Raw genomic sequence first — 144,179 nt, 5'->3', positions numbered from 1 at the left:
TAGCTATAACATTTTTACTGACATATACCCAAATAATACTGATAAATGACACACAACATATATCACTTGCAAATCATACCAGGGATTCAAAGGTTGGCTTGTCCTTGAGGCATTCCTCCTCCCTCTCAAACTCCTCCATTGTCTCCAGCTGCTTTATATTGGCAGATGAAAGAGTAGGCTCACTTCTTCCCACCCTTCTGACATCTAAGTGGATATCCACCAATTTGGCCAAGACTTTTTTCTGAAACTCTGAAAACAAAGAGACACGTTTGTGCTTGCATTCATGTTTTCGTCCCTCCACCTCTAAGCCTTCACCCCAATCCACTATCCCTCCTCCATTTCCATCCAGAAAGTCAATAGTGAGGCTCATTCACTATGGTGTTATCAGGTGTGTTTTGCCTGTGGCTGGGTTAAACAAAGGTAGAATTTGGGCACAAATATGAGGTAAAAAAATAACAGATCATCTCACATGACAGAACAGCACATAGCAATCCTTTCCATAACATTATTTGAAGAGTAAGAGCAACCTTCATTAATATACAAGTCTACCTAGTCAGCTAAGACAATGATAAGCAACTACACACATGATCCTTTTATTGCCCTAAAACTTTTTTAATTAATAACAAATTAATTAAACTGGGCTCTTTAGTAAGCACTTATTGAGCTCAGTGACCCAAAATAGCATATGTATATAATTTTAATTAACTTATAGCTCTTTACCTTTCTACTGGTTGTTTACTGAGTCGGAGTGACTAGTATGGCTCTCTAACGCGCGAAATGGCGCCGAACGAGCACATGGCGACCGAAAGTGGGTAGCTAATGCTAGCGGAGGCTAGCTCGAGTGTCATGGTACTAGTGCCAGCCAGGCACTGAGTTAGAGCAGCTATCGTACGCGCGCGAAATGCGAGCTAATGCTAGCAGAGGTTAGTAAATGCGAGCTAATGCTAAGTGGAGGTTAATAAATGCGAGCTAATGCTAAGTGGAGGTTATTAAATGCGAGCTAATGCTAGCGGAGGTTAGTAAATGCGAGCTAATGCTAAGTGGAGGTTATTAAATGCGAGCTAATGCTAGCGGAGGTTAGTAAATGCGAGCTAATGCTAAGCGGAGGCTAGTAAATGCGAGCTAATGCTAAGCGGAGGCTAGTAAATGCGAGCTAATGCTAAGCGGAGGCTAGTAAATGCGAGCTAATGCTAAGCGGAGGCTAGTAAATGCGAGCTAATGCTAAGCGGAGGCTAGTAAATGCGAGCTAATGCTAAGCGGAGGCTAGTAAATGCGAGCTAATGCTAAGCGGAGGCTAGTAAATGCGAGCTAATGCTAAGCGGAGGCTAGTAAATGCGAGCTAATGCTAAGCGGAGGCTAGTAAATGCGAGCTAATGCTAAGCGGAGACTAGTAAATGTGAGCGGAGGCTAGCTCGAGTGTCATGGTACTAGTGCCAGCCAGGCACTGAGTAAGCGCAGCTTTCATACGCGCGCAAAATGGCGGCGAACGAGCACATGGTGACCGAAAGTGGGTAGCTAATGCTAGCGGAGATTAGTAAATGCGAGCTAATGCTAAGCGGAGGCTAGTAAATGCGAGCTAATGCTAGCGGGACCCCCGTAGAGAGTAGCGCTGACCACGCGCGCGGTTAGCAGGCCACAGTAGTTAAGGCTAACAGAGACTGGGTATTCATCACACACGAGGCCATAGCGGCTTATTTTCTACACTTTAAATCCGTCTAAAATACACACATATACACAATCAGTCATCAGCACGTACAGTTTCATATATTATCCCACCTGAACACAGGATAGAAAGAGACTCGGAGAGACGATGAGCTCCGGTTGAGTTCTCAGATTAAACTGAGAACTGCATCCCGTTGTCTGCCTAAGCCATGCTCTAAGTCCCGCCCCTTTGATCCTGCTCCCTCTACTTACTGCAGCGCCCTCTAGCGGGCCCGCCGGCGGGCCCGTACTGACTATGTAAATTAGAATGCTTAATATCGTCAAAAGTTCTAAACACACCGACCAACTAACCGACTCATATTCATTAGTACTACTTTAATTACCTGCATGCAAATTTACAGCCATCTACATGAAACCAGTCGCCAGAAATCTCCAACTGAATACAGCCTGTTTTTTCACAGTGTTTACATGAGGAACACGCCTCCCCGACAAAATAGCCTTATAAAATATTATTAGTGTATAAAATAACATCAGATTATATTATAGAAAATTCACTTACTATCTAGCATCCACAATACAGCACTGAACCGCAGAAAAAATATCCATAAAGTCCTTTATTCGCCTGCTCACTCCTCCTCACAAACACGCGTTTAGTTGTCCTCTTCTAGATTCTGTGTTTTTTTATTGGTCCACAAACCACTATTTTTCTTGAGTGATCGTCTTTTGAACCAATAGCGTGAGCGCTGGGTCACGCTGGTGTTCAGGGCTGTCCAATCAAATCAGGTCATAGCCTTTCTCCAGCGTCACAAAAGTGATTGACACCTATTTCAACCAATAGTCCACCCTCAGACGAAAACACTGATACGTAATTTGCCCTGATTGGTCTCCTAATGGCTGGGGGAGGGGCATGCCAGTCCGTCAGGATGTGTTGCGCTGTCACCAAAATAAAAGCTCCAAACTCCATAGCGCACACAGCGCGCAAACATGATTTTATGTGTCATTTCATCAAAAAAAAAAGAAAATTACTCTGAGATGGACTTAAATTAATTTATTTTAACACAAACAAACCAAAAAATATAAAACTGTTGTTTAGAGAGACAGATTTATCTCTGTTTTAGATCAGACCCTGAACCACCACACGTTCAAGATCAGTTCATCACAGTTTTCTTCACAGTTTCATGTTTTATTATTGTTACAATAAACGTCATCACATTTTGTGTTTAATTTTTAAGCTACAATAATAGCATAGGACCACGAAATAACATCCGGACTCTGAGGAGACGTATATAGGACCTCCAGATAACATCCAGGACGTTTGTAGGACCTCCAGATAACATCCAGTGGACTTGATTAGTTGATTTTAATCAAATATTCCAGCAGTCAGATAGTGGACCCATCCTGCACGTCTTCTGACGTCCAACAGCTGTCCTACTCAGATGTTCAGATAGTGCACGCGTCTTGCACGTCCAATGACGTCCAGTTGAGGTCCTACTTAGACGTTCAGATAGTGCATGCGTCTTGCACGTCCAATGACGTCCAGTTGAGGTCCTACTTAGACGTCCAGATAGTGCACGCGTCTTGCACGTCCAATGACGTCCAGTTGAGGTCCTACTCAGACGTTCAGATAGTGCACGCGTCTTGCACGTCCAATGACGTCCAGTTGAGGTCCTACTCAGACGTTCAGATAGTGCACGCGTCTTGCACGTCCAATGACGTCCAGTTGAGGTCCTACTTAGACGTTCAGATAGTGCACGCGTCTTGCACGTCCAATGACGTCCAGTTGAGGTCCTACTTAGACGTTCAGATAGTGCACGCGTCTTGCACGTCCAATGACGTCCAGTTGAGGTCCTACTTAGACGTTCAGATAGTGCACGCGTCTTGCACGTCCAATGACGTCCAGTTGAGGTCCTACTTAGACGTTCAGATAGTGCACGCGTCTTGCACGTCCAATGACGTCCAGTTGAGGTCCTAGTCAGAGGTGCAGATATTGAACCTATTTTGTACGTCCACCAGACGTGCAAAAGTGGGTCTGGACTGACCGACGTGATACAGACATAATTTGAACGTCTCTCTGACGTCGCATGTTTGCTGGGAGCCTGTCGCCACTCGGTCCAGCGGTATTTCCCTCGATTACTTGTCTTTTCTGATTGGATAAAATAATTCAGTCCAGAGTCTGAGGGAACTGAGCAAGAGAGAAAAAAAGGACCGCACACACATACACACATTTAGTGACAACAGCTCAATAAATATTTGTGAAAATAAATAAAGCACACATTACACTTCAAACCACATTAATATTTAAACATAATCTTTTCTCTCCCAACAGGTAAATCAGTATTCGAGTCATTTTTTGAAGAAGTGAACTTTGTGTGCTCTGAACCAAATATAAAAAGGAACTGTTATTAGCAATAAGTCTAAAAGCCAGGACCCACACTCTAAAAAAATATTCCAGTGGCTTTGTAAATATAACAATAATAAACAGCTATACTGCATTAAAAATATATCTGAAAATCATTTAATGAATTGTTTGAGTTGGAGATATAAAAAAAAAAAAACCTAAATCACCAACAGATACATTTGTCCTGAATTTACATCTTCTATTTAAGTTTTCTTTAAGAAAATGAATTAGTAGTTGACTAACTAACTTAATTTTTAGAATAAGCTTAATATTTTTGGTAAATTCCAAATATAATATTTAAGATGGGAGAAGTTTAACTGGTCAGTTTCAGTTACAACATTTATTATTTACTTCGAATCAATATTTCATTTTCTTCTAAAACAACTGAAGAAATTGAGTTAGTTAAGTTAAATGTCATCACTTGGACGCTCTTATCTGCTTATTGTTTCGTGGCTGTTTAGCTGAAAAACATACACTCCCAACATAAGTATCCAGCAAATCAAGTGACTGAGGAAATGGCCAAGGAAAGTCTACACCTCTCAGCAGTAAAGTTGCACCAACTGGTATAGCGTTTATCACAGTACAGTATTCTTTAACTGGGATATCAATTTTGTATTTATTAATTAGGTCAGTATAACTGTATGGCCTACCATTTGAGTCAAGAATTTGACCAACTAAATTTAGATTATTTGATGATAAGTATTTTATGATCAATCTGTTCTTACTGCTTGGTTTATTTCATATCCATAAATGCAAATTCAGTGGTAACAGACCATTATTCCTTGTCTTTAAGAGTGAGTTGGATGAGTATATGAACATTTTGCAATGCTCAAACAATCTCAAAGCTAAAAGAACTGTGCTACTGTACTCCACATATGTGACTCCAAAGGACTAAAAGACTTGAAAGGACCTAAAGGACCCCTTATTTGTTTTGTATTGATATCTGTTATCTCTTGACATACTTTTTGCATGTTTATATGTTTGTATGTGATTAATAAAAAAAAAAAAAAAAAAAAAAAAAAAAAAAATCACTTGGACGCCATTAACAAAAAGTGTGCGAAGAGACCGCAGCCTTCTGGGAAATCTGCTGAGGAGTCCCGCAGTACTGGAGAGAGCCACCTTAAACTCTACTTGCAGGTATTGGTAAGTAGACACCTAGCAACTATTATTTTTGGTTTTACAGTTAATTGTGACCCTGTATTTGTGGATTCACAAGTTTTAAGATCTCTTGAGGTAGGTTACTGAGCGCGGGCGAGCGTGGGGTTCAGGTTTAAGAGAGCCAAAGGAGGAGATGGAGGTAGAAGAGAAGGAGAGGGGCTAGGATAACCAACCTAGCTAACGTTAGCGGTTAGCTAGCTAGCATATTAATGTTACTGGGGAGAGAACTACCATTAGCGATTAGCAAGCTAGCATACTAGTGTAGCGGAGTAAAGTTAGTTTGATATTCGATATTCAGCGGAGATTCGCCTTTCGGCCGTTGTCTTACAGTACTGTACAGTACAGTAGCAATTTTTATTATTAAAAAATTAATATAAAATCAACCGAGTCATATTTTTCAAAACTAAAAGTTGTAGTATGTTTATCATGTGTGTCTCTAAAGACTACAAGTGATTTTATTTCTATATTTCATATTAGTACAGTACAGTAGCAATTTTTATTATTAAACAATTTATAAAAAATCAACCAAATCATATTTTTTAAAATTAAAAGTTGTAGTATGTTTATCAGGTGTGTCTCTGAGGACTACAAGTGATTTTATTTCTATATTTCATATTAGTACAGTACAGTAGCAATTTTTATTATTAAAAAATTAATATAAAATCAACCGAGTCATATTTTTCAAAAATAAAAGTTGTAGTATGTTTATCAGGTGTGTCTTTGAGGACTACAAGTGATTTTATTTCTATATTTCATATTAGTACAGTACAGTAGCAATTTTTAGTATAAAAAAGTTAATATAAAATCAACCGAGTCATATTTTTCAAAATGAAAAGTTGTAGTATATTTATCGGGTGTGTCTCTAAAGACTACAAGTGATTTTATTTTTATATTTCATATTAGTACAGTACAGTAGCAATTTTTATTATTAGAAAATTAATATAAAATCAACCGAGACATATTTTTCAAAACTAAAAGTTGTAGTATGTTTATCAGGTGTGTCTCTAAAGACTACAAGTGATTTTATTTCTATATTTCATATTAGTGCAGTACAGTAGCAATTTTTATTATTAAAAAAATAATATAAAATCAACCAAATCATATTTTTCAAAAATAAAAGTTGTAGTTATTTTTCAGGTGTGTCTCTAAAGACTACGTATGATTTTTTTATCTATATTTCATATGGGCGTGTTACAGTAGAAATGCATTAAATGGCGCTGTGAATGTTTACGTTTTTAATCAGGGTCCGTACTTTGCAGACGGTCCCTTAACAGCTTCAGCGCCCGCTGCAGCGATTCCTGCCATTTTCAGTAAATATTCTCGGAGAAACAGAAAGGTTGGGTGTTTTCAGAAAATCTGACGTTTGTAGTTTGTTCTCTGTTCTTCTGTGGTTTGGAAAATGTAATTTGGGAGAGTTTAGGACATTGCCTGTGAGCAAGAGAACGGCCGAAAGGCGAATCTCCGCTGAATATCGAATTTCAAACTAACTTTACTCCGCTTACTAGTGTTACTGTTGAGAGAACTAACGTTAGCTGTCAGCAGGCTAGCATACTAATGTTACTGGGGAGAGAACTCACTTTAAAGGTTATCAAGCTAGCATACTAAAGTTGCCTGGGAGAGAACTTAGCGTTAGCGGTTAGCAAGCTAGCATACTAATGTTACTGGGGAGAGAACTTGGCGTTAGCGGTTATAGAACTAATATTTGCTGTGAGTTAGCGAACTGGAAGGTAAAAATTAACCTCTTAAGATGCCCTGGCCCGCCCGTGGGCCAAAACAATGTCATAATTAATATCTGATTGTGTTTATGAATAAGTATAAGCTCAGTATAGACATCCAATATGCAATGTTAAAGCTTAGAATCTCTATTTAGCTGAATTTCCTATAAGAAAATGCACATTTAGGGCAAAATATGCCTTTTTTATTAGAAATATGATTAATAATTTTCATATTTGCGTTTGTCCAACGTCCGTATTTGATCCAATACGGTCGTTATAGATCATTCAAACCGTCTGACTGGATTACGGAACTAAGTTACTAAAGTTTTACCGCAGCATTTTTTATAGATCTCTAAGCGCCCGGGGTTACTGAATCTGAACACCATAGCAAAATATAGAGCTGCAAAAACACTTCATCCATATAAATATTTCATTTTATGGATCTGAAAATAAAATCTGAAAAGCACCTAAAATTGTTCCTGGATTTTAATATATTTTGACCATTTTATGTTCAATTGAATAATTTAAAAGTATTTTCAATTCCTTTTGTAAAGGCTTCTAAGTATTATTAATTCATAAAATTGATTCTGAATTATTTAATATTAGTCTGAAAAGCCTTAAAATTTGAATATGTAATGTCAGGCAGAAATTGGTAAAATTAGGCTTGGAGTTTAAGAGGATTTTTTGGTACCATTTAGTCACTATTAATTATATTTTCAACGATGTATTATGATTTTCTATGTTCTATGATGTATCTAATGTAGTTAACTAAAGAACTAGCTAACATTAGCAGCAAGCTGTTGGCTAACTAAGAGTTTAAAAAAATAATGGTTAATGGACACTGATATTATTTATAAAGAAGATACTAATGTGCCCATTGTAGTATTTTAAATTAAATCATAAGCAATTAAAAAAAATGTGTGTGTATGTATGTATGTATGTATGTATGTATGTGTATATATATATATATATATATATATATATGTGTATATATATATATATATATATATATATATATATATTTATATATATATATTTATTTTACTATTATTTTTTCTTCTCTTAATGTTGGTCTGTTATCGGCCTCTACTTTTCTCTGTCTTCACTCGGACTTGACATGTCCCGGTCTTGGTATAGCGGTCTGGACAACAACACTAGTTCACGGTATTGTTTTAAACTTTATTATTAAAACAATGACCTCTAATGTTTTTTTTATAAAGTATTAAGTTAACTCTCAACTATCTCTGCTGTGTGTAATTTACTGAGAAACTTAAATTGAGCTTGGTGATGATCTTACTTTGCAATGAATTGACAATGTTTATCAATATTGTTTTGAAAAAAATTAAAAATGCTAATATCACATGTAATGCAGAATTGTTTTGTCAAAGTTTAATAGGGAATTTTAAATATTTTAAGAAGAGAGAGCCATACTTGCCCAACCTGTCATATTTTCAATAAAACACTTGGTGCCTAAAAAATTTCATTTCATCCCCCACTTGTCAATCATGTTTAATATGTCCTACATTTGTTTTACAGCACCAGTACCATTAAGGAGAGAAGCTGAACAAGGGTAAAACAGAGGAGGTAAATGTTGTCAATTTATTATTGTGTTCCTGAATGATTAAATGTGTAATTGTTAAAAAAAATATAGTGTTGGTTGATGTAGTTTTGACTTATGTAACGTAGTTTACTATATAGCGTATAATGAGCTATTCAAGTTTCAGCTAGCATTCAGTGTAGTGTGCATGTTTGTGAACACAGTCTGACCTCGTAATGAGAAGATTAATTGTGCAGCACTAGTGTCACATTTTAAACTTTTGTATGAAAGGCAGTCAGTCCATCAATGAAAATTGCATTAGACCAGTCTGTTAGATTCCTCTGGTAATGTTATTGTCTCTTTTTAGGTGTCTGCTTATGGGATGGCCCTGTAAACTCTGCACATTGGTTGCTTCATCAAAAGGTGCACTTCTAAAACATTATCGAGTGGAGCATGGTACTTTTGGTCGTGGATATTCAGTACCCTGTCTTCATTTAAGCTGTCCTTGCTCTTTTAGGACATGGGGTGGCCTACGCACACACTTACATAGATCTCACAATTCACAAGAAACTGAAGGGTGTGAGGTTGTGCAGTCTTTCAGATGTCCGATTTGTGACTCCTTTTATCCTAATACGAAAGACTTTTCAACATATTAATGCCCACTTGAAAAGACATGAGACCATAGAATGTGCCTTTGATGGATGTGATTTTAAGACCAACATATATGGGACTTATGCAACACACCGAAGTAGAAAACACAAATCATATTCCTGGAAGGATTTTAAGACTAATTTGATTTCAGAACATCCAATTTTTGCTGAAAATGAAAGCTCCACTCCAGTGTTTGATTCACATGATCATGTGGATATAGCTACTGCCTTAGGGTCGGATTGTAAAGGGGATACTTTAAGTGAAATAGTAAAAGATATTGGTTCTCTCTTGTTAAAGTTGGAAAGTATCTATAATGTCTCTGGCAAATGTATTGATGACTTGGTGGAACAGCTTCAGTTTATCTGCTCAACATCAACTCAGTATATTCCAAAGTTAGTTAGTGAGGTTTTTACAAAGAATAATTGTGCTCTAAATGACACTGTTGTCAATGAATTGGTAGACAAACTGTGCCGTTCTAATCCTTTTAGTGCCGCTTTTGGTCCTGATGGTCCCTTTTCTTCAAAATTTAAGAGGGGAAAATATTTTAAGGAAAATTTTAGCGTAATAGAACCAGTGGAATATATTTTGGATCCAGAGGAGAATTGTAGCTTTCAGTATGTGCCTGTTCTTCCATCTTTACAGGAAGTGTTAAGTAAAGAAGACATTGTAAACTGTGTATTGGCTAAACATTCAAACACTTCACAGTTGGCATCCTTCCATGATGGCAAATATTTCCACCAAAATGAATTTTACGCTAATGAAGAGTTCAGTATATCACTTATACTCTACATAGATGATTTTGAAATCTGCAATCCTCTTGGAACTTCGCGAAAAAAACACAAAGTAACAGCAGTGTACTGGGTACTTGGCGATATACCATCTGAATTAAGATCACAGCTAACATCAATTAATTTGGCTCTCCTTTGTAAAGCAAATGATGTAAAAAAAATACGGCTATGAAACCGTTTTGGAACCTCTTTTGAAAGATCTCACAGCATTAGAGAAGGAAGGGATTTTTGTGCCTCAGATTGGGAGAAATGTCAGGGGTACAGTTTTTTGTGTCTCAGCAGACAATCTAGGTGCGCATTCTTTGAGTGGACTATCTGTAGGTTTTGTACTGGAGAACGTTCTGACTATCAGCAAAAGGAAGTGCGTACCGGGGCTTTTCCACCAAGAACAAAAGATACCTATGATTTACATGTTCAGTCTATAAAGGAAAATCCTGCTGAGGTGCACTGTTGTGGTGTGAAAAAAGGCTGTCTCTTAACTGAGAAATTAAGTTACTTCCATTTTGTAACAGGGTACCCACCAGATGTTCTACATGACCTTTTTGAAGGCATAATTCCATTAGAATTGGCACTTTGTCTTAGTATCTTCATCCACAAGCAGTATTTCACCATACAGATTTACTGATAAAACCGATCAGCCCCAACCTATCCCAACAAATTTTGTAACTCGCAAAAGTATTGGTGGGAACGCACATGAGAACTGGACATTATTAAGATTAATGTCAGTCATTATAGGTGCAAAGATCCCATTGAATGATCCAGCATGGCAAGTTCTTATGATTTTAAAAGATACTACTGAACTTGTTGTATCCCCTGTTCACACTGAAGAAAGTATTTGCTATTTAGACACGCTGATCTCAGAACATCGCCACAGGCTGTTGGAAGTTTTCCCAGAACAAAAAATAACACCAAAACTCCATTTTTTGGAGCATTATCCTGATTTGATAAGGGGATTTGGGCCTTTGGTTAGCCTCTGGACTATGCGCTTTGAGGCAAAACATAGTTTTTTTAAGCGAGTTATAAGATACACAAACAGTTTCAGAAATGTATTGATGTCACTTGCCACAAAGCACCAAATGATGATGGCATACTATTCACAAGCAAATGCTTCAAACAACTGGGGGGGACAACTGGTGGTCTACCTGATTTTGTTGAGATTTCACAAATTGTCGTTGTTGGCAGCAATCTCTGTTTCATTGTGAAATTACTTAATAGCTGGTATGATGAACATTTTAGGACATTCATGTTGGACAACACTGGGAAAGTGACCCTGTTACAGCATAGTGAGCTTGTTGACACCTATCCCTTGACAGCATATTTTGTGGGATGCAAGCGCATGGTGACATTGAAACGTCACATTGTTTGTCAGTGCTAGGTAAAATTACTCCACTTGCGTAATTCAAAGTTTTTGGTTTATCTCCTTTTTTTTCTCCTTATTCTCTCTCATGCAGATGAATTCAGTTGTTTTGAAAGTTATTATAGAACACAGAAGTGAGAAGCTTCTACTGTCATCTGGAATACCAAGTACTGTTGAGCAATTACATGAAACTGTGAAAGGGACATTTGGACTCATTGAGGATTTTGTCCTGCATTACTTGGATGAGGACTTTGGTGATTACTTTACTCTCCATTCTACTAGCCAGATTAAACACAAGGGGACAATTAAAGTTGTGGTAATTCCATCAGTAGTGCTTACACTCACTGGTTTGACTGAAAACCAGAGTGATGTTAGTGATCTAAATAACATTACAAACTCTGTTACTGATGCAAGGGGAGAATGCCAGATGGATAATACATCAGTGTCTACACAAGACACTATTCTGCTATACCCTTGTGAAAGCACCCATAGAACATTATGGCCAGATGAAATCTTCATTCCTCTTTTCTCTGGGGCAACCGAGGCAATTCTGAGGAACGCCAATGAAGAATTTCTCCGAAATGGTGCTTTGCTGAACCATACTTGGGTAAAGTCTGAAATAATGGAAAAATTAGCAGACTATATGTACAGCTACACAGCCTACCCCACAGGCCTTCAGATTGGTCAGGTAGCAGAGGCTTTAGTAAAAAAGCACCCATGTCTGACAGAACCAGGCAGTCGTAATGGATGGATAGGATGGATGTATAGTCTCAAGTACAAGATGGGAAATTACAGATCAAAGCTCAGAAGTTTTGGATTCCCTGAGGTTACCTGCAACTCACTTAAGAACAAGCACCCTGATGATCAGTCTCCTGCAAAAAATATAAAGAAAGCAAGGAAAGGAGAGGTGCTGTTTCTTCCACACTATCCAGTAGGAGACAGCAAGGAACAGCAAGAGCTGGACCGATGTCAATTAATTGCCGAATCAAAGAAGAAAGACAGCACAGCCATCAATGACTTGATGTGTAGAACATTCGCACATAGAAGACATGATGTCGTTACCCTACAGATGAGCATCAAAGACCTCAAGAACAGATGGCCTGCCTTGTTTAATGTCTCGCAAGTGAGTAAATAGAAAAAATGTATTCATTACAAACATAGAGCTAAAACTTGCATGTGTAATAGTTTGACTTCCTACCCAAAGTTATATGGACTAAAGGTTTTACTTCATTGAATTAAATAGATTTTGTTACAAGTTTTTTGTTTTTGTTTTTTCTTTTTATGTCTTTCTCAGGTCAGTGCAGAGTTTCAGAGAATCACCACACTGACTCTCGAGCCAAAGTTCTTTTCAATGTTGGATCGCTATTCTCCTAAATTGCTGTCCCTGTTCCAAGCGAAGAAGGGTGCTGCAGGAGAAAGACATCGAGCTCAAATGAGTACTCTTCTTCAGGTATTATAATTTGACGCCCACCTAATCTGTTGATTCATTAACTGCTTTAAACATAATTTCATCATTGCCATTTCTTCCCTTTGTGTAAGTTAATCATCAGTAGTTATTACAGATATTCATATGTAATGCATATAAAAAAATAAGGACAGCCCAAGAGAAGCTTTGTCCTTTTAACATACAGTATTTATACATACAGGAATTTGACTGTTTTAACAATAAAGTTTTGGGTAGTGTAACTAAAATGTATTTTTAAAATAATTAAAACTGTCGTGTAGTATTTTTGTCTGCTTATGCATTTGATTTTATCATGAGAATGTCTAATAATTACTTTTACATTTAAACAAATGATTAAGACATTTTTGTTTGTTGCATCCTGCTTTCACAAGTTAAAGGAGAACTCCGGTGTAAAATGGACTTTGGGTGTAGTGAAACATGATTACGTGTACTAAACTTTGAAAGTGCACAAGAAGTGTTACATCGCGTAGCACTGAGCTAATTCTTCAGACGCCGCCATCTTAAAGTTAATTCACAGCAAGTCGAGTCACGAGCATGAATGAATAGGTAGGATAGTGGAACCATTTTCAAAATTAATTCAGTGGAAATGCATGAATTCCAGCTGTTGCTGAAAATATCTGGTTACTGGCGATATGAGATGGAAAAGTTCCAATAACAAATAAACGTAGTTCAGAATGTTTTACCATTCGTGCTCGACTGGTGACTTGCCGTGACTTAACTTTAAGATGGCGGTACCTGGAGAACTAGCTTAGTGCTACTAGACGTAAACAGTCTATTTTTATAAACCTCTTGTGCACTTTCAAATTACTTAATGCCTCATTTTGTTAATGCCTCATTTGCAGTTGTTAGGGTCAAAAGACGGGCTGGTTAAAGCAACAGCACCAGTGACTAGGTCTGGGAGAAAGTGGAATGCTCGAGAAGCTACTCAAGCCGCAAGGAGGGCACTGGAGCACAGGGATGTTGTGGGGCAAAAAATGGAAAATGGGAGGGCAGGATTAGGTTTAGGTGATTCTTGGAAAGCATTCGGCAAGGCCACATCACCTGAGAAAAGGCGTATGGTTGCAGGAGGAGGAAGCAAGGAGGGCAAAAGCAGCAGGGCAGAGTAAACAGGGGCAGTGGATGAGATGGGAAAGTGTAGAGAAGCGGAGAATCACCTGGCGAGAGTTATGGGGATTGGATACAGGCCGTATAAAGTTTCTTTTGGGAGCTACATATGATGTTCTGCCAACGCCACAAAACCTTGCTCAGTGGGTGGGTGAGGATCCAAGTTGTAAGCTATGTGCAGGAAGTGGCACGCTGAAGCACATTTTGTCGGCATGTAAGGTGAGTCTATCCCAGGGGCGCTACACATGGAGGCATAATCAGGTACTTAGATCTCTTGCAGGTGCACTTGATAAGAAACGGTTAGAAGTTAATAACATGCCCGTGGTAGGTTGCAGTAGGGAAATCACGTTTGTGCGTGAGGGGCAGCATAGTGGAGAAACAGCACAGTGCTTGAAAACTGCTGGTAAGTGGGCCAATGCACGAGATTGGAAGTTATTAGTGGATGTAGGTAGTAAACTGCAGATCCCAGAGTGCATTCTGGTTACAACCTTGAGGCCGGATGTAGTGTTGTACTCTGAAAGTAAGCGGATAGTGTATTTTATAGAGCTGACTGTTCCGTTTGAAGACGAGGTAGATGGAGCTTATGAAAGGAAAAGGCTGAAGTATACAGACTTGGTGGCTGAGGTGAGAGAGCGTGGGTGGCAAGCGTATATTAGACCGGTAGAGGTAGGTACTAGAGGCTTTGTTGCGAAGTCTGCCACAAGACTGCTGTCTGAATTCGGAATTAGAGGTCGTGTGCTAAGGACTGTAGTGAAGGAGTTGTCAGATGTAGATGAAAGATCTAGTCAGTGGTTGTGGTTCAGAAGGGCTGAGGCTGTGTGGGGAAGGGAGTGAGTTTGTGCTTCTACAGCAAGCTTGGAGGGGGGTGGGTCTGGGACGCCAGACTTCACTGTTGAGCCTTCTGGAGGTGTCGTGGGCCTAATTCAGCGAAACACTGACGAAGGAAGGTGCCTGCCTGATGACCCCTGAGAAGAGCTTGCACTGAAGTTTGTGTTAGAGTTTGAATGAAGGGGATTGGTGTGGTCCTGCTCTTGTAATAATTTGTCTCATGAGTTTTTGTAGACGTCTGAGTACTTGGCAGTTGAGGCACGGACCATGAACATAGTTCGCTATGCTTCTGGATTCTTGTCGAGCCAGTATCAGATGGTAGTGGTTGCTGTGTTCTGCTCACGCAACTTATAATGTGATTTATTGTGTGTGATTGTGCTTAGGTAAGTGTGTTGTTGCCATAGTTAAAGGAAGTGAGCTTAGATTAAGGAGGGATTCTGTTTGTTCATAGGTTATTTTTTGGTAGGTCTGTTACTTGGCAGTTGAGGCAATGGACCATGAACATAGTGTTAGGCTGTGCTTCTGGATTCTTGTCGAGCCAGTATCAGATTGTGGTGGTTTTGCTATTGTTGTTAGTTGAGTGAGTAGTAGATCCTGGCTGAGCCCTATGCATAACCCCAGCTGTTAGGTGCAGGATTTGTCAATTTCCTGTATTATATTACTAGATGCCAAGGCTCTCTGAATTCTACTAATGAAGTGTGGAGCTATTTTGAGCTTGTTAGCGGTGGCAAAAGTAATTTCTCTGCAGTGGCAAAAATATGTCCTTATACCGTCCATTCTAAAGCCTTTTTGGGAAAAACTTGAAAAAAGTTCTGAATTCTGGAATGCTGTCTGCAAACGTTGGTTGGTAATTCAACAAAGGTTAGTACTCATAATTACTTCACTACATCTGATGTCCATTTCACATGGGAGTTCTCCTTTAAAGTGAAGGTGAATGGTAATTTGTTTAAATGGGGTGTTCTATTTTTTCTTACGACTATCATTTGTATGAAGTTAGGAAAGAGGTTCAGCTGTAAGTCAAAGTGTAAAACTCAAAATAAAGGCTGAATTACATAGGCTGAATAATTAACTTGCATGCCTTGAAACTGAAGCTTTTAATCTATAACACCTGCTGAGCACTCTCTAAAAACAAAAGAAGAGACTATCAGTGCTGGTTCAAATCCTCCTTTCAATACCTTTTTTTGAGATTTTACTTCAATATCCACATAATTATCCAATTATATATACCAAATAAATATCACGTAGGATGTAATTTAAGAATATAAAGGCTGAAATAAATAATATATTATTCTGCCATTTTACAATCCTAAAATGTAATGATGAGGCTAAATTAGGCCTGGACAATAATTCGATATCGTTATTTATCGCGATAAGAAATGTTTCAATAACGGTGATATCAGTTTTGTGGTATATCGATATGTATTAGAATCACGGACAGGCGTTTTCTACTGGCGTCAGCTCGCCGCAGAGCTCAACACATTCAGCCCCCGTAGCTGGGCTACGTCAGTGCGTGATGACGTAACCACACAGGCACGTAGCCAAATAGGCTAGGCAAGGCTAGGTTAAAATGGCTAGGCTCGGGTCCGCTTCGCTACGCGGCAAAAATGTCTCGCGCTGGAGACAAACGGAGCCGGGACGAGCGGATCCAAGGCTAAGGTAGACTCGGTTCGGTCGGCCCCGGATCCTCGAGGCCGGCCGCGGGTCCGCTCGCTCGGCCGCGGGTCCTCGAGGCCGGCCGCGGGTCCGCTCCCTTGCCGCTTTGCTGCAAATTGTGCCGGAGAGTGCAGCCGACCAGCAGCGGTAATGTTAATACATCTAAACTGTTCCACCACTTCAAGCAACTCCACTAAGTTACATACAATATTTTTCTTATACTGACTGAAGCACTTTTATAGCTTATGTTGTAACTAAGTTATTCATAGTTGATAAAGCCTGTAGGTTTGTTTATTTGACGGGAAAATCTTGTTGCTTTTATGTATATAAAGGCTTATTGTATTCTATATCCTAGTTGAAACACTTTTGTTTTAATCTGTTAAATTTGTTCACAAAGAATAAGAAGCTCTGCCTCTGTTGTAATTTAAAGTTATTTTTATTGGTAATAGTAATATAGGCTTATGTTTGACAGGGATGTCATGTTATTATTTTGCTATATGCAAATAATATTGAGCATTCATTTATTTTGACTACTTTTATTTCTAAAGTATTAAAGTTTTTGTGAAAGGAGGTTTCAAAGGCTTAAATTAAATTTTCAGACAGTAGTAGGTACAGATTTCTGATAGATAGATAGATAGATAGATAGATAGATAGATAGATAGATAGATAGATAGATAGATAGATAGATAGATGTGCATATAATGAGGGTATCTGATGCCAGCCATACAAAAAGTGCAAATACACAGTTATATAATAATTTAAATTCGCAGTGCTGCAGGGATTGCAGGGCTTCTTAGCAGTTTTCTGAGGCCTTCAAAGTATTTATATCAATATCGAAATTATATCGTATCGACCGAAATTTAAGGAATATATCGTGATATAAATTTTGGCCATATCGTCCAGCACTAGGCTAAATGATCTAAGAGAGAAAATGTGTACTAGGACTGTATATCAGAAGTTGTGAAAATATGAATAAATGTGGCATATGTAAACTTATGATTTCATTAGTTTTTATTAATTTCCTGTCATTTAATCTCACATTAACACACCCCACCACCACATTAGTTTATATTCATCCATTTACATTGATTCAGTGCCAAATGTACTTTTTGTGTTTGGTTTCCTGCAAATGTCCATGTGCAAGTAAATTATGTTGAGTAAAGTAAATATGGTTTAATAAACAAAAAATAAAAAATAAATAAAGTATTTTGATGCTGAAAACTTTTTTCAGAGTGGAATCCCCATTCAGCGAAGACGTGAAGTAGTCATCTGATGCCTCATAGACCATCTGGGAGAAGATGCTGGTGCTTTGATAAAGGACTTTCAGGTTGGTTAAGAGAGGGGTTTACTCATGTCCATACTACAAACTATGTACGTAATTACGTTTCATAGTTGTCCACGTACACATCTCCGTGCATATAAAAATTGATTTGCACCATGCATGCATACACCACTTCCTGATTAAGTGCAGAAGAATGTGCAGCAGTGAGCAAACCCAACTTATACATCAACAATAAACAGAACATGATTAATTAAGATAATTAGTTAAAATCTTTTATGTGTTTCGAGCCGCACAAGGCGTATTTTTTCCGCTCTCATGATACTAACAACACACTGATACACCCTAAATCAAGCTGTGTGATGGACGGCTCACAGTAAATGGCCAAAATAGGGCTCCTTGTGTGTAATGCTGTTTAGCTGCTCAAATAGGTTCTGTAGAAACTCAAAACTTACTTAATTTAAAAAATAATATGTGAGGGAGTGCTATAATGTGGGTTATACCAGTTACACACATGTGATTGGCTGAGGGACATTCTAAGACATCTGAGATTATATATTGTTCCATGTTTTAACAGTGAAATTCATTAAGATTATTATAATAAAGATTATAGTACTAAAATGTACTGGCAATGTATTTTAAAGCAAGCCTGCATTCAGCACAAATCTAAATATCTGAAACCCAAAACTATTAACTTAATCTTAACTTTACCGGGGGAAATAAAATGTAGTACCTACATTTTTTCTTATGCCTTTTTGAATGCATCTATTTTATTTTTCTATTTCATATAACGTCTATAATGTATTGATAAAGGTACACATATAATCTGTTTACTGATATGCAATGTACCTTTTTATGGCATACATTTAGACTTTAAATATCTGAGTGTTTGATGGGTGCCTGTCTTGTCTAAGGGTGAGCTCTGAAAGACTGTCTTTTCAATGTCTGCAGGACCCTGCTGATGCTCTTGTCAATGTTCAAGAAGAGCTCGCAGAGGAGGTGATGAAGGTTTACCTGCTGCGGAATCGAGAAGAGTCAAGTGAAGAATCTCCTGATGTAGGGATTGTGATTGAGGGCACCACTGTCCTCAGCGGTCTTGAGGATCTTAGCAGAGCCTGTTGCTATTTGTTGGGACTGACCTATGCCTTGGATCTGAGATACCCCAAGAATCTCAAATACAGTTTTGGGTTTTTCCAAAAAGTACTGCTGGAGCTGGATTCTGGAAACCTTTCCACTAAGGTTCAAAGACTCAAAAACTACCTGCATGTGTAGTTTCGAAGTACTGATCAGAGAGATCTTTCTGCTGGAATTTTCCATTGTCAATGTATATCTGAGGGAAGAGTCCACTGTTCTCTTTAAATGCAGGTGGATATTTCCAGTGGTAAAATACTATTTGTACTGGAATTGATTGCTTGTTTAAAACCAATCTTCTATGCCATTTTGAGTTTTTGAATCACAGCCTGTGATTTGACAAGAGACTAATACAAAATGTGAAATGTAGCATTTGTCCTCAATTAGCAATTTCATATTTTAAGTCTGTTAACTCTTTTCAAGATAAGAGCTCAAGTTTTTTTTTTTTTTGTGATTTTACATGTAAAAATCCAACAAATGGATGTGTAATTTTAAGGCAGGAAGATTTTATCCTAGCACAGAAGCTCACAGAACTCAAGCTTTTAATGTATGTCTAATCAGACTTTTTCAAGTGAGGATGTTCGCTGAAAATGGGCAAAAATGAAAGAGGAATTCCGGTGTGAAATTGACCTTGTCTGTAATAAAACATGACTAACCTTTGTTGAATAGCCATCTTCCGTTCTACCACAGCTTACGTATGCCCCATATAACACCATATAGCCAATTCTGAAAAGTGGAAAATATTCTGTATTCTGGAAAGCTGCGGGAGAACGTAGGTTGGCTAGTCAGCAAAGGTTAGTACCCTTATCATGCTTTTATACTACAGCCTAAGTCAATTTTCCACCGGAATTGTACTTTAAGATAAAGAAGAGGGTATTCGCTTTCATGTCACTTCCCGTGCTAGTTATGTTATTGGAATATTCATTTATTTGAAGATTTATTAGTCTAAATGCATAAGGTGCTGGAACAACCAGTGGTTCCATGGAGTTTAGGTGTGTTTCACCCAGTGACTGTAAAAAAAAACATTGATGCCATAACTTGGCCTGTTTCACCTTAAATGCCTAAAGTACATATCACTCTAACTGCACTTAAGGGTGAGGTTTTTTGAAAACAGTTTTTAAAGGAAGTACAGTTAACCAGAGGCACAACCTCTCTACCTGTTCACTTGTTCTGTCCTCACTCATTTGTGACTCACTCTACAGACATGCTATTCCAGCAAATACTGGCAATCATTGTATTATTACTTTTAATGCAACCAGCTCATGATATAGCAGTTAGGCTATATATAGTGGTACAATAAATTTTATTATTGTCTGATCGAATTTCCGGTTTTCCTTAATCCTAGGCAGCCTCTGTTCATTTTTTGCTGTTGTATTGAGTCTTAAATAGAATGAAGGACCTGTTTTTGTTGGTGTATTTCATATTTGAGAGGTTGAATTTCGTGTTCCACTTTTGGAATAAATCTTTAAAATATTAATGTCTACAGTTGCTTTATTTACATTTGATTTCATTAGATAATTTTATGTCAAGTAAAGTCCTCCTTAAGGAATAGGTAAATACAGTTAAAAAAATTAGTAAAATTTGATAACTGATAAGTTCAGTATGAGTAGCATAAATTTAAAAACAATTAGTGCATATAGTATATTTTATGTAGTCCTCTTTACCTGACATTTCAATTATATCTACTCAATTTTTTAAATTCTGTTGGCTTAGAATTTTTGTTTTATTTACTCAATATTTTTATTTTGTAGAGCTAAATGTGATTACTCGTATCTACTTAATTTTTTTGCTCACCTTTACTCAACTCGGAAGATTTATGTAAATGATTTCACAGATTTAAAATCTACTCAATATTTTTAAGTGTAAAAATGTTTCACCAAAAAAATTAAGTATAACACTTTTACTTTTTAGAGTGCATATGGTACAAGTTTGTGTCAAAACACTTGACGCAGCATTAATGCAGAAAAGTATACAGAGATTACTGTAGTAAAGTTTTGATAAAATAATAAAGAATGGGGCAAAATAACAACTATATATATATATATATATATATATATATATATATATTATGAGAAGGAAAAGCAACTATATTAAATGGTAAATTGTTTACCATCATAACTTGTTTGGAAAGTATTGCAGGCCAGGGGGCTGTTCCACAAAGCGAGCTAACTCAGTACACCAGGCTTTTAAAGACGAGTCCGGCTCATTTTGCTCAAATTTTGATTCCACGAAAGAGGCTAGACTTAAGCCTCGTTCAGTTACTACAGCAACATATACGTTTGTACAAACCTGCTCTGTCCCAGGCTAGAGTTGACGTTTAGCGAGCCGTGTAAAGTTATAGCCTTGCGGGTGGGAAACAGAACAAGGAACAAGGTTCCGCCACGGTTTTATCCATTAAATTACAGTGGATGCAGTAGATCATATAATATTTGTACACATTTAATTGAGGATTGTACTGTATTGGAAATGTGTCTGCACATTGCAATTTATTGGTTCAATCTTAACAAACTCAGGCCAGTGTAAAATGAAATACAGTATTTAATCCCAGTAATCCACAGTTATATCCCACTGTGATGACTTGAGGGGAGGTTATAGATGTGGCAGAGAGAGGTTATCTATGTTTATTTTCCTTTATTTGTGCGGAGCTTCTCCTAGACACTTCTAGACAAACAGGTTTCCATTTCTGTACAGAGTAACTGCTCTCTCTATTCTGCAATTAAGCTAAGAACACTCTAGCACCATCTACTGGACAATTTATGCAACTGCATCTGTGGTTACTACACCACAAAGATAAATTTGCCTAAACTCTATATCACAAAAACACATTTATTAGTATTAATGATGCCCAAGTGTTTATATTATGTATTTATATATAAGTAACTCCTGTTCAGCAGGAGAGAAAAAAGCAGTGCATTACTTTACCTCTTTCAATATTTTTCTCGGCTTTTCAGGGCTCAATTACTAAGGCTGTATGAATACCGTGAGCAAAAGCCTGGCTTGAATTAGTGGGAACAGGTTGAGTCTGAAATTCGTTAGTGGAACGGAACTAGCAGGAAGTGAATTGTTTGGCTAACTCAAGCGAGTTTTTTAAGCTCACTTCGTGGAACAGCCACCTGAACTGAAGAAACAGTTGTATGGTAACAGCACCTGTTCCTGCAGTGTTTTCTACTGGGTTTCCACTGCTTGGGAGAGTAACAGTGGTGTTGAATGCACTGTATTTGTGGATCATCTACTTCACAATAGATTGATTAAGGTTTTCTATATGATGTGTGATGAGCAACACACCCTGGTTTATGTTCTTGAAACAAAAAAGGGCTGACTCAACTCACACCTGAGTGTCATCCTCTTCACCTGACAACATTATCCTACAGCAGTGTTTCTTAATATTTGTCCTGAAGGTACCTTGCCCCTGCATGTTTTAGTGTTTTCCCTGCTTTAAGTTCATAGATCATCATATTTTAAATTTTGGGGTTGTTGTGGTTCAAACGAAGTTTGACAAGATGGAAGTCGGGCTAAGTGTAACAAAAAACTGTTTAACCTAAATAGATTTGCATGCAGTATAAAACAAATTAATTTTTTTATTGGTCGGTGTTCTGTCGAATTGTGCTACCTTGTCAAACCTTGCTCCCCAAGGGTTTATTTACCTGTAACAATACAAAAGAAGCACCATATTAGAGCATGTTACCAGTAGAAATTGCAGTAGATGTAGGTTAGTATATTTGGGTAGCATAAATCACTGTATTGTGGTAAAGTTATGGTAATGAGAGTTCATTAGATACTGCTTTTGTATTTTTATAATAATTAATAATACCATAATACAATAATAAATCTTGCATTTATAATTCAGAATTTTCATTTACGCTTTTTGTGCAATGACAGTGAGCCCAGGTTGTTTAATGCACACAAACACAAGAAATAATCAAAAAGTTTAGGTCAGCGCATGCGCAGTGCCTTTAGGAAGCACGTATCGATGGGTAGCATAACTCGATAAAACACTTTACAGACAGATACACGTACATTTATACACATCCAACAGAAAGCAGTCAGGGGGTTATCTAGCTCCGCCTTTCCTTATGTCATCTTTCTGAGTTTTAAAGATAATCGTAGCCAATTTAAATAGCTTTTTTAAATGTATTTATTAATACCAGCCAGCACCTAAATAACTCCTAATCAAAGCTACTGGCAATTCAGTGGAATGCTTTCTGAGGCACCCTGACCAAGACCCTAATTAATTGTCTCATTAATTGTCTTGAGAAACGTGAAGAGACCTTGAGGATCCTTTGTGAACCCCGCAGAAACTTTCAGAAACCTTTCTCCCTGTGCTTTCCCAAACCCATATGCTCTGGCTTAGCTTCCTACTGCCTGTGCATGTCTGCAGGGTGAGGCTCTAAACTTTCTTTTGTGTAGTGTAAGCTAGTCATATTAGATTTTAAGGTTATAGTTTAACATATTAAGATTCTGATGTTTATTACACATGGTATTGATCTACATAACCCTTTAGCTTATCCAGAACACATAAGCTTAAATATGTGTAATATCTGCTTTAAGTGTAAGTGTGAGTCACGTCCATGTATTAGAAAAGCCAACTAGCAGCTTTTAGACTAACAAGGCTGTTTAGTTGCTAATAATGGGTGCTATTAATTATGATTGCTGACTGAAAACATCTAGGCTAAGATGTAGCTTATCAGTACAGGCATGGACCTATCAGCAAAACTGTGTTTCATTCCACAAAGGCTGTAGCCAAGTAAGTTGTAATGATTTGGTTTTTATTTTGTAAGTGGAGATTGAAAATCTTCTGTTCCAAACTGGTGTACTGTAAATGCAGTGCCTTGTCTGCTGATGTTACTTTTAAATAGTTACATTTATGTGCCAGACTTACCTACACAAATCTGTGTTGAACTTTTCCTTCCTCTGTAAGGTTAAAAACAATAGCCAGAATTACACTGGTATGACACTGGATTCTAGGATCAGAAGTTTAGGGGAACTGAGAACCCAACAAGTCCACCTCACTTAAATTAATTTGAGAAGAAATGAGGAGGGGTGAGAAGAAATAGAATCATTTAGATTCAGACAGACATAGAATAATGTACTGGGGCCAGGTGTGTTCCTTTCATTTTAACATCTTTTCAGCAGGGAAGCACCTCATCCTTAATATAAACACACAGGCTGACAGCTAGCCTTTCTCACCCCAATTTCACACGTTTAAACAGTGACTGATTATTACATCAGTGACTCATTATTACATCAGTTTGTCTTGTTGCTGTTTGATTGTGTATGTGTGCAGACAGAAATGAGTCATACTATTTGCATGACAAGGGGAGGCTGCTTCAATTTTATTCTTAAAAGTATGTTTAATTAACTCTTTTCTAAGATTTAAACATTTCATCTTTTCCATTTCCAACACAAACACAACTTTCTGCTTTCACTTTAATGGGTGCTGGGACATGTTTCAGGGATGCTTGAACCCCCATTTATCCTCCTGTCGTGTTCTCCTCCTGCCCCTTACTTTAGTGTTCCCGGTCAAATTTGACCGGTCAATTTTAACTGCTCTTAAATTAGCGCAGCAACCATTTTTCACCACCAATTTTTTATACAACATTTTTTAGCTATGAACAATGTCTCAAAGCAGTGTTTAACCTGAATTTATAGAGTTATACATAAGATAACTGCAGTGAAAGTACAAATAGGCACTGAACATTATAAATAATACATTGAAAACCAAAGACAAAACTCAACATGAAGGTGTGTGTGTGTGTGTGTGTGTGTGTGTGTGTGTGTGTGTGTGTGTGAATTCATGCACATGAGTGGCATGTGACACTCAGGTCAGAGTGGACCTTGCAAACATAGACATCATATTTGCGGCACCCCAGACTTGCTTACTTGCTTAGTTGTCTCTAGGGGCACAGAGCTCACATAGGTTTTCCCATGTATACCTGCATATTTCAGGCATAGCTGCTCTTGGCATCACTTGCTGCCCAGATCTTTATTCCATATTTCCCTGTTTTTCCCTTTTTGTATGGGAGATATACTCCTGCTAAAATCAACAGACCTATGTAGGCTACCAGGTCGATTTCTCTCCAGGTGTCCCCAAACACACGCTTCCCCTCCAGGTTTGTCATCTCCAGTATAATTGATAATTGATGTCATCCACATGAGATACCAACGCATACCATGTTGGCCCTGGAGTCAGGGACATAACAGACACCTGTCTAGGCTGGGTGAAAATATGATGCATTGTATCATCAGGAAGTTGGTTCATGTGGAAGGATCGGGACATAAGCATGAATAATCATGCTAGTGGCTACCTTACACGCACAGTGTGGCCTATGGAATGATAAAGCATCTGGTGCTGATGTGATGGTATGTGAGTTCCAAAATAAAATTCTGCTTAGGGCCATAAATGCTTGGGTGGGTCCTGCTTATGGGGGAATAAAATGTATGCTAATCCATTGTATTTCTGTATTAATTGATCCTTTTTATGGTTGCCCATTGCAAAGCAGAATTTCAGAATATATGCATATAAACAAATACGATGTACGGTTTTAATACAGTTGACGTACAAAATTTCCTCCACAGCAACAAATGGGGTCCCAACATTCTGTCCCACACAAGCGAAATCTGCACACAGAAGCCCTTGTCTGCCTCACTCTCCATTACTGTGTGTGTATATGGAGGAGCTTCTGGATAAACTACCTATTGCTCAAAATTTTGGACAAGCCAGCCAGCTTTCTAGTACCATATGTACAGCTTTTGGTCAAATGTTAGGACTCCTCACATGTTGTCCAAAAGTTGTCCAATCAACACTTTAGCAATGACCTTGCAACACCTTATCAACCACAACAGATAATATAGCAACGCCTTTGCAAACACATAAGAACCATTTAGCAACACCATAGCAAGCACCACGGATCCTATAGCAACACTTAGCAACACCATAGCAACCACCTTGGACATGTTGACTACCACTATAGCAAACACTTTATTTGGCATGGATTGGTCGTGGTTCAGATAAAGCTAGAAAAACTGGAAAATCCTGATTGTGTTATTGCAGGCTATTTATTTCACATTTTTCATTAAAAAACTTAAATAAAGCAGACGAGTTCGTTTCAAACAATGTCATTGGTTTAAACCCAGAAGGGGGCGTGGTTGGCGGCTCTCATCTGAGTGCAGTCAGCTGACTCTCAGACAGAGAGAGCACATGACTCCCAGCCGAGCCCACATGACTGCACTGTGTTTTAATGATTTTCTTCCGTGTACGACTTCGTTTATAAGACACGGTGAACTGGAACTGTCTCCAGACTGGAGTTTATATGAATTAATTCGCTTCTGTTCACACTGTGAGGAGTTTCCATTCATTTCTCCCAGCGCTCCGGTGAGTAACGTTAGTTATAACATACAGCAGCTCACAGGAGGCGCAGAGAGGAGGATGGGTTCAAAGAAAAGCTGTTATTTTATCTAAAATCTGCCTACAGATATCAGTAGCTAATATATTGTGCATGAACGACCTGCGACCTGTCTTCTCACGGTCCGCTGCACTGTTCGTTAGCTTCAGTAAACTGCTCCAATGTAAATACATGTCATGGCAGATACAGCTCATGTGTTCATTAGCTAAGCTAAGCTAGTTTATCTGGCCTGCTAAAAACACAGCATATACCAGGCGGGTTAAACTGGTTGACCACCAGTTTACATTGAACCAGCATAGGGTGTGTTTTGTTTGATATCTAATACACTGGGACTGTTTTGGACAGACAGGGCAACGAATTCACCTCAGTTTGACTCAATATTAATTTTAGGTTATTAAAAATTGCAGTAGTTATGTGATTTTGATGAGCTGCTGAGAGTAGATGTTACAAATAAGCAAAACAAATGTGAAGCAGGCATAGAAAACAACACCACTATAACACAAAAATAATCAAATTAATCACATTATAATTCTGTGTAAAGGGTATTTAAATGTGAATAAAAGAAACCGTGTTAGAAACACCTAGGTTTTGGTGCCTTAAAATAATTGTATTAATCACAAAAATATTCTGTGACTAATCCTGGATATTTTTTTTAAACTATAATATTGTAATGTGCTGAGTTACTGAGGTTAACTGAGACTTTTATTGGAGAAAATAAATAGCTAGTCTAGGGCCGGATGTGGCCCTCTGATGAACCTGACCAAGCTAGACAACCAGCATAACCATCAAGACCAAACTGCTTGTCCAGCATAAACTAACCAAGAGCTGGTTAAATAGCTGGCTTACCAATATAGGTTAAGGTTTTATCTCGATGACCAGCTTTTCCACCACTCTTCCTCAAGCTGGGGGATATGGCACTAAAATAATATCATGATATTTCAGGGATTTTTTTTTTTGCAATAACAATATTCTTTGTGAAAAGACAATAATTTTTTTTAAATAATTCAAAGAATTTACTACTGCTACAAAAGAAACACTATAGATTTATTTGCCCATACATATAAAATGAATTTATACATTCAACAGGAACAAACAACCCTAAAAATGTGTCAACACAACACCACAGTTATATCACAATATTTCAGGGTATTTTTGTGATATCAAAATTCTTGGCAATATGAAAAATATTTCAATCATTTCAAGAATATACAACTGCAACATTTTTAACTAAAACAAAAAAGAAACTGATTTTTTTTGTCTGCTCTGTAAACAACAGGAACTTACCAAAATGACTTTGTATAAAAGCTTAGAATTAAAATGTCAGCATTCGACACCACATACCAATATTGTATCACAAAAGAAAACGATACAATACAATATATCGCAGTATCAATATTTTGCCCAATCCCTAAGTGCTGTTCCCCCTGTTACTTTTGTTGCAGGTGAGAATAAATGTAGGGGTTTCTGATTCTTATTTTAATGGGCAAGTGACGAAACTCCTCAGCTCAGGTTTGCTGCAGTTTATCTTGGGATGTTGATTGAAGTGGTAGATTCAAATCAAACCAAATTGTGTTTTGTATAGGGCTTTTTACAGCTGTCATGTTTGACTTTAGATATCAGGTGAGCGGTCATAAGATTGTGTCAGGTGCTTGTCAGCTTCTTCTGGTATGACCTGTTCCACCTGCCAACAATCCTAGCTAGCTTTTAAACATGAATCCCAACTTACTGCTTACTTCAACAGGTTTATACTCTTTCTGATGAGCTTTATAACTGATCCTGTGTCAGATGCTGTAGATAGTCTCATGAAAGGTGTTGTAAACTTGTTTTCTTCAGCCCAGGATTTAGATAAGCACTTGACTAGACAGCAGAATGAGCTTCTTTATTGTGTTTGCTACTTGTCAGTCTGAATCAAACTAGTTATCTGATGGCCTCCACCCACTCTGATTAGTGTCTTTAAATATAGCTTTAATGGGTGTTTTTTTTCCCCCAAGGAAGGGAGAGACTTATAACCTTTTGACACCTAGGATCACCAGGATACATAGAGTATGCCGAAGATTCTTAAATAATAGCACTAACTATATCCTCACCATGCTTTTAAACATATACGGTGTATCACAGCAATGATATATTATTATATATATTGCAGTATGTTAATAAAATTGACATGAAAAGCCAGCAGCATTTCTGGATGGTGTTTAAATATGCCTACTTCTTTGCATGATACAGCTTTAATGTGATTTTGTATATATATATATATATTTATTTATTTCAACATTTATTTGTTTATTCATTTATTTATTTCAACATGTCTACATTTATTTATTTATGTACACATTTCTTCATTTCTTTTTTCAGTATATCTGCATTTGTATGTTAATTAGGTAGGTGGTCCTATTCTCACTCTAAAGCAGAATTAGTCAACTGATAAATCCTTCTGGTTTTATTTTCATTTATATAGATTCCCAAAGTTTTGGAACAATATATACAAATTATTCCACAGAGTAGTTTTTTTTGGCAATAGGAAAGTGCAAATAGTAATAAATAAATAAAGTGAATAATATATTAACACATATAATATATATAATATAATAATGTATTAACAATGAGTTATTAGTATCATTTGTTAAACAGTGTGGCAGCATTAGCTTCAATTACAGAAGGGTACAAAAGAGAAGCGGACAAATTATGTTTTTTTTTTACTAGGCCATGAGCTTCCAGTGTTCCCTGAATTACATTTAGAAGGTGTTTTATTGATCATAATATTGCAGAATTGAATATAATTTAATAACAGACATTTCTCAGATATATCTTTGTAGTTTTGTAATTGTACAATGCAGACAAAACATACTTTGCTTAAACTATATTGTTGTGTTTCACTCATGTACATCTTCTCTTCTGATAATTCACTCAGGTATGCAGAAAACAGCAGTTGTTTTGTTGCTGGCCTTCTCAGCAACTACCTTTGCTCTGGACAATGGCCTGATGAGGACCCCGCCTATGGGCTGGCTGGCATGGGAGCGATTCCGCTGTGACATTGATTGTGACAATGATCCCAAAAACTGCATCAGGTGAGTCGAGGTTCATGAGTGATCTATCAAAAGGTTCTGATGACTAGATAATTTTAGCAGTGTTTGATACAGTCTGAACACGTGGTCCTTCTGTCCCAGTTGTAAGGCTTATTTATGCTTAGTGTTAAATACAGAAATAGGTGGAGCCTTCTGTTTCTTTTCCAGTACTTTTTTACACCGTTTACAGCCTGTTTACAGCTGTCTCTTTGACCTAAATACGGAATTACAACCTCCTCTGTAGTTATATGTATCATTTTCAGACTCTATAAGCTGCCCTCTAATGGATTTATTGCTTAAGATTTATGCCAATGTTAAGGATGTATAAAAGTAAGTGACAGTTTGAAAATTTAAAATGGACATACTAATTTCCATACTTCCATACTCTTTAAATTACTGGCTATGTGTGGACAGGTGCTATTATCACAGCATGACTTAGATAAAACTTGGATGTGAGAAATCTTATAAAAATATGGCTATTGATCCAAAGTTTAGAATTTAAAATATATTAAAGGAAAACATGTTTCTGCATTACAGTTATATAAAAGGAACATAAATAAATAGATACACAGACTTCATCAAATAAGTTAATACGTGTAAATCAATAGGATCCAATGCAGTTGAAGAGAATCTATCAATTTGACTGTCAGCAATGTTCAGTTAACAGATTTTTGTCCAGTTCCGATGACGTGATCAGCTCAAGCCTGTCTGAGCAACACGTTCTTATCATGGCAAACAGTCCTTGTGTATCGTGCTAGAATCAAACAAATCCTTAAGTGTACTAAAGTCTGTGAGAAGATGAAACAGAAGAAAAGAGTGGATGGAAAGATCTTCTGGCCTGTGTACAACTTTACATCCTGTAGACCAGGCATGCAAAGGCAAAACAGCAGTGAAGCTTCATCAACAACAAGAGCTCTAAGGAGAATGTGACCCTGAGTGACAGAGAAAACACTCTGACCTTCCTAATTCCTGAAAATGTACAAACATCCTCCAGAGCCCAGTGTCCTTCTGACACATTTAACAATAGAGCAAAGTTCATAAAGATACATTATCAAGTAAACAGTTCGTAAAAATAATAAACGTATATATACATGTATAAAACCGTTAAGAACAAGATTGTGAGGGTGTGGTAATCTCCTTTTTATGGAGGCCACCTATGTGCTTGTTCAGTCCATTGTCATCATCAAGCTACAGTATATTACTTCAACTCCTTCTTGGCTGGTTGTCCTAGGTGAAACACCAGGCCCTTGCCATTGACCCAGAACGTATGAGCCTTCAAGACTTGCTCAAGAAGCTTTGTGTATTAAGCTTTGTGCTGTCATAATTGGCAATGTCTAAGCTTGGAGGGATCTTTGGTAACCTGTTTACACTAATTATAGATATTTAAAGTTATCTGTAAATCACTCTGGCCAAGACTGTCTGTCAACTTCTGTAAAGGTATGATTACTAAGAACTGTATAAAGACATAGAAGTAGAAACAGGACTGATGCTCCTAAATGGACACAGCTTCAGTGTATAGTGTTTGATATGCTCTTGACTAGTATGTTTTGCTCTTATCTATCCACCTTGGTTTCTCTCTTTCCAGTGAATCCCTCTTCAAAGACATGGCAGACAGGCTGGCTGAGGATGGATGGAGGGAGCTTGGTTATGTCTATGTCAACATTGATGATTGCTGGTCTTCAAAGCAGAGAGACGCACAAGGACGACTCCAGCCAGATCCTAAAAGGTGCTGTATAATATACTCACCCTTGTGTTTTACACTCCAAAACTGATGGACAGCAGTGCAGCGCACATTTTTTCAGTATGGGCACTGTTCAACTTTCCAATCATATACTTTGTTGCACCCAGAAAGAATCAAATATCACTAATGAAACTTGGAGTCATTAGTAGGGATTTAATGATACACTCAATTGATTAACAATACTCATGTTCTCATAGTTAGATTTTCTCACAATATTTTAAAGAGATGTGAATTAATAATTTTGTAACAGTTTACTCTGCTCATGATTTGATTTAATTCAGTTCACAATTAGATTTTTTTCACAAGAAGCTTATCAAAAAACACTGTTTACAACCCGTAGCATAACCTAATCTCCAGGCGCCTCCATCTCTGTACTGATCATGACTTTACTTTAAGGTTATAAACAGTGTTTTAATAAGCTTCTTATGCACTTTTTTCTTATGCAAGCTACTAATGCCTTGTTTTAAATGTCTGGGCTCTCCGAGAGTGGAGGAGGGCCATTCAACAAAGGTCAAACGTCACACGTCCAGAAGGCCTGGAGTCACGATGTGGCGTGAAATTTTGTTTGCAATACTATTCGCAAAGTAAATGGGTTACCAGAAACAATAAATGAGGAAAATGACTGGTCATATTTATTGAGATACACCTACAGAAGTAGTGTGTGACACACGTGTAATGCAACATGACAACCTTATCGGCATTGAGTTGTAGAGGTTCCTAATAGTGTCCATTTATAGTCCATACTTTGCATCTTTAATATTCTTACAGAGTGCAGTAATGAAAGTGTATCCAGTAGCATCACACAGGTTTTTTTTTTTAGTCTGGGATGGGTCTGATGAAGCAGCTGTCTTGAGACAGCGGCAGTATGTGCACAAACATTGTCCTGTTGAAATATTGCACCAGCGTGTGTGATTGGAAAAGTTAGGACCAACTTTTGTCTGTCAGAGTGCCTGTAATAAAGACTGAAGGCTGAAGATGATCTAGTATTGCCCTCCGCAACATGACACCGGGCCTTCTGGACGTGTGAAACAAAATGTTCATCTCGGCTACAAATTACAACAAAATTATCATTGAGTGCAACTGCAGGACGTTTATGATTGGTAAGGAAAGCAGTGCCCCCTACAACTGCCCACCACCTTAAATTGAAATTAAACATATGCCACTAGCTAGTGTTGTGCACATCTAATTCTAAAATCTTATTACATCCGTGTGAATGTGGCCCTATGGCTGGGAGACTGGCCACACTGATGGCATGTAATGTTCTTTTTTAGACTAATATAGGCATGTTCTTTTTTTTGTGCTATGCGATTAGGTTCCCTGGTGGCATCGCTAATCTGGCGCGCTACGTTCATGACCGTGGGCTTAAGCTGGGAATTTATGGAGACCTGGGGACTTACACCTGTGGAGGGTACCCTGGCACCACCTTGGATAAAATCGAAATAGACGCTCAGACCTTTGCAGATTGGGGCATTGACATGCTCAAACTGGATGGTTGCTACTCCAACGCCACAGATCAGGAAATGGGTAAGTCTGCTGGAAAAGAGGAAGAGGGTGATAAATGGTTAGATTGGTAGCAGCATAAAAAAAGTGATATAAATTTTAGCTGAAAAGTAGACCAGTGTTTAAATTTATTTTCCTTTCGACAGGCTACCCACTAATGACAAAGGCCCTCAATGCCACCGGCCGACCAATTGGGTATTCGTGCAGTTGGCCTGCGTACCAGGGTGGGCTTCCTCCCGCTGTGAGTATACAATACATCTCTCAAGGAAGAACTTCTGTTCACAGTTCAACTACAATATTTAATACACTGAATTAGGGTAGTAGCAGTAAACGGTTTCATGACATAAGATGGCATGAAAATGCACAGTTGTCATATCCTGTGTGTTTGGTTATTACTGGTATTGTGAATGCACATCTCCTCTTTACCTTGGCCGCCCCCAGTCTCAGCAAGTGGCCTCCTTGTCAGAATCAAGCGCTGGATAAAATGGTGGAGAGAAGTGAAAGTTGTACTTCCTCCATCCTCTTGAAACTGAAAATAACATCAGCATTGCAATATTACTCTGACATCCCTAAATAAATGCGTGGGTGTCCATGAGGATAGATGTATTACATTAAGCACATTTAAGATACAAGGCTTTAAGATACGAGTCTCTCCAGATGTCCCCAAATTTCGGCCCTATACTCGACTAATCTGCATCCAAGTCATCTAGTACAATGCCGTACGTATATATATCTCTCATCTCACCAAATCCTACTTACCAGTATTTTTCGCACTATAATGTGCACTATTAATAAACGTCTATTTTCATACATAAAGCGCACCGGATTATAAGGTGCATTTTAAGAGATACTATAAGGAATTTCTAATTTAGCAGGTCTTGCCGCTGGGTGGTGGTGGGGGATAGTTAACTTAGGGTGACCAAACGTCCGTATTTCCTGGGACATGTCCGTATTTCAAGTCCTGTCCCGGGCGTCCTGGGTTTTTTTCAAAAAGTGAGGAAATGTCCTGGTTTTTAAATTACCTTCATTGGACCAGAGAGCAGTAGACAGCGTGACTGTCAGCGTGGACATCAAACAAAAGAACATACACACACAGCGCCCCCCTTCTTATGACAATTTGCTGTGAAAGTTACAATTTAAGACAAAATTACTGGTTTGCTTACTTTGTTCTGATATTTATTCATACACATAGCATTCAAGTGCTTTACATTCATTGATTAATTTGCACTGAGAAGTGGTCCTACAAATGCTAGTAAGATATTAGTTGGTTGCTTCAGGATGTCGACGTCTAAAGCAGCAGATCTGCTGTTTCAGACAGAAGCATAGCTAAACTTTTTAAGGGTTTTTGATCTCTTGTGCTCTGATCCGAAGATGGATATGACATAGCAGCAACATCAGAGTAGCAAGGTAAGTGTCATCACCAAGCAGTTGGATTACAGAAAGATTTTTTCATCTATTTGACAGTGAATGTACCGTAAATTAAAAAAAAAAGTTTACAAAAAAAACAAAACTGAAGGTTGGAAATACTAATCCACACACTTTTCACAAGAGACAGACGCAACATTGGATTATCAAAACTGACTACACATTTAATTGAATAATCAGATGACTGCAGTAATCTGCTAATAATTGATAAACAAGCAGTTCTTGACGGCTGCAAGTGTAGATGAAGATAATCGGTATCTAATTCACTTGTCAGTGGTGCTAATGTTAATGTTGATCAGTGTAAAAAAAAACAAAAAACGTTTTTTGAGCAGGAAAATCACAAATCTGCTAAACTCTGGCCCTCCAGGTACAGAGTTGGACATCCTTTGGTTTAAAGTCTAATATGAAGTGCACAGAAACATTAAAACTCTGTAATATATCACAGCTGTTTTGACACATTTTGAAGTAGGGTGTCTCACATGCACCTGTCCTCTTTTATTTTATTTATTTTATTTTTTTTGGCTAGGTCAACTACACCCTGCTAGGAGAGATCTGTAACCTGTGGCGTAATTATGGTGATATTCAGGACTCATGGGACAGTGTCTTAAACATTGTGGACTGGTTTACTGACCATCAGGACATTCTCCAGCCTGCTGCTGGACCAGGACAATGGAACGACCCAGATATGGTGAGGACTGTTCTTTCACTTTCAGAAAATGCACATTAACAGGTTCAAAGAACTGTGACGAGGTATTTCTGGCTCCTTTATTTTATAGACTGCTTTTGTTTGTTTATTTAAGAAAAGATTACAATTTAAATGGTAATGATTTCTATCGCTATATAGTACTTGTTTATTTTGGGATAAAAGTGGAATGTTCTGATATTGTTGTTTAAATTATAATGAAAAATTATTTAAAATTGTTAGGGACACTTGGATGGGTTCTTTATTTAATTTCCTCCTGTGTAATAGGTAAAAGGTACAGATGTTACCTTGCTATTATAGTCTGGTGTTTTAGCAGCAGACTGTCTGATAAAATGGAACTAATTGTAACTACTGTTGCAATACAAGTGGATTATATGTTTTCGTAAAAATAAAACCATATGAAAGGTGTGATGTCGAAGGTTCCTTTTTTACAGGGATGATTATCTCATGATAACAGGGTGGACAAGAAATTCTGAGAAATGTTTAAATAGCTTAAGAGTTTTATGAAAATATTGAAATGTCAAAATGTATGGAAAAAAATTTCAAACATATAAAATGTATTTTTAAATTGTGTTATTTAACCACTTAAAATAATTAAACACTACAGACATGCCAAAAGCCCACCCCCACATTATAAAGGATATCTGTATAAAATATACTATACAAAATTCTTTTAAATTGAAGGTTAATATTCCTCTATATTTGTAAGAAGTTCATTATTTGTTCAAACAGGTTAATTAATTGTCATCTGGCTACCAATGCCTCTAAAAATTGTTTTCTGTGCTTAATAGATAATGTAAATAAAAAAGGAGAATAAAAGACCCACATTGTATTTATAATGGAACTGTATTTATTATAGAACTGTTCTAAATTCTGTATTTCTATCCCTTTATTTGAATGTTTTATTTTTTTTTATGGTTTTGATTTCAGGCAAAAATGGCATTACTGTACATCACTAGATCAGACCATATTTCATTCAGGAAGCTTCTTCCCCTTTCTAGCAATGGCATGTCTGTTTTGTGAAAGTGAAGCAGAAGAAGCTCTGGCTTATTTTTAATTCTTATTTTTTTTGCATCTGTCAACATATTATGCCAAATAATATGTGATTTTTTTTTATCATGCTCCCAGCTGATAATTGGGGATTATGGCCTCAGCATTGACCAGTCACGTTCTCAGATGGCATTGTGGGCAATAATGGCTGCTCCTCTCTTCATGTCTAATGATCTGCGGACCCTGAACAGTGGGGCGCGTGCTATACTACAGAACAAAGGCGCTATTGCAATCAATCAGGACCCATTGGGTATTCAAGGCAGACGCCTGATCAAGGTAAGATGACTTTAATATTGGTTGTCCTTTTTTTTTTTATAACTTGTTCTCACAGCCTCCCTTCCTCCTCCCATCTCTCTTCTTTTCAGGAAAAGAGTGGCATAGATGTGTTCTGGCGTCCTCTGTCTAATGGAGCAAGTGCTTTGGTCTTCTTCAGCAGAAGAACAGACATGCCATACCGATACCAGACCTCTCTAAAGGCCCTCAACTACACCCCTGGCACTTATAAGGTATGTCAGGTAGTATGTCTGTGTGTGCTGGTGTAAATCGTCACTGTCCAATAAAAAACACTTATCTCCAAAACAGCAAAGAGAGAAAAAACTTTGTAAACTTTCACTGGAAGTCAATGTAAAAAGAGTTTATTTCTGGTCATTTTGAAGAGTTTCTATTGGTCCGTTCATCAAGAAATTTTGGCATAGTGTAAGGGACAGTTTGTCTGTTCAAATTATGTAGTAAATTAAAAATCGACAAAAATGGAGATGTGTTTTTCATAGGACAGTGACGAAATATGCCACTTGCACGAGTGTCCTGCTCTTTCTGCTCCTTCTTTAATTATAACAAGTTGAAAAATATTAGTTTGAAGTATTTGCAAATTTAAAAAAGCTAAACGCAAAAGGACAATATGTACATAAGTACTCACAGCATTTGCTAGAACACTCAGAACAGAGCTCAGGTATGTCCTGTTTCCACTAATCATCCTCCAGATGTTTCTATAATTTGGTTGATTGGAGTCCACCTGTGAAAGATTCAGTTGTAAATTTATATAAGGTCCCATAGTAGACATTCCATGTCAGAGCACCATGAGGTCCAAGGAATTGAGTGTGGACCTCCAAACAGGATTTTGTTGAGGCACATATCTGTGGAATGTTACAGAAAAAATCTACAACATTTTAACGTCCCAAAGAATACAGTAGCCCCCATTGTAGCTAAAAGGGACTAGGTTGGATCCACTAAGATTTTTCCTAGAGCTGACCTCCCAGTCAATCTGAGGAATCAGTGTAGAAGGGTCTTAGTCAAGAAGGTGACCAAGAACACAATGGTCATTCTGAAAGAACTCCAGCATTGCTCTGTGTAGAGAGGAGAACCCTTTTAGAAGTACAACCTTTTTTGCAGCATTTTTAAGCCACTACTCGGCAAAAAGCCACATAACTGCCCATCTGGAGTTTTTCAAAGGCACCTGAAGGACTTTCAGACCATGAGAAACAAAATTCTCTTTGGCCATAATGTTCAGTGTCATAACTAGAGAAAACCATTTCACTGCAGTAACTGGGAGAATATTTAGGGTAAAAGGAAAGATGGCTGCAGTTATTTACAGAGACATCTTTGTTAATAACCTATTCCAGAACACTCTAGACCTCAGGCAGAAATGAAGGTTCATCTTTAATGCCCCTAAACACACAGCCAAAGTCAAAATGAAAAGGACAAATTAGGGACAACTGTGTGAATGCACTTGAGTGGCCCAGATTACACATTTCAGCTGTGCAATAGGCATACTTTGGTACGCAGACACATCACAATATGCAGATCAATCAATCAATAATACTGCCCCCTGCTGACATCCAAACATCTGTCTCTTCGGTCAGAGGCACACAGCTTTTTTTTTTGGTTTTTTTTTGCCTTTTTCAAATTTGAACTGAGTGCGCAGTCAGCGAAAATCTGGGGGTTAAGTGCCTAACTAACAAAAATTTAAACTTTTTTACTGTCATCTTGGGATATTGTGTGTAGAATTTTGAGGTAAAAAATAATGTTATCCATTTCAGAATAAGGCTGTAGCATAACAAAATGTGGAGAGCTGTGAATATTTTCCAGTTGCACTGTAAATTTCATTCATCCAACCAGCTAATCAAAAGTAAAAAGTAAAAAGCATTGTGTATCTACGTTAGTGCAAACACGTTTAAAGCGTGCAAACTGATTGCCTTATAACGTAAAATAATTGTTTTGTCAACTACATCTTTTTATTACATTGAGTAAAAAAAACTGTATAGACTACTCAGTATTTTATATTAGATATTTTTTTTCCTTCTTTTACCCATCACCTATTTTAACCATCCTAACACCCAACCCCCCCCCCCCCCCCCTCTCCTCTCTCTCTCCCTCTCTCTCAGTTGTATGATGTGTTCCTGGAGAAGTCATTGCCTGAGGTAAAGGATGCCACAGACTTCGTTGTCTCAGTCAACCCCACAGGGGTGGTCATGTGGTATGTTTACCCGTCCACTAAGCAAGAAGTTCACCTCAAAAGTAAACTGACTAAGTCTGTCTTTCATCGCAAACCCTATTCTCCTGATATTCTCTAAAAAAATATGCTTTCTGTTAGATGTGCCATCCAAAGACAGTACCACTACCACCAGTATACAGCATTACTGATCTTTATCTCTCTGGACTGAAAACTCAGAGAAAAACATCAGAGGAAAGTTGTCCCATGTTTCAGCAGTCTAGATTTTATATCTGAGTATTTTAATGTAAGTGTTCTTTTCAGTATCTAACAGTTGCTACATGAAGGTTGCACACATGTGCTTAGCGTTAAAAAAACTTTATACAAAAAAAAGAGAGAGATTGGTTGGGATTAACTCTAAATGTTCAGAATCTCAATAACATGCATTCCTAGATTAACTTGTATATTGTTTTTTTTTTTTTAACTGTGCATGGCATATACTCCTGGTACTGTGTTTGGATAGTGTAGCTAATCCACGCTCAGGGAAAATCAACCTGTGAGACTGTTCTGTTTACAAATCAGCACTAAAGAAGGGAAAGTCCAAAAAGTCATGCTTTGGATTTTTTTTATGTTTTGGAGGAGATTTTTTTGTACTACTCTTCATTGTGATTAAACCTGTGATTAAATGTGTTATTTGTTTATTCCAGTTTCAGCTTTTTAATTTCTACCACTTTTTCTGTGTTTGAATTTAAAGCTCTACTAGCTACGATTGAGATTTTGTGCTCGTGGCCCCCCCTACAGTTGCAGAGGGTAATAAATGTGTACAGCACTGTCGCAAGCCCAAAAAACAAAAACACAGTATCAGTAAAAGCTTTTACAAGCCCTGACTAAAATGTATATTTCAGTTTGGGGCAATTTACTGCAAGCTAAGCTTACAAACAGCCATATTTTACACTTAGCATGAAATAAACACATTTAACCCGCTCGCTAATGCTAATCGCAAATGCTAATCGCTGCTAGCTTCCGCCTGCTAGCCTACAGCTTTAGCAGTGAAAACAAACACTTTAACTCAACTCATACATCACATATTTACACTCTGGTTGTTTTAATAACCTTTTAACTCTCTTATTAACATTTTAAGCTCCTTATAAAACAGAAATTCCCACTGATTTACTTATAATCTGAACTCACCGGAGCTTCTCCAGTAAAGCACAGATGAACAGCACAAAAGACTTGTTGAACGAATCTTTTTAGTGAGTGGATTCTAATGATTCAGTTCATCTAAAAGAGCTGCTGTGCCCATCACTACTAGCTTCTGTTGAGAATAAACCAACTCCAAATAGAGTTTTTTGTAGTCCTTGTAGAACTGTTAGAACTACATACAGGTCTGAAAGCAAGTCACAGTTCTCGAAAGAGACGCAGTTCTCGTGAGCGTTGGTCGCGGCCGCCCTGGAAAACTTATAGAGTCTGGTTTGAGCTCAGAGGAGCTCCGGCACAGACACGAAAGGACCGCTATTCCTCCTATTACACCTCAATGCAGCGCTGCAGTGAGTTTCAAGCTGTAATTCCACTTTAAGAGTTCCACATGATGCTTGGTTTTAGTCAAATAGATCATTGTATTGCCAGGAAAAAAACTTGTGCATAACGATACCCGTGTACAATTGTCATGTCTACAATGAAATATATTCTGATATATTGTGATACTGTAAGGGAATATACAGATTTGTTTTTGTTTTTTAAAGCTGATATCTGTAAGTTTTGGGATTTAGGGCCCTCTCTGGTGAGAATGGGTAATGGCACAGAGCATGCGGAAGAATCATTTTAAACTGAGCGGGTGTGATCCACATTTAGAGGCTGTACATGTGAAGTAAAGTCACATTTAACACAATATTTTGTCCCTTCTCCACTCAAAAAAGCTGATTTCAGTTTAGAAACAAAATCATACAAATTGATACTTCAATTAAACAGATGATTGTAATGTGCAGTATCAAAATATTCTGTCTTATGGCACTTTAAAACTTTGCAGAATTTAATTTGCTTCATGTCAGGGTGGACAAGTTTTGTTTGTGATGATCTTCTTCTGATACATATAGATACATATACTTTACCATGACCAGGTGGATAGCTTAATTTTGGCTACATATAGAGACAATATAAGAAATATTATGTGAAATCAATGTTATTGTCCTCACATATTTTAGTATTTATAGCATTAATCACTAACAAACATTAAATACTCTATTTAAATATTTTAGCTACTTACAAATGCTACAAAAGAAAGCAGCCCATACACACATATATACATATATATATAGTCCAGACCTGTCTCCCATTAAATAGGTGTGGTGCATTAAAAAGCACAAAATACAACAACAAAGAGCCGGACTGTTGAGCATCTGAAATTATACATCAAGCAAGAATGTGAGAAAATTCCACCTAAAAAGCTTCAAAAACTACTGTCCTCAGTTCCCAAATGCTAAATATGTTAAAAGGAAAGGTAATTTAACACAGTGGTAAACATGCCCCTGTCCCAACTTCTTTGGTGTTGCAACATTAAATTTAAAATGAGTGAATATTTGCAAGAAACCGTTTATCTGTTTGAACATTTAATATTTAGTCTTAATAGTGTATTAATTTGAGGTTAAATTATTTGCTTAATAAAATAAACCAGGATGCCACTGATATCAAATATTACTTTCTTTACCCTCCTGTCGTGTTCACCTCCTGCCCCTTACTTTAGTGATCCTGGTCAAATTTGACCGGTCAGTTTTAACGGCTCTTAAATTAGCACAGAAAATATTTTTTACCACCAAATTTTTATACAACACTTTTTTAGCTGTGAACAATGTCTCAAAGCAGAGTTTAAGCTGAATTTATAGAATTATACATAAGATAACTGCAGTGAAAGTACAAATAGGCACTGAAAAATTATTACAAAATGAACGTTATAAATAATAAATTGAAAACCAAAGACAAAACTCAAAATGAAGGTGTGTGTGTGTGTGTGTGCATGTGAATTCATGCACATGAGTGGCATGTGACACTCAGGTCAGAGTGGGCCTTGCAAACATAGCCATCATATTTGCAGCACCCCAGGCTTGTTTTGTTGTCTCTAGGGGTACAGAGCTCAAGTGGGTTTTCCCATGTATACCTGCATATTTCAGGCATAGCTGCTCCTGGCATCACTTGCTGCCCAGATCTTTATTCCATATTTCCCTGTTTTTCCCTTTTTGTAGCCTCATTGTATGGGAGATATACTCCTGCTAAAATTAACAGACCAGTGTAGGCTCAGAGGTCTACCAGGTCGATTTCTCTCCAGGTGTCCCCAAACACACGCTTCCCCTCCAGGTTTGTCTTCTCCAGTATAATTCCCTCAATGAACTCTGGTGAAAAGAGTTGGAAGCTGAACTTGATGTTATCCATGAGATGAGTGTGTGAGTGAGTGTGTGTGTGAGTATGTGAGTGTGTGAGTGAGTGTGTGAGTGAGTGAGTGTGAGTGTGTGAGTGAGTGTGTGTGTGAGTGAGTGAGTGAGTTGGGGTGGTGTGTATGGGGATGTTTTGTGTCTGATGAATGAATATATTCTAGATACCCATTCATTTCCTATGGCGGTCACTTTTGACCGGGAACACCACAGGTGTAACAAGGTTGAATAAATCCCGCAAAATTCTATAAAAAAAGTGATCATCACTTTTATGTGTTTAAGTGCATGGTGTGGAGGATATCATAAGGCCTTGAGGCAATCATATGTAAAACACAATATTTACGAGTGTTTTAAGTTGTAAATCGGTCAGATTTGACCCGAACACGACAGGAGGGTTAAAGGGACAGTTATCCTAAGATGACAAAAGAGTGAGATCTGAAGACAAGTCAAGTCAGGAGGCCTGAAATCTGTGAAAGCAGAAGTTAAAGAACTGCAGATAAAGAAATACAAAGCAGATTTCTAAGAAAAGCAACAGTAAACAGTTTATCTGAACTCAGTCAGAGCAGAAATGAAAGCAGAAAGCAGAACATAGGTGGTTGCATTCTTGATACAGTTAATTTAAAAAAAAAATTAAAAAAATGCCTGATTAGCATACCTGTCAGGTCTTCCGTTTTGGCCGGGAAACTACCGTATTTTACTCCTTTTTCCCGCCGTCCTCCCGTATTAGTATTTTAAAAAAACTTTGTTATTGAGGCGACTGACCGCTGTGTGTTTCTTAACCAATCGTGGTGTAGGTTCAAGAAGAAAGTCCCGCCTTTCAGGAGAAACAGCCAATCAGCTTCCTGGTTTTGAGGCGCGCGGAGGAGGGTCAGTGTGGGGAACCTTTTTTTTTTTTTACTGTAATTATATGTGTGTGCCAATGTTTAAGCAAATTTGAGAAAAGTATAAAGAGAAAGAATGCTGCAAAAGAAATGCTTGTTAATTTTTATACATGTAATGTGAATGTTGCGAAATAACTTTTGAAAAATAATTCAGGGCTAGTTTTAGGGCTTGTTAGTGTAACTTGGTGTAATTTATTATTTAGAAGGGGTAGAAGAGATGGTTGAGCTGGAGAAAGAAAAAAATGTGGAGAGGACTGAAATTAACTGAACTGATCAGGACTGGACTGTAGTATTAATAAAAGATTATTAATTGTGTAGGCCCCTTAGAACAAATTTTTATTTATGGAATACATATATATATATATATATATATATATATATATATATATATATATATATATATATACAGGTGATTATTTTAGATTTCTTGTAAACCTGTCTTAAAATGTAAGGGATATTGAACCTTGGTTGGGCTAGTTGGATGGCTCGGAGCGGGCGGCAGAAAATTTCCTTTATTTTTAAATCCAAAACTTGACAGGTATGGGTGCAAGACCTCAAAACCCCCTCAAAAATCCTCCGCAAAGAGGCGGTGGGGGGGCTGGGGCGTTTATCCGTGAACTGGCTCTGTGATTCGCGTTAAGAGATGTTCCATTCACAGCCTGTCTCCTCACTAATAATACAGCTGAGCTGAGCGAAACGATTCGGGGCTACAGGAAGCCCAGGCCAGGCAACGCCCCTGTGTATTATCATACATGAACAAACAGCTCTTAGAAAATACCGACTAGAAATAACTTTCCAGTATCGATTTGGCGCCCCCTCTAGTGCAGCGCCCCATGCGTCGCATACGCTGCATACCCCCTTTTTGCGCCACTGTCTGTGACCAAGACAGCAAGTCTTTGTGATGTATTAAGAGCCACGGTATCCAGGGTAATGTCAGCATACCACCAAGAAGGACAAACCACTTCCAACAGGATTAACTGTGGATGCAACAGAAGGCTGTCTGAAAGGGATGTTCGGGTGCTAACCCGGATTGTATCCAAAAAACATAAAACCACGACTGCTCAAATCACGGCAGAATTCAATGTGCACCTCAACTCTACTGTTTCCACCAGAACTGTCCGTCCGGACAATAGACTATTGTGGTCTAAAACCAGGTGTTTCATTGTCCAACCCCTGTTAATTTCCTTAAAACACTCATATTCATGCTTTAATCCACTCACCTCAATTCTGAAAAGGCTTGGTAATGAACTGCTTGGCTGAACCAGGCTTGCTGGAGAAGGGAAACAGGCAGGGTGCCTCCAGAACCAGGCTGGAGAAAGAGTGCGTTTGCATGCACTTCACATTCCAATCACTAAAGAAAATCAGAGTTGATCAGTAATTCGATCAATGCATTTACATCACCTTAGGACAGGGGTGTCCCAACTTTTTTTGTTGGGGGCCAGAAGGAGAAATATATTTGAAGTCACGGGCCACAGACTCTATAATAAAACAAATAATGAAATGTACCACTTTAAATAATTACTTTTTTCCTGATTATTTCATTTACACACCATTTTACTTGACTTACTATCTTTATCTTTGACAGTGTTGTGTAAACTAAGACTTTTCAAATTGATGTTTAATTTCATGATGTCTCTTAATATAAAACTGCTTAATTACGGCAACTTTTAGACTCTTTGGCCCGTTTTTCTGCGCTAGAAATGCGCACTCTCTCCGCTTTTAGACTCTTTGGCCCGGATCTGACACCTAGCGTTCAAACTTTGAATCTCACATTATAAAAACCTTCTTAACAGCGGGCCAACTTTCATTCTATTTTCATTCTATTTTCACATGAGTCAGATATTTATTAGATGTTTGCTTTGCAACCAGTCAATAAACTCACAGAAAAAATATATGATGTAAATTGAATGCAAAATCCTAAATTTTCATGAGACTTCACTCTCACAAGTCATAAATGAGACAAAAATGTTAGCCCTGGACGTTTATTTACTATGGGAAATTATCCAATAATTATATTTCTGTGAGTGAAAAAAGTGTCAGTGATCAGGACTAGCAGTCAGATGCTTTTAAACAGTGGGACAAAAATTAGTAGTTAGAGGGCGGAGCCCTGTTTTATTTAAAGAATAGAGATCTCCCAATGATAGACCTTCACATCATGACCAGGTGGATAGCTTAATTTTGGCTTCATATAGAGACAATATAAGAAATATTAGGTGAAATTAGGGTGCCTCCAGGACCAGGCTGGAGAGAGAGAGTGCGTTTGCATGCACTTCACATTCCAATCACTATAGAAAATCAGAGTTCATTAGTAATTCGATCAATGCATTTACATCACCTTGGGACATAAGGTCATGAGAAAATCCAGATTTTACATGAGTTAGGTATTAATTAGATTTTTGCTTTGCAACCAGTCAATAAAATCACAGAATAAATATATGTAAATTTTATGTAAAATCCTAAATTTTAATGAGACTTCACTCACACAAGTCATAAATGAGACAAAAATATTAGCCCTGGACATTTATTTTTTGTGGGAAAATTTTGAATATTTATATATCTGTGAGTGAAAAAAGTATGTCAATGATTAGGATTAGCAGTCAGGTGCTTTCAATCAATGGGACAAAAATTAGGAGTTTTATTTAAAGAATAGAGATCTCCCAATGATAGACCTTCACATCATGACATGATAGAAATCAAGAAGCTTTCTAACAAGCTCAGAAGAGGGGTTGTTGATCATTAGTTGAAAAAAACATCTTAAAAATTGGGCTCCTAAAATCTACAAATCGTGAACAAATGAAGTAAATTTAACTTCATTATGATCTCCCCACAGTGGCGCAGTGGGTCGCACTGTTGCCTCACAGCAACCAGTACAAATAAAACTGCATTTTCTAATAAAAAATGCTGACCACAATCCAAAGCATACCACCTTATCTGTGAAACCTGGTGGTGGGGTTTCACAGTACTGCCACACTTACTTTCATAGATGTAACTACTCAAAGTAGGAGCTCAGTGAATGCTGAGGAGTGTAGCAATATCTTATCAAGTCCCAGTAAATGCCTTCAAACTTACTGAGAGGTGCTTCACTCAACAGCAATATAATGGTGCTAAACATACTGCTAAGGCATCAGGAAACAAAATTAAAAGTTTGTACCAGTCTCTTGATTTACATTAAATTGAACATGCGCTCCATTTGCTGAAGAGAACCTTAAAGGAACATTCTGTAGGAACTGGGAGCAAGCGTGTGAAATATTTACAGCAGTCTAATTTCAAAACATCACAGAGAGTAGTCTGCTCTGCCTACCTCTCCCCAAACACGAAGCTACCTCGGGTTGTCAAGTTGGGCCAGGCTGAATTTACACATTACAGTAAAAAGCACATTCAGTAACTTTTACCATGGCAAGAAAGTCATATTATAAACCGGCTAATGTGAACTTCATCCATAGTTCGCTAAACTAGCCTCATGCACCGCTAGCTGTGTTAGCCTAAGCCAAGCCTGTTATACCTGAAAAATCCCACTGCTCTAAAAATACACACCCCAGAGCTGGAGTTACTACTTTACAGATCCTAGTAATTTACTGCTTAGCTTAGCAAAGTCAGTTTAGATTGATAGGAGAGACAGAGAATGGAAAGAGACTCTTCTAAAAACTGTATCTAGCGTTGTATTGACTGTATGTTACACGACAGACATATAAATAAATAAAGTAACGTATACTATTAATCGTTTTAGACAAATCACTCAATATATAAACACATTGAGAGCTAAACTGAGTCAGTATAAACACTAACTATCGGTTTCTGGCATATATTTTGGAGTTCTCATCACTGCAGAGGTATTAATCAGATGTGACACAGCTGCTCCTCCGTTGTGACTGATTGCAGTTCAGGTTAGAATGTGTAGCATGACTGCGTTTAACAGCACATTCAGATCACTGTAGCTAAACCTTGCTAAGCTATCTATCTCCCAGATATCCTTTGCCTTTTTATCCCAGATGCACACAGATCACTGATATGAATGTGAACACTCACTTTTTAAATTAATTTAAACACCAGTCCCTAGTAAGCTAACCTGGTGGTGGTAATAATTACCTGACTAAATTAGTTAGCCAGTTAGCTTACCTGTTCAGGAGAAAAGTAGCAGGTCTGGGTCGGTCTTGTAGTCTTTTTGAGCTCTAAGTCTCTAACTTTCAACTCACTGCCAATATTCACTCTTGTTATATTCCTTCTTTGGTCACTGAGCTTTTTTGAGACATGCTGAGGCATAACCCAGCCAGCCCTGCTAGCTTCTGTCCAGTACCACCGATCGCTCAGGCTCTGGCAACCTCGGGGATGGAGTTAGTGGAGACAGAGAACAAAACTAACAAAAAAACTCTGGGACGGAGTGAACACTTAAAAAGGAACATATTGACTGATGCCCTGCTGACAAGAGCTACCAGTGCTTTAACTCAGCATGTTTTCTTAAAATCTGATGATACATCCTGATCATTTAATCATTTACTACTGAAAATTAGTTACATATTGGTCCTTCAAGGAAACAAGACCCTGAAACATGCAAGAGTTAAAGGCTTAGCAAACCTTTCCCAGAGAAGGCTGGTGATGTTTTTGAATCACAGGCTTTAAGCAGTCATTGCATTTAAGAGCTACAATATGTAACAGTACCAACCATGTCTGCTTTAGATGTACCACCTTTGACATTATGGTACCCTGAAATGAAGAGAACTGTAAACAGTGTTGTAATTTCAGCATGGTGAGAGAAGAGCATCAGGTGAATGACTGCCACCTACAGGATGAAAAACCACTGGGTGAGCTGGCATGATATAAAAAAAACTGAAAAAAGTTAACAGGATGTTTGAACCATATATGTGTGTGGGATGGTTGTTCGGTGTGTGTGTGTGTGTGCTCAGATGTGTATATATAGAGAAGTTGCCTTGTAAGAACACCAGAAAGTGTTTTGCAAAAGAAACAAACCGATAAGGAGAAGACCTTCGCTTACTGGTATCTTTGGATAAACCAGACTGACCCTGCAACATTCTGGAAAAAGAAACCCAAGAGAATCAGTAAGTATGCACTTCTTTAACTTTGCAAACTTCAGTTTTAGACTCGTATTAAACATTTAAATAAAAAAAATCTAATTAAAGGTTAGAAAAGTCCACTGTCCAGGAATTCCTAGCAAAGGGTTTGTTTTACAGTTAATTCTACTCCTGAGCACATGAAATATACTTTTAGTGATTTAAACTCGCACCCCTGAGAGAGCAACATTGGCCATGCTCTAACTGTATGAAGGCCAAATCAGGGACAATTAGTTTTTTTTGTCCTGTTTTGTCAATTTGAAAAAAAAAATGAAGCTGAAAGTTTAAGTATTAAGCTTGAACTATGAAAAATAAAAAAATTATTATATTCAAAATACAATTAAGGGAATCAATTGTTTTTTTTCCGCTCATATTTAATTTTGATTCAATTCGGGATTTGTTTCAAACAATTTTTGTTTTTTTAATTTTTACTCTATTGTGTATTATGATATTTAAGACCTTATAAGTTTCAGTTGCAGATTTTATTTATTTGGAATCAGGGTTTTTTTCACAGTTTCGAATTTTATCTTTCATGGTTCAAATCTTTTTTTACTTTCAGATCACAGTTTTCAGGTTTCAGATTTCAGATGGCCCTAATCTTGCGTATGGGTGTGGCATCATAGGAAAAGGGCGTGGTATGCTCTGGAGGACCCTGTCAGTGTGCCTGAGCATATGTCTGTACGTCTCCCGCGCGTGATGACGTCCGCTTCTCCGTGACAGACCACTGTAAAGTTAATTTTATTTTTGATATTGGACATTTCAGCGCTAAGAACATTTGAATGGAGTATGATATTCAGCAGATACTTACATAATTAGAACAGTAGACCAAAGAGAGAGAGAGAGACGCACACCCTTCCTTTTAGTGTTTGGACGAAATTTACCCAACGCCCTTTTAGTGTTAATACCAAAAAACTGAGAGCACTAAGAGCAGTTTTCCAGTTAGAATAATATACATTAATTCGCCTCAAAATCACTCCAGTGCAGGAAAATGCCTATTAATGTTTCCAGATAAGAATAGATGATAGATTTTTACAGAAAAAAACACCAATGGCTCCATATCCTTAGGATTTATACACATCAGAATAACGGGGATGTTTACTTTGAGTCATGGGTGCACACCCATTAATATTATGCAAAATGCCTGCAACTCTATTATATTTTATATATTCACAAATTCAATAGCATTTTAGCAAATGTGTATGATACAGGTAGGTGTCAGCAAACACACACACCATTTATATTTACAATACAGTGCAGAGTCTATTGTATATTACATTTTACATATTTTAAAAATCAACAGAATTTAAACCAAGTGAAAAAAACAAAACAAAAAATGTTTAAAACAATTCCCAAATTGAATCAAAATTATATATAAGCTAAAAAAATGAGACACTTATTTTTATTTTTAATATATTTTTGTATTTTTCAAAGTTCAAGCTTAATACCTAAACTTTCTGTTTACTTTTTGTTTTCCAAATTGACAAAACTTTTGTCCCTGATTTGGTTCCATATAATTGGGAGGGAAGATGGCGTTTTCCCCCCCTAATCACTTCCACTGTAAATCTGAGCTGGGGATTCAGCACTTTCCTCTGAGTGTGTTGGCTGCCTACTGATGGTGCATTGGCAGCAGTTGGAAAAGAGGCAGTGGCAGAGCTTCACATTTGTTGGAGGAGGAATGAGCTTGTCTTGAGGGCTTTTTTAATGGGCTTGGGAAATCTTGAAAAATATTTTGGGGTTACAAACTGTACCAAGTTGTTACAACTAACTTCCATTTTAAACTATTTTTTACAGGGCCGCATAGAGCAGATTGATAGGGCACCTCTCACTGGCTGAGTGTAGAACCTCGAATCTGAAAGAAGCCAGGTAATTTCCACCCCCAATGATTCTTCCACTAAAGATCTGTCACCTAAAATTAATCAGAATCTGCACAAGAAACTGTAGTAAAAAAATGTTATTAAAAAAACAGTGTTAGGTAAGATATGCCCAGGGAGGTAAAATAATTAACCCTTAAATGACTAATTATAGACACATAAGAATACTGGTTCATTACTCAGTACATAGTGTTAAAGTAATGATTAGTTCTGCATTAAATAATTGGTGGTTATTGATAATATTAGAGATTTAAAAGAAATGATGATGAAATGTACTGGCCTGCATCATCACCACAGCCAAGCTCCATGGGCCAACACTTGACCAGCCTTTCTAGTGATATCTAACTTAAAGTTGAAATAAAAAAAATATATATGAGTGATATAATTATTATTATTATTATTATTATTATTATTATTATTATTATTATTATTATTATTATACCCTTATTTATTTTATATTTTTAGTTCATAGAAATGTGAAGTTTGTATGGGATATTTTTGAGGTAAAAATTAGCCACCTTGTGAACAAACCTGGAACCCTGGAACAGAGAAATCGCTTGAAAATTGTTTGGGGGGGGGATTAGCTGTGTATAAACGTATATTCCTCCAACAGCTTTTCTATGTAATAAAATGTATGTGATTAAGGCTGTGATTGTTTTTGAATATCAGATTCATATTCTAATGTGCTACACACAGACAGAGCATCGTCTCTCAAAATTGCTGGACAGAGCATCGTCTCTCAAAATTGAAGCCACCACAGGTCGGGCGCCCCCTGCTGTTCAGTTGCAGAAAGCTTTGTAACCCCACCCATCCTCATAGGTTTCAAATGCAAAACAGACAACTTTCAATCACATTTTTTCCAGTATACTGTAATTGGAATTGTATCTGAAACCTCTGCTTATATTGTCAATTTTCTATACCCCACAGAATTCTTTTTTTTTTTTTTTTTAAAGGTGTGCTTATTGTAAAAGGGCTGGGTAACACCTAGCCGGGGTGGGACCAACGACTGTATGGGTGGGACCATAGACTGTGTGAGGTCTGTGGAGGCAGCTCTCAGGGGCGGGGTTATTTAAATGAGTAGGCTGTCTCTCCACAGTCTGTCTCCCTCCTCTGGTTTCTACTGCTCAGACTCCGGTTTCAGGATCGCCAACATGGCGGAAGATTCTGGCTTCATTTTCATTGAATGAATGGGAACGGCGACGCGGAGTCCATCTTTTTTTACAGTCTCTGGTGCTACACCTCTTTGTGGTTGGATTTCTGACGTCCCATCCTGCAGTTTTACCCATAAAGACATTTTATATCCCAGGACACATAAAAATCTATAAAATAAATAATATAATTAAAAGTCACTTGGTAAAATAATATATATTTCCACTGCTATTTTAATGCAGATCCACAGAAGAGGCATCAGCTGTCATGGCAGATAAACCAAATAGGCGCAGTAAGAAGCAAAACAAATCATCTGGTTGCATGTCATTAAAATTCTGGTAAGTGGAGTCAAGTTTTATAATATCCATTTGCAGACACTGGTTATTATAATATACAAAACATTATTAAATGGATCAATAGATTCTCCAAAATATCTTGTAACACAATCATTTTGCATTGATTTCCTTTGAAAAGTTAAGGTTTTTTCTTCTTCTGTAAAGTCTGGAAGGCACTATAGGCTGCTCTAACTTACATGGAATGTCCAATATCATTGTGGACATCACTTTTAAAGAATATATTTAGCTACATTAAGTTTTTGCTCCCATTGCCGTCACTGGCGTGCAAAAGCACACAAGCAGATTGTCTAGTCCATGTTTGGGGAGAGTCTAATTCTAAGTATACTATATATATATATATATATATATATATATATATATATATATATATATATATATATATATATATATAAATATATATATATATATGTTAATAATGTATGATAATGTATAATAATGTATGGCTTTTTTATTTATCCTGAGAGAACATGTGCTCTGGGAGTAGGGCAAAGCTAAGCTTAGAAAAGCAAAGCTTAGAAAATATTTATTTTAGTGTCACCGTAGAAAGCTGAGTTCAACTTTCTGAACTGTTTTTGAGCTCACAATCTGTTTATTTAATTACTAATTTGTTTCTCCTAGGTGCATTGGAAAATCAAAAACAAAAAAGAAAGACACCACCAGCCTGGAATCTGATCAAATCAACAGCGATGACAAACTACATGAAAACACCTGTAACACAGATGGCCTGAGGTTAGAAATAATATACATATTAGAGAGATTACACACGAGTGGCATGTATGTTACACAGTTCCACACCACTGGCAATTTTGGTAAACATATCAGAATGTCAAAATTTCTGGCTTTACAGTCAGGAAGTTAACAGTAATGGACAATACGTTGTTGTAAGATATAGACTGCTCAGATTTTAGGAGTACACACGTGTGTGTAGAGCCATAAATCTGACATCTCTCTATAAACTCTAGACCTGCTCACACTGTATCTGCAGAACACTATGATTGGAGGAGATTTCAACATGTTAGGAAAAAATGACAAAGCTGAAGAGCCACTCAGTGGAAACTTTCAGCACTATAAGCCTGAAGAGATAAACAATCAACATATACAAATCAGAAATTTAGTGGAAAGATTTATGAGGAGTCTTTAACTGGCCAATGTCTTTAGAGGAAGAAGGGCTATGGTCTATGGAATGAGACATACTTCACATATAGGCAAGATCCAGATATATACATCAGAATTCTCAAGTCAAGAGGCTTTTATTGTCATGACATCTGCAGAATTAGACAGAATTTTCAGACATTTAGGCACTGCAACTGAGAGACAAACCTGATATACCACCACAACAGCATCAAACCATCAGTAAGGTTGAGAGTGTAGCAGCTATTCAGTCTCAGCAGCTGAGGAAAATACTCGGTGGACAACACAGGACAACCAGTCCTGAGGAAACTGAAAATGTGCAATGTGATTTGAGTTATCTAATAACACCATATTACTTGGCAACTTCAGTTCTGCCAGTAAAACAACTTTCAGAGGGCATTCTCTGCTATATAAAAATCAGCATACACCAACAAATTTACCAGTTTAGACTTTTTAGATGAAGATGGAATTTAAGCTGTTTTGTTTCAGGCACGTGTCTAAACATATTATGATAAATTGATTAATATAAATCGTTTAAAATACTTGGAATAAAACCTTTTTACACTCCCACTTTAAAATAAGCGTCTCTAATAACTGTGTAGTTATTAACAATTCATGTAATATTAGTGTAACTACTAGTAAAGTATGCACTGGTACAGATTTATAACAGCAATTAAAGGATATGTAATTACATGTCAGCATGTCAGATTGTAATCAGGCTACATTTTTAAAGTAATCATCCCAACTCTGGTGATCAACTACAAATCAGTTGAAACACAGTTGCGGTCAGGATCACTGCCTCTAGGTTTTCATTGCAACTTTTGCTCCAGCAGCCTTAGGGTTGTCCAGTATTACAGGTGCTCTCTAATGTGCTACACACAGACTGTATATATTATCAAATTTTTATATCCCCACAGAACTTGTTTTTTAAAACGTTATTCAGCTCTATTCAAAAAGGTGTGGCTATTGGTGTGTAAAAGGGCTGGGTTACACCTAGCCGGGGTGGGACCAATGACTGTATAGGTTGGACCATAGACTGACTGTGTATAGCTCTGTGGAGGCAGCTCTCAGGGGCGGGGTTATTTAAATGAGTAGGCTGCTCTCCACAGTCTTTCTCCCTCCTCTGGTCTCGGGTTTCAGGATCGCCAACATGGCGGAAGATTCCGGCATCATTTTCATTGAATGAATGGGAACGGCGACGCAGCGTCCATCTTTTTTTAAGGTTTTTTCTTCTTCTGTAAAGTCTGGAAGGCACTATAGGCTGCTCTAACTTACATGGAATGTCCAATATCATTGTGGACATCACTTTTAAAGAATATATTTAGCTACATTAAGTTTTTGCTCCCATTGCCGTCACTGGCGTGCAAAAGCACACAAGCAGATTGTCTAGTCCATGTTTGGGGAGAGTCTAATTCTAAGTATACTATATATATATATATATATATATATATATATATATATATATATATATATATATATATATATATATATATATGTTAATAATGTATGATAATGTATAATAATGTATGGCTTTTTTATTTATCCTGAGAGAACATGTGCTCTGGGAGTAGGGCAAAGCTAAGCTTAGAAAAGCAAAGCTTAGAAAATATTTATTTTAGTGTCACCGTAGAAAGCTGAGTTCAACTTTCTGAACTGTTTTTGAGCTCACAATCTGTTTATTTAATTACTAATTTGTTTCTCCTAGGTGCATTGGAAACCCAAAAACAAAAATGAAAGACACCACCACGAGCCTGGAATCTGATCAAATCAACAGCGATGACAAACTACATGAAAACACCTGTAACACAGATGGCCTGAGGTTAGAAATAATATACATATTAGAGAGATTACACACGAGTGGCATGTATGTTACACAGTTCCACACCACTGGCAATTTTGGTAAACATATCAGAATGTCAAAATTTCTGGCTTTACAGTCAGGAAGTTAACAGTAATGGACAATACGTTGTTGTAAGATATAGACTGCTCAGATTTTAGGAGTACACACGTGTGTGTAGAGCCATAAATCTGACATCTCTCTATAAACTCTAGACCTGCTCACACTGTATCTGCAGAACACTATGATTGGAGGAGATTTCAACATGTTAGGAAAAAATGACAAAGCTGAAGAGCCACTCAGTGGAAACTTTCAGCACTATAAGCCTGAAGAGATAAACAATCAACATATAAAAATCAGAAATTTAGTGGAAAGATTTATGAGGAGTCTTTAACTGGCCAATGTCTTTAGAGGAAGAAGGGCTATGGTCTATGGAATGAGACATACTTCACATATAGGCAAGATCCAGATATATACATCAGAATTCTCAAGTCAAGAGGCTTTTATTGTCATGACATCTGCAGAATTAGACAGAATTTTCAGACATTTAGGCACTGCAACTGAGAGACAAACCTGATATACCACCACAACAGCATCAAACCATCAGTAAGGTTGAGAGTGTAGCAGCTATTCAGTCTCAGCAGCTGAGGAAAATACTCGGTGGACAACACAGGACACAGTTATCTAATAATACCATATTACTTGGCAACTTCAGTTCTGCCAGTAAAACAACTTTCAGGGGCATTCCATACCATTTCTTCAACACAATGTATCTTCTAATATTTTCTAAATCGTGGTGGAACAGAAAACAAATTACTTTTTTCACAACTCATTTGAGTACATTTAATCAAAATAGAAAAATCCTTGTAGTAGGAGCCAAAGGGCCATATTTAAAGGGCCCATATTGTTGAAAAACACAACACATTGACAGATTTTAATCCCGCTGACGTTTAAAGTATTTTATATTGCTCTGCTATATAAAAAACAGCATACACCAACACATTTACCAGTTTAGACTTTTTAGATGAAGATGGAATTTAAGCTGTTTTGTTTCAGGCACGTGTCTAAACATATTATGATAAATTGATTAATATAAATCATTTAAAATACTTGGAATAAAACCTTTTTACACTCCCACTTTAAAATAAGCGTCTCTAATAACTGTGTAGTTCAGGGGTCGGCAATTAAGTTTGGCCGCGGGCCAGATTTTTTCCAAGCCATTACATGGCGGGCCACAAGCACTTGGGCGCGGTGGCGGGAGGGCGCTCTTAAAATGACAAGCAGACATTCAAGTGGGCTGATGTGGGTGAAATCTGTGGACTGACCATTGGGGGCGCTATTAATGATATACCTGTTTGTTAAATAAAAAAAAAACAAACGAATAAAAAAAAAAAACAGAATAAAGAAGCTAGCAGTTATCTAACAGCCCGTGGCTCTATCAAAAAATCTTTAATAAAATTTTCTGTTTTGGAAAATTAAGTTTCTAAATAAAGAGCATTTTTGAGACGGACAGTCCGATTTTTTTTTTCATTATAGTTCAACCTCACGGGCCAGATGTTTCTTGCTTGCGGGCCGCATCTGGCCCGCGGGCCGCCTATTGCCGACCTATGGTGTAGTTATTAACAATTCATGTAATATTAGTGTAACTACTAGTAAAGTATGCACTGGTACAGATTTATAACAGCAATTAAAGGATATGTAATTACATGTCAGCATGTCAGATTGTAATCAGGCTACATTTTTAAAGTAATCATCCCAACTCTGGTGATCAACTACAAATCAGTTGAAACACAGTTGCGGTCAGGATCACTGCCTCTAGGTTTTCATTGCAACTTTTGCTCCAGCAGCCTTAGGGTTGTCCAGTATTACAGGTGCTCTCTAATGTGCTACACACAGACTGTTTATATTATCAAATTTTTATATCCCCACAGAACTTGTTTTTTAAAACGTTATTCAGCTCTATTCAAAAAGGTGTGGCTATTGGTGTGTAAAAGGGCTGGGTTACACCTAGCCGGGGTGGGACCAATGACTGTATAGGTTGGACCATAGACTGACTGTGTATAGCTCTGTGGAGGCAGCTCTCAGGGGCGGGGTTATTTAAATGAGTAGGCTGCTCTCCACAGTCTTTCTCCCTCCTCTGGTCTCGGGTTTCAGGATCGCCAACATGGCGGAAGATTCCGGCATCATTTTCATTGAATGAATGGGAACGGCGACGCAGCGTCCATCTTTTTTTACAACTCTTTGTGGATGGATTTCAGACGTCCCATCCTGCAGTTTTACCCATAAAAACATTTTATATCCCAGGACACATAAAAATCTATAAAATAAATAATATAATTAAAAGTCACTTTGTAAAATAATATATATTTCCACTGCTATTTTAATGCAGATCCACAGAAGAGGCATCAGCTGTCATGTCAGATAAACCAATTAGGTGCAGTAAGACGTAAGTATACTCATCATCTGATTGCATACCATTTAAATAGTGGTGGTAGTAGTGGAGTCAAGTTTTATAATATCCATTTGCAGACACTGGTTATTATAATATACAAAACATTATTAAATGGATCAATAGATTCTCCAAAATATCTTGTAACACAATCATTTTGCATTGATTTCCTTTGAAAAGTTAAGGTTTTTTCTTCTTCTGTAAAGTCTGGAAGGCACTATAGGCTGCTCTAACTTACATGGAATGTCCAATATCATTGTGGACATCACTTTTAAAGAATATATTTAGCTACATTAAGTTTTTGCTCCCATTGCCGTCACTGGCGTGCAAAAGCACACAAGCAGATTGTCTAGTCCATGTTTGGGGAGAGTCTAATTCTAAGTATACTATATATATATATATATATATATATATATATATATATATATATATATATATATATATATATATATATATGTTAATAATGTATGATAATGTATAATAATGTATGGCTTTTTTATTTATCCTGAGAGAACATGTGCTCTGGGAGTAGGGCAAAGCTAAGCTTAGAAAAGCAAAGCTTAGAAAATATTTATTTTAGTGTCACCGTAGAAAGCTGAGTTCAACTTTCTGAACTGTTTTTGAGCTCACAATCTGTTTATTTAATTACTAATTTGTTTCTCCTAGGTGCATTGGAAACCCAAAAACAAAAATGAAAGACACCACCACGAGCCTGGAATCTGATCAAATCAACAGCGATGACAAACTACATGAAAACACCTGTAACACAGATGGCCTGAGGTTAGAAATAATATACATATTAGAGAGATTACACACGAGTGGCATGTATGTTACACAGTTCCACACCACTGGCAATTTTGGTAAACATATCAGAATGTCAAAATTTCTGGCTTTACAGTCAGGAAGTTAACAGTAATGGACAATACGTTGTTGTAAGATATAGACTGCTCAGATTTTAGGAGTACACACGTGTGTGTAGAGCCATAAATCTGACATCTCTCTATAAACTCTAGACCTGCTCACACTGTATCTGCAGAACACTATGATTGGAGGAGATTTCAACATGTTAGGAAAAAATGACAAAGCTGAAGAGCCACTCAGTGGAAACTTTCAGCACTATAAGCCTGAAGAGATAAACAATCAACATATAAAAATCAGAAATTTAGTGGAAAGATTTATGAGGAGTCTTTAACTGGCCAATGTCTTTAGAGGAAGAAGGGCTATGGTCTATGGAATGAGACATACTTCACATATAGGCAAGATCCAGATATATACATCAGAATTCTCAAGTCAAGAGGCTTTTATTGTCATGACATCTGCAGAATTAGACAGAATTTTCAGACATTTAGGCACTGCAACTGAGAGACAAACCTGATATACCACCACAACAGCATCAAACCATCAGTAAGGTTGAGAGTGTAGCAGCTATTCAGTCTCAGCAGCTGAGGAAAATACTCGGTGGACAACACAGGACAACCAGTCCTGAGGAAACTGAAAATGTGCAATGTGATTTGAGTTATCTAATAACACCATATTACTTGGCAACTTCAGTTCTGCCAGTAAAACAACTTTCAGGGGCATTCCATACATTTCTTCAACACAATGTATCTTCTAATATTTTCTAAATCGTGGTGGAACAGAAAACAAATTACTTTTTTCACAACTCATTTGAGTACATTTAATCAAAATAGAAAAATCCTTGTAGTAGGAGCCAAAGGGCCATATTTAAAGGGCCCATATTGTTGAAAAACACAACACATTGACAGAATTTAATCCCGCTGACGTTTAAAGTATTTTATATTGCTCTGCTATATAAAAAACAGCATACACCAACAAATTTACCAGTTTAGACTTTTTAGATGAAGATGGAATTTAAGCTGTTTTGTTTCAGGCACGTGTCTAAACATATTATGATAAATTGATTAATATAAATCATTTAAAATACTTGGAATAAAACCTTTTTACACTCCCACTTTAAAATAAGCGTCTCTAATAACTGTGTAGTTCAGGGGTCGGCAATTAAGTTTGGCCGCGGGCCAGATTTTTTCCAAGCCATTACATGGCGGGCCACAAGCACTTGGGCGCGGTGGCGGGAGGGCGCTCTTAAAATGACAAGCAGACATTCAAGTGGGCTGATGTGGGTGAAATCTGTGGACTGACCATTGGGGGCGCTATTAATGATATACCTGTTTGTTAAATAAAAAAAAAAACAAACGAATAATAAAAAAAAACAGAATAAAGAAGCTAGCAGTTATCTAACAGCCCGTGGCTCTATCAAAAAATCTTTAATAAAATTTTCTGTTTTGGAAAATTAAGTTTCTAAATAAAGAGCATTTTTGAGACGGACAGTCCGATTTTTTTTTTTCATTATAGTTCAACCTCACGGGCCAGATGTTTCTTGCTTGCGGGCCGCATCTGGCCCGCGGGCCGCCTATTGCCGACCTATGGTGTAGTTATTAACAATTCATGTAATATTAGTGTAACTACTAGTAAAGTATGCACTGGTACAGATTTATAACAGCAATTAAAGGATATGTAATTACATGTCAGCATGTCAGATTGTAATCAGGCTACATTTTTAAAGTAATCATCCCAACTCTGGTGATCAACTACAAATCAGTTGAAACACAGTTGCGGTCAGGATCACTGCCTCTAGGTTTTCATTGCAACTTTTGCTCCAGCAGCCTTAGGGTTGTCCAGTATTACAGGTGCTCTCTAATGTGCTACACACAGACTGTATATATTATCAAATTTTTATATCCCCACAGAACTTGTTTTTTAAAACGTTATTCAGCTCTATTCAAAAAGGTGTGGCTATTGGTGTGTAAAAGGGCTGGGTTACACCTAGCCGGGGTGGGACCAATGACTGTATAGGTTGGACCATAGACTGACTGTGTATAGCTCTGTGGAGGCAGCTCTCAGGGGCGGGGTTATTTAAATGAGTAGGCTGCTCTCCACAGTCTTTCTCCCTCCTCTGGTCTCGGGTTTCAGGATCGCCAACATGGCGGAAGATTCCGGCATCATTTTCATTGAATGAATGGGAACGGCGACGCAGCGTCCATCTTTTTTTACAACTCTTTGTGGATGGATTTCAGACGTCCCATCCTGCAGTTTTACCCATAAAAACATTTTATATCCCAGGACACATAAAAATCTATAAAATAAATAATATAATTAAAAGTCACTTTGTAAAATAATATATATTTCCACTGCTATTTTAATGCAGATCCACAGAAGAGGCATCAGCTGTCATGTCAGATAAACCAATTAGGTGCAGTAAGACGTAAGTATACTCATCATCTGATTGCATACCATTTAAATAGTGGTGGTAGTAGTGGAGTCAAGTTTTATAATATTCATTTGCAGACACTGGTTATTATAATATACAAAACATTATTAAATGGATCAATAGATTCTCCAAAATATCTTGTAACACAATCATTTTGCATTGATTTCCTTTGAAAAGTTAAGGTTTTTTCTTCTTCTGTAAAGTCTGGAAGGCACTATAGGCTGCTCTAACTTACATGGAATGTCCAATATCATTGTGGACATCACTTTTAAAGAATATATTTAGCTACATTAAGTTTTTGCTCCCATTGCCGTCACTGGCGTGCAAAAGCACACAAGCAAATTGTCTAGTCCATGTTTGGGGAGAGTCTAATTCTAAGTATACTATATATATATATATATATATATATATATATATATATATATATATATATATATATATATATATATATATATATATATATGTGTTAATAATGTATGATAATGTATAATAATGTATGGCTTTTTTATTTATCCTGAGAGAACATGTGCTCTGGGAGTAGGGCAAAGCTAAGCTTAGAAAAGCAAAGCTTAGAAAATATTTATTTTAGTGTCACCGTAGAAAGCTGAGTTCAACTTTCTGAACTGTTTTTGAGCTCACAATCTGTTTATTTAATTACTAATTTGTTTCTCCTAGGTGCATTGGAAACCCAAAAACAAAAAAGAAAGACACCACCAGCCTGGAATCTGATCAAATCAACAGCGATGACAAACTACATGAAAACACCTGTAACACAGATGGCCTGAGGTTAGAAATAATATACATATTAGAGAGATTACACACGAGTGGCATGTATGTTACACAGTTCCACACCACTGGCAATTTTGGTAAACATATCAGAATGTCTAAATTTCTGGCTTTACAGTCAGGAAGTTAACAGTAATGGACAATACGTTGTTGTAAGATATAGACTGCTCAGATTTTAGGAGTACACACGTGTGTGTAGAGCCATAAATCTGACATCTCTCTATAAACTCTAGACCTGCTCACACTGTATCTGCAGAACACTATGATTGGAGGAGATTTCAACATGTTAGGAAAAAATGACAAAGCTGAAGAGCCACTCAGTGGAAACTTTCAGCACTATAAGCCTGAAGAGATAAACAATCAACATATAAAAATCAGAAATTTAGTGGAAAGATTTATGAGGAGTCTTTAACTGGCCAATGTCTTTAGAGGAAGAAGGGCTATGGTCTATGGAATGAGACATACTTCACATATAGGCAAGATCCAGATATATACATCAGAATTCTCAAGTCAAGAGGCTTTTATTGTCATGACATCTGCAGAATTAGACAGAATTTTCAGACATTTAGGCACTGCAACTGAGAGACAAACCTGATATACCACCACAACAGCATCAAACCATCAGTAAGGTTGAGAGTGTAGCAGCTATTCAGTCTCAGCAGCTGAGGAAAATACTCGGTGGACAACACAGGACAACCAGTCCTGAGGAAACTGAAAATGTGCAATGTGATTTGAGTTATCTAATAACACCATATTACTTGGCAACTTCAGTTCTGCCAGTAAAACAACTTTCAGGGGCATTCCATACATTTCTTCAACACAATGTATCTTCTAATATTTTCTAAATCGTGGTGGAACAGAAAACAAATTACTTTTTTCACAACTCATTTGAGTACATTTAATCAAAATAGAAAAATCCTTGTAGTAGGAGCCAAAGGGCCATATTTAAAGGGCCCATATTGTTGAAAAACACAACACATTGACAGAATTTAATCCCGCTGACGTTTAAAGTATTTTATATTGCTCTGCTATATAAAAAACAGCATACACCAACAAATTTTTTCCTACTACTCTAAAGTCTGGAAGGCACTACAGGCTGCTCTAACTTACATAGAATGTCCAATAACATTGTGGACATCACTTTTAAAGAATATATTTAGCTACATTAAGTTTTTGCACCCACACTGACACTGACATGCAAAAGCACACAAGCAGATTGTCTAGTCCATGTTTGGGGAAGAGCTGGATTTTAGAGTAAGAGTCTAATTCTAATGATATTCTAAATATATGTTCATAATGTATGACAGATATTTTGTGGCTTTTTTTAATTTATCCTGGGAGAACATGTGCTCTGGGAGTAGGGCAAGGTAAAGATTAAGCAAAGCTTAGCAAAGATTTATTTTAGTTTATTTAATACATTTCATAGTGTCACCATAGAAAGCTGAATTTAACTTCTGAACTGTTTTTAACTCAATATGTTTATTTAATTACTAATTTGTTCCCCTAGGAACCCTCTAGGGAAAAGTGAAAAGAGAAAATATACCACACCAGATCAAAGTACCGGCAATGAAGAAAAGGATGAAAAAAAAAGAAAAAAAACTGTCCAGAGGTTAGAAAATATACATATTTTCCATCATGTTGTTTTCTTGCAAGTTTCCAGAAGTGTGTGAAGTTTCCAAAAGAGATTACACACGAGTGGCATGTATGTTACACAGTTCCACACCACAGGCAATTTTGGTAAACAAATCACAATGTCTAAATTTCTGGCTTTACAGTCAGGAAGTTAACAGTAATGGACAATACGTTGTTGTAAGATATAGACTGCTCAGATTTTAGGAGTACACATGTGTGTTTAGAGCCATAAATCTGACATCTCTCTATAAACTCTAGACCTGCTCACACTGTATCTGCAGAACACTATGATTGGAGGACATTTCAACATGTTAGGAAAAAATGACAAAGCTGAAGAGCCACTCAGTTTTTTTTCACTTTTAAGTACATTTAATCAGAAAAATCCTTGTAGTAGGAGCCGAAGGGCCATATTTAAAGGGTTTACATTGTTGAAAAACACAACACATTGACAGAATTTAAACCCGCTGATGTTTAAAGTATCTTATATTGCTCTGCTATAAAAAACAGCATACACCAACAAATTTACCAGTTTAGACTTTTTAGATGAAGATGGAATTTATGCCTGTCACGCCCTTGCTCTGTTTCCCTGTGTTTCTCCTTTTCCCAGTGTGTTCCCCAGTAATTTTCCAGCCACGTGTGTAATTTGTAGCTCCGCCCCTCGTTACCTGTTTCCCCAGGTGTGTGCTTCCTGTGTGTATAAATAGTCCCTTTATGTCTGTGTTTATTTGTCGGTCTTTGCACCTTCCTCTGTTGTTTTGTCTTTCAACGTTTTCTTGTTTATAGCCCTAGTTTATTGCACCTCGTTTATCTCTGTTTATTTCTTGTTTATTTCCTGATTTATTTCCTGGTTTATTCTCTAATCCTGTTTAGTTATTTTCTGTCTAGATTAGTTCCTCGTTGGTTTTCCAGTTTGTTTATGTTTACTTTATCTCTCGTTTGTTTCTTGTTTGTTTCGTTGTTTATTTGTTATTTAATAAATATAGTCAGTCGTACCCGCTTTTACGTCAGCATTAAATTTGACTTGTGTTTAATAGAGCATGGTCTGTGTAAATTTTCAAATGTAAGAGTGTGTGTAGAATAAGTTGCATAAAAACGTATATTTCTCCAACAGCTTTTGAATGTAATACAAAAATAATTAGTGCTACGATTGTTTTTGTCCTAAAAATCATAACTCAGATCTCATTTCACACATTCTGACCTTTATACACTACATAACCTACACCTACATAACATAACCTGTACACTGTTTACCAGCAGTTACACTGTTATTACATGGATTGTTAATGTGTAACTACACAGTTATTATAGACACTTATTATTAACTTGGGACACATTTTACTTTGTATAATCTTAATACATTTTTTTTGTGTGTGTGTGTGTGTGTGTGTGCTATTTTAATGCAGTACTGATTCAGAAGAAGAATCAGACCAAACCGACCAAAACAACTCTATGAAGTAAGTACATTGATCATCTGATTCACAGTGAGCACAACTCTGCATACCTTTCATATTTTCCATCATGTTGTTTTCTTGCAAGTTTCCAGAAGTGTGTGAAGTTTCCAAAAGAGATTACACACGAGTGGCATGTATGTTACACAGTTCCACACCACAGGCAATTTTGGTAAACAATGTCACAATGTCTAAATTTCTGACTTTACAGTCAGGAAGTCAACAGATATAGACTGCTCAGATTTTAGGAGTACACACGTGTGTGTAGAGCCATAAATCTGACATCTCTCTATAAACTCTAGACCTGCTCACACTGTATCTGCAGAACACTATGATTGGAGGAGATTTCAACATGTTAGGAAAAAATGACAAAGCTGAAGAGCCACTCAGTTTTTTTCACATTTAAGTACATTTAATCAGAAAAATCCTTGTAGTAGGAGCCGAAGGGCCATATTTAAAGGGCTTACATTGTTGAAAAACACAACACATTGACAGAATTTAAACCCGCTGATGTTTAAAGTATTTTATATTGCTCTGCTATAAAAAACAGCATACACCAACAAATTTACCAGTTTAGACTTTTTAGATGAAGATGGAATTTATGCCTGTCACGCCCTTGCTCTGTTTCCCTGTGTTTCTCCTTTACCCAGTGTGTTCCCCAGTAATTTTCCAGCCACGTGTGTAATTTGTAGCTCCGCCCCTCGTTACCTGTTTCCCCAGGTGTGTGCTTCCTGTGTGTATAAATAGTCCCTTTATGTCTGTGTTTATTCGTCGGTCTTTGCACCTTCCTCTGTTGTTTTGTCTTTCAACGTTTTCTTGTTTATAGCCCTAGTTTATTGCACCTCGTTTATCTCTGTTTATCTCTGTTTATTTCTTGTTTATTTCCTGATTTATTTCCTGGTTTATTCTCTAATCCTGTTTAGTTATTTTCTGTCTAGATTAGTTCCTCGTTGGTTTTCCAGTTTGTTTATGTTTACTTTATCTCTCGTTTGTTTCTTGTTTGTTTCGTTGTTTATTTGTTATTTAATAAATATAGTCAGTCGTACCCGCTTTTACGTCAGCATTAAATTTGACTTGTGTTTAATAGAGCATGGTCTGTGTAAATTTTCAAATGTAAGAGTGTGTGTAGAATAAGTTGCATAAAAACGTATATTTCTCCAACAGCTTTTGAATGTAATACAAAAATAATTAGTGCTACGATTGTTTTTGTCCTAAAAATCATAACTCAGATCTCATTTCACACATTCTGACCTTTATACACTACATAACCTACACCTACATAACATAACCTGTACACTGTTTACCAGCAGTTACACTGTTATTACATGGATTGTTAATGTGTAACTACACAGTTATTATAGACACTTATTATTAACTTGGGACACATTTTACTTTGTATAATCTTAATACATTTTTTTTTTTGTGTGTGTGTGTGTGTGTGTGTGTGTGTGTGTGTGTGTGTGTGTGCTATTTTAATGCAGTACTGATTCAGAAGAAGAATCAGACCAAACCGACCAAAACAACTCTATGAAGTAAGTACATTGATCATCTGATTCACAGTGTGCACAACTCTGCATACCTTTTGAAAACATCATTCTAAAAATTAGGATATGTTTTTATATCTTGCAAGAGACTACCTGACAATAAAATTTTAACCCATTTGCAGGTAATAGTTATTATAATATACAGTTTTGTATAAAATGGATCAATATATTCTCCAAAATATCTTGCCATAAAAAATGCATTGACTTCCTTTGGAAAGTTATGGTTTTCCTTCTCCTGTCAAGGTTGGAAGGCACTACAGTCTGCTCTAACTTACACGGAATGTCCAATATAATTGTGGATAGACAAAATTTTCAGGACGATATATTGTCCCAGAAATTATTACGATAAATGATAATATTTTCATTTTAAAGCGCCGCTATAGAAAATGCTTTTTCCTGCTTATGGGCTCCAAAAAGAGCTTTAGGACAGTGTGCCATAGTAATAATATACTAGCATAATACTATTACACCATTTTGCAGTTAAACTTTTTATTATTAAGAGCCGACATTGGGCGTCTAATATAAAAATATTTGAATGTGCTAAATAACTAAAACAAATAAAGTACAACCACTCAGGGACTCTGTGGGTTCTGAGAAAACTGCACTAAATATTAAACAACAAAAAGTAACAACTTTTAGATTAAAGTAACATTTACATTAATTCAACTCTGGACATAACACAAAGGCACTTGCAGATTCTTTTTTCTGATCGTATATGTACATTCTATAAAACATAAATTAGCGTCAAAAGACACAGATGGCTCAGCAGGTCACATAGCTCTTGCAATAAATGTATTTTTTAATGTAACTGTCAGACAAATTCAGAGCAAGGGACACCAACATGTTTACTGTGTGGGGCTTGAGGCAGGATCTCTCTGGGAGAACAATATTAATATTCAATATTCAGCTCGGAAAATTGGGAAGGATGGTTCTGCTTTAAATGAGATTTCAGCTTCGTTTCCACTGTTTTGACATATTTGACATACTAAACTTGCTTATAGTGAATTAAGTTTTATAGTCTAAATTTAATGTCTTAAAATTTTCAGATGTTTTGAATTAGACAGCAATGTAATTCACACAGAATGTGACTGTAAACAAAGCCTACAAAAAGTCCTGTTTTATGTGATTTACACATTTTTACACATTTACTTATATAACTATAAAATTGAAATACAATTAGATTATATTTGTACCATCTTTAAAGCCCCACTAGGTAGGATTCCTTGATTTTTTGTAGTTTTAAAGAAGTAAAATTACAGCTTGAAACTCACTGCAGCGCTGCACTGAGGTGTAATAGGAGGAATAGCGGTGCTCTCGTGTCTGTGCCGGAGCTCCTCTGAGCTCAAACCAGACTCTGTAAGTTTTCAGAGGCGGCCGCAACCAACACTCGCGAGAACTGTGACCTGCTTTCCGACCTTTAGTTCTAACAGTTCTACAAGAACTACTGCTTCATTCTTTACGAACTAACATACAGACACTCTGGCAGAAGCTGGAAAGAGACCGAATATGTCTGTGAAAGCCAGAAAACGAGAAAGAGTAACTAATCGGCCTGAAACATTTATTACACTCTACAACTGTAGGGGGAGCCCACGAGCACAAAATCTCAATCCTACCTAGTGGAGCTTTAATATAAAAGCTGCATGTAAGTTTGCAGGGGGCTGCTTCCTATTCGTAAAAATAAAAAAAAATTGGTTGAAATTAAATTTAAAGGGAACAATACTAATGGCTTATTTTAAATGGTGTTGTTTGTTTACAAATAAAACAAATATATATAAGAACTGAAAATCGTAATCATAATTGAGAATTGCTTATATATTTAAAGAATATTGAATTTTTTTTTACAAAATCGCCCAGCTCTAATAGACACTAAAGTAGTTTAAAGTTCCAAAAAGATTTCAATCTTTCGAAAAGTAGTTCGAGTCCATTTCAGATCTTAAATACATATTATAGCCCCAAGTCTTCCTTGTGTCTCAGATATGTGGTTCAGAGTTCTAAGACAAAGTAAAATTTGGACGAAATAAACATTAAAAAGTGTAAGTAGTGAAATAAGCATTAAAATCTGTAAGTAGTTAGCCAAAGTGTCGCTATTATCGACGTCGGCAAAAATTATTGCGGTTAAAAAAATTATTGTGCGAAAAGTCGATAACCTAGTTAGCGCGACAGGCCTAACTGTGGACATCCATTCTAAATATATTTAGCTGCATTAAGTTCTTGCACCCATTGCCAACACTGACGTGCAAATGCTCACACACAGCTTGTCTAGTCCATGTATGGGGAAGAGCTGGATTTTGGAGTCCAGTTGATGCTCTAAATATTTGTTCATAATGTATGACAGACATGAGAACATGTGCCCTGGAAATAGGGCATAGTAAATATTTATTTTAGTTAACAATAATAATAACTTTCCGAACCGTTTTTTAAGCTCACATTCTGTTTATTTAGGAACCGTGAAGGTGTTCAACCGATCACATACAGCATCAGCAGCCTGAAAGCAGATCAAAGCACCAGCAAAGAAAAACTAAACATAATCACCTGGAACATAGACGGAAACTCTACAAAGCTTGAAGAAATAAAATGCATCGCTCATGTGGTTTTCTTGCAAGAAACAAAAGGTGTGACGTTTGAGAAGATTACAGAGGAGTGGCATGTATTTCACGCTAAGTACAAAGACAATGCAAAAGGGGTAGCCATTTTGGTAAACAAATCAAATTGTCCAAATTTCCACCTTTACAGTCAGGAAGTCGACAGTAACGGACGTTACGTTGTTGTGAAATGTCGCCTGGTCAGTCATCAGAAGTACACACTCGTGTCTGTGTACAACCATCATTCTGACACCAAAACTCTAGACTTGCTCACACTGTATCTGCAGAAAACTGTAGGAACCTTAGTGATTGGAGGAGATTTCAACACCACATTTGGACCAAATGACAGAGCCAAAGAGCTACCCGAAGGAAAGTTAGAGCACTATGGGCCAAAGGAGATAAACACATACCATTTACAAATCAGAAAGTGTGTGGAAAGATTCATTAGGAATCTTCAACTGGTTGATGTCTTTAGAGGAAAGAATGGCTATGGTATATGGTATGAGGAATGCTTCACACACACACAAAAAAAAGAAGATCAAAAGAAGAAAAAGGGAGAAGAAGAAGCAGCAGAAAAAGAAAAAAAAGAAGATCAAAAGAAGAAAAAGGGAGAAGAAGAAGCAGCAGAAAAAGAAAAAAAAGAAGATCAAAAGAAGAAAAAGGTAGAAGAAGAAGCAGCCCTGTCCAGGTTGGACTACTTCTTTATCCCTGAGGAATGGATGTGCTTAGTCAACAAATGTGGCGTTTTGCAGAGGGATGAGTTTAAGGACCACAGACCACTATTACTACAGCTGGAAAACGAACAGACAGTGATACCAGACATTGAGGCACTGCAACTAAACGGCAAACCTGGTGAACTCGGGAACATCAATAGGGTTGAGATTGTAGCAGCTATTCGGTCTCTGCAGCTGAGGGACATACCTGATAGACCACAGTACAATTTGGAACATTATTTGAGTTCTATAATTCGCAAGGACAATTACCCAGACAACTTCAATTCTGCCATTGAAAAAACTTATGGGGGCATTAAATACCATTTCTTCAACAAGAAGTATCTCATCCTTTCAACAATTCTAGCCTGGCGATTACAAGACTGGGGCAGTGGAAGAGTAGAGGAAGCTCGCAAGGTGGAAGTAACTGGCAATAAGGTTGAATGGCCTGCATTACAAGCCCTCATTCAGAAAAAACTGAAAGATCATCCACGCGTAAATGAATTCAACATCATTGAAAAGATGTTAAGCAGTGAAACTGAAGGAATAATTAGGCTCTACAACGGCTGTCCTTTAAGTCGTACACTGCGCAAGTTTTTCACCAAAGAAAATATAAACATCTCCAAGGAACATGATTAATGCTTATTGCTGAAAATGTAAAGAAGAAAGAAAGAAGCAATGCAACAATGATGGGGGAGGGGTTGGTTGCATATCTAGAACATCAAACCAAGTAACTGCTTTAAAACATTGAAGTAAAACTTACTGTTACTTTTAAAAGTTATAAATATATATTTGTGTATAATCATTTTTAGTGCATAAATAATTCAGATACATTGCAACATATCTTTTAGCTTATAAATATATCCAAAAAAATGTACATATAACAATTTTTGCGCAACACAAAGTATTTGATATTAAATTGTCGTCATTACATGAAAATCTTCGAAATTGGCCAAAATAAAAAAAAAATAACTTGCAAAACTTTTAATTCTTAATACTAATCTGTAATATCTAATACTAATAATACTAATACGTAATATTTAAAATACATGCCACTCTTTAATTATGTATATACATACATGGTCATATCAGGTTTTTGTATGGGAAGACCTGTAGTTTTAATATGCTCCAGTCTGCAGAATGCTGGTGAAAATGCTGAACAACATTCATGTCTACTATATTTGTATCATTGTGCAACTCTGTTAATCATTGTGTACATTTCAAACATCACTGTCTCTGAAATGCATTATGTATGATTTTTATTTGACTTTGTAAGAATATGGAGGAGTTTTGCCTTACTATGTTCATTGTTCATTGATTAAAAGGTTAATCTGTGTGTTACTAAATCAGCATTTAACTTAATCAGTATGTTATTTAAGCATTTAGCATGATTCATGATGATTCGCATTGTGACTTAGAATGTACGTATATTATGTCCTTGTGCCCAACACACAAGGCCGGGTTTCTTGCAACTTAGCATGATTGATTCCACAGGTGTCCAGAGATACTGTGTGGACCAAGAGTTTCTGTACATGTAACCTATAGTCTGATAAGGCTGGGGTAACAGAGTTCTCGGCTGACGTATAGGATGAATAACTGCTTCTGTATCAGGATCCGGGGGGGGTGGGTATTTATTAGACTCGACTGACTAGGAAGAAGAGTTGAGTTGAGCTTCGCCCGGCAGGGACGACAGAGCTCTCACAGCCAAAGAACTCTGGAGACCCCAACTTTTCTCACCTTTGTTTTCCTTTTATTTACACCTTTTTATTTCAATTCATTTTTCAATCATCTTTTTTACTCAATTTTGATGTACCCAAAACAATTGTTTTGCTCAGAAGATTCTTTGAATAAAATCTGACGGAACTACAATTTTTGGACTGGATCTCCTTTTCTTCTTTATGACGTATTAAGCCAGATACATCATAATTCAAACAATAGATCAATAATCTTTCAACTTCCAATGAACCGTTATACCAATTCCTGTATTCACTAGCTATGCACAGAGCGTACATGAATTAAACTGCTTGCATAAAATAAAACTTTCTTTGTAATATTTTGTCTTCTACTTTACTTATGAACTTCGCCCCAACTGGATGCAGATTGATTAAAACTGTATTAATTATTCCTCATAAGAGGGAAAGTTTTATTTTAGATAGTAATTTACAGTGTTTGTACTAATTGTCTGAATAAGGTTAGCATGCTAAAAGTACCAAAACTGAGGACTAATTTGGTGAACAGTCTTCTGGTCAAAAATCATTACCAACCATTTTTCCAGGCAATGCCAATTTTGGTCTTGTACAAACAAAGCTTTAATATTCATAAATGTAACATATAAATAACTGCTTGTGGAAACATTTGAGCATATACTAGCTATGTTTGATGTTTTGACACTTTGTTATAAACCTTAACATATTTAAACATCTGGACAGTTGATCTTTATTTGAACAATTTTGAGGACAGGTAATATATGTCTTGTTATTTTTAGATTTTTTTCTGTGTTCAATGATATTACCACTAAGTTTTTTATTTTATTTTAGCATTGCTCAAATAAAGATTAAACCTCTATCTGTTTAATATGATGAAAAGGACAAAGAAGTTTGAGGGGAATCCTTCTATTGTCACTACTGTCCAACAATACAACATAATGAATATGGAAAGTACCCTGATTTTGTTATACCATTTCCTAGTTATCCACAGAGCATACATTTATTAAATTCTCTCCATAAAATGAAACTTTATATGTAAAAGTCTGTCATTTAATTCAGAATTTCTCCACAGCCACAGACATTTAGCAGCCCTTATCCAGAGTGACTTACAAAAGTGCTGCATTGTTTACTTTAAAAATACCCATAGCTAGGGGTGGGCGATATGGCCCTAAAATAATTTGACATATTTCATGGTATTATCGCGATAACGATACTCTTGGCAATATGACAAAAAAATACACTACTGCAACAACACAAAACTTACAATTTATTATTGTATACAATATGATACAGCACACCTGAGATATGATATTACACTAACTGAGATATAAAAAAAATACAAAACTTTTTAGTAGATATATAATAGGAAATGAGAAATGTGTGAATTTTTGCTTTTGCTTAAAACAGCAAAAAAGTAGAACCCTGATGTGATAATTAGGGGTGAGTGTTATGGCACGATATTTCAGCGTATAATATCTTTCACGATATTCAAAATGTTGACGATATTATTGCGTACGATACGATATGGCACACCCCTACCCATAGCTAGTTAATACAGGCTAAAGTCAAAGGATACATCATAACAGATGCTGCTAAATAAAATATCTACACGGATACCTAGAAGAAAAGTGCAAATTTAGGATGATTCAAACTACCTAAAATATGGAACACAGTGGTGTCATTCTCTTCCTATTATGAAAATGAAGCCAAAAATGTGCGTCACATTGTCAGTTTTGCAACCGAGTCTGCACAGTCTCTAATACTTATTTGTTAGACCCACTCAGATTTTCTCAGATACACAACGCTTCCTAAAACACAAAGATAGGTATGACTTCTAAATTCCCTCCAAAATTGAGAGTGTGTGTGTGTGTGTGTGGTATTCTGTGATGGACTGTCCTGTCCAATGGATATTTCAGTGTGTCATTACTCTGCTGAGACTAAAAATTTTGCAGGGTCACTGTTTGCAGGACTGCAAATACATTCCTTTTGTTTTCCATCATTTTTCACTTTTGAAAAACAGTAAAACATATTTCTGTATTCCTATAACATGTTAGCTGGGCACAAATTAGTTTGAAAAAAAAAGTGTGTGTCAATAAGATATAAAAAAAAAAACTCTGTTTAAATGAATGGAGACTGCAGCTTCCTGTATATAGCTGGAAAGAGCTATTCTATTGGTTATAAAAACAGGGTTGATTTTTTCACCACAGATGAGTGAGAAAGCAAAGCTTCTATAAATAGATAATAATCCTAAATACCAGACAAATTCCACAACCGACGACCTCATTAGGTACAAGCTGAAGATTTTACCATGGCCTTTACAGTCATGATGAAATCCTTCTATGGAGTTAAAGGAGCGTTATTGTTTATTTCCATGACTGCTCTCAGCGCAGTTATGTTTCCCTAATGTATCTGAATACCTGAGGCTTTGTTCACAATCTAAACAGGAATATGTTTTCTCTCCTGTGTGACTGCTCTGGTGTCTGTTGAGAGAAGTCTTTTGATTAAAACTTTTTACAGTGATAAGGTTTCTCTCTTGTGTGAATGCGCTGATGTTTTTGTAGAGGACCTAGTTGATTAAAACTTTTTCCACAGTCTGAGCAGTGATACGGTTTCTCTCCTGTGTGAATGCGCTGGTGTCTTTTGAGAGTACTCTTGTAACAAAAACTGTTCTCACAATCCAAACAATTGTGAGCTGAATTATGTGAATGTTGAATTATGAAAGTAAGTTTGTTTCTAATACTTTCACTTAACTGCTCACATATTTTAACCCCCTTAATATTACCTATTCTTTTACACTCAAAAATATATTTTGTTATTATAACACATCTAATAAACCCCATAATTTAACAGGTCCAGTATCCAGCAGTGTGTACAGTTTTTATACAGTCCAGATCTGACCTGTTAACTCACTGATATGCTGTTGTTACGAGTCGCTTATATGAATCGCTCTGAATCAATTCGGATCAATTCGGCTCTGACTATTTACACAGTGCACAGCGGGACTTTCTCGATCTCTCGACGAAGTGGAGAGGGGTGTGTGTGTGTGTGTTTAAAACATTTCTAAATTATTTAGAGTTCTAAAATATAAACAGGGAGCTTGTAGTCTCAGATCTTCTGTGAGTCTAGGAGTAAATGTAGAACAGCGTGTTGAAGAGTGGAACTTCTCCATACCTCCTACAGTTCAGCTGATCCTGATCCTCCACAGATGAGGGACAAAATAAAAGTCCTATAATGTTAGTCCCACAACACACTTCTTGTCCATCCATTATTTTAAAAAACCCAAATAACAAAATAAGACTGAATCACGATTAATATTTATTACGCATTTTTTCATTCCCTAATATATACTGTCACCATGATCACATTCCTACAAATGTGCCTTACTGGCTAGATTGAAAATAATAACAACAACAACAACAACAATAATAATCATAATAATTGTATATTATTATTATTATTATTATTATTATTATTATTATTATTATTATTATTATTATTATTATTATTATTATTGTTATAATCAAATGCTAGTAAATGTTTTTATACATCTGAATATCAAACATTACCGGTTTCACAGACGTCCCAAGTCTCACGGAAGTTGCCGGAGTCTACTGCATATCAATAACATTATCAATTACATTTTTCATTTTTATTATAGTTAAATTTTATTTTGTTTTTATTTTTTCTCCTACAGTTCAGTAAGTTTTAATTTGTTTTTAGAGTGGGCTTGCTAGTTTTTATTAGTTTTCACACATCTCATCAGAGAGATCAATCTAAGAAATGAGAAAGAGAGAGAGATTTGCGTGTTCTGGTGTATGAGCTACTCACAGGTAAAGGTTCTCACACTGTATCTCCTGTTTCAAACCCCCTGCTGAATACGACTCTGCTTCGCAAACAGAAATCGGCACAACACCGCCTGCTGTACAACTCCGCTGAACAACAGCGCTTATAAATAAATTAAACACAAAAATGAGGGTATTCTATCAGTAATTTCAGTTCCTTTTAGTTAGTTTTATAAACACACAATACGGTTTAAGTTAGTTATGTTTTTCCTTTTAATTACCGTTAACACAAATGTTTTTTCACTTTCAGTTTTCGCTATTTCGTTAGAATTAGAAAACAGATGCATACATCTCTGACTATTTTCTGGAGCCCGACCCGGCCCAAGGAATGTGGTGGGAAATCTCGGCCCGACCCGTTTTCAGTTCGGGTTCGGGCAGAGAATCTAAGCTCTAGATGTCTGTTGTCTACAAAACATCTGTCAGCCAATCAGATTTTAGTGTGGACTGGCAGTGTCTTTTTACCTCCTGGACAGGACGCGTTTAGTGAGTGAGAAAAGTATCAAAGTAGTGTGGCTCCCATCAAAACTCATTTCACCTCTGACTACTCTAAAGTATATCCATATCGGGTAACACAAAAGTAAATAAAAAATAAAAAATAAAAGTCTTGCCCGCTGTACAGTTTGTTATATTGATTTTAGCATTGCCCACTTTGGACTAATTTATTTCAAAAGGCATGTTGAGGCGAGGAAATGTGACGTCTGGTTTTGTGTTGTTCTGCATGTTCGCAAATCGATTTATAGCTAACAAATTAAAGCATGTTTTACCAGGAAAAAAAACTCACAAATTCTCAAGAAGCTTCAGTCTGCACCATGACTTCATATTTTAATTACAAATACCCTTGTGTTTTAGAGACTGTTTTGCAGTGGGCTCTACTAAAAGGATAAATTAGCTCACAGTAGTAAACACTGCATTACAAATAAATGACCAGTATCACTAGCAGTTTTAATAATAAAGCAGATATGCTATTTGTGAGTTATTACTAACTTGTAAGCTGCAAGCTACATTAAGAAAATCAAATACCCATGTGGTTAGCTGTTTAACCAAAAGATGATATGCTAGTTGAATTTTTTTTAATAATTTTATTTCAGATTTTTCCCCAATTTGGATATCCAAATTTGTGCGTCCCCTTTGTGCGTCCCCATCACCGGTGACGCCCGTGACCCTTGGAGGATGCAGACGTGCACACACCTCCTCTGACACGTATGAAGTCAATCACCCCTTTTTTCGAGCTGCTGCTGATGAATCATTGCCTGAGCAGCTAGCGCGCTCGGAGGAAAGCACAGCGGCCAGATTCATCCGCTCACAGACGCCTCGTGCCGCCTGGCGCCACCTTAAGTGTGATGGGGAGAGAGCGCCATCTACCCACCCCAGAGGGAGCAGAGCCAATTTTGCTCCCTCTGAGCGCTGGCAGCTGATGGCAAAGCTCCCGCTCATAGTGGCAGCGCATTAGACCGCTGGACCACTCTGCGCTAATGAATTTTTTATATGGCGTCAAAATAGGTTGAAAAGTTTTAAGAACCAAAAGTATAATCCATAACCAAGAAATTTAAATTTGAAAACGAGAGGACTATTAATAATATAAACAGTTTTAAAATCATGTTTGTAAACAGAATATTTAATATTGTGTTTAATTTTTCATTTCGTGTTTTAGGTTCATAAAACGTTTTTCGCTTTCAGTTTTTTATTTTATTTTTTTTACAGTTGCAGTTCTTTTGGTCTTTCTTGCAGTTTGAGAATTTTCTCGCATTTAGTTTTGACCCTGTTTTTACAGGTGGGTGGGGACTAGTCGGCCATTGGCTGCTGGAAATTTTGGTTCTCAAAACGTTTGATCCTATTTTGACGCTATACACCAGAAATAGACAGAATTATGACAGAAAAATGCATAAAAATGTCAGGCTCATAGCTGCTAGCTGAGTATTAAATATTGATGAGTAGAACTAAAAAAAAGCCAAATAAAATTTAAAATGTTTCAATCAATATTTCTGAAATACTAACAAGAACAGGGAGAAAAGATGAAAACAAAGTACTGTCCTCTTCAAAGAAGGACTACAGTCTGTTATTATAGAACTACAAAGTACACCTATATGGAGGATGACATCCTTTATGGCCTGCAACTTTTAGCCTGTTATACCTTTAGATGTACTGCCACTCACAATTAATTACCCAACTGGATATAAAAAAACTGCATTTGATTTGGGTCACACTATGTTAGTTAACATTCCACAGGACACAATTAACAACCTGATCATCTCTATGTGACGGAGATATGTTTCACTGCCAGAGGCAGATGAAGGTCAGGTACCAGATACTGGTTTTCTGAACCCCTCAGATTCTTACGGTATGTGCCTGCAGGGCCACACCTGTGACTGGAGGATGGTTCATCTCAGCAAAGGAGAACTCCTCACTAGACACAGATTTAGCCCCAATTGTGAACAAAATTTGAGAGAAAAATGCCTTTTGTTTACATAGGGAAATCTTAGATCTTGCATGGGTTCAGCTCATGAAAAACGAGAGCTCAACCAAGTGTGGCATGTATATTTGTGCTTAGTGTGTAAAACTCCCAGTCCCAGTTCTGTTTAAATCTCAAAAAGAGAAGCAATAATGATTTAAAAATAAGTTTAAAATAAAAAATTGTATATTTTACTTTATATATATTTTTACATTGTTTCTTTTTACATCAAAAGAAAAATAAGTAACAAAATACAGTAAAAGCGTATCATGTTGACAGGTCTACACATTTACGAGAGAGAGAGTGAGAGAGAGAGAGAGAGAGAGAGAGAGAACACCAAAAGCACTGGGAGTTGTTGAAAGCAATTACGTATATAGTATTTGGTACACTTTTTGTATAAAGGTAACATTTATTTAAATTACATGTAAATCAAAGAACAGAATACATTGGCTTCTGAATTGCCATTACATTTACAGATTTCCAACCATGGCACCGTCTGGTTTCCCATAGTTCCTGTATACTCTTCTTCAGTCCCCTTATTACATTACATTACATTACATTACATTTGGCAGACGCTTTTGTCCAAAGCGACTTACAATAGTGAAGTACAAAAGAAATAGGAATTAAGATAAACCATTTTTAGATAGGGCTTAAAGGAGGTCGAAGGGAAATAAAGGGATAGAGAAGTGAAGGAGGGGAAGAAGGAAATGGGGTTAGAAGTAGTTAGTGTGTTAGAGGTGTTAGGAGAGTAAGTGCTCTTTGAAGAGCTCTGTCTTCAGGAGTCTCTTAAAGATAGCGAGAGATTCTCCTGATCTGGTAGTGGAAGGTAGTTTGTTCCACCATTGGGGAACTCTGTATGAGAACAGTCTTATAAACAAACTCAAAACAAAAAATAAAAATCCACGGCCTTGTGCAACTGTGACACAGCTAAAGAGATTACATAATAAAGATAATGAATAAACCATGTTTATATATTTGTGAAACAATCCATAATAAGAGTGTTGGTGGGAGGGTGTCTTCAGTTTACTTTAGAATCTGTATGGCACCTGGGTGTGTTATTGTATTTATTTCCATGACTGCTCTTAGTGCACTTGTGTTTCCTTAATGTTTCTGAATACCTATAGCTCTTTCCACAGTCTGAACAGTGATACGGTTTCTCTCCTGTGTGAGTGTGCTGATGTGAATTGAGACTACTCTGACGAGTAAAATTCTTCCCACAGTCTGTGCAGTGAAACGGTTTCTCTCCTGTATGAATGCGCTGGTGTATGTGGAGTTGAATCAGTTGATTAAAACTCTTTCCACAGTCTGAACAGTAATATGGTTTCATGCCTGTGTGAAGGCGCTGGTGTATGGTGAAAGTAGTCTGTTGATTAAAACTCTTCCCACAGTCTGAACAGTAATATGGTTTCACGCCTGTGTGAGTGCGCTGGTGTCTGTTAAGATGGACCAGTCGAGTAAAACTCTTCCCGCAGTCTGAACAGTGATACGGTTTCTCTCCTGTGTGAGTGCGCTGGTGTCTGTTAAGATGGACCAGTCGAGTAAAACTCTTCCCGCAGTCTGAACAGTGATACGGTTTCTCTCCTGTGTGAGTGCGCTGGTGGGTGTTGAGAGTACTCAGTTGAGTAAAACTCTTCCCACAGTATGAGCAGGGATACGGTTTCTCTCCTGTGTGAATTTGCTGGTGTCTTCTGAGAATACACAGTTGATTAAAACTCTTCCCGCAGTCTGAACACTGATATGGTTTGTCTCCTGTGTGAATGAGCAGGTGTGTGTTAAGATGATTCAGCTGGGTAAAACTCTTCCCGCAGTCTGAACACTGATAGGGTTTTTCTCCTGTGTGAATGCGCCGGTGTCTGTTGAGATCACCCAGTTGATGAAAATTCTTTCCACACTCTGTGCAGTGATATGGTTTCTCTCCTGTGTGAATGCGCTGGTGTGTTTTGAGATTACACTCTTTAACAAAACTCTTTCCACAGTCGATACAGTGGTGAGTTTTCTCCTTGAGTGGACTTGACATCATTGGTCTGTGTGATGTACCAAGGTACTTCTGCAGGTCCTGGAGATTGTTGTGGTTGCCTTGTGCTTAACCTTTTAGCAGCTTAACATTGATCTTTGTGAAATCTCCTGATTAGATGTTTGTAGAGATAAACTTCTTCCAGGTAGCAAAGCCAATACTAGAAGCAGGACAAGGCTTGGAACTAGATGGGAATCATTCTGTAAGAGAAAAAACAACAATGTGAAATGCATCAAATACAGGTTGTTTAACTGAAATAAGCTAACATTGCAAACATTAATTAATTTAACATTGCCCAGTATCCAGCAGTGTGTAAAGTTTCTACAGTCCTCATCTGACCTGTAAACTTGCTTGTAATAATCGCTCTGCAGGGGCAGATAAAGCACAGGCTACCCTTGGCTTAAGCCTTGGGGTCCATGCAATGATTGGGGCCTACTGATTTTTATTTTATTCTTTTTTTTCTAGCTTTGCACTTCAGTCAGATATGTTATTAATGATGGAAATTATGAGTTTGTCTGTGTGATGGTGCTTGTGGCTGCTCACGCTTTTTGCCCAGTTAACAATAACGCTAATCCAGCAAGCTATCTGGATCTATGCCGCTGTGCTGAAGTCTCTCAAACTATGTTGATGAATGAACAAATCAGTCCCTAAAGCTCCTCACACGCAACATTGATACGTGTATTTACGTCGCCTTCTTCACCAACAACAAAAAACTATATATTTGAAAGACGACTCGTAGCTTTACAAATGGAAATGGCTGCGTTAACAGCTCGTACGTTTCGGGTGAGTGGAGAACAAACAGCTGGTCTGAAGTACATGCTCAGGTCGCGGAGGAGAAAAAGGCCTGGCGGCTTGCTTAGCGCATGCGTAAAAGCAAAAAGATGCATGAATTTCGATTTGACTATTCACATTCATGGAACATGTCCATAGATCGGATACGTATTCCATTTAGGACCACATATGAAAGTGGCTCAGACCTGATTTGAAAAAAATCGGATTTGGCACGTTCACACAGCCATGAAAAAAAATCAGATCGGAGTTCCGTTAAGCAAAAAATCTGATTTGAGTCGTTTCAGCCTGGTAGTGTGAACGCAGCCTTAGACACTTTCTCTCTCTCTCTCTCACACACACACACACACACAAACCTGATGGCATGTTTCCAGGTTCTTGAAAGTAGGATATGCAACTACACTAGCATTCCTTTCCTATATTAAAGCTATTAGTTAAACTTAGCAAATGAAAATATTCTAATTTAAAAATCATTAAAACGACCCTGAGATATGCCTAAAAAATAAATCATGATTTTAATTATGATTAGTCACAGAATATTGTTGTGATTAACAGAATTATAAAATAATATTTTTAAGAGATCATCTATATCGCTCTAAATCAATTGGTATCAAATCAGCTGTCTACACCAGGATTTCTCATTCCTGGTCCTGGAGAGCTTCCACCCTGGAGATTTCAGATCTAAAACGCTACAGTCTAGAAAGTTCTTGTGTTTCTGAAGGCTTTAATTACTTGGATCAGGTGTGTGGGATTAAAGCGGGAGGTGAACTCTGCAGGGTGGTAGATAAAGTTTACCCAGTGTTTTTATCTCCTGAATCGCAGCTGGAGCGGAGAAATTGGAGAGTGTCCCGAGACAGTAGGAGAGTGTCCCGAGACAGTAGGAGAGTGTCGCGGGACAGTAGGTGAGTGTCGCGGGACAGTAGCAACAGGACAGGGACAGTGTTTGCTCTTACTGCTGCTGAGACTGGTGGAAGAGAACATGCCAAGATGCATAAAAACGGTGGTTAAAAAACAGAGTTTAAACAAATTTAGACTTCTGAACTCTTAAACCTTTATAATATGAACTTGTTTTCTTTGCATTGTTTTAGGTCTGAAAACTGCCTGTTACTTATGGAATAAAACAACAATGTTCATTTTACTCAAACATATACCTATAAATTGCAAAATTAGAGAAACTTATTCAGAAACTGAAGTGCTCTCTTATTTTCCCAGAGCTGTAATACCTTATTTCTTGTTATACTTCTAGCTTAGTGTAAAAATATTATTATTATTTGATTATTTGTGGGCACTAAGCATTAAGTGTAGAAGCTCCAACCATTTAAAATCTTTAGATAAACGTTGAGTAAATGTCAGAATTTCATCATTAACCGCTGGCTAATAGGATAATAAAGGTTGTTTTTCCATCATCAACCTTACACAAATTAATGCAACAAAACAATTACCGTTTATTAAATGTTTAAAATATAAACGGGGAGGTTGTAGGTCTCAGACCGCTGATCAGGGATAACTATGAGCTCCTGGTAGAATAATCTGCTGCTCCTGTGCTGTTTAAATGCTGCAGCTTCTGATGTAGATGTAGTTTCTGTGAGTCTAGGAGTAAATGTAGAACAGCGTGTTGAAGAGTGGAACTTCTCCATACCTTCTACAGTTCAGCTGATCCTGATCCTCCACAGATGAGGAACAAAAACACCCCAAAATACTCCAAAACACTCCAGCTGTAGACCTCCTGATACCCGATACCAGAGACTCTCTAATAAAGAGGAGAGAGTACCCACTTCAGTCTCTTATCCGGGTTTGTTTGACCGCCAGAGGGCGCTTCCTGCATGAATGGGATCATACGGAGCAATTGAGCAAAATCAGAGTTTATAAATGTTATATAATTTTTACTCTGAAAAATGTACTGATTTTCTCAACAGAGAACAAAATCAATTGATTCAGCCCCGCAAAAATAATTTAAAAATAATTTAAACTCCAGTTATAAACCTTTTAAACCCAGTGCTCTGCCTGTAACTCCTCAGTACTGCAGAGCCTTTACTGCCTAAAACCTGTTTACTGTAGCAAAATGGACAAATGTAGGTCTGGGTTCGTATATTTTAGCAAAATTTAAAGGAATATCCTGAGCGAGTAATAAGTTACTATTTTAATAAGTATTTTTAGCCGTTTACTTCCATTCCCTCCGTCATTTTGGACTCCCTGGCGGGCTCCCTCTAGCGGCCTGCAGTAATATTCTGGTTAAAGCGGCGGAGAGAGGAGGCGGTACAGTACAGTACAGACTCTCCATAAACCCGCTCTGCTGCTACTGTGGAGCTCTGGAGCTCCGGAAGTGTTCCAGCTGGCAAATAGCTGTCAAAATAAAAGCAGAGTTACAAAAAGATACAAAGTCTAAATAGAAATTAAAAAGTGCAAAGTTAAATTAGAAAATATAGGAATTAGAAAAGGCCGGAATTAAATAAATCATGCCACATTCAAAAATATGGTTTATGCTACCAATATATATATACCTGATTGTAACTTGTCGATGAGAAATAAGACCTCGTTTGGCAATTCTTAATTTAAAAAAAGCATTTTCCTCTCATGAGCTTTTACAGGGCTGCTGTGATCACTGTAGGTTATCTCCATTTCTAACCTGCAGCTTATTAATGTTCTGTTGTTACAGTTAAATAATACACTGTCCAGATTTTGACGTGGTGGCATCGCTACCAGTAGCCTAGCTTTCGGCTCCCCCGCAGCAACGGAGGAGTGCTTGCGTTACTTCAAGGGGGTTTTCCACTGAATTGTAGTTTGAGTTTTGTGAAAAAAAAATATTGATAAATACAGTCAATTACAGTCATGAAAAAAAGGAAATAAACCTTTTACTAATAAGGAATAACTGACTGTGTGTTACTGCAGTAAGCATTTAAGGTGGAACTGAAATCCGAATAAGACGCTGGTGAATTTTTTTTTATCAAGGTCGGCTCCAGTTTTTTTTATTTCCCATTTTTGTTTGGATCATCAAATAAAAAAAAATAAAAAACAAACCGTTATTTATTCTTTGGTATTATTTTGCTTTTTAATGAATTTTGGATTCTCAACTGAATAACAAAAGAACAAATGATACACTGATTTTATAGGCATGCCCAGATAGTTTGTTGACCATAGTTTATACATACTCTTCCAACCGAACTCATTTTCATACTCAGTTCTAACTAACGCAGCAAAAGTACACTGATAAAGGCCTTCAGCAGAACATCTCAACTGTGCAACTCTGACACATCTTGAGAGATTACAAATTAAAGATAATAATTTCATTTAAGTGTATACATTGATGAAACCATCCATAATAAGGGTGTTTTGGGCCCAGTTTACTTCAGGGTCTGCTTTGGGACCTTGAATGGTAAAAGGAGTGTTATTGCTTTTTTTCAGGACTGCTCTTCATGCACTTGTGTTTCTTAAAAGTTTCTAAATACCTATAGGACTTCCCACAGTCTGAACAGTAATATGGTTTAAAGCCTGTGTGAGTGTGCTGATGTGAATTGAGACTACTCTGATGAGTAAAATTCTTCCCACAGTCTGTGCAGTGATACGGTTTCTCTCCTGTATGAATGCGCTGGTGTATGTGGAGTTGAACCAGTTGATTAAAACTCTTTCCACAATCTGAACAGTAATATGGTTTCATGCCTGTGTGAAGGCGCTGGTGTATGGTGAAAGTAGTCTGTTGATTAAAACTCTTCCCGCAGTCTGAACAGTAATATGGTTTCACGCCTGTGTGAGTGCGCTGGTGTCTGATGAGATGACTCAGTCGAGTAAAACTGTTCCCGCAGTCTGAACAGTGATACGGTTTCTCCCCTGTGTGAGTGCGCTGGTGGGTGTTGAGAGTACTCAGTTGAGTAAAACTCTTCCCACAGTATGAGCAGGGATACGGTTTCTCTCCTGTGTGAATACGCTGGTGTTTTCTGAGAATACACAGTTGATTAAAACTCTTCCCGCAGTCTGAACACTGATGTGGTTTCTCTCCTGTGTGAATGAGCAGGTGTGTGTTAAGATGATTCAGCTGGGTAAAACTTTTCTCACATTCTGAGCAGTGATAGGGTTTTTCTCCTGTGTGAATGCGCCGGTGCCTGTTGAGATCACCCAGTTGATGAAAATTCTTTCCACACTCTGTGCAGTGATATGGTTTCTCTCCTGTGTGAATGCGCTGGTGTGTTTTGAGACTACTCTCTTTAAAGAAACTCTTTCCACAGTCGATACAGTGGTGAGTTTTCTCCTTGAGTGGACTTGACATCATTGGTCTGTGTGTGATCTTCTGCAGGTCCTGGAGATTGTTCTGGTTGCCTCGTTCTTAACCTCTCAGCAGTTTAACATTGATCTTTCTGAAATCTCCTGATTGGATGTTTGTAGAGATAAACTTCTTTTAGGTAGGAAAGTCAATACTAGAGGCAGGACAAGCAGGACTTGGAAAAATTGGGAATCATTCTGTAAGAGGGAGAAAAAAAACAATAACATAAAATGCAACCAATACAGGTTGTTTAACTGAAAATTCTGTAGTCAATTTTGTTATATGGACAAAGCTATTGAGACACATTCATATTATTATAAAAGGCATTATAAACACTGCTGCTGTACTATACTGTATACAATGTACTAGAACTACAGCTCACTTTACCATAAATTTCACTTATTTTCCATGATATTCATACTGTACCATATTTTACTATTTTAACCAAATCATGTGTTATACTATTACAATACCTCAATTTCCAAACAAACAATTTCTCATAATTATTTGTAATGAAGTATATCTGTATATCTATATCTTTTACTGCTGTGAAAGGATAGTCTGCCAGTTAAGCTGATTTGGATTTCACAATTATGTTACTTGTTTATCAATGAGAACAATTTATTAAAATTCCTCATTTCTTCATCGTTTTTAAACATATTACATTTGACCTGGAGCACAAAAAAGCTAATGATGAGGACACCAACAGAAAAAGCTAAGTTCCCTTCTTAATGTTTTACATGCTTTATATCATAAAGAAATGTTTTCATGTGTAATAACCAAGGATAATTATCCAAATCCTTTACAATTCCTCATGACAATAAATTACTCTCCACTCATGGGTGAGTGTATTATTAATACATTCCTGCCATTGCATAGATCTGTTAAATTACACCAGCAGACCTGACTTAATGTAATAGAGAACTGATCAGATAAACTGGGTACTAGAATATAAAATTTTAAGGTAAATAATATAAAGTAAATAAGCTAAAGTTAATAAACATTACCTAATTTAACAGGTCCAATATCAATAGCAGTGTGTACAGTTTCTACAGTCCTGGAGCCTCATTTATAAAGGGTGCATACATATAAAAAAAGCCCCGAAATGTGCGTGCGCAACATCTCACGCAAGAACTGTGATTTATAAAGAAATACTTGCCGTGAAAACAAGCATACATTTAAGCAAGGTTGGAGGCGTCCGTATCTATGGACTATTGTGCCAAAAGTTTTACATTAAATAAAAATTAAAATCAAAAGGTAAAAAAAAATGGGTTGCAAATTCAAAAATAAAAAGTAAATATATATTGTTGAATATACTTGGTTACTTTATTATCTTTTGCAGTTATTTGAAAACTATTTCAGTTTGGATTTTGTCAGTCATTGCTTTTGTTTGTGTATTTTTGTGAATTTTCTGTGAAGTTTGTTGGATTTTTCTCCTAAAGACTTTTGCTTTTGGAATCTCTTGCTTTTTGCTTCTGAGTTTTTGCACAGTTTTCACGGGTGGGCGGGGCTTTGAATCTCCAGTTATTTAGTTACCTAGTCAGTGAACTAGTGAATAACCTAGTCAGTATGCTAGTGAGTTACCTAGTTACCTAGTCACTGAGCTAATGAGTCAACTAGTTAGAGTTAGCTAGTTACCTAGTCATTGAACTAGTGGGTTACCTAGATAGTGAGTTCGCTAGTTACCTAATCAGTAAACAAGTGAGTTAGCTAGTTACCTAGTCATTGAACTAGTAAGGTAGCTAGTCAGTGAAAAAACGTCATATTTGAGAGCTTTATAAAGGGAAATGGACGCATTAGCAGATCGTATGTGAAGCATCTTTTGCTGGAAGGGAGAACGAACAGCTGGCCTGAAGTTCACGCTCAGGTTGAGGAGGTGAAAAAAGGATATGCGGTTTGCTTTTGCTGTTTTTGTAGCTATAGCTGTAAGCAACAGCAAGAGATGTGTGGGTAAGCATGTAGCGCATGCATAAAAGCAAAAAGACGCATGAATTCTGATTTGACCATTCATATGTCATGTCACAAGTCCATGGATCAGATAGTATCCGATTTAGGACCATATATGGAAGTGGCTTAGACCTGATAAAAAAATTAATTTGGCACGTTCTTACAGCTATGAAAAAAATCACATTGAGCCCAGATTAGCCTGGTTATGTAAACGCTCTCTCTCTCTCTCTCTCTCTCTCTCGCGCGCGCGCGCATGTACGCGCGCACACACACAGCTGATGGCACGTTAAAGTTTTGAGTTTCTTTGATTTTAAACCAAGCTGAACTGCTTATATTTTTGCACCAGGAGTGGCATAAAGTTATCCAAAAGCATTGTGTAAGACTGGTGGAGATATAGACTGTGGGAGGAGAACATGCCAAGATGCATGAAAACTGTGATTAAAAACCAGTGTTATTCCACCAAATATTAATTTCTGAAGTCTTAAAACTTTATGAATATGAACTTGTTTTCTTTGCATTACTACTAAAGCTCTGCATCTTTTTTATTATTATTATTATCTTAGATAAATGCTCTAAATGACAATATTTTTTTTGGAATTTGGGAGAAATGTGTGTAGTTTAAAGAATAAAACTACAATGTTAATTTAATTATTAAACATATACCTATAAATTGCAAAATCAGATAAACTGATTCAGAAACTAAAGGGGTCTCTTATTTTTTTCAGAACTATCTACCCTGTTTGTTGTTATTCTTCTAGCTTAGTGTAAAAATACTAATATTACTATTTAATTATTTGTGGGCATTAAGCATTAAGTGTAGAAGCTCCAACCATTCAAAATCTTTAGATAAACGTTGAGTAAATGTCAGAATTTCATCATTAACCGGTGGCTAATAGGCACTGGATGTTTTTCCATCATCAAACTTACACAAATGAATGCAACAAAACAATTACCAATTATTAAATGTTTAAAATATAAACAGGGAGGTTGTAGGTCTCAGACCGCTGATCAGGGATAACTATGAGCTCCTGGTAGAATAATCTGCTGCTCCTGTGCTGTTTAAATGCTGCAGCTTCTGATATAGATGTAGTTTCTGTGAGTCTAGGAGTAAATGTAGAACAGCGTGTTGAAGAGTGGAACTTCTCCATACCTTCTACAGTTCAGCTGATCCTGATCCTCCACAGATGAGGAACAAAAACACCCCAAAATACTCCAAAACACTCCAGCTGTGGACCTCCTAATACCCGATACCAGAGACTCTCTAATAAAGAGGAGAGAGTACCCACTTCAGTCTCTTATCCGGGTTTGTTTGACCGCCAGAGGGCGAGTCCTGAATGAATAGGATCATACGGAGCAATTGAGCAAAATCAGAGTTTATAAATGTTATATAATTTTTACTCTGAACAATATCAACTGATTCAGCCCCGCAAAAATAATTTTAAAATAATTTAAACTCCAGTTATAAACCTTTTAAACCCAATGCTCTGCCTGTAACTCCAGCATCAGCTCCTCAGTACTGCAGAGCCTTTACTGCCTAAAACCTGTTTACTAAAGAAAATGGACAAATATAGGTCTGGGTTCTTATATTTTAGCAAATATCATTATTCGACTGTCTAAAAGTAAAGGAATATCCTGAGCAAGTAGTAAGTTACTATTTTAATAAGTATTTTTAGCCGTTTACTTCCATTCCGTCCTATTCATTTTGAACTCCCTCGGGGGTTCCCTCTAGCGGCCTGCAGCTCTGAAAATCCGGAAGTGTTCCAGCAGGCAAATAGCTGTCAAAATAAAAGCGGAGCTTTGCAACAGTGCAAAGTCAAAATAGGAATAAAAAATGGCAAAGTTATAAGGCTGATCATCTGTTAGCTATGGAAGCCCATTCCCACCACCTAAAAAAAAACTAAATAAACCCTTTATTATTATTATTATTATTATTATTATTATTATTATTATTATTATTATTATTATGTAAACTGTTATCTCAATATTTTGACATACTATTTTACATAATATTTACATACATGTTATTTTGACATTTATTTTTTTTAGGTGGTGGGAATGGGCTTCCACAGACCAGCTCCAAAGACGTACATCATCTTGCTGCAGATGGTGCTACTGTGCATCATTTAACTATTCAGCGCACTTTGCACAATGACAGGCTGTATGGGAGAGTAATGCAGAAGAAGCCTTTTCTGTGCACACGCCACAAACAGAGTTGCTTGAGGTATGCTAAGGTGCTGTGGACTGATGAAGCTAAAATTTATTTATTTGGAGTGCGGTATACATTGAAAAAAAGAGAACATCATTCCAAAACACTTGCTGCCCACAGTAAAATCTGGTGGTGGTTCACCATTCTGTGGGGCTGTGTGATCAGTGCAGGTACTGGGGAATCTTGTTAAAGTTGAGGATCTCATGGATTCCAGTCAATATCAGCAGATTCTTCAGAACAATGATCAAGAATCAGTGAGAAAGTTGAAGTTAAAGCGCCGGGGCTGGATACTTCAACAAGACAACGACCTTAAACACCTAAACACTGCTCAAAATCTACTAAAGCATTCATGAAGAGGAACAAGTACAACATTCTAGAATGATCATGTCAGTCCCCAGACCTGAATATTATTGAAAATCTGTGGTGTGATTTAAAGCAGAAACCACCAAATGTGACTGAACTGGAGATGTTTTGTAAAGAAGAATGGACCAAAATACCTTCAACCAGAAGCCAGACTTTCATTGGAAGCTAAAGGAAATAAAGCTTTTACTGATGCAGGATGACGGTCTGTGGGTTATATAAACCATATCAAGATCAAACATATTTATTGAAGCATGATATGAGTGTCAAAGTTGAATTAAGATAATATAAAAATGTATATAATGCAGTGTGTGACAGATGTCTATGAATGGCTTATATAAGAGCTGCTTTGAATCTATATCCTTATACAAAAGTAAAATAGCTGGTCTGAAATAATAATAATAATTCAATGTTTTTATATGTTTATTTAAGTGGGCAATTTATATTACAATTTGGTACAATTTGATCATTTATTCCAATATTCTAAAAATGTGTATTAGATGTGACATTAATATCCTGATGTTTCACTAAAAAAGTTATCCTGTTACAACTAATTTCTACTAATTGCATTTGTATGCATATTGTACAGTATGCATAGTGTCTCAATCGAATATCAAATGAACAAATGATACACAGATTCTCCTGGTTTCTTTTTGTATTTCTTATTTTTGTTTGGATCATCAAATAAATAAAAAACACCATACATAAGCTGTTATAGTATTTTATTTTTTTTTCTAATTATATATATATATAAAAAAATAAAATAATGAATGGTTTTGAGTACATTTTGGATTCTTAACTGAATATCAAAAGAACAAATGATACACTGATTTTATGTGCACACCCAGATAGTTTGTTGACCATAGTTTATACATACTCTTCCACCCGAACTCACTTCATTTTCATTCTCAGTTCTAACTAACGCAGCAAAAGTAAACTGGTAACAGCCTTCAGCAGAACATCTCAGCCCCCTAAAAATATATCAAATCCATCTCCCCTGCATCTTGAGACATTACAAATTAAAGATAATAAATCCATCAAGTTTATACATTGATGAAACCATCCATAATAAGAGTGTTTGGGGACTGTCTTCAATTACCCAGTTTGCTTTAGGACCTTGAATGGTAAAAGGAGTGTTATTGCTGTTTTTCAGGACTGCTCTTAATGCAAATGTGTTTCTTAAATGTTTCTAAATACCTATAGGACTTCCCACAGTCTGAACAGTAATATGGTTTGAAGCCTGTGTGAGTGCGCTGGTGTGATTTGAGACTACTCTGATGAGTAAAACTCTTTCCACAGTCTGAACACTGATGCGGTTTCACACCTTTGTGAATGTGCTGGTGGGAGTTGAAACTATTCCCTCTAGTAAAACTCTTCCCACATTCTGAGCAGTGATAGGGTTTCTCCCCTGTGTGAATACGCCGGTGTGTGTTAAGATGGCTCAGTTGATTAAAATTCTTTCCACAGTCTGTGCAGTGATACGGTTTCTCCCCTGTGTGAATGCGCTGGTGTTTTTTAAGATCACTCTGTTTAGTAAAACTCTTCCCACAGTCTATACAGTGGTGAATTTTTTCCTTGGCTGGACTTGGCATCATTGGTCCGTGTGATGTACCAAGAGAGGTACTTTTGCAGGAACTGGAGATTGTGGTTTGCGTGTTTAACCTCTCAGCAGATTAACATTGAGCTTTGTGAAATCTCCTGATTGGATGTTTGCGGTGATAAACTTTAGCCAGGTAGAAATATCGATATTAGAAGAAGGAGAAAATCTGGAAGAGACAAAGAAAAAATAAAATACAACACTACAAATGCAGGTTGTTTAACTCCTAATAAATACTAAGCTGTTGGGACACCTTCATATCACCATAATAGGCCCTTATATTCCATAATATACCTATTGTACTATATTTTACTATTTTGTAAGATGTTAACTTCCCCTTTGGGGATCAGTAAACTTTCATCTCTTTATCTCATAAATGTATATGCCTGTAACTGCCTATTGGATTATATCTGTATCCTTTCACTTCTAGAAAAATATGGTCTGCCCGTTGCACTGCTTGATTTAGATTTCACAATTTTGTTAATTGTTGATCAAATTTTAGAATACAAAGATGCCAATTTTCCAAATTTTAAAAATATTTTACACTGCTGTGTTCTGACCTAGAGCACAAAAAAATACAATGATGAAGACACCAACAGAAAAAGCTAATTCCCTTTCTAAATATTTCACATGCTTTATATCATAATTACACTTTTCCATATGATCTAACCCAAGAAAAATGACATTACATTATTTTCCACCATGTCAGCTTCAGGTTAAACTAATGCACACGGCACTCTGTTGAGGTTAAACATAGACAGACTAATATTTTTACACATAGATCAAAAAAGGTTCAACATAAAAAAACTGCTTTTGAAACAGCAAAACTCCCCAACTTATTCAGATTTGTTTACAAGACAGTCTTGCCGGCACCAATATGGTGGAAACGTTCAGGTACGGGAGATACTTTCTGGCTGCCTCTAGAAACTCCTCCTTTCCTATCAAACATTTATAAACTCTGATTTTGCTCAATTTCTCCACATGAACTTTTTGAACATGAACTCATTTTAGGATTTGAATAAATTTGACTGTTGGACTGTTTACACCAGGGTTTCTCATTTCCGGTCCTGGGGGTCTACCTTGCAGTATTAGAGGGACTGCACGCTGCAGTCTAGAATGTTTCTATGTAACATAAGGAGTTTAATTTTCAGGTGTGTGAGATCATGGCAGGAGGTAAACTCTGCAGGGTGGTAGTTTCTGTGAGTCTAGGAGTAAATGTAGAACAGCGTGTTGAAGAGTGGAACTTCTCCATACCTTCTACAGTTCAGCTGATCCTGATCATTTAGAGATGTGGGAAAAAGACCCCAAAACTCTCCAGCCGTAGACCTCCGTACACCTGCCACTGTGAAGGTCCGGAAATCCGCTCCAATCTGGAAAATAGCTGTCAAAATAAAAGTCCTGCAACACATTCTCCACATATCTCCATCAGAGCAGTCTGGTGCAGGTTGAAGTGCTCTGTTCGCCCTGTTAAATTGCCCGGTGTTATTTGGAAATCAGCGCGACTAGACTGCCTTTTAATACCGTGCGTTACGCCCCCAAAGTCCGCAGACAGAGGCTGCGTCCAGAAACTTTTGCTACTCCTCCTCTCCTACTCCTCCTTTCCTACTCCTCCTCTCCTACCCCGGAAGAAGGTGGAGGAATCGAGGAGAGGAGGAGGAGGAATGGAGGGAAGGAGCTGTAATTGGGGAAATGGGACAGCTGATCCCTTTTAGATAGGATGTTGACTACCGTTGAACTGAGCCAATCACAACGCTCACTTTCAGCACGTTTCAGAACATTACTATCACACACAGCTAAAAATTCAGATATTCCAATAAAATCCTGTTTACTCCCAGCCGCATTTTTGGCCGCATCTCTGGCCAGTGACTCTGGCAGCCCTGTCTGACCTCAGCCTTATGAGGGATTCAGTTCCTCATCAGTCCCTAAGTTAAAATAAATAAGTAAATAAAGGAATTAATTAAAATTATATATATATATATATATATATATATATATATATATATATATATATATATATATATATATATATATACATTATAAATAATATATGTTTTTATATGTATAACATGATACACATAGGGTCATAAATATAGTTTTACTGAGCATACAGTTTATCTAAACTATAAATTATATTACTGCTTTACTGGCTGTTTAATTAGATAAGGAACCTAGTTAATGAATATGTTTATGACGTATATTTGGGCGTTGCCTTCCCCATTTTCGCGTGCTCTGTGGGCGTGGATGCAGTGATGTCATTGGAAAATCCTTAAAAGTCTTCCGGAGTAGGATACACTGATGTAACCTCCGTTGGAAGCCTACTACAGGTGGATTTTAAGCGGCTTCTTTCGTCTCCTACGGTATTCGGACAGGCGGCAAGATGGCGTCACGAAATCAGTTTCCGGGTCACGGAGGAGAGGAGGAGGATCGGTAGGAAAAAGGAGACACTTTTGGGGTTTCTGGACGCAGCCAGAGTGTGAATGAGGGAGTTTGCCACGCCCCGCTTATCGAAACTCGCCCAAAACCCTCCGTAAACCGCGGTGAAAGTGCGTTTGCTGTTGCTGGGATAGCTTAGCTGGAGACTGGAGTTAAAGAAAAAGAGCAGTCTGGTGCAGCTTGAAGTTTCCTGGGCGCCCTGTTAAAATGCAAGGGTGTTATAGTCGAACCTTAATTTCAGATTTATTAAAGATATATAAGATATCCTAAAAACAGTAATTTAAGTCTAGCAATTTTCAATTGGAATACAGACTAGTCATAACTTCAAGTTATATATCTAATTAACTTTATGACTACTTGTAATTTAATTGCAAAAATCTGAAATGTAAGTGTGAGATGACCTCGATTTAATGGGGGTGAGGTCTTATGCAATCATTGATTTTACATTATACATTATAGGATTAAATGTAGAACAGCGTGCTACTGTGGAGCTATGGAAACACTAAACTTTTGCATCTGACAAGATAAAAGTCCTACAAAGTTATGAGGCTTATTTGTTAGCTGTGACATTTTCACAATAAAACCCAATCTCTGTATATCAGCTGATTTAAAAAAAAAAAAAAAAAGCTAATAAGAAAATTACAATGAATCATAGTTCATTTTCTAATTCCCATGTTTTTGGACTATGGGAGGAAACTGAGTCCCCAGAGTAAACATGATAGTATGACCTTCTTCCCTCATATCAATGCTAGTTATACACTCATATTTATTATGTTTTATACAATAATTTATACAGTAGTATGTATACAAATAATAATCTATTTTAAATCCATTCTTAGAAATAAACCTTAAGTTTTAAAAAAACAGAACCGGCTAGCATTTTACAGTAAGGACAGGATTTATTAAATAATATTGATTATACTGGAACCATTATCTGAGAAATATAGAAAGTAAACATATAGCAAACCTAAAGCAAGACCTTTAAACATGTAATGGTTTTTGTTTGACTAAACACATTTCAGATTTTTTGGAATGTCAAAGATCTGAATGTTAAATTTGGTGTGGCCCAGGGTCCTGACCTTTACTCGACAAAACAATTTTGGGATAAATTAAGAGTGGGGATTGTGAGAATCATATAATCATGTTACATCAACATTAATTTTACACACACTACATTCACCATATCTCCTGAAAGGAACTCTACTTACAGACTGGAACACAGTGATATTGTTGGTAAATTTACCTCATAATGACTAAGATTAAATGTAATGAATGACTGTTAAAATATCAAAAGGTGAAAACAGTGAAAGATAATAAAAGTCAGAGTTTACTATTTAAAATGCATTTCATTTTACTTACGTTACATTTACATAAAAGCAACAAAATACAGTAAAATAGAGTAAACTGACAGGTCAACACATTCACAATCCAGAGAGAGAAAGAAAGTGAGAGATGAGGAGTTATGTTAGTGAGGCTTTGAGAGCACCCTTGGGTGTCTCACACAGACTTAATCAAAGCCATGGTATAAATTACAGGTAATTGAAAGGACTGAATACATTTGCATCTGATTCACTATATTACTAGATTTTCACTTTTTAAAGGCCATTTTCAGCACTGGTTACAAGCATGTCAAAGACAGTTTGATGTCTCATAGTTCAATATACAGGTTGAGTGAAAAGGCCTAACACATTCCTTTATTTTATTTCTACGAAACAAAAGGGAAAATGACATATAGTGTCTAATACCTCAGCATATAACGGGTGAGGGGGTCTATATTTTAGGCTATCAAAGAAGACCAGAAATTTCAAAGAAATAGATGGCTGCAATCACATTTTCTCCTGCAAAGGCAATTTAAACTTGGTGTTGTTTGTCACCGGTAAATGAAGATGGAATTGACGAAAGAAGACATGATTGACTTGATTCTGCAGCTTCTGAATCACAGCTGCTTACTGCAACTGCCAACACCCAGAAAGACCACAAAATTCACACAGCACTGTTGCATCACTCATAGCCAAAATCTGAGACACTGGCACTGTGGATGAACCATGTAGTGATCATCCAAAGACTACCAAAGAAGACTTTGTTTGGCAGTCTTTGTGAAAAGTCCACAACACAGCAAGCAATGTCTCACTGTCGGATGTGATCTCAGCCAGTACAAATCCTTAATACCAATAAGAAACGTTGTCGGTTGTTGTTGCAACTTTGTGTTGATAAATTGTGAACCACAAACAAATCTGATTGTGCGGTTGTCTATATAAAAAATCTGGCCTTCTTTTTTATGCTACGTGACCACCACTTGCCCGTGTTTTTCAAGACATTGCCCATTACTTGCTGCAGTATTCAAGATTGGTCACCTCCCCTTTTGTTTCTAAATTACAATTTTGACCCTGTACACTTTTCCAATCTCAATCTGGTCTGTTTTTAACTGCCCCTTCAGTTTACTTTATCTTCTATATTGGGACCTTGGATGGTAAAAAGAGTGTTATCATCATGACCCGTGGTCTTAGTGCACTTGTGTTTCCTTAATGTATCAGAATGCTCGAAACTCATGTCACACTCTGTGCAGTAATAAGGTTCCTCTCCTGAGTGAAGGCTCTGGTGTTTGTTGAAAGTACTCAGTTGACTAAAACTTTTCCCGCAGTCTGAACAGTAATATGGTTTCAAGCCTGTGTGAGTACTCTGGTGTGTGTTGAGATGACTCCTTCGAGTAAAACTCCTCCCGCAGACCGAACAGTGATACGGTTTCTCCCCTGTGTGAATGCGTAGGTGTGTGTTGAGGTGACTCACTTGATTAAAACTCTTCTCGCAGAATGAACAGTGATACGGTTTCTCTCCAGTGTGAATGCGCTGGTGTGTTTTGAGATCACTCTGTTGAATAAAACTCCTCTCACACTCTGAGCAGTGATACGGTTTCTCGCCTGTGTGAATGCGTCTGTGTTTTTTAAGCGTATTCAGTCGATTAAACCTCTTTCCACAGTCTGGGCAGGAATATGGTTTCTCTCCTGTGTGAATGCGTTGGTGTGTGTTCAGATTAGTCAGTTGACTAAAACTCTGTCCACAGTCTGTGCACTGATAGGGTTTCTCTCCTGTGTGAGTGCGCTGGTGTTTTTTGAGAGTATTCAGTCGATTAAAACTCATCCCACAGTCTGCGCACTGATACGGTTTCTCCCCTGTGTGAATGCGCTGGTGTGTTATAAGATTATTCTGTTTAGAAAAACTCTTTCCACATTCTGAGCAGTGATACGGTTTCTCCCCTGTGTGAATGCGTCGGTGTGTTATGAGATTACTATGTTTAGTAAAACTCTTCCCACAGTCTGAACACTGATGAGTTTTCTTTTTGGCTGGTCTTGGCATTATTGGTCTTTGGGAGGTACCAAGCCCCTTTGGCGGTACTGGAGATTCTCCTGGGTGCTTCGTACTTAACCTTATAGCAGCTTAGCATTGATCTTTGTGATAGCTCATGATTGAATTTGTGATTTGCTGAGATGAACTTCAGCCAGGTTGTTATGTTGATATTAGAAGAAGAAGACTTAAAACAAGATGGCATCCATTCTGGAAGAGACAAAGGAATCATAAGTAAAATACAACAAATGCAGTTATTTAAACTCCTGAAAAATACTAATGTCACTTCTGCTACATGGACAAAGCTTTCAAAGCACCTTCATATTACCATAAAAAGCATTATGAATATGAGCAGTGATGCTGTAGTATATTGTATACTGCTGCACTAATGCTACAGCTCACTTTACAATTGACTGCACTTATATTCCACAATATTTCACTATTTTTACCAGAACATGCAATTTATTTTTTTGTGTAATTGCCTGTCTTGAAGCATATCTCAGGGTTCCTTTTTACCTCAGGGTAATTTTACTGTATTATAATATTGCAGGGTAATTTTACTGTATTATAATAATTTAGGGTAGTTTTACTGTATAATAATATCTCAGGGTAGTTTTACTGTATTATAAAACTGCAGGGTAGTTTTAGTGTATTGTAATATTCCAGGGCAATTTTACTGTATTATAATATTTCAGGGTAGTTTACTGTATTATAATATGTCAGGCTAGTTTTACTGTATTGTAATAGCTTAGGTAGATTTACTGTATTATAATATCTTAGGGTAGTATATCTCAGGGCAGATTTACTGTATTATAATAGCTCAGGTAGTTTTGGTGTATTATAAAACCTTAAGGTAGTTTTACTGTACTATAAAAAATTCAGGGTAGTTTTGATTATTGTTATCCTATCATATTGTAATGTGCTGAGTTCCAGAATTTATCTGAGTTTTTTTAATGGAGAAAATAAACACTAGTGTAGCTCCATATTCCACACTCAACAGCTTAAAAAGAGAAAATGTGCCATCAGCTGTGTGTGTGAGTGAGTGAGAGAGAGCATACACTTCAGCATAAATAAAAGGAAATATACCTTCTGAACTCAACAGTGAGCGCTGCTGTGTTAAAACACTGTATAAAACTGCTAATGCTTCACCAGGCTCTGTCAATTTTGTCACATGATTAATGTGCAATAAAAGAATGAATGCATTAAAGTTTCAGATTAACTGTATGTGTTAACACGTCAATTTTGATCAATCAACGAGTGACCGCAATTAACACATGAATAATTACTGATTAGTACAAATACTAAATTATTTTTAATTAGCTGCAGTATGATATGCAAAATAAAACTGTTGTGTTATACATTCTGGATACACTCCTGCCATTGCATGGATCTGTTAAATTACACCAGCAGACCTGATTTAATGTAATAAAGAATTGATCAGGTAAACTGGGAACAATAATATGAAGTTTTGAGGTAAATAAGCTAACGTTAACGAACAATACCTAATTTAACCTGTCCAGTATCCAGCAGTGTGTACCGTTTATACAGTCCTGATCTGACCTGTTAACTCGCTGATCTGCTGTTATTAGAGTCGCTTTTAAGAATCGCTCTGAATCGATTCAGATCAATTCAGCTCGGATTGTTTAGACAGTGCATGCGGATCAGATGATGAAGCGGCTCCTGGGTAAATAATCTGCTGCTGTTTAAATGCTGCAGCTTCTGATGTAGATGTAGTTTCTGCGAGTCTAGGAGTAAATGTAGAACAGCGTGTTGAAGAGTGGAACTTCTCCATACCTTCTACAGTTCAGCTGATCCTGATCCTCCACAGATGTGGAGAAAAAAGACCCCAAAACACTCCAGCTGTAGACTGTGGAGCTCTTCTTTAGAGGTTCTAGAGGTTGGAAAACCAACTAAAGGTGCTTTACCGCCACCTACTGATCTGTAGTGTGAAGCAAGACTTAATCACAGCAGTAAAATAAATCACCAAAAAAGAAAAGGACTTTTAAATAAAATCATCTATATCAAAAATGTAATCGGATTATTTACAACAATCTCGTCTGGCACACAACCGACCTTCAACGTTAAAGTGTGGTTGAAATATGGTTGAAGTAAAGTCTGTTGTTTAATATTAAATGGTTGTGCAAACGTTAAAATTTTAACATTGAATCAACGTACTGCCCTCAACCTTCTGCCTTTTTTTAAAAACACTATTTTACATTTCATCAGCAAATAAAATAAAAAAAAAACGATTGGAAAACGGGATAAAAAAGTGGTCTATTCCATTTGCAGTAACTGCTGGGGTATGGTCATGTTTTATTTGTTTTACTTTTGTGTTTTTTTTAGTTTAAATGTTTAATCAGATTGGAAGTGGTGGGTAACATTCTTTATACTCAGATTTACTACAGTGTTGTAAGCTTATTAACATTCTGTTAACCATAGGATTGTTTTCTCTCTTCCTCTCCTCTCGCACCTATACACTGAGGATGTCTTTTAAGACCATCGCCTAGAAAAAAGCTTAACATGAACTCATCCTTTTTTCAACATTATATATATATATAGGGTAATTGACAGTTGGAGGGATCTAACGAATCCCTTCAGAATATATGAGTGCAGGTCAGTACAAGATGTGTGTGCTTGTTATACCACACAAGACAAGCAGAGAACAGACTCAAACTACTGCTCTAGACTAGGAATAATGTTTTATTTGGGCTAACAGTTAATTGGATCACTTCATCAGCATGTCTTGTGTTTACCTAACATACAAAATAGAACTCTATCCAAATGATGGGAACTATCATAATACTTTTTTTTTATTTTACTTCCCATTAATTCCATACCCTCCCATGTATTTAACCAAGTGTGCAGACTGCTTCTACAAACATGTATGAAAGAATGGGTCACTCTCAGGAGCTAAGTAAATTCCATCTTGGTACTGTGACAGGATGCAGCACCTGTGTCTAGTTGTGAAAAGTACTCACTTTTAAAGTGAGAAGCATAATACACAGAACTTAACCCCTTAACGCCTGAATTAATGTAGCTGTATATGAAAAAATGTTTCATGTGTGTTTTACCTTTAAGTAGATAGTAAATATTGTTGAGATTATTAATTTCACTTTTGCACAAAAATAAATAGAAATTTTGGTATGTTGCAAATTTGCAACAACAGGCAATATGGTCTATTTGGGGTAAATTTGGTATGTTGCAAATTTGCTACAGCAGACATAATGGTCCATACTAAGATAACAATAACAGAGTAATATAACAGTGAAAAATCAATGTTTTATTTATGCACCCAACAGCAGGCATTCAATAATAAATAACACCAATTACTGTCACCAAGGTTCCTAGGTCCGTAGCGAATATGCACTAACAGGCATTGGGGGAATGCAGGCGCTATCTTGGCAGGTTGATTGAATCAAACGGTTAGTCGCATATTTGCAACAACAGGCGTTAAGGGGTTAATGTGGCCTTTGGATCAGCTCAAGAACAGCACAGCACAGAGAGCTTCATGCGAACAGATACTTTTGGCAATAAGGTATACCACATAATGATGAAAGACCAAATGGGAAAACTACATGAAAACTTGCAATTCTACTTAATGACAGTTGCAAAACCATGCATCCAAGTGTACAATCTAAAATATATTACATTTTACTTAACAACTGGGATATAAGAAAGAAAAAACAGTAAAAGCACACTGAGTGCACCCTTGGGAGTTTGCTGTCCTAACCTAACACAGATTTCAAGTAATAATACTTTTTTTACTATGTAAACTATAATAAAAGAAAAAATATTGAACGCACTTGCTTAATTTGAAATATTACATTCATAGATTTCCATTCTTTGACATCCTCTAGAGGTTAGGAGCATGTCAGAGACATCCGATAGTTCATATAGTGTCTTCCGACTGAGCTCAGTTCATTCTCATTCTCAGTTCATCCCAACAGAGCAAAAGCATAATGATAATGGCTGCAGATTGCAAGCAGCCTAAACATTATAGTATTTTTGGGGTGGCTTTAATTGCCCCTCTTCTGTTTACTTTAGGATCTGCATTGGGACCTGGGGTAGTTGAAGGAGTGTTTTTGCTTTTAGTGCACTTGTGTCTCTTTAATGTACCCGAACGTCCGAAGCACTTTTCACATACTGGACAATAATACGGTCTCAGGCCTGTGTGAGTGTACTTGTGTGTGGAGAGAGCACCCTGGCAAGTAAAACTCTTCCCGCACTCTGAGCAGTGATACGGTTTCTCTCCTGTGTGAATGCGGCGGTGTGCTTGGAGATTACCCGGTTGATTAAAACTTGCTCCACAGTCAGAGCAGCGATACGGTTTCGCACCTGTGTGAATGTGCTTGTGCATTTTGAAAATTCCCAGATGATTAAAATTCTTTCCACAGTCTGTGCAGTGATAGGGTTTCTCTCCTGTGTGAATGCGCTGGTGTAGTTTGAGGGTACCTCGTTGACTAAAACATTTCCCACAGTCTTTGCATTCATACGGTTTCTCTCCTGTGTGAATGCGCTGGTGTGAGATCAAATGTCTTTGGTGATTAAAAGTCTTTCCACAGTCTGTGCATCGATACGGGTTCTCTCCTGGGTAAAGGCACTGGTGCAGTTTTAGAGTTCTTGAGTGACGAAAATTTTTCCCACACACTGAGCAGTGATACGGTTTCCCTCCTGTGTGAGTGGCCTGGTGTGCTTTAAGACCACCCCGTCTAGCGAATCTCTTTCCACACTGTAAACAGCAATGTGGTTTTTCACCTGTGTGAACGAGTTTGTGTTCCTGGAGAGAACTCGGGCGACTAAAACGCTTTTCACATTCTGTACAGTGAAACAATTTCTCTCCTGTGTGAATGTACCGGTGTGCACGGAGATTGCTCAGTTGAGAAAAACGTGCACCACATTCTGAGCAGGGGTGTGGTCTCTCGCCTGTATGAACGAGCTTGTGTGATGTTAAATGACTCTTGCTTATAAAATTCTTTCCACAGTCAGAGCAATGATACGGTTTCTCTCCAGTGTGAATGCGCTGGTGTGTTTGGAGACTACCTAACTGAGTAAAACTCTTTCCACAGTCTGTGCAGTGATAGGGTTTCTCTCCTGTGTGAATGCGCCGGTGTATGTTAAGAAGGCTCTGATGATTGAAACTTTTTCCACAGTCTGAGCAATGATGCTGTTCCTTTCCTGTGTGATTGCGCTTGCGTGTTTTAGGATCACTTTTGTGAGAACAACTCTTCCCACCATCTGAACGGTGGTTACTCTTTGGCTCCATTTGTCAGTGCAATGTAACAAATTTCTTTTGCAGGTACTGGAAACTGTTCTGGAACCTTTTTAGCAGCTTAACATTGGTATTTGTGAAACCTCCTGATTGGGTGCTTGTTGCTGCCAGGTAGGAAATTCGATAGCAGAAGCAGGGGACAACAGGATACCGTTTATTCTGGAAAATACAAAAAAAAATCAAGGTCAAATGCAATAAAAACAGATTGTTTAACTCCTGGAAAAAAAAATCAGCCCCACTGTATGGACAAAACTATTGGGACACATTACCATTATACTATAGAGTTTGTTCTGCTTCTGCAGCTAGTTGACAGCAGGCTACAAGTGCAAAATGTATTTAGTGAATGAACTGCTGCTGTACTATGCTGTAAACTATTGTACTACTATAGCTCACTTTATAATAGATAGGCCCTATCTAAAGATGGGTTTACCTTCTATTACTTTTGTACTTCACTATTGTAAGTCGCTTTGGACAGAAGTGTCTGCCAAATGTAATGTAATAAATGATACCCATGTTCTGTAATATTTGTACTGTCCTTTTTTTTAGTACACAACATAGAGGTTAATGCCTTGATGCCTGAATTGTCCAACTGCATAGTTTTTATTTAAAAACAGGTTTACATGCATTTAACATCTTTCCTATGTATGTATATTTTACAAAACATTACCTGTCATTTTGTTTTGTCCAGTATGTCATTCTGTTTGACTCCCTCCAGTTAGTGGACTTGATTTTAAACATGCTATTTTAATGTCACACGAGTTTTTTTTTTTAACCATATTCCATATTTAACCACTTAAAAGCCTTGTAAAAAATGAAATAAAGCTGCCTGGGTGCGACCAGTACAAGTTTTTAATTGTTAAATTCATGTGTTATTAGATTCAGAGCTGAAAAAAAGATTTTAAAAAAGTTGCAACAAGCACATGGCACCTATTCGGTGGAATGGCCCAAAAATGTTTGAAATAAACTATCGGTTCACTTTCTAAGTTCTCAGTGCCTTATTTTTAATGTCAGTACTCTCAGAATTCTACCAGTGAAGTGTGGAGCTACTTTGAGCTTGTTAAGGGTGTAATATTTTCTTTGCAACCCAAGTCCTTTTCACACCGGAATTCCCTTTTATCCAACCGCGTTATCTTGAGGCTAACGGTGATACTAGTAACTTTTTTGTTTGTAGATCAAAAACACTTTAATAAAAAGCGACTGAAGAGGTAAGCGTTATTGAGCTTTTTAACCTGAAATGCTTCAAGCCTCCTGTGTAGCTGGTTTTGCACCAATAGGGCGGACTGTCACGGGCCGGATTGGACAGTTCTGTGTAAAATATCTCTAATCTATTAATCTAGAGTTCTAAAATATTAAATTAATATAAAAACTGACTAACTAGGAGCAGATGATCAAGGTAGGCTCCCGGGAGAATGATCTGCTGCTCCTGTGCTGTTTAAAAACTGCAGCGTCTGATGTATATGTTAGTTTCTGTGTGTAAATGTGTAAATGAGTGTTTACGAGTGGAACTTCTTCATACCTTTTAACGTTACAGTTCAGCTGATCCTAATCCCCCACAGATGAGGGACAAAAAGACCCCAATAACAGACCGTCTCTTCCACCTTTCCCTTCTTCTTTCCCTCCTTCTTATTTTTCTTCCTCTTCTTCTGCTTCTCTCAGGTTTATGGTAAGTTTCAGACCACCCGAATGTGGAGAGGGGGTTTGATCCTTAAACGGCAACCGCCACCTACTGAGCTGCAGGGGGAAGTGTGATTACTGGAGTGTTCACGAGCCGCGCTGATCTCTAGGCTCGCTTCGTGGGCGTGTCCGTGACGTTTTTAAATCCATATAACGCTTCACATTGTGGGCAATCCTAAATTTAGCATTTTAAGTTAAATTTGATTAATTAGGTAAATATTATATACATAAAATAAAATTTGCTTAAAAGATACCCTCATGCTAAACATTTGTTCATTCAGACTTTTTTCGACAATTAAATAATAAGAAATGTCACAATTTTGTTTGAATTCCACCTTTTCTTTTTGTGTTTGTTTGATTGTTTAGGTTTGTTATTTGTGATGTTGATTGTAATATGACCTAATATTGTGTCTATTTATTTCATTATGTTGGATTGTATTATATATACAATTAATAAAAAAAAGATTTTAAGATCAAATCAAATAAATCAGCCTCATTGTAAGCTTTAGTTCTATAAATCCACATGTATATATATATATATATAAAATGTAAAAATATTAATATACATACAACAATTTTCCTTTACTCAAACATATACCTATAAATAGCAAAATGAGAGAAACTGATTTAGAAACTGAAGTGGTGTCTTATTATATATATATATATTTATTTATTTATTTTTTCAAATCCGTATTTTTATATATCCATATATGTGAAGCAGCGCAGCAGCCGGATTAATTTGAAGTTTAGCTTTGCTGTTGCACTTTATTGAAATAAATAGAATGCGTTGAGGCTTAGTTGCTAGTGGCAGCATTTGATGTCTATGGTGGGCAGGACAAACCACTACGCCAAAAATTAATTTAATAAACTAAAAAAAAAAACATTTAAATACATATAAAATAAGTAATGTAAAGTAAAATAACAATGGGTTTTAACCGAAAGGCTCCCCACCCTCATTACTGTTATGGTATATAGGGAGAGACTATTTAGTTTACTGTAGCAGTAAAACACAGTGAAAATGGAAAACACAGACTGTGAGCAAAACGGCTCCGTATTTCCGTGTTAGGGCACTATATATTTACGAATCGTAGATTCCGAATTATATATCGGAATCTCGGAATTGGAACATAATTTTGAGGGCACTGTAACTCCCATAATGCACCAGGATTTATAGTAAACATACTACAAAAGCTGAATGTCTTTAAAAAAAATGAATTTCGGGACTGTGACGCGCCTGCACGCACCTTGGTGCAGACTCAGGTCCGCAGTTTCAGGTGTGAAAACGCTCTGGATTCCAGGCAGCAGTGGTGATATTTAGTATTCATTACCTGCTGACAGTTTCCAGTTTACACCTTTATAGAAATTTAGCATATGAATAAACCCTTGTGTTCACTGCTTTCAGTGAAGAAATGAAATAAAAACTACTTAAACTGCTGACATCCAGTAGGTTTCTGTTCATTAACATATAAGTCAGACAAAAAAAAAAAAACAAAAAAAAAACGCATTTCCATGTAATAACCTGACTAGAATCTGGCAGCTGTTCTTTACACGTTGTCAAAGTTTCATAATGAATGAAGAAAGTAGAAAAAGAAAATATTTTTACATTATCTTCTGTGAAGTTGCTACTTTGGAGGTTTTTACATGATTACTTTCCAGGGCTTTAAAAATTCAAACAATATAATTATGTATCTTAAAAAGAGTGTAACTGAAATGTTGATTTTTTGTTTCCAAAAGGCAAACTCATAATTTATAGTTATTACACATAAAAAAAGAGTTTTTTGGCTTATAGGTTATGAAACCAAGAAATGCACGATATCTTAACCAAACAAAAATACCTTCTGTTGCTCAAACACCATGTGGGAGGGGTTGTGATAATGTTCTGGACAATATAGACAAGTCAACACTCTTCCCCATGATTGTGGCTGAATATGCTGAAGCAGAATGAACAGTACGCAGTATTTATACTATTTGTATACTAATTTACTTAACTTAACTCTAAATTAAACGTTCTAATTATATGGGATAACACATTTTTTTATTTTTTTCAAAGACTTAAGTCATACAGTACAAAAGTAAAACAAAAAAGGCTTTAAATATATGACTTTCTATGTAATAAATTTAAACTGGCAGTGTACGCTTTTTTGAAGTACATTATGAAGAAAAGTCTCATTCGATATTCACATTTTAAGCCGCGGACAAAAATAAGATACCACTTAACACTATTAGTAATAATTAGCTTAGTAATAAATTAACCCTGTAAGTAATAAATTTCAACCTGCACAGTATAAGCAAATTTAACATTAAAAGTGTTGATAAAACATTGCCAAATGTACTGTGTATTTCACAATTCACATGGACTTTCTTACTTATGAATATAGTATAGTATAGTATAGTACAGAAGTGTCTTAAAATAATAATATAGCAGATGGTGGTCTTAATGTTTTGGACAGTCTTTTACCAATCTTTTATTATTAACTGGCTTAAAAGATTCCTTAAGGATCCTGCAAATATATGAAATTATATACCAAATCTACTTTGTTCATTACAATACTCATGTATCCTTACAATAGTAAATAAACTACCTATAAAATTATCAGTCTTTCACATCCAAGCACTGTTAAAGCAGTCATCTTTATAAATTTCATTGGACCAGAACAAAACAAAAGTTACATCATTATCACCTTTCCCAGTGCAAATTCACAATTCATCACTGAACATTACTTTCATCCAGTCATTCACACTCCATGATTGCTGATCTTTAGCCCACTGGAACATTCTTTTTGTTTAGGTGTTAATGATGGCTTTCTGTGCTACTGTGCTTTTTTACACAATGCATGTTTAGTTAGACATTGACTTCAGTTACAATTCACTTTCTTCTAATTTGAATTGGTGTGTATTTTCTGTTTTCAAGGAATGCTTTAAATGTGCTAACTGGATGCCTTGGTCTACCTGTATGCTTCCCTTTTACAACCCATGGCACCCCTTTTGTTTGTACATTGTCCAGATTTTAGAGACACAGTTTGCAACATTCCGTGATGATTTATCATTTTAAAGAAGCTTTATAATCCTCTGCTTTGTTTAAACTGATATGTTTGTTTTGGAGTCGTGATTCATGCCAATCTGCTTTGAGCAACAGTTCTCCAAAGTGTGTGCACTCATATATGTTTGTGTGTTTTAAAACTGCAAATTACGGCGATATTCCATAATATTTCCCTTAGAATTGAGTGATTTCCTATTTCTTTCCTCTACTTGATCTAAGAACACAATTGTGACAGACTACAACGATTTTCTTTCTTTCTTTTTCCTAATGCCAGAAGGTTGGTATTTTAAAGAGAGGTCGTTTTGGGCATGCCTCTGTGATTATACTTTTCTACACAATTAAACAGTTGAAAGAACTTCCTGGCGATTTAAATTTTTTGCCAAGAGTTGTATACTATCATGATATGTTCTGGGTCTATGTTCCAGTAATGTAGCACATGTTGCAATGGTAGAAATAATTACATGAAAATGGGCACATTCACAGAATGACATTCTCTGCAGAGCTTAAACACATTCACTTGGAGACTTCACTTGTGCTTTGAATTACTTCACATTTAACAGAATAAATAACATGGCATAACTTTTTCTACTTGTTGAGATATAAACAGGGTACAAACTTTATAGGATTAAAACAATACTAAATGGCAGTAAATGCCAGAATTAATCACTATTGGTTGTACAACAAGATGGGGATAGTAACTTTTGTTTATTGCTGATACAACTGAATCCATGGTCCAGTTATTGAAAATCTATACTGGGATTAAGAAACAATATAGTATTGCAAAAAACAAAATATCATACTGCTTCAATATATCAATATTTTCTTACACCCCTATTTGCTATGCTACAATCACAGATTTTACACTTTGGACAGTACTAAGGTTTCTTTCCTGTGTGAATGCGTTGGTGTGTTTTGAGATTACACAGCTGATTGAAATTCTTCCCACAATCTGAACATTGATAGGGTTTTTCTCCTGTATGAATGCGCTGGTGTGTTTTAAGATTAGATAGTCGATTAAATGTCTTCCAACAGTCTGAGCAGTGATATGGTTTCTCTCCAGTGTGAATAAGCTGGTGTGTGTTTAGATGACTCAGGTGGTTAAAACTCTTCCCACAGTCTGAACAGTGATACGGTTCCTCTCCTGTATGAATACGTCTGTGTGTGTTGAGATGGCTCAGTTGATTAAAACTCCTCCCACAGTCTGAACAGTGATGTGGTTTCTCTACTGTGTGAGTGCGCTGATGTGTGTAGAGATGACTCAGTTGATTAAAACTCCTTCCACAGTCCGTGCAGTGATACGGCCTTTCTCCTGTGTGAATGCGCTGGTGTTTTTTGAGAGTACTCCGGTGATTAAAAGTCTTTCCACAATCTAAACATTGGGGAGATTTATTCTTGACTGAATTTGGCTCCATTTGTCTGAGCCGGAAATTCTTCTGGGTGTCTAATCCTTAACCTTATTCAGCAGCTTAACACTGATTTTTGCAAAATCTCCTGAGTGGATGTTTGCAGAGATAAACTTCTGACTTGAAGGAAAGCCAAGACTAGGAACAGGAGAAGACATAAAACAGGAGGGGATTCATTCTGGAAAAGACAATAAAAATACAGGTTAAATGCAACTAAATTATTTAAAGGACCAATATGCATTATATTTTCTGGACTAAGTATACAATGATTAGAATGTGATATGATGGCTCTTTAAACCATCACCGACCATCAATAAATTTTGCATTTAATTTGGAAATCAAGGGAGCAGAGTCTGGAGGGAAAGTGGAGAGGCACACACGCCAAACTGCTTGAGGTCTAGTGTGAAGTTTCCACAATCAGTGATGGTTTGGAGAGACATGTCATCTGCTGGTGTTGATCCACTGTGTTATATCAAGTCCAAATTCAGTGCAGTGTTTTCATGTTTCCTTCTGCTGACAACATTTATGAAGATGCAGATTTCATTTTCCAGCAGGACTTGGCACACTGTCCACACTGCCAAAAGTACTGATTAGGCTTATTTAATATACATTTTTTTGGAGACATAATCAACAACAATAAAAGAAATAATCGCTCAAAATAGATCACTCTGTGTGAAATACATCTATATAAAATATAAGTTTCATATTTATATCATATAATAACGTAACTTTTCAGTGATACTCTAATTTCTTGAGATGCACTAGTATATATTGTGATTATCTGGTGAATGCAAGGATATATATATATATATATATATATATATATATATATATATATATATATATATATATGTATCTATCCATCTTATTCTGCAGGAGGTACGTTTGTTTACTTGTCTTAGAACTTACTTTCCATCAGCAGATCACTGATATAGACTACACTGATAGTGACAAACATATAAAATGAGTAGTATAATCATCAATTAGTTAAAGGGTCTCACAGTAGGGCTGTGCCATATCGTAAAGTATGCAATAATGTTGCCAACATTTTTGAATATTGTAAATTATATTATACCCTGAAATATCGTGCCATATCACCCACCCCTAATTATCACATCAGGATACTACTACTATAGAGACAGATGACATCAATAATATCAATCAGATAATAGACAAATAATATTCTGTTACAAATCTGATGAACATACTTGTATTTTTTAAATATCTCAGTTAGGGGTGTGCCATATCATATCATATACAATAATAAAATGTAATTTTCATTTTGTTGCAGTAGTGTTAATTCAGTATTTTATCATATCAACAAGAGTATCATTATCAAGAAAATACCATGAAATATCGAGGTTTTATTTTAGGGCCATATTGCCCATCCCTATCTCACAATAACTATAAGAAGCTTGAAGAGCAGTGTTATGAACACAACACAAAAAAGACGGTTGTGATTGCAGTTTTGAGGAGCTCCTTTTAACTTCCAAAAAAGAGGAGCTGCGTCTGTGGCTGAATGTGCTAAATGTAAAACATCCACCTGAACGTCCATATGTCTGCTTTTATCCTTAAAACATTTAGCCAGAATCCTCCCCAACAGCCTCGCAGTCTAATAACTAAGTTCCCCTCCACATAACGGTTAATGGGAGATGTATGGTGTTTGGGTGAATGTTTTAAATTTAGCTCCTTTAACCACAGATTTTTTACCGCGGTCACGCCATCTGCACTTAGAAAACGCTCGGTCGCGCTATCCACACCGAAAACTGGAGTGCGCGTCTAAACCGTGTTTTACTGTAGCAGCGTGCACAGCGCACCCGGAGGAGCGGAGACTGGCGCTTCTCGTGCAGAGACTTAAAATGGAACAGAAACGAGTTTTACACCTAAATAAACATGATTTAACGAGGTCTAATCCACAAATATACACCAGAAAGACCACTTCTTATCTGTAGAACAGTGTAACGTTTTGAAAAGGTTTGGAGTGTTATTAAATAAGCAAATCAAATTGTTATAAAATCACAGCCCTAAATTCTTAAAGATCTTATTCTCATGTATCCCAGATATATGTTTGAAGTGATATTACTGTATCATTTTTGAGTAATTGAATACCAAATCTATCTATTCGGTTTTGTATAAAAGGGATTTTGGAGTGCTATAAAACCAAAAAAATCTAATTCTTCTTAAATCAGAACATGAAATCCTTAAATAATACCTTCCATACTATTAATGTCATGCATGTATACTGATTGTACAGTATCATTTTGGAGTAAATGAATACCAAACTTAGGAAAAATGTATATTCGGTTGTGCATAAACCAGATTTCGGTGTCCTATAAAACCTTCAAATTAAATTGTTATCCAATGAAACCAAGAAAGTCTTGAAGAAAACATTCCATTCTATTAATGACATGAGTAACAAGTGATATTACTGTATCATTCTGGAGTAATTGAATACCAAATATAGGAAAAATGTCTATTCGGTTGTGCATAAACCACATTTCAGAGTCCTATAAAACCAGCAAATCAAATTGTTATCCAATGGCACTAACAAAGTCTTGGAAAACACATTCTATACTATTAATAACATATATATCAAGTGATTTTACTGTACCATTTTGGAGTAATTAAATATCAAACATACAAAAAATGTTAATTCACTTTTGCATAAATCAGATTTCAGAGTCCTATAAAACAAGCAAATCAAATTGTTATCCAATGCCACTAAGACATTCTTGAAGAACACATTCCATACTATTAATGACATGAGTAACAAATGATATTACTGTATCATTTTGGAGTAATTGAATACGAAGCTTAGGAAAAATGTCTATTTGGTTGCGCAAAAACCTGATTTTGGAGTCCTGTAAAACCAGCAAATTAAATTGTTATCAAATGCTACCGAGACTATCTTGAAGAACACATTCCATTCTATTATTGACATGAGTAATAAGTGATATTACTGTATAATTTTTGATTAATTGGATACCAAACTTAGAAAAAATGTCTATTCAGTTGTGTATAAACCAGATTTTAAGGTCGCATAAAACCAGCAAATCAAATTGTTATCCAATGCCACCAAGACAGTCTTGAAAAACACATTCCATACTATTAATGACATGAGTAACAAGTGATTTTACTGTACCATTTTGGAGTAATTAAATATCAAACATACGAAAAATGTTGATTCACTTTTGCATAAACCAGATTTCAGTCCTACAAACCATTAAAACAAATTGTTATCCAATGCCACTGATAAAGTCTTGAAAAGCACATTCTATACTATTATTGACATGAGTATCAAGTGATTTTACTGTATCATTTTGAAATAATTGGATACCAAACTTGGAAAAAATGTCTATTCGGTTGTGCATAAACCACATTTCAGAGTCCTATAAAACCAGCAAATCAAATTGTTATCCAATGGCACTAACAAAGGCTTGGAAAACACATTCTATACTATTAATAACATATATATCAAGTGATTTTACTGTACCATTTTGGAGTAATTAAATATCAAACATACAAAAAATGTTAATTCACTTTTGCATAAATCAGATTTCAGAGTCCTATAAAACAAGCAAATCAAATTGTTATCCAATGCCACTAAGACATTCTTGAAGAACACATTCCATACTATTAATGACATGAGTAACAAGTGATTTTACTGTACCATTTTGGAGTAATTAAATATCAAACATACGAAAAATGTTGATTCACTTTTGCATAAACCAGATTTCAGTCCTACAAACCATTAAAACAAATTGTTATCCAATGACACTGATAAAGTCTTGAAAAGCACATTCTATACTATTATTGACATGAGTATCAAGTGATTTTACTGTATCATTTTGGAGTAATTGGATACCAAACTTAGGAAAAATGTCTATTCGGTTGTGCATAAACCAGATTTCGGAGTCCCATAAAACCAGCAAATCAAATTGTTATCCAATGCCACCAAGACTGTCTTGAAGAACACATTCTATACTATTAATGACTTGAGTAACAAGTGATATTACTGTATCATTTTGGAGTAATTGGATACCAAACTTAGGAAAAATGTCTATTCGATTGTGCAAAAACCTGATTGCAGAGTCCTATAAAACCAGCAAATCAAATTGTTATCCAATGGCACTAATAAAGTCTTGAAAAGCACATTCTATACTATTATTGACATAAGTATCAAGTGATATTACTGTATCATTTTGGAGTAATTGGATACCAAACTTGGACAAAATGTCTATTCGGATGTGCATAAACCACATTTCAGAGTCCTATAAAACCAGCAAATCAAATTGTTATCCAATGGCACTAACAAAGTCTTGAAGAACACATTCTATACTATTATTGACATGAGTATCAAGTGATTTTACTGTATCATTTTGGAGTAATTGGATACCAAACTTGGAAAAAATGTCTATTCGGATGTGCATAAACCACATTTCAGAGTCCTATAAAACCAGCAAATCAAATTGTTATCCAAAGGCACTAACAAAGTCTTGAAGAACACATTCTATACTATCATTGACATGAGTATCAAGTGATTTTACTGTATCATTTTGGAGTAATTGAATACCAGACTTAGGAAAAATTTCTGTTCGGTTGTGCATAAACCAGATTTTAAGGTCCCATAAAACCAGCAAATTAAATTGTTATCCAATGCCAAAGAACACATTGAACACATTGCAAACTATTAATGACATGAGTAACAAATGATATTACTGTATCATTCTGGAGTAATTGGATACCAAGCTTAGGAAAAATGTCTATTCAGTTGTGAAAAAAACTGATTTCAGAGTCCTATAAAACCAGCAAATTAAATTGTTATCCAATGCCACCAAGACAGTCTTGAAAAACACATTCCAAACTATTAATGACATGAGTAACAAATGATATTACTGTATCATTCTGGAGTAATTGGATACCAAACTTAGGAAAAATGTCTATTCAGTTGCGATTTCGGAGTCCTATAAAACCAGCAAATTAAATTGTTATCCAATGCCACCAAGATATTATTGAAGAACACATTCTATACTATCAATGACTTGAGTAACAAATGATATTACTGTATCATTTTGGCTTAATTGGAGACCAAACTTAGAATAAATGTCTGTTCGGTTGTGCACAAACCAGATTTTAAGGTCCCATAAAACCAGCATATTAAATTGTTATCCAATGCCACCAAGACATTCTTGAAAATCACATTCCATACTAATAATGCCATGAGTAACAAATGATATTACTGTATCATTCTGGAGTAATTGAATACCAAACTTAGGAAAAATGTCTATTCGGTTGTGCATAAACCACATTTCAGAGTCCTAGAAAACCAGCAAATCAAATTGTTATCCAATGGCACTAACAAAGGCTTGGAAAACACATTCTATACTATTAATAACATATGTATCAAGTGATTTTACTGTACCATTTTGGAGTAATTAAATATCAAACATACGAAAAATGTTAATTCACTTTTGCATGAACCAGATTTCAGAGTCCTATAAAACCAGCAAGTCAAATTGTTATCCAATGCCACTGAGATAGGCTTAAAGAAGACATTTCATACTACGCATGACATGAGTAACAAAGAATATTACTGTATCATTTTGGAGTAATTGGATACTGACGTATCTGGTTGATACGTCAAAAGGGAGAATTAAAGAGTAACTGTTAATTATACTTTGGGTTGATTGACAAATCTAGGAAAAATGTATATTCGGTTGTTCATAAACCAGATTTCGGAGTCCTATAAAACCAGCAAATCAAATTGTTATCCAATGCCACCAATACAGCCTTAAATAACACATTCCATGTTATTAATGACATGAGTAACATAGAATATTACTGTATCATTATGGAGTAATTGGATACCAAACCTAGGAAAATGTATCTTTGGTTGTGCATAAACCAGATTTGGGAGTCCTATAAAACCAGCAAATCAAATTGTTATCCAATGCGACTAAGACATTCTTGAAGAACACATAACATACTATTAGTGACGTGAGTAACAAAGGATATTACTATATCATTATGGATTAATTGGATACCAAACCTAGGAAAAATGTATCTTTGGTTGTGCATAAACCGGATTTCAGAGTCCTATAAAACCAGTAAGTCAAATTGTTATCCAATGCCACTGAGACACCCTTAAAGAAGACATTCCATAGTATGCATGACATGAGTATCAAGTGATTTTACTGTATCAATTTGGAGTAATTGGATACCAAACATAGGAAAAATGTATATTCGGGTATATTCGGTTGTGCATAAACCAGATTTCAGAGTCCTATAAAACCAGCAAATCCAAATGTTATCCAATACCACCAAGACAGCCTCAAAGAACACATTCCATGTTATTAATGACATGAGTAACAAAGAACATTACTGTATCATTTTGGAGTAATTGGATACCAAACATAGAAAAAAATTATATTCGGTTGTGCATAAACCAGATTTGGGAGTCCCATAAAACCAGCAAATCAAATTGTTATTCAATGCCTTTGAGACAGTCTTGAAGAACACATTCTATACTAGTATTGACATGAGTAACAAGTGATATTACTGTATCATTTTGGAGTAATTGGATACCAAACTTAGAAAAAATGTCTATTCGGTTGTGCATAAACCAGATTTTAAGGTCCCATAAAACCAGCAAATCAAATTTTTATCCAATTACACTGAGACAGTCTTGCAGAACACATTCTATACTATTATTGACATGAGTAACAAGTGATATTACTGTATCATTTTGGAATAATTGGATACCAAACTTAGAAAAAATGTCTATTCGGTTGTGCATAAACCAGATTTTAAGATCCCATAAAACCAGCAAATCAAATTGTTATCCAATGGCACAGCCTTAAAGAACACATTCCTTACTGTTAATCACATGAATAACGAAGGATATTACTGTATCATTTTGGAGTAATTGGATACCAAGCTCAGGAAAAATGTCTATTCGGTTGTGGAAAAACATGATTTCGGAGTCCTGTAAAACCAGCAAATTAAACTGTTATCAAATGATACCAAGACAGTTTTGAAGAACACATTCCATACTATTAATGACATGAGTAACAAAGAATATTACTGTATGATTTTGGATGAATTAGATGCCAAACTTTAAAAAAATGTCTATTTGGTTGTGAATAAACCAGATTTCGGGGTCCTATAAAACTAGTATGGAATGTGTTTATCAAGAAGGACTTGGTTCCATTGGATAACAATTTGATTTGCTGGTTTATAGGACTCCAAAACTGAACAGGCATTTTTTCCTAAATTTGCTATCCAATTACTCCAAAATGACACAGTAATATCACTTGTGACTAATGTTCTTGGTAGATTGGAATATTTTCTTCAAGACTGTTTTGGTTTTATTACACAACAATTTGATTTACTGGTTTTATAGGATTTGGTTTATGCACAAACGAATAGACATTTTTCTTATGTTTGGTATTCAATTATTCCAAAATGATACAGTAATATGACTCGATACTCATAACATTAATAGTATAGAATGTGTTTTTCAAGACCTTATTAGTGGCATTGGATAACAATTTGATTTACTGGTTCTATAGGACTCTGAAATCTGGTTTATGCACAACCGAATAGACATTTTTCCTTAGTTTGGTATTCAATTATTCCAAAATTATACAGTAATATCACTTGTTACTCATGTCATTAATGGTATGGAATGTGTTCTTCAAGACTTTGTTAGTGCCATTGGATAACAATTTGATTTGCTGGTTTTATAGGACTCTGAAATGTAGTTTATGCACAACCGAATAGACATTTTTTCCATGTTTGGTATCCAATTATTTCAAAATGATACAGTAAAATCACTTGACACTCATGTCTAGTATAGAATGTGTTCTTCAAGACTTTGTTAGTGTAATTGGATAACAATTTGATTTGCTGGTTTTATAGGACTCTGAAATCTGGTTTATGCAAAAGTGAATCAACATTTTTCGTATGTTTGATATTTAATTACTCCAAAATGGTACAGTAAAATCACTTGTTACTCACGTCATTAATAGTATGGAATGTGTTTTTCAAGACTGTCTTGGTGGCATTGGATAACAATTTGATTCGCTGGTTTTATGTGACCTTAAAATCTGGTTTATACACAACTGAATAGACATTTTTTCTGAGTTTGGTACCCAATTAATCCAAAATTATACAGTAATATAACTTATTACTCATGTCAATAATAGAATTGAATGTGTTCTTCAAGACAGTCTCAGTAGCATTTGATAACAATTTAATTTGCTGGTTTTACAGGACTCCAAAATCAGGTTTTTGCGCAACCAAATAGACATTTTTCCTAAGCTTCGTATTCAATTACTCCAAAATGATACAGTAATATCCTTTGTTACTCATGTCATTAATAGTATGGAATGTGTTCTTCAAGAATGTCTTAGTGGCATTGGATAACAATTTGATTTGCTGGTTTTATAGGACTCTGAAATCTGATTTATGCAAAAGTGAATTAACACTTTTTGTATGTTTGATATTTAATTACTCCAAAATGGTACAGTAAAGTCACTTGATATATATGTTTTTAATAGTATAGAATGTGTTTTCCAAGCCTTTGTTAGTGCCATTGGATAACAATTTGATTTGCTGGTTTTATAGGACTCTGAAATGTGGTTTTATGCACAACCGAATAGACATTTTTTCCATGTTTGGTATCCAATTATTTCAAAATGATACAGTAAAATCACTTGACACTCATGTCTAGTATAGAATGTGTTCTTCAAGACTTTGTTAGTGTAATTGGATAACAATTTGATTTGCTGGTTTTATAGGACTCTGAAATCTGGTTTATGCAAAAGTGAATCAACATTTTTCGTATGTTTGATATTTAATTACTCCAAAATGGTACAGTAAAATCACTTGATATATATGTTATTAATAGTATAGAATGTGTTTTCCAAGCCTTTGTTAGTGCCATTGGATAACAATTTGATTTGCTGGTTTTATAGGACTCTGAAATGTGGTTTTATGCACAACCGAATAGACATTTTTCCTAAGTTTTGTATCCAATTACTCCAAAATGATACAGTAATATCACTTGTTACTCAAGTCATTAATAGTATGGAATGTTTTCATCAAGACTTTCTTGGTTTCATTGGATAACAATTTGATTTGAAGGTTTTATAGGACACCGAAATCTGGTTTATGCAAAACCGAATATACATTTTTCCTAAGTTTGGTATTCATTTACTCCAAAATGATACTGTACAATCAGTATACATGCATGACATAAATAGTATGGAAGGTATTATTTAAGGATTTCATGTTCTGATTTAAGAAGAATTAGATTTTCTTTTAGTTTTATAGCACTCCGAAATCCCTTTTATACAAAACCGAATAGATAGTTTTGGTATTCAATTACTCAAAAATGATACAGTAATATCACTTCAAACATATATCTGGGATACATGAGAATAAGATCTTTAAGAATTTAGGGCTGTGGTTTTATAACAATTTGATTTGCTTATTTAATAACACTCCAAACCTTTTCAAAACGTTACACTGTTCTACAGATAAGAAGTGGTCTTTCTGGTGTATATTTGTGGATTAGACCTCGTTAAATCATGTTTATTTAGGTGTAAAACTCGTTTCTGTTCCATTTTAAGTCTCTGCACGAGAAGCGCCAGTCTCCGCTCCTCCGGGTGCGCTGTGCACGCTGCTACAGTAAAACACGGTTTAGACGCGCACTCCAGTTTTCGGTGTGGATAGCGCGACCGAGCGTTTTCTAAGTGCAGATGGCGTGACCGCGGTGATTTTTTTGAGGGAGGCGATGGGACTTACAGCCCTAAAATATAAACAGGGAGCTTGTAACGTTAGGTCTCAGACTGCTGATCAGAGATAACTAGGATCAGATGATGAAGCGGCTCCTGGGTGAATAATCTGCTCCTGTTTAAATGCTGCAGTTTCTGATGTAGATGTAGATTCTGTGAGTCTAGGAGTAAATATAGAACAGCGTGTTGAAGAGTGGAACTTCTCCATACCTTCTACAGTTCAGCTGATCCTGATCCTCCACAGATGAGGGACAAAAAGACCCCAAAACACTCCAGCTGTAGACCCCCAAACACTGTGGAGCTCCGGAAACACGGAAGTGTTGTATCTCGAAAATAGCTGTCAAAATAAAAGTCAATCAATCAATGTTTACAACAGATAAAAAAAAAACATTGCACTAAATCAAAGTTCATTTTCTATCACATTCTGCATCAAACCAATGTGGATCTTCTCCGATTTTCTAAATTATTTATTTGAGCACACCGATTTAATGCTGATTCACTGGCTAACTTATATAATAATAAATAAATAAATAAATAATAATAAGCAGCAGTAGTAATTATATTATATTTTGTTCTATACAGTAATCCACACAGTAGTATACAATTCCTGTTCAGTTTTTAAATTAAGTTAGATAATGTAAATGTGCAGTCAGATAACATATAGAAAAAGTAAAAGTTCATATTTTAATATGCAATTAATTTCGAAATTAATTTGAAAAACTTTTGACCAATAATTTAAGCTTCAGCTTTTAATTCTAACAGGACAATTTTTTTATGACTGAAAGGAAAAAGTAGTAAAAAACTATTTTCTAACAAGAGGGAAATCAAAACATATGTGTAAAATAACTAGTAACTATGTGAGCAGGCATGCAATTACAGTTTTTTACATATATGTTCTGGCACACCTGTTCACTGTAATTCTAGTTGTTGTTTTTTTTGAGATTTTATTATGTGTTATTTCTTGCATTCAGTTTTTTTGTGTCCGGCGCCACTTAATTTATTTATTCAGTAACAGAACACTGTGTATTGTATTGAAACTGTATACACATTCCTAAATATTAATTAAATATTTATTGAAACCATTAAATTTAAACCATAAAAAAGGATATTCATGTTCCTTGTATTCATTTTTATTGCACATACAGACTGAATTATGTTGCCCTGTTCTGAGCAATGACGAAGCTCAAAATATTTATGTCGGTAAAATAGCTTGCAAACGTTAAAAAAAGTTCCTGATATAACAGAGGAGATAAAAATATTGTATATAAATATTTTGTTGACCAGCAAAAAAAAAACCTGCCCTTCCATATTCCTATAAATCTACTCATAAAATTACTTACTACTCATATTTACTGTCATCATATCCTTTACAGTGGCTTGCAAAAGTATTCATACCCCTTGAACTTTTAAATTTTTTGAATCAAAATCTGACTCCCTAACAGAATTTTACTCACATTTGCTTGCACCTGTCAGACTGCTGAATGAACTTGAATCTCAGAAACTTGATCTGTAGTGCTGAGTAAGGTGTGCACGCAACAAGGAGATTTCGTCCCAATGCCACTTCCTTTTCTTTTTCTGTTATTTAAAGGGTGACAAAATCCTGCCACAACTTCCTGAACCATGTTTTTACATTGCAGACAAAACGTGGTTCAGTTAATCTGGACAAAGGACACCTCTCCACCTTTGGCCTGACCCAATTTGGGTCTTTTGGTCTGAACTGTGGTTTTTGGCTCCTTTCACACCTTCCTTTTTGCTTCGGACCAAATAAGATATATGTAAAAGCATGGTGACACATGAAAGAAACATTTTCTTTGAAAGAAACATTTTCTTTGAAAGAAACATTTATCTTTAAATAGAGAGAAATAAAGGCAGTAGAATGCACAAAAACATTGTACACATTATTTTAATACTTATTTTAATCTGCAATGATATGCAATGTGTAACACTGTGAGAGCAGGAGATTTCAATACACTAGGCTTTTCTTGCTCCCATTTAGTTTGAACGAATGCCCTAAATAATCCTTCAAATTAAACAGATCATACCATGCTATTAGGTCTGGTGTAGTTATCCTCTTTCATGTATTACAGTTCTCCTTGTAAACTGGTATTTGGATTTATAGTGGGATTAGAACAGCAGATGTTATTAAGAAATTCCACATTTACTGCTTTCTACATGTAAAAAGATCAACCACAGCTGAACATTCCCCATTCTCTCATTTCAGAAGAGGATCAACATACATTTGGTCATAAAGGTCTATTTTCCAGTATATAAGTGGCAGAATTGACTGAAGAGATCATAAATCGTAAAACATTTGCACTTGTTTTTTGTTCATCGCTACAGTCTAGCAGCTTTATAGAGTCCAGAGCTGCTCTCAGATCAGCTATTCTTACCCTAGCTGTTAGGGTTAACTTTGATAAAGGCTGAGAGAGAGAGAGAGAGAGAGAGAGAGAAAGAGTGATAAATAGAGAAAGAGAAAGAGCTGTGCTGGGATCATGGTTTCTGTGCCAGCAGCGTGCTCAGTTTGATCTTTCCATCCATGGAGGCTGTAAGGCATGTCCCACAGTCCACAGCAGAACACCAGTCCACCGTCACAACTGGAGCTTTGTGACCTCCCAGAGACAGAACGCTCTCCAGACCCGCCTCCCCTTTATTCAGCTAAACAGGAGACACAAAACATGCAAGAAATGATTATAAATATAAAATATTACATTAAACATCTTGGTGGCACAGTGGGTAACAGCATCACCTCACAGCAAAAAGGCCTGGGTTCAATTCCTTGCTGGGGTGTCCGATTCCCCCCCACAGTCCAAAGATCAGGTAAATTGGAGGCGTTTGAAATTGCTTCTAGGTGTAAGTCATGTAAATGTATGTTTCTGTGGGTCTGTCTGTCTGCCCTGTGATGGATTGGTATCCTGTATCCTTGGTGCATTCTGCATTCTGCACAATGGCTGCCAGAAGTGAATTAAGTGGATTTTGGCAATGGATGAATGATGGAATAAATTAATGAATCTTAAACATTCACAAGATATTGAAATTGTTCATTCAATATTCTTTTTATTATTATTTTTCAGGAGCATTTTTATGCTTAAAATATTTTGTTCTACCACACCTAAATGTGTACTGCTGGATTCAGATCTGGGTGACTAGTCAAATGGGAAGTTACTGAAGGCACACTGTTCTGAGTCACTGCAGACGTCTTATGTTATGGCTCTTTTTTTAATTTGAAGTGCACAGCATCTACTAATTCTGCAACAGTTGCAGTAGTCATATGTGTCAAGTCAAATTCCTACCCAAATTCCCAGTAAAACTGCCCATACTTCCATATTTACAGACTATAAGGCACACTTTTAATTTTAATCCTTTTAATTTTCCCAAAAATTGACAGTGTGCCTTAAAATTTGGTGCGCCTTATGTATTTATTATAAGGAGCGCTAAAGCCACTCCACTGAAGCGCAGTGTTATAAAAGGAGTTTCAGTAAAGTTTCTTCAATACTAAGGCTGGAGCAGTATTAGCATTAGCCGCTGACCGCAGCACTAGTTCAGGACTGTAGTCTGCGTGTTTACAGAGTTAAAAACAAGCTATGTGCGACAAACCGCTGGCAGATAGCGCCATGGATTACCAGAACACTCAGGGTTTCTCAGTGTTGCACTGTCGGGGGGTATTTACTAGTGCTAAGCACTTCTAACTGAGGCTGTTAACTCCGGTTGGTGTCATTGCTAACCATGCTAAAATAGTGGAAATCTAAGCTTACAGTAAGTAAACAAAAGCGCTTTACTCACAAAATAATCTGTTTTCAGGAGAGAACTCTGTGTGAATTAACATTCAGCGTTCGTAAGACTTCGAAAGCAAATGTTTTTTTTTTATAATTTTAAAGCTTGAATTAGAAGGGAAGAATGACGTCACCTTTATTCCTTACTATTATCCCTTAAAATGCACCTTATAATCCGGTGCGCCTTATGTATGAAAATAGACCAGAAAATAGACCTTAATTGATAGTGTGCCTTAGTGTAGTTACTACACTGGCTACTGGCTCATACCACATTGATACAGTGGGGTTAGCATGTAGGTTATGGGCCTCATCCCACAAAGCAACCAGCCATGTCTAATATCGCTACAATATTAGCACATCATTGGCACAGCATTGGCACACCGGCTATGTACCACTGAGTAACTCTACAGACAGCACTTTTTAAAATACTCAAACCAGTCCTTCTGACACAGAATCACAGAGATTACATTTGTTCCCCATTACAAACATTGCATGAAGCCTCCATCCCGAACCAACATCACTTCATTGGCTGATAAGCAGAACAGGCCTTCCTAACACAACGACTAGACAACAAACTGGACTTTTTAAGGGTGAATAAGGATGTTTCAGCAAAGTTCATGAGTACCCGGTAGATGAGTCCTCCAGTGCTGGAGCAGGTGAGGACATGCTGTCCTTCTGAGTCAAAAGCGAAGAGTCGGCCACGGGGAACCTGGACCTGCTTGTAGCCACTGTAGCCCGACAGTACAAATGGCCCCACAGCATCCTGGGATAGTGAGTACTCTGACTGCTTCACACCAGAGCGATGAATATTCCACTGGATGAACTATACAAAAACACACATACACAAACATTTTGTGTTTAATAAATAAATTGCCCTATACAGTTGAGATGGGCATGCAAGAGATATGCAAGGGCATATAGAAAGAGGCAGGAATGGAGAGAGATACTGTTAAACATCTTCATTATTAGTTTGTGGTACAGCTGGAACAGTCTATAGCCCAGACTCGCTCTGCAGGATGGGGAAATAAAGATTCTGCTATATAAAAATGGCCTGGTGCTACTGTCCTCGAGTGCAGTTTGCAGAAGTACTCTTGCAGTAAACCAACAGAAAACTAATATTATTGTCTTTCAGAAAAAGCCCAGATGTCAGGATCACCGATAACAGTTCACCTTGGGCAGCACAGCAACACCAAACAGGACAAACAACAAATCAGAAGCCTTGCATTTTGAATTCTGATGATTAGAATGATTCTAATGATCAAGAAAGTAAATACAGGAAGAAAATGTTGTGCTCTGAATGGCATCAATTAATAGCTGTAGAAATTACTTGGGTAATAAATCAGATTAAACTGCACCTGTACAGCCGTTTAGCCGTTTATCTAAGTCCGATCACAAACAAACCAGAGATGGTTTGGGACTGGACAGAGACCACCTCCTCTCTTGAGTCTCAGTGCGATATACATAGCCCTTTTGAAAGTTAGCCAGAATCTTCATTTTACTTAATGTTAACGCTGGAAAAAGAAGAGCATATGAGACTGAAAAAGAGGAAAAAGAGCGGCAGAGACATAAAACTGGGAGAAGCAAGTAAAAAGAAAGAAATGGCTGCAATAGCTAACTGACCTTGCCGTCCTCCCCGATGCTAAACACTGCGTTCTCATCGTAACTGAACTCCACGCTGTACACCTCGCCGTCATGAGCCTTCCAGCTCATCACGCTCTCATACCGCTGCATATCTGCATGAGACAAGTTTATGTTCACCAGTAAAGTCAGCAATTCCGGGCCATGAAACCACTTCTGCAATAATACGCTAAAATTTAAATGATCAGCATGCTAATAAAAGACAAAATCAAAAGATTTACCGAACAGGCGAATCCAGCCGTCAGCAGCTCCAGTCACCAGCAGATTGCCATTGTGGTTGAAGGCAGTGCAGTTTACAGCCACAGGACCGGGCTCCAAAGCAAACTGCAGCTACAGCACACACACACACACAGAAACACTTAATTACGGCAATGACTCAAACAGCATCTGTCCTACTAAATGTCTAAAAAAACATCACATTTAAGCTAGCAAACAAAAAAAGATTTTGGGCAACCATTCTAAGTAATGCATTCAGAAAAGTGCTTGCACCAGAGTGCTTGCTCCGTGAGTTCAGTATGTTTTTTTTCTAGTGTAAAAGTTGTTTTTGAGGCCAGGGGCAGTCCACAGTATCAATCTCTGGCCCTCCTCTAATCAGTAGTCTGGAAGTGCTGCCTGTGGGCTTGTGTGATTGGTTCCTTTTGTAACATAACTACTTCAACTTGTTGCGTTATTTCCCCTTGTTGTGTTTGTTCCCCTAAGTGGAGCACGGTTACGGCAACAAGATCAGCTTTTTGTGGAGTGAGTGTGAGTACTTATACAAAAAATAAACTCATGGTGAAATGCAATGCACCCCAAAGGAGCTGTGTTTGAAACCAGGCAATATCATAAAACAGCCAAAACTTTTGTGAACCTACATGCAGAAAAATGAGGCATGGAATTGCATGATTGTTCCACGGTTCGGATGTAATATGTGTGTGAAAGCAAACCAGGAAAAATAAACCCCTTCCCCTCCAATTCAACAGTACACAACAATAAAGAGTGTAGTTGCAAAAGTTGATGGTACCTGTTGCTTGACTGTCTTGGTGTCCCAAAGCAACAGCTGCCCGGAAACGGGGAGAGATGCGCGAGGCATCATTTCGGTTACGCTCCCTGGGCGGGACACGTTTGCCGCTGCAGAGCACACAAAGGACGTCCCACTGGGACTGTAGGCCAATGACAAGATCCTGCAAAACACACAGATCTCCAAATAACTTCACATTTGAGCACATCCTCCATAATATGCACTAATGCTGAATTGACATTTTTTATGTAGTTCATATTTCTGCTAATTCCATCCAGATAAACACTGAAATTCATACTTCAGAAAAAAATAAAAACGGCTAAAGTAAACTGTAAAACATACCTTTAACAGCACTGATTCATGAAAGAAATAAAAGTTTTATAAACCATCTTAAATTTTCATTTGGAAATAAAGTTGAATCAAGTGAATAAAGTTCTAATATCATTATTATCTCTAAAAATGCGTGATATAAATAATGAGAGTTTGTCAAATTCTTCTTTGGAAATCCAGGATGTGGTCATTCATCATAACCCATTTACAACCCCAATTCCAATAAATTGTGACACTGTGTAAAATGTAAATACAACAGAATGCAAATGTCGTTGAAATGATGTTGAAAGTGAGGAATTTTGCCATTTCATTAAAAGTTTTAACAGGAGCAACAAAAGTAACTGGTACTAGGCAATACGCCAAAAATCTGTATTCTAAAAATTGTGGGAAAATTTTCCAACAGAAACTTGTGAAGGCTTTGGCTCTCATTATTTACAGCCTATAATATAAAAGATTTTGTACTGGAGATAACTGCATGGGCTCAGGAACACTTCCAGAAATCATTGTGCACAGCACGTCATATTCTCTTTAAAAAGAACAAAGACAACCAAATAGTCCAGCGGACTAAGGCGCTGCCACTATGATCGGTTCGAATCCCGTTTATGTAGATTCATAGAGCACAATTGGCCTTTCTCTCTCTGAGTGGGTAGATGGTGCTCTTTTCCCACATCTCTCCAAAAGGTGATGTCCGCAGCACAAAAGGTCTGTGAGCTGATGTATCGAAACACTGCAGCAGTTTGAAAAAAGGCAGGGGCTGACTTTATATGTATCGGAGGAGGCATGTACTAGTCTTCACCCTCTTGGTGTTTGGGCATCACTAGGCATAATGGGAAGCCGCTCTGTAATCAAAATGTGTATTTCTTTTCTAAAATCAAAGACGCAGTGTCCAGCAGACTCAAGAGAGGGTTTCAGCTAAACCACATACTGCATCCATCACAACAGCATTGCTTTGCAGCAGTCCCAACTTCTTTGAAATTGGGGTTGTACAAAAAAAAAAGTGGAAGAAGTGAAAAAACACTTACCGTGGGTGAGCATCATCTATTGTCATTTCATACAGATTCTTTTTAGCCTCTGTGTCATAGAGCCTCACTGTGCCGACCCCACTCCCCAACAGCAGCTGCAGACCAATCAACAAAACACACAATTTTAAATTCACACTATCACAAAATACCATAATAAAATATGGATCGTTATTATTCAGTTAAAACATGATTTCTGAAGTCTCATCTTTCATAATTGTCTACTTCAAGCTTATTCCTGTAAAAAACTGTAAAAAAAAGTAAAAGAACAGAAGCGGCTGGTCTCTTACCAGTCTGTCTGGTTTAGTGGCCCACTCCAGCGAGAGCAGAGGAGATTTGGACATGATGGTAGCTTTGGTCTGCATTATTGGATTGAAAGACCAGACTTTCACCACACCGTCCACATCGAGACTGGCCACCCTTCTGCCTGAGCAGTCCACCCTGTTTGATACAAATCACACACAGACAAAAAGTCTTACAGATGCTTAAATATTAAACAGGTAAAAAATGTATAAACAAACACAGGAAACTACAATCAGTAGCACAGTTAAAGGAGCATTTCGGGAAGAAATCAAAATGATTGATCACTTAGCTGCCAGTTATAATGCTGGGTAAAAAAAATTGGTCTTTAGTGGGAAGCTATTTGGCACGGGCATCAGTTTGCTTATTTATCAGAGCTGGAGATGTAGTGCTTTCCTCTAAGAGCAAACTGCCACATTACAATAGATTGTATGTTTAAAAATAAATAAATATTTAGGTTTTATTTCCTCCTTTATCTCTTTTTTCCTTCTATCTGCTGTTCTGAGGGAGAAACAGAGCTACTGTATTATTATTTTTTGTATTACAATTTTCTAATGTGAAATTCTTGTTCTGTTTGTACTGCATTGACTGTGTGCTCCTGTTTAGAATCAATTCACAGGGTAAGAGTCTCAAAGTGCCTAAACACAATATGAGGTTCACTCAAAAAAACAAAAGGAAATGTTCTATAAATATATATATATATATATATATATATTTTTTTATAATTAAAAAAAAATTGTATTAGCTTTTTTTATGAAAAGAACACATTTAGGCTGCTTCACTTATACAATGGTAAAAAACTGTTCATTTTCAGTCAATAATGTTCATTTTGGCTCATCACTAGATGTAGCCTTTTGTGTTTTCTGTTAGAAGCATTACTACAAAACAATTCATATAACTGGTAATGAAATATTATTGATAATTTTGGTATCCATAGCAAAATCTCCAAAAATCTGTTTTAAATTGTTAAATCATTTGTTACAAATAGCCCAGATACATCGTGTCAGCTCTCTGCCCAGGTAGCAAGATTAAAAAACACTGATAAGAAAATCCAGATGCCTAATTTTCTCAGACTCTACCTGCAGTGCATGATGGATGAGTGATGCTCCCCATACTCCTCCTGACTGAGCTTAATGAACGGCTGCTCCACCCCCGGCCCACCCACTTCACTGCCACTCCTCGTCTGATTTGTGGGCGAGTCTGTGGTGTCAGTCTCAGGTTGACCCTCGGTGTCTGAGCTATCAGCTTTCTTTTCAGAACCCTGAACAAATAAATATACATAGATTAAAGCAGTTTAATTCCAAATATTTATTCTTTAAAAAAAAAAAAAAAAACAGTACTATTCATGAGTTGCAAGGAGATATGTTATTCGAATTACTGGTATCACTGGCACGACCATCCCTGCAATGTCTAATACATAAATTTCAGATAAATTTACAGTATCTTTAATTGTTTTTTAGAAAAACTCTAAATGAACAAATGAATATAATGAAAAAATCACTATTTTAATAAACTTATAAACTTTTTTCACACAGCAATGTATTTACACTAAGGTCTATGAATTTCCAAATCCACAAAACTCACAGATGTTGTTTAACTGATGTTTATTTAACTTTATTTAACAAGGCATTAAATATAGTTAAACCTGTGCCGGCTGCTTGGAGAACAGTTCTTTCCTCTCCTTCTCGTGGTCAAGGTGTCTCTTCTGTCTAGGGTGACCAGTGCTTGGATCAATAGCCGCCGCCAACTTTGAGTCCTTTGAGGCTATGGGGTCTTTAACTTTTACAGACTTTAAAAGACACAACACAAACACAACACAGAAGAAGACAGAAACAAAAAATGACAAAAATAATTCATGATTCAAAAGGAAATTCAATATTCATATTTTCATATTCATAACAAAGCATCAGCTACATCAATATCCAGGACAAAGAACCAGTCACATTTTCAAAATTTTATGGCAACTTCAACAACAAATATTTAGATTTCGTGTACCTGCAGTAACAAGAGGCTTCACTACAGGCAGACATTTATTCATGAGGCTCTGACTTACCTGACCAGCTGTGGGGTCCTTCCTGCCGAGAGCAGCCTGGGTTGGGGAGGAACCAGGAGGTCCCTGAGGCGTTCGGGCCGGGGTTCTTCTACCCTGCGGCAAGAAGGTGGAGAAGAAGTTCCGGGAAGGAGTGATGGGGTTAGTTGCCCGCTGACTCGTCACCAGGTCCCTGTGACAAAGAAATCGCACACATACACACACACAGACACCTCATTCTCCTGAACATGTAAAAACTACACAGTCACACTGCTCTCACTAATTTTCATTCACACAAACATACACAAAGCAGTAAGACATTTGACAGCTGCTTACCAGACAGGACCATTACGAACCAAAAGGCTGGCCTTAAGGTGACTATCTGTTGATAAAACCAACATAACCAGTTTTCTCCCTTTCAATAAGGGTAGTCCATAAGCCATGATAAGTTTGCTTTTTGATGTTAATTTCATCCGAGCTGCAAAGCATACACTGACTTTCACTAGGAGGGTGAGCCACCTTCTCTTTTAAAAAAAAATAAAATAAAAATACATAAATAAAAAAACAAGGACAAGAAGAAAAAGAACAATGCTTCTTTAGCAGGCTATTAGTCTGTTTTGATAGCTGAGATGCTCAAGTAAAATACACTTCTTATTTAGTTTATATCTTCAAAAGTGGCCTGGGGTTAGCAACAACCATGCAACAACTTCAGGTGACAGTATGTGACTTCTACATCGTTAAGTGGTAACAGAAAATGTAGCTAGCTAGTAACAGAAAATGTAGCTAGCTAGCAAGCTGCCGAGATGTAATGCTAGTGATTTTTTATGCTTGTAACGAAGTAAGTGCCTTAATATGTTGATCTTAAAGATTATCTTAAACTAAGATAATGCAATGTTATTGCAATGTTTAACATAGAGAATACTACATTTGTGGGTTTCTTTAGCTGCTGGCATGGCTTTCTTATTGTGCTCATCACAATCCTCTAGGGCATGTAACCCTAACACTTCTACCTAACCCTACCCCTAAGTAAGTATGGGCAAGAGGTGAAATGAGATTTTGACAGTTTACTGTGCTCTTCCTTGTAGCTTTGTTAGCTACATTAGCCTACAATGTCAAATTCTGACAACAGACATGCCTTAGCTGATGAACAATATTTAAGATCATGAGGAAAAAAATGAGGAAACATGTTTTTGGCTTTTTTTTTTTTTTGATTAACTGCAAAAAAGAAGAAGAAGAAGTAGCTACATTCACAATAAATAACGGCCAAGTTAATCATGACCTCTTGACCCAAAACCCAGCTCCCAGTCCTGGATATTCACTCCTGCTTTTCACTAGCAATTCAAGGTCTGGAACTGCTGGAAGCTATCTGTGTAAAAGTATCATTGGGGAATCCTAACATTCAGTGCAAGACTAAGCTCAAAATGTGATCCTGTTCAGCTGACCTGAGGATTTAGTGATTAGAATTTTGCTAGCTGCTAAAAGTGCAGCCAAGCTGAATTGACAACAGTAACCCGAGTATAACCAACAAAAACAAGACTGCAGACTGTAGGGAGGAAAAATCACAACTCAAGTGAACTTTTATTCCCTGTTAAAAGATGGTTAGTACCAGTAGTGTAGTAATAAGTTAAAGATCTGAATTCTATACAAAGGCTAAAAGAAGGAATTTCTCCTTAGTTAAATAAAAACACCCCCATCCCAACAGAATGGTTGGTTCCGTTCTGAAAGTAGGCCCTCACAGCTCTGTGTCTCCGAGTCGGTCCATGTGCTGGACGTAGGCGGGCAGTTTGTGATGCACCATCTCCTCAGCTTTCTTGGCTTTCGATTCTCCTTGTAACGCGAACAACTGAAAAGACAGAGCATGAATGGCCAACTTTAGCTTACTGGCTACAGCAGGAGTGTCCAATCTTATTCAGAGATAAGGCTGGTGTGGCTGCAGGTTGATGACCTGTGCTTCTGCTTGACTGGAATGAAAAACCTGCAGCCATAACAGCCTTTTGTGGATAAGATTGGACAGGCATGTGCTACAGTATTTATTGCTGGTGGGAGCCTAAAACACCACCACCCCACTCCACTAGAGCTTGAATTGGCCCAAAAAAATCCTTATTAAGCCTGGGTCAGTGCACAAGGTCAGTGATGCTTTGGCACATCCTTACTTAGGGGCCAAATAATGGCACATTAGCAGACCTGGGTGCTAAACCCACAACCCTGTGAACAATAACCCCAAACTCTAACCACTAAACAGCTAATCTTCTAGCACAACTATCACTGACACAACACCCCTGGAGCTCAACACACTTGAAAAAAACAGGCAGCGCTGAAGCTCATCAGATAGGAGCTAACAGCGCTAGGAACAGCACGACAGCTCGTTCCTGTGTCTTTTGTGCAAATAACACATCATTGTTATGTGCTTTGCCCAGTAATTCAGAGCTAAGGAACAGGTCAGGTCAGGTCAGGTCAGGCTAGTCGAGTTCGTCAGCTATTTCGTGGCAGGAAAGGTTTCGTTTATTCACAAGGTTCTATGATCTCGTCCTCAGATGAGGACTCGTAGGTCGGTAACAGTTCAGACACATTCACTCACACACACTCACACCTAAGGGGCAATTTCAATCAAGTTCCAATTAGCCTGAACGTGCCGTCTTTGGACTGTGGGAGGAAACCGGAGAACCCGGAGGAAACCCACGCAGACACGGGGAGAACGTGCAAACTCCGCACAGAAAGACCCGGGTCGCCCCAGCCGGGAATCGAACCCAGGCCGTCTTGCTGTGAGGCGGAAGTGCTACCCACTGCGCCACCGTGCCGCCCAGCTAAGGAACAAATGGTTAGAATTTGTCTATGAAACACCACCAGCGAAGTACAATTGAGATGGGTAGGTGTATGTTTAAAACAGTTCTGTTTACAATTGTTAAAAGTAAAAAAACACCCCTGGGATTTGTTTAGCTGCCTGATCCATCCCCGGGGTGGATTTTTACTTTCTGGACCAGGACTACCCATCTATAAACTATGTGTTTACATAGGATCTCCGTTGGACTTTGCGTTTTACAGAGACTCTAGGACTAGGTCAGTGGCTGAAATGCATTTAGCAGAGCATTACACACGTTGTAAAGTGACATAAGACATTGCAAAGACTGTTATTAGTGTAAAACTGTTTCTAACTGTTGTTCAGCCCACAGCCTTGCAGTAAAAACAGCTCAAATGGCATTTATTCATACTAGAGACCACAACTAGACATTTAAAAAATTAATAATAATAATAAAAACGATAGAATAAGAACTTTAAATTAAAGAATGCTGGCAAGAGTTCTTTGCCACAGAAGAAACATGTTTCTAAAAGAGATGTATGTGTGAAGAATCTTCAACATGTATTTTAAAAGTGATTTAAAAATGCAGTTTGGAAGCATAGGAACAGTTAACTGCCTAATGCATAGGACTCTCACTGACTGTATAATAAAACAGGAAATAAAGATGCTTCACCATCTGGCGCAGCTGTTCGCTCTCCTCCTGAATGCTGGTGCTCCTCTGTACTTCAGCATCAAAGCTCAAGAGAACTGGCTGGGGTGGGAATATTAAGGAGCTTTACAGCAGATTATCCAAATACACAAACAGTCCTACTGCAGGTTCATGGTCTGTCAATCGTTCGGAGACGCCTAGCTTTTCAAAATTACAGTCTCTGGCTACTTAGAAACACAAACTGTGCATCAACAAATGAGCTACAGTCACATAAATGCATAACAATAAGGTGGAACTAAGAGAAGGGTTTCCAATAAAGTGGCCAGGGAGTTGGATATATAACCAGGTGAAACTAAAATATTTGACTAAACAAAAATTAAATGCAAACATATTATGCACAAAGTGATGGTTGAGTAAAATATTTCAATCTTAAAGTATAAAAAAGGCTGAAGTCTAAGAGTAAGGATATGCATGCACTGGAAAAGAACACTGAGGAAGTTGTGGAGAGAGACGAGGAAAGTGTCAGCCCACTGGCGAGAGAAATATGGTGAAAAGGCTGGATTCTGCTCCGGTACTGGGATGAAGGGCAAAACAAACCAATCCCGCCACTCTGCCTGCCCCTGCAGCTCAGCCGCCTGTTTCTGAAAAAACTCCTGGGTCTTCTCCTGATTCTTCATCTGAGGAGGAACAACAGACAGCTCACATTAATTTCACTTTTTAAATGCATTACAAATCCATACAAATTGCACAGCATCGTTCCAGAACTCTTTCTATCAGTTACCCATCAGTTGCCTAAGGCTACCTAAGGCAATGAACACCACATTTTAATTCTTGTTTTTTTGCTCAGAACAGATTTGGCCATCATGTTAGTTTACATAAATGGAAAAATGTAAGTGACCTGTAATGCAAACATCTGGCAGGGATTCAGCAATATGTGCCGAATCCCTGTCAGAATCTAACTATCCTTAAGCAATGTTTAAGAAAATCTTACCATTAACAGAAACAAAATAAACAAGAATAGTCAGTGTAACCTATACTGTTGAGGTAGGTAGTAGGTGTGTAACGGTACGTGTACTCTTTGCGCACTGTCACAATGTGGGGGTCACGGTTCGGTTTGTGCAAGCACACAGAATACACAGGTGCAGGCAGTCTATAGGAGACTTGTGGAACAAATGAACATAATGCAGAACTAATGTTCACAGGAGTGTTGCACCCGGAAAGTGTATCTGTAGTATTGTTACTGTTAGCAAATTGCTACTGACTTAGCCCATAGCCTTCCCTAAGAAGTTTAGCTCTGACTTGAAACAGTGCAGGCTGGAGCACACAGCGCAGATAATTCTACACTACACTTTTATTACTGTCCCCTCACAATGATACTGGTTACAATAATACAATAATACTAATTGATACCACGAATACCATTTAACGTTGCCAATCTAATGTTGATGTTTCTTAGAAATGCATTCAGTAATATTCTTAGGAAAAAAAATGTGTAGTTTAAGCAGTTAAAGTAATGCTGTTGTTTTTGTTCTTAATAAAGCAGCACAATCAGGCTCATTATTTGTTTTTTTGAAAAAGATTGAAAGATGGAGCCTCTCACAGTAGGAGAGAACCTTGGTTTCAAGTATGTAATAAAAGTGCTTTAGCCCTTTTACAACATTCCATCCCCCCCAAAAAAATCCTGGTGATTTCTAAAACCCCTGGTTCTTTAAATGTTGTAAGTCTTCATCAATAAGCTCTGCGTGTCCATGACCATGTTGCCAGTTTCCTTCCCCTTTGGCATCACCACATAAAACCTGTATGATGTTTTAGAGATGTTCTGACCCATTTAAATAGTTATCGCAGTTTGGTTTATGTCAAAGTGTTTCAGATTCCTACAATGGGGAGTTTGTCCTGCACATAAACTTCAAGAAAACTTCAATAAAATACACTTCTTCACTGGTGCCACTATTGTTCAATAGTTGTAGAGAAATTACAAACATTAAGCCAGCAAACAGCTGCTGTAAAAGCCTACCTGTATGGTGTGCACAAGGTAGTAGCGGAAGAGGCTGGTCCTCAGCTTGTTGACTGTGGGCCTGTAGACATCCTCCAGCCTGGAAAAAAGTCTGCGGTCCAGGTAGCCCCAGTATTCCTTCAGTCCTGCCAAGTCATAGGTCTGAATGAAGTGCTGGAGCTGGTCAATTATTTTATCAACCTGTGACAAAAGTTGGGGATAGTGATTTTTAGTCTAGACACAGGTTGTGGTCAGTAGTTTAACACTGTGTATACAGTAACACTGATCAAATGTAAAAATAATCAACAACAACAGCTTTGTAGCAGCTTTGTAGCTTTATATATATTTAATTTACTATCCAAACCTACCAGTGATTCTAAATGTGTTAGTTTTAGGTGAATTGTTTTTTTTTTTAGTTGATGCTGATCAACAGCTCAACCTTTGCTCTGGGGACTAGTTTTTGCTGCAACACTGCACCTGTATCCCTCCACCCTTTTAGCTAAAACGCAATATTACAAAATCTCCCCAGGAATTAAACTGGTAAAACGGTGTATTCCTAAATATCTGGTGTAATAACATTTACAGGTTCAGACGTCTGGGCGTTTCACATCAAACCTCAGTTTTAGTGTGGACAGGCAGTGTTTTTTTCTTCCTAGACAGGATGCGTACAGGAGCATCATGGCTCCCATTAAAACTAATTTCACCTCTGACCAGCCCCAGATCTAAACTGCTCTGCTTGGGGGGCAGTAGAATATAATGGGTGGGCATGTTGATAGTCATATATTTAAAGCCAGAGCTAATGATACTGACTAAATTTATGTATAAAGTAAAGAAATAAAAATGTTGCACGTGTCTTCAACAGTAAATGATGCATTATAGGGTTTCCTACTGTGTATATTTATTGAATGAAGGAGGGGGAGAGGACTATCAAGTTTGTTTTAGGAGAAATTAGCTGATACTAACCAAGTTAGTATCTTTCTCATCAGCTAACTGCTAATACTACAGGTTAAGCAACAAAATGGTCAGAATGTAACACTAATGGGGGCTACATGATTAAGGCATGTTGAGGTGAGTTAATGTGACATTCAATTTTGGATGTCTGTAAATATTGCAGGAATTTCAAAAACAGCAGATAAACTTGATGCCTACCCGAAACCCTTTCTCCTTGTCAGATTTAATTTCTGAATCCAGGTGTTTGAGGGCACTGGTGAAGCCTCTGTAGATGAGATATTCCCTCACCAGGTCATCCGTCCTCTCCACGGCTGAGGCCATTTTTGCATGTTCCTGTAGGAGAAGCTGCAAATAACGTAAACAAATGTTTATAAAAATTAATATATGTTGATAGAAAAATATCAGTAAAGCTTTCCCTGTAGAGAGAACTAAAACAGATAAAGTAAGTAACAAGTAAAATAAAACTATGAAATTGGAACTAGCTGCTGTTTTTGCCGGTGTATTTTTATGTATTAATTCCACCTTAAACTGTGCAGCGGTTCTGTATCTACATCACAGCGCCGCAGTCACCAGAACATACAGAACTGCAGCTCGATTTAAGGTGGAACGGTTAATTTCGAACAACAAGAATGCTAGCACATTTAAAATCACTCTGCAAGATTTTGTAGGATTTGCAAAGCACAACAGACGCGTTATTTGTGTAGAATATCGTTTATATATTACGTTAGGATGTTAAAAATGTGCACTCACCGCCCGTAAACTCACAGCTCACAGCTTCTTCCTACATGTCGTCCCCGCTGTTCGTCATGTGATTCAGCTCAGCGCGGGTCAGCTGATCTCCAGCTGCGATTCTCCGCCTGTCCGGCAGAGGGCGCTCAGGCTTTAGGCATTTATTTATTTATTTATTAAAGATTAAAAGATACACATACATAGTTCATATTTTATATTTAACAAAAAGTATATGAAAAAGTGGATATATAGTGTAAAAAAAAATGCATGTAGAAATGTGCACACAAAATAACTTTAAAATACTTTTTTATTATCATGCATAGTGTCTTGCTCATTGACCTAATTGCAAAAGTAAGATACATAATTAAAAACATTAGTAAAAACTACTTAGAACACTGAAAAAAATAAAATTTGATACCTGTCCCCACTCTCTAACTATAAAATTTACCATGAAATATAATTATTAAAATCCTTCAGAGATGTATTTCGTGAGGACTAAAAAAAATGTAACCTTTGGCTTAGAAACTTTGTAAAAAAATTAAGTAAAACTGCCTGAGATTGACCAATACATGATCTGAATAGTTAAAATAATGATAAAAAAAGATAAAATAATACGTTTAATTTGCAAGAGTTACAACAAGCAAATGGCAACTATTTGATGCAAAGGCCCATCACCTTTTCCTTTTTTGTGGGTACAGTGCCAGAATTGAAGGGACAGAGTTTTTGGTTATGCATGTTTTGGCGGACATATAGCCACACAAACATATTTTTTGTATTTTATCTTATTTTTATGTTAAGGCTCTCAATAAAGCTTGTATTTATTATTATTATTATTAGTATTATTATTATTATTATCATTATTATTATTATTATTACAATTTAAAAATGCATATTGGTTTACAATTTTGCACAAGACTTCTTATACTTTGAATTAGAATTGTGGTAAATTACTCTTCTACCAGACAAACCTTCTAATGTTTCTAAAAACAATTTATATTTGTATTAGTTTTTAAAAATAATAGAACTTACATTACATTACACAGTTTTTTTAAACTTATTTTATACACTTTATCTCCCTATTATCTCCCTAACACAATGGTGTCATGAATTGAAGAAGTGCCATCTACTCACACAGACAGTTGTAAACCTAACCGTTCTCTTTTAGAGTCTGAATCTGCAAAAAACACTATGTCAACTTCTATGTCAACTAATCTGCCGAGCAACTCAGAGCTCTTCTAATATGTATAAAAAACATTAGCCAAAGCTACAGTCAGAGGTGTTTTTTTGCTAGGCCTCGACTAGCTGTCATAGGTTATATGACATATATATATATATATCTCAATGCGCTTCATGTCTCCCAATCCCAGCATGAACTCCTAACCTGCTTTTGGAAGGAGTAATCCAGATTTGTTTTCAAACTGAACTTCTTAGCACCCATATTCTCATATCTTCATAATAACCTGATCTTTGACTAATGGCACCAGGGTAGTTTTCTGCGTAAATTCTAATAGCACGATTACATAATATGTTTTTCCTCAAAATCTGGGTTAAATCAAATGAGGCAGGGATTGGACAATTATATGTCCTAATCTTCTACTATAAGAGGCATTAGAGAGACATAAATGTTTTACTAGTACTGCAACTAATGCGTACCACTGTTTTGTGCTCATAGATGAATTATAAACAGTTTTATCTTATGCTGTTATCATTTGGGAGTACTTAAAGGAATTAGAAAATAAGTACATTTCAGTTCCCTGCTGAAAAGTGCAGATTTAGATTGTCTAAGGCTACGTTCACATTAAAAGCCACATTGCTCAAATCCGATTTTTTGTCAATCTTGAGGGTTCACATTCACAAATGTAAGAGACATGAATCTGTGTCTAATGTAAATGAATTTGTCCCTGAAAAAAACTCACATGCGCACACTGATACGTGTATAATTGTTGAATTCTTCACCAACAACAGAAAAATTAAATTTGAGATAAGACTCGTATTTTTTTAAAGGGAAAATTAGGACCACATATGAAAGTGACTCGAATCTGATTGGAAAAAAATCTGATTTGACACTTTCACACAGCTACAGTCTTTGAAGAGTAGTTGAAAAGCTGGTCATCCAGTCTTGCTGGTGAAGACAGAGATGAGGATCAATCATCTAGATCATGTTGGTTGATTACCTAGACCTTGCTGCAAAAGGTCAACCAACATAGTCAAGCTTGGCCACACTGCTGGTCTAGCTTGGTCAGGTTGTTTATGCTGGTAGACCAGCTAAACCATCAAACTGGCTAAACAACGTTCAGGTATAGTAACAAAATACCATTACCCTTCAACAGGTCCCCCTTAATATGGAGTTAATATAAGGGAACAAAAAAAAAATCCGTTTTGGAAAATGAAGTGTAATGAGATGCAACAGACTAGTAGCTCTCCAGCCCAGAGGGTCGTTGAACCCAATTGCAGAACAGTTGATCTCCCGGCTAGTGAATTGGGACACAGCCAGCAGAAAACACCCTTATAAGGAGATAGGGAGCCCAAGAATGGAGCCCCAGAGAAGCATTTTATATATATTTTTTCATTATCGTTCATTATAATTCAAACAATCTCACAGGCCAGATGTTTCATGCTTGGGGGCCACATCTGGCCCACGTGCCTTCTATTGCCGACCCTTGGTTTATAGGCTTTGACTGCTATTTACCGCTAAAGGATTAATAATGTCTCAATTTATTTACACTACTTTGCGTGTGTGTGTATGTGTGTGTGTGTGTTTGTGTTTGATGAAGTAAGGAACAGTGATCCGACTGATTGTGCAGAAGCATTTATGAACTGAGTGAAGTTGATGTTCACTCATTTTGCTTGAGGGAACCTGTCAGTGCACACCAAACGCACTACACTGACACACTCGCACATACACTAGAAGATAGTTCAAAGTGAAGACACGTGTAAATGATGAGTAGCTCATCTCATAAAGTTGTTTTACTATAATTCACTGCCTGTCATTTTATAAAATATGATCTAGTCAAAGGAAGATTTTATAACAGTGGTGGTGGATCTACGCAGTTTTCTATGCAGTTGTGATGACACAAAAAATCTTTTAGCTGCATATCAACTTTCATGTTTTTCTCCTGCTTATGAATGATAAAAGACTTATTGACCAAAAAAAGAATGCACTACAGATTGCTGCAAAGTAGGTATATGGTAGGTCTACGGCAGATATGTAAGTGATTAGAGGTATGATCAGATTAGACACTGGGTCATAACACAGGGGTTTGTAAAAGTGCTTCCTCTGCTGCCCTGTAAAAAGGAGACTCAGAGGCTACTTCTGGATAGTGTACCTCTTGGTGAGAAATCATTGCTTGCTAGACATGCCTCTATGATGCACTCAAATACTTTTTGAGAGACTGAAAAAAGCAGTATGAACACCATCTAGGCGCTCCATCAGCTAGCCACCATTGTTCTCATTTGAAGTGGCTTTGAGAGGAAAACCTGGACTGCTACTGACTGGACATCTGTAGTCTGTAGGCTTTGAATCCAGGTTGTGTCGGGGATCCGGAGATTGTCTGGTTTGATTATTGATTTCTTTAATCCTGCATTTTCAGCAGGATAATTCCCACACTCACACATCAAAGGTTGTTACACGCTTGGCCTGACAGATTTATCACCAACTGAGCATTTATATGACCTGCTAGATTTGATGTATATAGAACTCCCTTAATTACAAAAAAGGTAAATACCTCTCCAGATCAAAATCAGATTTTGCTGGTAGGTGATTGTGACTGGTCTAATCTGGTCTTTGATTGTGAAGGAGGCTTAAAACTGCTCATCCAGGAAAAAAAAAAAACATCCTACACTGGTAAGCAAGCTTGTTAACCAGGGTTATTGTGCTGTTTAACTAGCCTAGTCCAACCATCAAAATCAAACAAAAGCACAATCTACGCTGGTCAAGAATTAAACTGGTTAGCTCTCAGAATCTAAATGTCCTTTTTTTAATCATATTAGGACTGAATGCTAAACTAGGCCGCTCAGCTTCCTCAGAGCTCCCTCCTCTTCCCACTCCTTGATGCAGATGCGATTAGAGTGCTCTGATAGTCTGTGTATTTTTAATTCAATCTGAATTTAAAATGACAAGTCCCTGCTATTAATTCAGCAAAAAATAGCTTTTACTGGTTGCTGATTTTTATTTGATGATTGAGGTGGTTGTAATGTTGGTAATTTAGGCAAAACAAACCCAATATTGACATGTATTGAAATGTATTGCTCATTCATTGTTTCTATGTTTTTTGGACTAACTGTTCCTTCTGTCTAATTAATTTTTTTATTAGATATTGAAGTATTGCTGTGAGTATCTGATTGTGTTACCTCTATAGTTCCATCCATCCACCCATCCATCCATCCATCCATCCATCCATCCACCCATCCATCCATCCATCCATCCATCCATCCATCCATCCATCCATCCATCCATCCATCCATCCATCCATCCAAACCACATGCCCACCCACCTACCTACCTACCTACCTACCTACCTACCTATCTACCTACCTGTCAACAACCTTAACAAACCTGAGTTTTTGTAGGTTAGATAACAAGCATGGCAACCACATAGCATCATAACTACCTTAACTAAAATGCTAAAGTTTAAATAATACATTATAGATTACAATCCTTTAAACTGACTAAAATTTTATATTAAGTATTATTCTAGATTCTAGAATTGAAGTAATATACACCACACATTTGTACTGACTCAAGACTCAACTTGAAATCCCATGATCTCTCACAGGGCAGACAGGGATCGGACCGAAACACAGAAATGAAAAACAGTAAGGACGGGTTATAATTGTTAATATATTTAAATGTATAGGGATATAAATACTTTATACAGCTTAAAAATCAATTTAGTTTATTTGATGGATGGATGATCACAAGCCATCAAACCAAGCTGAACTGCTTGAATTTTTGCACCAGGAGTCGTATAAAATTACCCAAAAGCAGTGTGTAAGACTGATGGAGGAGAGCATGCCAAGATGCATGAAAACAACAAATATTGATTTCTGAACTCTTAAAACCTTATAATATGAACTTGTTTTCTTTGTATTATTTGAGGTCTGAAAGCTCTGCATCTTTTTGTTATTTTAGCCATTTCTTATTTTCTGCAAATAAATTCTTTAAATGGCAGTTTTTGTATAGAATAAAACAACAATGTGATTTTACTCAAACATATACCTATAAATAGCAAAATTTGAAACTGATTCAGAAACTGAAGTGGTCTCTTAATTTTTTTTTCCTGAGCTGTATATTAATTATTGCTGTCATTTGTTAACTAAACTGATAATGTAATCTAAACAGATATAATAAATCAGTATGGGCAGGGAGTGATTTGTGCACATTGTGAAACAACATACTCACAGCCATGTTTAAACCAGCTGAATGTAGAGTTGTAAGATTCTCCCAGCTTTTGAAGTAGGTAAAAGGTATTTCCCACTTAGAATTTCAGAAAAAAATCAGACTTTTGAGTTTAAATGGAACGCAGTTTTATTTCCACTGGTATTACCTGGTAAACAAGCAAATAGTAACATCTAAAACTGTGAATCTCCATCAAAATTCCAAAAACTCACAATGAGTCACAGCAATCGGCACATAAGATAACCAAGGTCACACAGTCTGCCACGCTGCTTCTTTTTATGAAAGTTATTAAACCCTGCTTTCAGTGCACAGTGCTTCATGGGAGTTCACAGAGTCCATCTCTATGAAGAAAAATAACAGAGAGAATGTGAGGCCGAGGCACAGTCACATTAACAAATGAATTTATCAGCAGTTCCAGATCTCTTTAGGCTGAAGTACCGTTTCTTTTAGACAGAAGACCTTCAGCAGGCACTAAGCTCTATTTTTGAGAACATTGGTATATTAAAATATTGTAATATTTTGTTTTGCAATACTGTATCGTTTCTTAAAAACACAGAACTGATTTTGAAAGTTTAAAGATTGGTGCCTGACAGGGTCTTATTTTAGGTTATGTTTAAACCCTGACCAATAAATAGAATTGATGTGATTCCACCGTTCAGACTGTATAGAAATTGATCTTTTCTTTTATTCAAATTTAATGCATCTAATTGTGTTTTTAATACTGTGACAGAGCCCCCCCAACAAAAAAACATATATATATATATATATATATATATATATATATATATATATATATATATATATATATATATATATATATATATATATATATATGTTTTACAAATTTACTTATTTTTCATTTATTTATTACTTTTGTTATTTATCATAAATGTATAATGTTCTGTTTCAGAAACATTTTCAGTCATTTTATATCAGATCTACATCTATATTTTTTAGATACATGTAAAATCTGTCTTTGTTTATTTTTTTTAAGTTTCTGTGCATCTCAAATTAAGATAAAACAATTTTATTGTAGATCTTGTATGCATTACAATTATCTTGGTGGTTCAGCGTGGATTATCAAGTTAATATGCACATTATCTGGGTAATGCTACATCCAAAATACTAGCTAAACTAACTAAGTTTGCTTACCAGATACTGGTTGCTTGCTAAATTAGATAATTTATTCTGTGTCCAGGCATTACAAAATGACATACTTATTGAGACATTAGCTTTTAAATAAAGATTTGTGTGTTTGACTGAGAGCACAGAAAATACAACAATAAGAGAATATAAACTGTGGGGTAAATAAAGAAGAATTTTAATGTACATAGAAAAAAGTATTCACAGATATCAGTCACAATAACATAAGGTGTTGTGTGGTCACAAACCTCTGAAACTGTACAGAATCCAAACAGTATTGCATTCTTTTCAGAGCCATTATCAGACAAACAACATGCAATGCTTTCAGATATAACATCAGAGAAAAAATATATATGTTTAGAGAATGCTCCTTTTTTATTGCCAAAATGTGTAAACCTACAAGTAAAGGTATTTAGTCAAATTTATTAGTACAGTGGCTTGCAAAATATTCATACCTCTTGAACCTTTTCACATTTTGTCACCTTACAACCACAATCCTGAATGCATTTTACTGAGATTTAAAGTGATAGACCAAAATTAAGTTGTAATGTGCAAAAGTAAAGTCTCAGTGGTGTGTTCAAGATCAATAGTGAACAAACAGCATCATAAAGACAAAGAAACTCACCAGACAGGTCAGTGATAAAGTTGTGGAGAAGTTTTAGGAGAAGTAAAGCAGGGTTAGGTTATTAAAACCTATGCCAAGCTTTGAGCATCCTAATGAGCACTGTTCAATTCATTATCCAAAAACTAAAAAATATTATTCAACTGCAAACCAACCAAGACAAGTCTCTCCATCCAAACTAACAGCAAGGAGAGCAGACCAGAGCAGCAGCCAAGAGGCCCATGGTCACTGTGGAGGAGCTGAAGAAATCAGGTGGGAGAATCTGTGATAATCTGTTTACAGGACAATTATAAGTTTTCTACTCCACAAATCTGGCCTTTATGGAAGAAAGTGCTATTTGCAACTTGGCACATGCTATGTCAGGGATATAGCAAACATATGGAAGAAGGTGCTGTGGTCTGATGAGGCCAAAGTGGAACTTTTTGACCTAAATGCAAACACTATATATGGCAGAAAATATGTGTATATATGTGGCTCATCACCCTGAACACACCATCCCCACTGTGAAACATGGTGGCGGCAGTATTATTCTGTGCGGATGCTTTTCTTTAGCACAGATGGGAAAGATGCTCAGAGTTAATGGCAATAAAATACATTTAAGTTTGTGGTTGTAAATTGACAAAACGTGAAAAAGTTTGAAAACAACTGTATATAAAGTAGGTTTATATATAATATATATTGTACAATGTATTTTACTGCACAGCATATTGAGACTTTCTTAACAGTCTCTGGTTTTTGAGACTGTATGACTCACTGTTATCTATAAACATGGACGGAACATTAGCATAGCTAAAAACAGCAGCACCGTCTTGAAGCTTGAATTTGGTCCACAGTGAGTCATTTAGTATCAGAAACCACATAGGCAAATCTATTACAGATTAACACCGCCACAGTTTAAAGCGAATGTATAATGACGGGCATGCAGTTAGCACTATGCTAATTAGTGGCAAAACTAGAAGCTTTACTTGTTAGCTACACTATTCCTTAAGTTCCAGTTCTAATTGATGATGTGCAAGCTTTAATTACAAGTTACTACATTAGCCTTAAAGCTACAGTGATAATTAGGGAGGTATTCATTCTACAAGCCACATTGCTCAAATACGATTTTTTGCTTTCACAAATGTAAGTGACCTGTATCTTTGTGTAATGTAAACAAATCTGTTCTTGAAACACCTCACGTACGCACACTGATACACTGTAAAAAAAAGAAAAAAAATTAACAGGGTTTGAATGTTAATTTATTAATTGACTTATAAACACAGTCTTTGGTGTAAAAATACAGTAAAGTAGTTTTACATTTTTTACGTTACTTATAACATTTTCTTGATAAATGCTACACTGTAAACCCATGCGTTGTTTGAACTCAAATGATTTAAGTCTGTTTTACATAAAATTGGATATTTCTAAACAATACTCAACTATTTTAAGTTAGTTGAACATTCATGGGCACATATATACATTCAAACTAAGATCTTTGAGTTGAACCAACTTATAATAACTGAGTTTAGTCTGTTGCCATTGGCAGCTTCTTTTCCATTGGCTTCTGTCACAATCTGTTTGCATACTGGGTGTGTCCAACAGTTTCTGACACTCACCATCAGTGTGTAGTGATTCCCCCTGGGCTACCTTAGAAATAAATCAACTTCCCCTTTAGTTGTAATAACTTGATGTTTTAAGTTATGCTAACTTAAGTTTCCTTACCCATTACTTAACTTTTTTTTTTTTCAAGGTAACCGGTTTCCTCAATTTTTTTAAAGTAAATTCAACTTATCTGGGCTTACAGTGTACAATATGTTGATTGAAACATCCATTGATACCCAGTGTTAAAAGATAATAAAATAAGTGTTATTTACTTTAAAAAAGCTGGAATTTGTAATTTATTTGTTAATTTGAAGAATAAAGTCACTTATTGACAAACTGTAAGATTAATGACAATAAATGTACTTTGACATTTTCATGCTGTACATTCCTTGAATAATTTTATCAAGTAACATAATTACTTAACATCATTATTTAACTGATGTCAACCTTCAGATAAAAGACTTCTAATGTAATTTACCTTACTTTGACTGTAAAATTACAGACAACATAAACAGGAAAAGGCTGTAATTTAACAGGAAGTCAATGTTAAATTAGGTACTCTGTTTTATGGAAACTGTTTGGCAACTTCTGCTGCCAGACATTCTACGGTTTTTTTTTAATGATTTCTTTTAGTGTACATGTATAAACTTCGCCTTCTTCACCAACAACAAAAAACATCATATTTGAGAGACGGCTCGTAGCTTTATAAAGGGTTTAGCTGTTTTTGCAGCTATAGCTGGCACAGCTGTGGGTACGAGAGAAACACATAGCACATGTGTAAAAGCAAACGACGCATAAATTCTGATTTGATAACTGAAAAGGTTTAAGTCATGTCAATTAATGTATAACAAAATAATATAGTAAGGAAACCTCACCAACCTAGCGAGCAGAAGTGGACCTGCCCAGTCCGTCTCTATCTGAAAGCTAATCAGCCAGTGATAAAGAACTAAAGGCCTTTTGGTTTCTCTAATGTTTCCATGGAGACATGAATGATAAAGGCCATAGTCATCCCAGGGCCGGTCAGAGCTCATGCACACAGCTGGAGCACCAGTGGAGCTTTTCTACAGGAGGATGAAACAAGGGAGGGTTTTGACTCGCTTTTAACTAGTCATAGACGTTGCTCTGTCATTTTGAGTCGTCATCTTCATGACAAACTTAATGTCAAATTGTTAAGTGGTAAACCATACATCCTGGAGTTTACACAGGAAATGAGGGTCTCCATGACAACAGGTAGGAGAATATGCAGATTTTAGGCCAGTTTTAAGTTTAACTTTAATAAGCTGCTGTCACTAACCGTACATTATAAGTTGTATTATATAAATTAGCTATGGTCTTGTTTTAATAATTAGTTATAAGCTGTAACTAAAGGATTCTGCTCTCTGAGCTTTAGCAGCAACAACACCCCATCTAATTCCTGAAGGGGCACCTAAGTGCAAAACTGTACCATTGAGGTCACCCCAGTACCATGCAGTGCAATAGAGTACACTAGCAGCTCGACACTTAACTACTCGACCCTGCAACCTGTGCCCCTGGCACCACCTAGTCTCCCGGAAGGTACCAACAGGCTGGTGCCCATCTCCTCCTTAAATAATCTTGGAAAGTATTTATTAATTAGTTTATAAACTAAAACTATTTTCAGCTAAATCACTGTTTAATGAACTTAACTGTGGGTCAAGTGGACAACAACTGGCTGAAGCCCAGCTATCATACCGGGGGGGGGGGGGGGGGGGGGCTTTGGGGGGGGGCACCTGAGAGCAAATTAGAGCTATAGAGGGAGTTGACTCCCAGCTCCAATAAAGACAATATGGTTTCATTATGTAGCAGTTAAGGTTTCCTGCTCATGTAACGACTGCTCCCACCCCTTTCTAACAACGTGATCAGATTAGTCTACATGGTGAACAATTCCACGAA

At 36.8% G+C, this 144,179-nt stretch overlaps 6 protein-coding genes and 1 long non-coding RNA gene across 24 annotated transcripts; 4 read left to right on the top strand and 3 right to left on the bottom strand.

The window, feature by feature from the left end:
• The first annotated feature begins 7,998 nt into the window (after positions 1-7,998).
• On the top strand, positions 7,999-20,207 carry LOC111193913 (uncharacterized). The gene is made up of 7 exons (XM_049466689.1): positions 7,999-8,097; positions 8,470-8,517; positions 8,838-8,893; positions 11,361-12,389; positions 12,561-12,716; positions 17,548-17,643; positions 18,547-20,207. The coding sequence occupies exons 4-6, from the start codon at positions 11,361-11,363 to the stop codon at positions 17,587-17,589; spliced, it is 1,227 nt and encodes a 408-aa protein (XP_049322646.1). The 5' UTR covers positions 7,999-8,097; positions 8,470-8,517; positions 8,838-8,893; the 3' UTR covers positions 17,590-17,643; positions 18,547-20,207.
• Positions 20,208-25,918: 5,711 nt separating this feature from the next.
• On the top strand, positions 25,919-38,742 carry naga (N-acetylgalactosaminidase, alpha). The gene is made up of 9 exons (XM_007231002.4): positions 25,919-26,098; positions 29,041-29,197; positions 30,780-30,920; positions 32,248-32,459; positions 32,582-32,676; positions 34,387-34,548; positions 35,692-35,889; positions 35,979-36,119; positions 37,995-38,742. The coding sequence occupies exons 2-9, from the start codon at positions 29,043-29,045 to the stop codon at positions 38,181-38,183; spliced, it is 1,293 nt and encodes a 430-aa protein (XP_007231064.3). The 5' UTR covers positions 25,919-26,098; positions 29,041-29,042; the 3' UTR covers positions 38,184-38,742.
• Positions 38,743-47,175: 8,433 nt separating this feature from the next.
• Positions 47,176-50,728, top strand: LOC111193912 (uncharacterized). Its single transcript, XR_002650796.2, has 3 exons — positions 47,176-47,398; positions 49,202-49,273; positions 50,673-50,728. It is a non-coding gene; the product is annotated as an uncharacterized LOC111193912 (long non-coding RNA).
• Positions 50,729-53,608: 2,880 nt separating this feature from the next.
• Positions 53,609-68,833, top strand: LOC103025494 (uncharacterized). Its single transcript, XM_049466685.1, has 6 exons — positions 53,609-53,736; positions 56,144-56,200; positions 56,870-56,983; positions 59,430-59,486; positions 61,786-61,887; positions 67,345-68,833. The coding sequence occupies exons 1-6, from the start codon at positions 53,648-53,650 to the stop codon at positions 68,831-68,833; spliced, it is 1,908 nt and encodes a 635-aa protein (XP_049322642.1). The 5' UTR covers positions 53,609-53,647.
• Positions 68,834-76,487: 7,654 nt separating this feature from the next.
• LOC107196801 (zinc finger protein 239-like) lies at positions 76,488-116,700 on the bottom strand. 17 transcript variants are annotated; one of them, XM_049466155.1, is made up of 3 exons: positions 116,531-116,676; positions 79,790-79,958; positions 76,488-78,405 (listed from the first exon to the last, which is right to left on the bottom strand). In XM_049466155.1, exon 3 carries the CDS (start codon positions 78,209-78,211, stop codon positions 77,210-77,212), a length of 1,002 nt encoding a protein of 333 aa, XP_049322112.1. In that variant the 5' UTR covers positions 78,212-78,405; positions 79,790-79,958; positions 116,531-116,676; the 3' UTR covers positions 76,488-77,209. The 17 variants fall into 17 exon arrangements, 15 of the variants coding, with proteins under 15 accessions (XP_049322112.1, XP_049322111.1, XP_049322110.1 ...); XM_049466154.1 differs by lacking the exon at positions 116,531-116,676 and adding an exon at positions 90,614-90,907; XM_049466153.1 differs by lacking the exon at positions 116,531-116,676 and adding an exon at positions 86,347-87,129.
• LOC107196817 (zinc finger protein OZF) lies at positions 97,692-102,326 on the bottom strand. Its single transcript, XM_015608506.3, has 2 exons — positions 101,920-102,326; positions 97,692-100,562 (listed from the first exon to the last, which is right to left on the bottom strand). The coding sequence occupies exon 2, from the start codon at positions 100,395-100,397 to the stop codon at positions 99,129-99,131; it is 1,269 nt and encodes a 422-aa protein (XP_015463992.3). The 5' UTR covers positions 100,398-100,562; positions 101,920-102,326; the 3' UTR covers positions 97,692-99,128.
• A 1,505-nt stretch (positions 116,701-118,205) lies between the features above and the next one.
• Positions 118,206-133,646, bottom strand: wdr91 (WD repeat domain 91). 2 transcript variants are annotated; one of them, XM_049466150.1, is made up of 16 exons: positions 133,547-133,646; positions 132,995-133,141; positions 131,867-132,046; positions 130,323-130,529; positions 129,877-129,960; positions 128,143-128,249; positions 126,431-126,599; positions 126,023-126,166; positions 125,457-125,638; positions 124,368-124,518; positions 124,081-124,175; positions 122,732-122,891; positions 121,950-122,058; positions 121,711-121,823; positions 120,716-120,913; positions 118,206-118,975 (listed from the first exon to the last, which is right to left on the bottom strand). In XM_049466150.1, exons 2-16 carry the CDS (start codon positions 133,115-133,117, stop codon positions 118,811-118,813), a joined length of 2,187 nt encoding a protein of 728 aa, XP_049322107.1. In that variant the 5' UTR covers positions 133,118-133,141; positions 133,547-133,646; the 3' UTR covers positions 118,206-118,810. The 2 variants fall into 2 exon arrangements, with proteins under 2 accessions (XP_049322107.1, XP_049322108.1); XM_049466151.1 differs by lacking the exon at positions 133,547-133,646 and having other exon boundaries at positions 131,867-131,991; positions 132,995-133,105.
• Between the last annotated feature and the right edge of the window lie 10,533 nt (positions 133,647-144,179).

This window comes from Astyanax mexicanus, chromosome 17, assembly GCF_023375975.1.
Source record: "Astyanax mexicanus isolate ESR-SI-001 chromosome 17, AstMex3_surface, whole genome shotgun sequence".
In the NCBI taxonomy this organism is placed as follows: Eukaryota; Metazoa; Chordata; class Actinopteri; order Characiformes; family Acestrorhamphidae; genus Astyanax; species Astyanax mexicanus.
The sequence above is the reverse complement of the archived record's forward strand: the minus strand, read 5'-3'. Positions and strand labels throughout refer to the sequence as shown.

Coding starts and splice junctions, on each gene's coding strand:
- wdr91 (XM_049466150.1), bottom strand. CDS start 133,117: ATGGCCTCAGCCGTGGAGAGGACGGATGACCTGGTGAGGGAATATCTC. Junction 126,600..128,142: donor CGACTCGGAGACACAGAGCT/GTGAGGGCCTAC, acceptor TCTTTGTCACAG/GGACCTGGTGACGAGTCAGC. Junction 118,976..120,715: donor CTGGAGGACTCATCTACCGG/GTACTCATGAAC, acceptor TCTCCTGTTTAG/CTGAATAAAGGGGAGGCGGG.
- LOC111193913 (XM_049466689.1), top strand. CDS start 11,361: ATGAATTCAGTTGTTTTGAAAGTTATTATAGAACACAGAAGTGAGAAG. Junction 12,390..12,560: donor CCTTGTTTAATGTCTCGCAA/GTGAGTAAATAG, acceptor TGTCTTTCTCAG/GTCAGTGCAGAGTTTCAGAG. Junction 12,717..17,547: donor AAATGAGTACTCTTCTTCAG/GTATTATAATTT, acceptor AACTTTTTTCAG/AGTGGAATCCCCATTCAGCG.
- LOC107196817 (XM_015608506.3), bottom strand. CDS start 100,397: ATGGAGCCAAAGAGTAACCACCGTTCAGATGGTGGGAAGAGTTGTTCT.
- LOC103025494 (XM_049466685.1), top strand. CDS start 53,648: ATGAAAGACACCACCACGAGCCTGGAATCTGATCAAATCAACAGCGAT. Junction 56,201..56,869: donor CCAATTAGGTGCAGTAAGAC/GTAAGTATACTC, acceptor TGTTTCTCCTAG/GTGCATTGGAAACCCAAAAA. Junction 56,984..59,429: donor TGTAACACAGATGGCCTGAG/GTTAGAAATAAT, acceptor ATTTTAATGCAG/ATCCACAGAAGAGGCATCAG.
- LOC107196801 (XM_049466155.1), bottom strand. CDS start 78,211: ATGATGTCAAGTCCACTCAAGGAGAAAACTCACCACTGTATCGACTGT.
- naga (XM_007231002.4), top strand. CDS start 29,043: ATGCAGAAAACAGCAGTTGTTTTGTTGCTGGCCTTCTCAGCAACTACC. Junction 30,921..32,247: donor CTCCAGCCAGATCCTAAAAG/GTGCTGTATAAT, acceptor CTATGCGATTAG/GTTCCCTGGTGGCATCGCTA. Junction 34,549..35,691: donor AATGGAACGACCCAGATATG/GTGAGGACTGTT, acceptor TCATGCTCCCAG/CTGATAATTGGGGATTATGG.